Source organism: Oncorhynchus tshawytscha, linkage group LG25 (genome assembly GCF_018296145.1).
Source record: "Oncorhynchus tshawytscha isolate Ot180627B linkage group LG25, Otsh_v2.0, whole genome shotgun sequence".
NCBI classification, from domain to species: Eukaryota; Metazoa; Chordata; class Actinopteri; order Salmoniformes; family Salmonidae; genus Oncorhynchus; species Oncorhynchus tshawytscha.
In genome coordinates, this window is record NC_056453.1 from 19,849,837 (window position 1) to 19,994,015 (window position 144,179).

Below are 144,179 nucleotides of genomic sequence, written 5' to 3' on the forward strand. Positions count from 1 at the left end.
GGTGTGTGTGTGTGTGTGTGTGAAGAGACACCTGAGGTGTGTGTGTGTGTGTGAAAAAGAAACGCAGGTGTGTGTGTGTGTGTGTGTGAAGAGACGTCTGGAGGTGTGTGTGTGTGTGCACTGTGAAGAGACCGCGGAGGTGTGTGTGTGTGGAACACGGATATGCGTGTGTGTGTGAAGAGACGGAAACGGAGGTGTGTGTGTGTGAAGAGACACTGGAGGAGTGTGTGTGTGTGTGAAGAGACACGGAGGTGTGTGTGTGTGTGACGACTGGAGGTGTGTGTGTGTGTGAAGAGACACGGAGGTGTGTGTGTGTGTGTGTGTGTGAAGAACGGAGGTGTGTGTGTGTGTGTGTGTGAAGAGACACGGAGGATGTGTGTGTGTGTGTGAAGCACCCAGGTCTGGAACGGATGTGTGTGTGTGTGAAGAGACACGGAGGTGTGTGTGTGTGATCTAAGAACACGGAGGTGTGTGTGTGTGTGTGAAGAGGCAACGGAGGTGTGTGTGTGTGTGAAGAACACGGAGGTGTGTGTGTGTGAAGAGAACGGGGTGTGTGTGTGTGTGTGAAGAGACACGGAGGTGTGTGTGTGTGTGTGAAGAGACACGGAGGTGTGTGTGTGTGTGTGTGAATGGAGACAAGGAGGTGTGTGTGTGAAGAGACATGGAGGTGTGTGTGTGTGTGTGAAGAGACGTGGAGGTGTGTGTGTGAAGAGACGGAGGTGTGTGTGTGTGTGTGTGTGAAGAGACACGGAGGTGTGTGTGTGTGTGTGTGTGAAGAGACACGGAGGTGTGTGTGTGTGTGTGAAGAGACACGGAGATGTGTGTGTGAAGAGACACGGAATGGAGTGTGTGAAGAGACATGGAGGTGTGTGTGTGTGGTTTGGAATGGAGGTGTGTGTGTGTGTGTGAAGAGAACCTGAGGTGTGTGTGTGTGTGTGAAGAGACACCTGAACGGTGTGTGTGTGTGTGTGAAGAGACACTGAACGTGTGTGTGTGTGTGAAGAGACACGGAGGTGTGTGTGTTTGTGAAGAGACAACCTGGGTGTGTGTGCGTGTGTGTGAAGAGACACGGAGGTGTGTGTGTGTGTGTGGCCTGAGAACGGAGGTGTGCGTGTGTGTGTGTGAAGAACAAGGGGGTGTGTGTGCAGTGTGTGAAGAGAACGGGAGGTGTGTGTGTGTGTGTGTGTGTGTGAGAAGAGACGGGATAGTGTGTGTGTGTGTGTGAAGAGACGGAGGTGTGTGTGTGTGTGTGTGAAGAGACGTCTGGAGGTGTGTGTGTGTGTGTGTGCAGGCCTGAAGGACACGGAGGTGTGTGTGTGTGCAGGCCTGGAACGGATACGGAGGTGTGTGTGTGTGTGTGTCTGAAGAAACCGGAGGTGTGTGTGTGTGTGTGAAGAGACACGGAGGTGTGTGTGTGTGTGTGTGTGTGTGTGAAGAGACACGGAGGTGTGTGTGTGTGTGAAGAGACACGGAGTGTGTGTGTGTGTGTGTGTGTGTGTGAAGAGACACGGAGGTGTGTGTGTGTGAAGAGACACGGAGGTGTGTGTGTGTGTGTGTGTGTGTGAAGAGACACGGAGGTGTGTGTGTGTGTGTGAAGAGACACGGAGGTGTGTGTGTGTGTGTGTGAAGAGACACGGAGGCGTGTGTGTGTTTGTGTGTGAAGAGACACGGAGCGTGTGTGTGTGTTGTGTGTGAAGAGACACGGAGGCGTGTGTGTGAAGAGACACGGAGGTGTGCGTGTGTGTGAAGAGACACGGAGGTGCGTGTGTGAAGAGACGCGGAGGTGCGTGTGTGAAGAGACGCGGAGGTGCGTGTGTGAAGAGACGCGAGGTGCGTGTGTGAAGAGACACGGAGGTGCGTGTGAAGAAACGCGGAGGTGCGTGTGTGAAGAGACGCGGAGGTGCGTGTGTGAAGAGACGCGGAGGTGCGTGTGAAGAGACGTGGAGTGTGTGTGAAGAGACGCGGAGGTGCGTGTGAAGAAGAGACGCGGAGGTGTGTGAAGAGACGCGGAGGTGTGTGTGAAGAGACGCGGAGGTGTGTGTGAAGAGACGCGGAGGTGTGTGTGAAGAGACGCTGAGGTGTGTGTGGAAGAGACGCGGAGGTGTGTGTGAAGAGACGCGGAGGTGTGTGTGGAAGAGACCACAGAGGTGCGTGTGTGTGTGTGAAGAGACGCGGAGGTGTGTGTGTGTGTGAAGAGACGCGGAGGTGTGTGTGTGTGTGTGTGTGTGAAGAGACGCGGAGGTGTGTGTGTGTGTGTGAAGAGACGGAGGTGTGTGTGTGTGTGTGTGTGAAGAGACACCGGAGGTGTGTGTGTGTGTGTGAAGAGACACGGAGGTGTGTGTGTGTGTGTGTGAAGAGACACCTGTGTGTGTGTGTGTGTGTGTGAAGGACACGGAGGTGTGTGTGTGAAGAGACACGGTGTGTGTGTGTGAAGAGACACGGAGGCGTGTGTGTGTGAAGAGACGCTGGAGGTGTGTGTGTGTGAAGAGACGCGGAGGTGTGTGTGTGAAGAGACGCGGAGGTGTGTGTGTGTGAAGAGACGTGGAGGTGTGTGTGTGTGAAGAGACGTGGAGGTGTGTGTGTGTGTGTGTGTGTGAAGAGACACGGAGGTGTGTGTGTGTGTGTGTGTGAAGAGACACGGTGTGTGTGTGTGAAGAAGCCGGAGGACGTGTGTGTGTGTGTGTGTGTGAAGAGGACTGGTGTGTGTGTGTGTGTGAAGAGACACTGAGGTGTGTGTGTGTGTGAATATATCAACGGAGGTGTGTGTGTGTGTGTGAAGAACTGGAGGGGTGTGTGTGTGTGTGAAGAAACGGAGGTGTGTGTGTGAAGACCATGAGGAGGTGTGTGTGTGTGTGTGTGTGTGTGAAGAACACGGAGGTGTGTGTGTGTGTGTGAAGAGACACTGGAGGTGTGTGTGTTTGTGAAGAGACACGGAGGGGTGTGTGTGCGTGTGTGTGTGAAGAGACACGGAGTGTGTGTGTGTGTGTGAAGAGAATGGAGTGTGTGTGTGTGTGTGTGTGTGTGAAAGGAGGTGTGGTGTGTGTTAATGTGTGAAGAGACGCGGAGGTGTGTGTGTGTGTGTGAAAGAGACGGAGGTGTGTGTGAAATTTGTGTGTGTGTGAAGAGACACTGGAGGTGTGTGTGTGTGTGGTGAAGGACTGGAGGTGTGTGTGTGTGTGTGTGAAGACTCAACGGAGGTGTGTGTGTGTGTGTGAAGAGACACCTGAGTGTGGAACGGTGTGTGTGTGTGTGTGAAGGCCTGAACGGAGGTGTGTGTGTGTGTGTGTGTGAATAACGGAGGTGTGTGTGTGTGTGAAGAGGCCTGGAGATGTGTGTGTGTGTGTGTGTGTGTGTGAAGAAGACACGGAGGTGTGTGTGTGTGTGTGAACGCAGGCCGGAGGTGTGTGTGTGTGTGTGTGTGAAAGGTCAACGGAGGTGTGTGTGTGTGTTTAATGCACGAAGGCCTGGAACGGAGGCGTGTGTGTTTTTGTGTGAAGAGACACGAGGCGTGTGTGTGTGAAGATCACGGAGGCGTGTGTGTGTGAAGAGATGGAGGTGTGTGTGAAGAGACACTGAGGATGTGTGTGTGTGAAGAGACACGGAGGTGTGTGTGTGTGACTAGGCTCTGGAGGTGTGTGTGTGTGTGAAGAGACACGGAGGTGTGTGTGTGTGTGTGTGTGTGAAGAGACACGGAGGTGTGTGTGTGTGTGTGTGTGAAGAGACACGGGAGATGTGTGTGTGTGTGAAGAGACACGTGTGTGTGTGTGTGAAGAGACACCTGGAGGTGTGTGTGTGTGTGATCGAGACACGGAGGTGTGTGTGTGTGTAAAGACACGGAGGTGTGTGTGTGTGTGAAGAGACACGGAGGTGTGTGTGTTTCAGTGAAGAGACACGGGGTGTGTGTGCGTGTGTGTGAAGAGACACTGAGGTGTGTGTGTGTGTGAAGAGACACCTGAGGTGTGTGTGTGTGTGTGTGTGAAGAGACAAGGAGGTGTGTGTGTGTGTGTGAAGAGATCGCGGAGGTGTGTGTGTGTGTGAAGAGACGCCGGAGGTGTGGGTGTGGTGAAGAGACGCCGGAGGTGTGTGTGTGTGTGTGTGTGTGAAGAGACAAGAGGTGTGTGTGTGTGTGTGAAAGAGACAAGGAGGTGTGTGTGTGTGTGAAGAGACACGGGAGGTGTGTGTGTGTGTGTGTGTGTGAAGAGACACGGAGGTGTGTGTGTGTGTGTGTGTGAAGAGACACGGAGATGTGTGTGTGTGAAGACACGGAGATGTGTGTGTGTGTGAAGAGACACTGGAGGTGTGTGTGTGTGAGAGACACGGAGGTGTGTGTGTGTGTGAAAAATACCGGATGTGTGTGTGTGTGTGTGAAGAGACACGTGTGTGTGTGTGTGTGTGAAGAGACACGGAGGTGTGTGTGTGTGAAGAGACACGGAGTGTGTGTTTGTGAAGAGACACTGGGGGTGTGTGTGTGTGTGTGTGTGTGTGAAGAGACACGGAGGTGTGTGTGTGTGTGTGTGAAGAGGCTCCTGAGGTGTGTGTGTGTGTGTGAACAACAAGGGGGTGTGTGTGTGTGTGTGAAGAGACCTGGAGGTGTGTGTGTGTGTGTGTGTGTGTGAAGAGACGCGGAGGTGTGTGTGTGTGTGTGAGATGGATCGCCGGAGGTGTGTGTGTGTGTGCGTGAAGGACGCCGGAGGTGTGTGTGTGTGTGTGTGTGAAGATATCAACGGAGGTGTGTGTGTGTGTGTGTGTGTGAAGAGACACCTGGGAGGTGTGTGTGTGTGTGTGTGAAGACACCGGAGGTGTGTGTGTGTGAAGACTGATGATGTGTGTGTGTGTGTGTGACACACGGAGGGTGTGTGTGTGTGTGTGTGTGAAGATATCACGGAGGGGTGTGTGTGTGTGAAGAGACACGGAGGTGTGTGTGTGTGTGTGTGTGAAGAGACACGGAGGTGTGTGTGTGTGTGAAGAGACGGAGGTGTGTGTGTGTGTGTGTGTGAAGAGACACGGAGGTGTGTGTGTGTGTGTGAAGAGACACCTGGAGGTGTGTGTGTGTGTGTGAAGAGACCTGATACGTGCGTGTGCCTCAGGTGAATATATCAACGGAGGCGCAGGTAAGGTGAAGAGACACGAGGAGGCGTGTGTGTGAAGAGATCGCCGGAGGTGTGTGTGGGCAGAGACACGGAGATGTGTGTGTGAAGAGACACGGAGGTGTGTGTGTGTGACTCATCAATCTTGAGGTGTGTGTGTGTGTGAAGAGACACGGAGGTGTGTGTGTGTGTGTGTGTGTGAAGACACACGGAGGTGGTGTGTGTGTGTGTGTGTGAAGACACACTGAGATGTGTGTGTGAAGACATCAACGGAGAGACGTGTGTGTGTGTGAAGACATCAACGGAGGTGTGTGTGTGTGATCCAGGACACTTGAGGTGTGTGTGTGTGTAATGATATCAATTGAGGTGTGTGTGTGTGTGTGAAGAGACACCAGAGGTGTGTGTGTGTGTGAAGACATCAACGGATGGGTGTGTGTTTGTGAAGAGACACCGGGGTGTGTGTGCGTGTGTGTGAAGACATTCTAACGGAGGTGTGTGTGTGTGTGAAGAGACAGGAGGTGTGTGTGTGTGTGTGAAGAGACAAGGGGGTGTGTGTGTGAAGAGAAAGGGGTGTGTGTGTGTGTGTGAAGAGACACGGGGGTGTGTGTGTGTGTGTGTGAAGAGACCTTGGGGTGTGTGTGTGAAGACGCAGTGTGTGTGTGTGTGTGTGAAGAGACGCAGGTGTGTGTGTGAAGAGATCGCGGAGGTGAAGACACGCGGTGGTGTGTGTGTGTGTGAAGAGACACGGGGTGTGTGTGTGTGTGAAGTGTGGGGGTGTGTGTGTGTGAAGAGACAACGGAGGTGTGTGTGTGTGTGTGAAGAGATATGGAGGTGTGTGTGTGTTTGTGTGTGTGTGTGTGTGTGAAGAGACACGGAGGTGTGTGTGTGTGTGTGAAGAGACTGAGGTGTGTGTGTGTGTGTGTGTGAGAAGAGACGCCGGAGGTGTGTGTGTGTGTGTGAAGAGATCGCGGAGGTGTGTGTGTGTGCAAGACACGGAGGTGTGTGGTGTGTGTGAAGAGACACGGAGGTGTGTGTGTGTGTGTGGGTGTGAAGACATCAACGGAGGTGTGTGTGCAAAGAGAATGTCTGAGGTGTGTGCAGTGTGTGTGTGAAGAGACACCTGGAGGTGTGTGTGTGTGAAGGACACGGAGGTGTGTGTGTTTGTGAAGAGACACTGGGTGTGAAGGCAGTGAAGAGACACCTAGGAGGTGTGTGTGGTGTGGTGTGAAGAGACGCGGAGGTGTGTGTGTGTGTGTGTGTGTGTGTGAGAAGAGACGGAGGTGTGTGTGTGTGTGTGAAGATAGCCGGAGGTGTGTGTGTGTGTGTGTGTGTGAAGAGACACGGAGGTGTGTGTGTGTGAATATGATCAACGGAGGTGTGCGTGTGTGTGTGAAGAGACACGGAGGTGTGTGTGTGTGTGTGTGTGTGTGTGTGAAGAGACACGGAGGTGTGTGTGTGTGTGTGTGAAGAGACACGGAGGTGTGTGTGTGTGTGTGAAGAGACACCTGGGAGATAGGAGGAAATGAGAGAGAGAGGGGGAGGAGATAGGAGGGAATGAGGAGAGAGGGGAGGGAGATAGGAGGAAATGAGAGAGAGAGGGAGGAGATAGGAGGAATGAGGGAGGGAGATAGGAGGGAATGAGAGAGGAGGGATAGGAGATAGGAGGGAATGAGAGGGGGGAGATAGGAGGGAATGAGAGAGAGAGGGGAGGGAGATAGGAGGGAATGAGAGGGGAGGGAGGAGGGAAATGAGAGAGAGAGAGGAGGAGACAGATGGAAATTATGATTACATTGCGATGAAAACCATATTATTTATTTACGACAGCATTTAAACCATTTATTTACATTGCTATTTTTGTCCATATACATGATGCATACAGTATTTAATCCATTATTATTATTTTTACACTACATTTTTAAACCATATTATTATTTATTTACATATATTAACCATATTATTATTTTTATGACATCTATATTGTCATTATTATTTATTTTATTATCATGATGAACTGTTATTATATTTTTACACGTATATTTTTTTGTTCATATATATTTTACACAGATGAAACCATATATATATTTATTTACATTGCGATGCGAACCATATTATTATGATATGACAGATGAACGATGTGATGAAGATTGAGATAAAACCATATTTATTTAAGATTATTTAACGATGCGATAGAGACAGGATAACTGATAGATATGATATAAGATTATAGATAAACCTGAGTGCATATAACATGGTCCATATATATATGCATATATTATAGATAACCATATCAAAGATACATTAAGATAACCATATATATGATGACATTGTTGATAACCATATACATGAGTGCAAATGATGCTTAATATATTTTTCAACCATATAAGATGCATGGATGACAGTACAACCATATATAGAGTGCATACATTGCGATAACCGATATTACATATTATTTTTACATAATATGGATAACCAGCAGAACACACAGATGTGATATGACGTGATAAACCATATATATATGACACAGATGTCCCATATATTTTTACATTGTTGATGTCTGATATACATGCAGACACATTATGGATGTTCATATATATGTGATGATTAGATGTCTGAGACAGATATGATGATAGAGAGATGAACCCAGACACATATGGAGTGTGAGTACAGAGATAACCATATGATAGATGATGCTGCACATGTCCACATATATGATGCATGATATGATGTCCACATATATTTTTGACATACATGTTCGACATATATGCTAAGACAGACAACCGATAAGATATGATATATACATGCGATGTCCATATAGATATATGATATGATGAGATAACCATATATATATAGATACACGTGATAAGAACCGACGTGACATGAAGAATATTAAACCATATATATGATATACAGACAGATGTCTGACGATGCGATGGAGATGATGTTCATATTAGATGAGATGCGATACACGCGATAACCTATGCATGGACATGATGAACCATATATATGAGTATATATCTAAACCATATGTGATGCAGACAGTATTGAACCAGAGATATATATGACACATACATGAGTAACCATATATGATATATAGATAAGATAAATATAACTGACATATATAGTATATATAGATGCAACAGATATATATATTTTTAAGACAGATGCAACCCATATAAACACAGAGTGATACATATGATGAAACCATATATAACATGTATATGATATATAAACAGAATGAGGGGAGGGAGATAGGAGGGAATGAGAGAGAGAGGAGGGAGATAGGAGGGAATGAGAGAGAGGGAGGGAGATAGGAGGGAATGAGAGAGAGGGGGAGGGAGATAGGAGGGAACTGAGATGTAGAGGAGATAGGAGGAATGAGGAGAGGAGGAGGAATGAGAGGGAATGAGAGGGGAGGGAGATAGAGGGAATGAGAGGGGGAGGAGGGAGATAGGAGGAATGAGAGAGAGAGGAGGGAGATAGGAGGGAATGAGGGGAGGGAGATGAGAGAATGAGAGAGGGGGAGGGAGATAGAGGAATGAGAGAGAGAGGAGGGAGGGAGATAGGAGGAATGAGGGGAGAGATAGGAGGGAATGAGGAGGGAGATTTTTGAACTGAGAGAGAGAGGAGGGAGAACATATATAGGAGGAAGAGAGAGAGAGGAGGAGATAGATGGAATGAGAGAGATAGGGGAGGAGATTTAGGGAATGAGAGAGAGAGGGAGGAGAGATAGGAGGGAATGAGGGAGGAGATAGGAGGGAATGAGAGAGAGAGGTTTTAGATAGGAGGGAATATTTTTGAGACAGGGAATATATATTTACAGGGGAGGGATAGAGGATTATGATAACTGAGAGGAGAGAGGGGGAGGGAGATAGAGGGAGGAGATGGGAGAGGAATGAGGGGGGGAGATAGAGGGAATGAGAGAGAGGGGGAGATAGGGAATGAGAGGAGGGAGATAGAGAGGAATGAGAGAGAGAGGGGAGGAGATAGAGGAATGAGGGGGGAGATAGGAGGGAATGAGAGAGAGGAGGAGGGAGATAGAGGGAATGAGAGGGGATGAGACAGGAGAGGAGAGGAGACAGGGGGAGATAGGAGGAAACAGGAGGGAGATAGGAGGAATGAGAGAGAGAGGGGAGGGAGATAGGAGGGAATGAGAGAGAGAGGGAGGAGATAGGAGGGAATGAGAGAGAGAGGGGGAGGGAGATAGGAGGGAATGAGGGGAGGGAGATAGGAGGAATGAGGAGGGAGATAGGAGGGAATGAGAGGGGGAGGAGATAGGAGGGAAATGAGAGAGGGAGGGAGATAGGAGGAATGAGATATATTAGTATTTTTGAGGAGATTTAGAGGATATGATAACGACAGGGGGAGGGAGATAGAGGAACGAGGGGGAGGATATAGGAGGGAATGAGAGAGAGAAGGAGATAAAGAGGGAATGAGAGAGGAGGGAGATAGGAGGAATGAGAGAGAGGGGAGGGAGATAGAGGAATGAGGAGAGACAGAGGAACGAGGGAGGAGAGATAGGAGGAATGAGGGGGAGGAGATAGGAGGGAATGAGAGAGAGAGGAGGGAGATAGAGGGAATGAGAGAGAGAGGGGAGGGAGATAGGAGGAATGAGAGAGAGAGGGGGAGGGAGATAGGAGGAGAATGAGAGAGAGGGGGGAGGGAGATAGGAGGGAAAGAGAGGAATGGGAGGAGATAGGAGGGAATGAGAGAGAGAGGGGAGGGAGATAGGAGGAATGAGAGAGAGAGGGAGGAGATAGGAGGGAAGGGAGAGGGGAGGAGATAGGGAATGAGAGAGAGAGGGGAGGGAGATAGGAGGAATGAGAGGAGGGAGATAGGAGGGAATGAGAGAGAACCACATACATTTAGACACGGGAAGGGAGATAGGAGGATTATTGTTATTAGGGGGAGGGAGATAGGAGGAATGAGAGATGAGATAGGGAGATAGGAGGAACGACATGAGACAGAGATGGAACCAGATAGAGGACAGAGGGAGAGGAGGGAGATAGAGGGGAATGAGAGAGAGAGGGAGGAGATAGGAGGAATGAGGAGGGAGATAGGAGGAATGAGAGAGAGGGGAGGGAGATAGAGGAATGAGAGGGGAGGAGATAGGAGGGAATGAGAGAGGGGGGAGGAGATAGGAGGGAATGAGAGAGAGAGGAGGGAGATAGGAGGAAAATGAGAGGGGAGGAGATATGAGAGGAATGAGAGAGAGAGGGGGAGGAGATAGAGGAACGATTATATTAATTTCATATTTTGTCGATATTTTTTTTACATTCACATGAACCATATACATATTTATCTTTACATTGGTATTTTATCCATATATTACGATGGCGATGTAACGAGATGTGATGATGACATTATGATGGAAACGAGCATATATATTTATGATTATGACAACTACATATAATATATTTTTATGACAGTGATGAATCATATATTATTATGGCACAAGATGGAACCATAGAGGGGATAAGGATAGGAGGAATGAGAGAGATGGGAGGAGATAGGAGGAATGAGAGAGAGAGGGGAGGGAGATAGAGGAATGAGAGAGAGAGGGGGAGGGAGATAGGAGGGAATGATGAGAGGAGGGAGATAGGAGGAATTGAGAGATTTAGAGGGGAGGAGATAGGAGGGAAATGAGAGAGAGGATTGTCGCGACAGATTTATTTATAGAGAGGGGAGGAGATAGGAGGAATTTATTGTCGGGAGGGAGATAGGAGGAATGAGCAGAGATGATGGGACAGATAGAGGAATGAGAGAGAGAGGGGGGAGGGAGATCATTTATTTAATGAGAGAGGAGAGGGGGAGGGAGATAGGAGGAATGAGAGAGAGAGGGGGAGGGAGATACAGGATGAGAGAGAGAGGGGAGGGAGATAGGAGGGACAGAGAGAGGAGGGACATAGGGAATGAGAGAGAGAGGGATTCTTTGAAACGAGAATGAGGGGAGATAGAGAGGAATGAGAGAGAGAGGGGGGGAGGGAGATAGAGGAATGAGAGGGGGAGGGAGATAGGAGGGAAATGGAGAGAGAGGGGGAGGAGATAGGAGGGAACAGAGGGGAGGGAGATAGGAGGGAATGAGAGAGAGAGGGAGAGATAGGAGGAATGAGAGAGGAGATAGGAGAGGAACAGAGAGAGGAGATAGGAGGGAAATGAACAGAGAGAGGAGGAGACAGAGAGAGAGCAGAGAGATATATAGTGAAGAGAGAGAGTGTGATAGGAGGAAATGAGAGAGAGAGGAGTGAGATAGAGAGGGAATGAACAGAGAGAGGGAGATAGAGAGCGTGAACAGAGAGAGTGAACAGAGAGCTGAGTGAACAGAGAGATCATGTAGTTTACAGAGAGAGTGAATCCATATATTATATTTGAACAGATGACATGGAACAGAGAGAGCCATAACAGAGAGACTGAGACAGATGAGAGCGTGGAACATAGAGAGCGGAACAGAGAGATGGAACAGAGAGAGCGTGAACAGAGAGAGCGTGAACAGAGAGGGAACAGAGAGAGGGGAACAGAGAGGGAATGAGATGAGAGGGGGAGGAGATAGGATTTAATGAGAGAGAGGGGATGAGGGATGATGAGAGGGAACAGGGGGAGGGAGATAGGAGGAATGAGAGAGAGAGTGGGAGAGAGAGAGCAGAGAGGGAACAGAGAGAGGAACAGAGAGAGGAGGGAACAGGAGAGAGAGAGAGAGGGAGGAGATAGAGAGGAAGAGAGGGAGTGGAGACAGAGAGGAGCGGAAGAGAGGGAACAGACAGGAGGAATGAGAGAGAGAGGGGAGGGAGATAGAGGGAATGAGAGAGAGAGGGGGAGATAGGAGGGAATGAGGGGAGGGAGATAGGAGGAATGAGGGGAGGGAGATAGGAGGGAATGAGAGAGAGAGGGGGAGGAGATAGAGGGAGAGAGAGAGGGGAGGAGATAGGAGGGAGGGGAGGGGGAGGAGATAGGAGGGAATGAGAGAGAGAGGGGAGGGAGATAGGAGGGAATGAGAGGGGAGGAGATAGAGGAATGAGAGATCAGAGGGGGAGGGAGATAGGAGGATTATTTACTAAATGACATTAGATAGATGGGAATTTAGGGAGATAGGAGGAATGACATTTAGAGATGGGGAGGGAGATAGATTTAATGAAATGGGGATTTTTTGATAGAGGGAATGAGAGGGGAGGAGATAGAGGAATGATTTAAAGATTTTACAGATTATTAGGAATGAGAGAGATTATTATTTATTAGATAGGAGGAATTTTTAACCCATATTATTTTTATTTTTACATCAAGTATTTTTTGAACCATTATTATTTACTTTTATTACACCACATTTTTAACCATTTATTATTTACTTTATTCACATATTATTTTATTATATTTATTTTAATTAATCAAGATGTCCATTATTTTATTTTTTATTCTTTATTACACATATTTTTATTTTTTAATCTTATTTTATACCATATTTATTTACATCATGATAATCCAAAATTATTTATTAGGAAATGATTATTATTTTTGGAGATAGGAGGAATGAGGGGATGGAGATATTTTTAGGGAATCTTATTAGATAGGAGGAATTAGAGATTTTTTTAGATAGGATTAATGAGAGGGAGGGAGATATTAGGAATTTAGAGGAGGATTTAGGAGGAATTAGATTAGAGGGGAGGAGATAGATTTAATGAGAGAGAGAGGACCTTAGGAGGGAATGAGGGGAGGGAGATAGGAGGAATCAACGAGATTATTATTATTTATAGAGGGATATTAGAGAACTAGGAGATATTTCCTCAGCAGACAGCGCAACATATATCCACCTGTCCTGCCCTGATGCCATATTAGATATTTTCTAACACGCGATGCACACAACATATTTACCTTTACATTGGGAGAACCATAGGAGGATAACAGACATTGGGAGGGAGACAGATATGGAATGATGACAGAGAACGAGGAGATACACACATGGACACACACCCACCAGAGATATCACTCAATGTTGCTAACGAGAGAGAGAGGAGGAGATAGGAGGAATGAGAGAGAAGGCTGCTACGAGATAGGAGGAGTCAGGAGGGAGATAGGAGGAACTGAGAGAGAGAGGGGAGGAGATAGGAGGAATGAGGGAGAGAGAGAGGGGAGGGAGAGATAGGAGGGAATGAGAGAGGGAGGGAGGAGATAGTGACAGAGATGAGAGGAGGGAGACAGAGAGGAGACAGAGGGAGGACATAGGAGTGGAATTGCCATTATTTACATCATGAAGGATTTATAGGATTTACCAATTTTTATTTTAGAGGAGGTTTTTTTGAACCATAAACTAGATTTATTTAGATTTAGGAGGGAACCATATTTAGAGATTTATTTTTTATCTTATAGAGAGGGAGGAGGAGATAGGAGGAACGGGAGGGAGATAGGAGGAATGAGAGAGAGATTTTTTTAGGAGATAGGAGGAAATGAGAGGGGGAGGGAGATAGGAGGGAATGAGGAGGGGGAGGGAGATAGGATGGAATGAGAGAGGGGGGAGATAGGAGGGAATGAGAGAGAGAGGGAGGGAGATAGGAGGAATTTTAGGGGAGACAAGATATTATTAATAAGAATCTTACATTACAGATAGGAGGATATTTTTATTTAATCTTATTGGGAAGATAGGATTTTTAACATAGAGAGATTTTGAGGGAGATATTAGGATTTAATTATTAGAGAGATTTCTTTATTTTAGATGTTATTTTTTCCATATTATTTTTATTTACATCATGATTTTGAACCATATTATTTATTTATTTACATTTATGCATATTATTTGAACCATTATTATTTATTTACATTGCATTTTTGAACCATATTTATTTACATTTCATTTTTGAACCATATTATTATTTATTTACATCACATTTTTGAACCATATTATTTACTTTACATCATATTTTTGAACCATATTATTTACTTTTACATCATGCATTTTTGAACCATATTATTTATTTACATCATATTTTTGAACCATATTATTTATTTTTACATTATGATTTGAACCATATTATTATTTACTTTTACATCATATTTTTGAACCATATATTATTTACTTTTTACATCATATTTTGAACCATATATTATTTATTTTTACATCATGCATTTTTGTACCATATATTATTTACTTTTACATCAGCATTTTTTGTACCATATTATTATTTACTTTTACATCATGATTTGAACCATATTATTATATTTACATTTACATGCATTTTTTGAGAGAGAGATTAGGAGATAGGAGGGAATTTATTTAGGGTCGCTACAGGAGGGAATGAGAGAAGAGAGTCGACATTGTCAGGGAATATTTCAGGATTGGAGATCGCCAATTTATTTATTGTCATAGGAGGAATGAGAAGGAAGAGAGGGCCATAAGAGGAGAATGAGAGAGAGAGAGGGAGCTATTAATGAGGGGGAGGGAGATATAAGGGAATGAGAGAGAGAGGAGGGAGATAGGAGGAATGAGAGAGAGAGAAGGAGATAGGAGAGGAAAGAGAAGAGAGGGGAGAGATAGGAGGGAATGAGAGAGATTTACTGTGAGAAGGAAGAGAGGGGGAGGGAGATAGGAGGGAATGAGAGAGAGAGGGGATTAGGAGGAAGAGAGGGGAGGGAGATAGGAGGGAATGAGAGAGAGAGGGGAAGATAGGAGGGAAATGGGGCGATTTAGAGAGAGAATCATATTTATTTACACGTCGAATATTTAGATGAGGAATGAGATTTACGTTTTTTTATTATTATTTATTGACAGATGAGATTAGGGAGATATTGTCGCGTATGAGAGATTTATTGTCGCCAATGATAGGGGAGGATTAGTCGCTAATTAGAGATCCATTTAGGGAGGAGATAGATTTAATTACAGAGAGAGGGGAGGGAGATAGGAGGGACATGAGAGAGAGGAGGGAGATAGAGGGAATACATTTACATTTATTTACATTGAGGGAGATAGGAGGGAATATTGGGGAGGGAGATAGGAGGAATTAGAGACTGTAATTGTCGCTACATTAGAGGGAATGACATAGGAAAGATATTTAGGGAATGAGGAGGGGAGGAGATAGGAGGGAATCGCTCTAGAGGGGACTTATAGTCGAGGAATGAGAGAGAGATTTATTTTTTATTGAAACCTACTGTTATTCCATACATATTTTATCTTAAACATATTTGCCTTATAGGATAACGATTTATATTTTATCATTTGAACTATTTATATATGCATTTTAGACAGATAAACATTATTATTATTTAATACATGGAACGATATATTTACTATTTACTTAGATGAACGATGTGATTATAAGACAGACAATATATATATATTTTTTACAGATGGAACGACATTACTTATTTACGAGAGAGAGGGAGGAGATTTAAAAACAATTAGGGAGGGAGATAGGAGGAAATTTTTTACTGCTTAGGAGGGAATGAGAGAGAGATTTTTGAGGGAGATAGAGGAATGAGAGACATTTATCATGGGAGATAGGATGGAATTATCTTTAAACAGATAGGAGGGAATGAGGAGAGAGAGGGGGGAGGAGACATATTGAGAGGGATTTATTAATGAGAGGGATTATATTTTTGAATGTGTGACATTTATCTTAAAACATTATTTATTTACATCATATTTTGAACCATATTATTTATTTATTACATTTATATGAACCATATTATTATTTTACTTTACATGCATATTTTTGAACCATATTATTATTTACTTTTACATCATATTTTTGAACCATTATTATTTATTTACATATGCATTTTTGAACCATATTATTATTTATTTACATCATGATTTGAACCATATTATTTATTTTACATCATATTTTTGAACCATATTATTTATTTTTACATCATGATGAACCATATTATTTATTTACATCATATTTTGAACCATATTATTTATTTTACATCACATTTTTGAACCATTATTTACTTTATTTACATCATATTTTTGAACCATATTATTTATTTACATTTACATTTTTTGAACCATTATTATTTATTTACATCATATTTTGAACCATATTATTTATTTACATCACATTTTTGAACCATACATATTTACTTTTACATCATGCATTTTTGTCCATTATTTATTTACATCATATTTTTTACCATATTACTACATTTATTTACATATTTTTATTTATTTCACATTATTTTTTACTTTATTTTTACATTACATTTTTATTTTTATTACATCACATGATGTTTACCATACACATATTTTTATTTACTTCATGCATTTTTTAACCATTATTATTTATTTACATTTACATTTTTACTTATTTACACGGCATTTTTACTTTATTTACATCACATTTTTATTTAATATTAGCATATTATTTATTTACATTGCGATGAACCACATACATATTTATTTACATCGTTATTTTTTTAAACCATATTAAGGCTATTTATTTTTACATCATGATGAACCATATATTTATATTTACATATTTACATGCATATTTTACATCTTATTTTTTTATAAAGAGGAGGAGATAGGAGGGAATTTTTTAGGAGATTTTTACTATTTAATGAGAGAGAGGGAGGGAGATAGAGGAATTTAGGAGGGAGATAGGAGGAAACGAGAGAGACATTTATTTAGATCGCTAGGGAATGATATTTATTGTCGCTGCTATTAGATAGGAGGAATGAGAGAGTCAGAGGAGGGAGATAGGAGGGAAATGAGGGAGGAGATCAGGAGTTTTGAACAGATTTGACTTTTACATTTAAGATATTTTTGGAGAATTTAGACATCGCGAATTCGAAAGGCAGAGAGAGGAGGAGACAGAGGAGGAGGAACCAGAAAGAGGATTTTTACATCAGAGAGAGGAGGAGAAAAGGCATAGAGGGAGGAGAAAGGTAGAGAGATCAGGAGAAAGGTGGAGATTAATAGATATTATTTACTTTACAGAGAGGAGGAGAAAGGCAGAGAGAGGAGGATTTAGGAGAGAGAGGATTTTTGTCCATATTATATTTTTATTTTACATCATTATATTTACTGTCGCCACATATTTATTTACTTCGCACTTACATTTTTAACATTGTCGCCATTTATTTTTACATCATATTTTTGAACCATATTATTATTTATTTTACATCATATTTTTGAACCATATTATTATTTATTTACATCATCATTTTTGAACCATATTATTATTTTTACATCATGATTTTGAACCATTATTATTATTTACTTTTTACATCATTATTTTGTCACATTATCATTATTTAACCATTATTTACTTTACATTTCATATTTTGAACCATATTATTATTTACTTTACATCACATTTTTGTCCATATTATTTATTTACATTACATGTATTTTGTACCATATTATTATTTACTTTACATCATATTTTTTAACCATATTACATATTATTTATTTACATCATGCATTTTTGATCCATATTATTATTTACTTTACATCATATTTTTGAACCATATTATTATTTACTTTACATTACATTTTTGAACCATTATTTACTTTTACATCATATTTTGAACCATTATTATTTATTTTACATCACATTTTTGAACCATATTATTATTTATTTACATGATTTTTTTTTATATTTTTTTACATCATGATGAGATGAACCATTTTTTTAAGGGAGATAGAGACCCATTATGATATTTAGATTACAGGAATGAGAGAGAGGATTTACATTGCTTTAATCAGAGAGAGGGAATGAGGAATGAGGGAGGAGATAGGAGGGAATGAGAGGAGAGACAGGAGGAAACGAGGGAGGGAGATAGGAGGGAAACGAGAGAGAGAGGGGAGGAGATAGGAGGGAAATGAGGAGGAGATAGGAGGAATGAGGGGAGGGAGATAGGAGGGAATGAGAGAGAGAGGAGGAGATAGGAGGAATGAGAGAGAGGGAGAGATAGGAGGGAATGATGAGATGGAGGGAGATAGGAGGAATGAGAGACAGAGGGATTTAGATAGGAGGAACCATATTATAGATTTATTTAGAGAGAGGAGGAGACTTATTATTTTTATTTTACATTACATTTTTGAACCATATTTATTTTTACATCTTATTTTGAACCATATTATTATTTTATTTTAATATTTTTATTTACATGAACCATATTATTTATTTACATCTTTATTGAACTATTTATTTTAGATCTTAGGAGATAGAGAATGACATTTTTTAGGGAGATAGGAGGGAATGAGAGAGAGAGGGAGTCCAGGGAATGAGAGAAGAGGAGATAGGAGGGAAATGAGAGAGGGAGGGATAGGAGGGAACATGAGAGAGGAGGGAGGGAGAGAGGACTGAGAGAGAGAGGAGGAGACATGGAGACCATATTAGATTTTTTAGGGATTAGAGAAATTATTTTATTTTTACGGATTCACATTTTTTGAACCATATTATTTATTTACATCAATGACATTTTTGAAACATACATTATTTTTACTTACATTATTTTGAACCATATTAAATATTTTTTCACATTTTATTGAACATACATATATTAACGATTTACATTGCTATTTAAAACCATTTTTGTTTACATCACATTCCATATCATTATTGTTTACAATATTATTTATTTATCTTATTGTCTAAGACATATTTATTTATTTACACATCCATGACATTTTTACCATATTTTATTTATTGTCGCTATTATTATTTATTTACATGCATGTTACATACTGTGCATGTGCATTTTATTTATTTACATCATATTTTGAACCATTATATATTTACTTTTACATCATGATTTTTGAACCATATTTATTTTACATCATATTTTTGAACCATATACATTTATTTACATTACATTTTTGAACCATATATTATTTACTTTTTACATCATGATTTTTGAACCATATTATTTATTTACATCATGATTTGAACCATATTATTTATTTTACATTATATTTTTGTCCATTATTATTATTTATTTTTACATCATACATTTTTGAACCATATTACATATTTATTTTTATACCATATTGTCCATTTATGTACATTACATTTTGAACCATTATTATTTATTTACATTATATTTTTTACATTACATATTATGACATTTATTTGTACCATATTATATTTACATCATATTTTTGAACCATTATTTACTTTTACATCATGTATTTTTGTCCATATTATTTACTTTATTATCATTTTGAACCATTATTTACTTTTACACATTTATTATGAACCATATACATATTTTTACATCATGCATTTTGTCCATATTATATTTATTTTTACATCATATTTTTGAACCCATATCATATTTACTTTACATTGCATTTTGTACCCATATTATTTATTTACATCATGCATTTTGACCATATTATATATTTACTTTTTACATCATTTTTGAACCATTATTTACATCATATTTGAACCATATTATTTATTTACATTACATATGAACCATATTATTTATTTACATTGCATTTTTGTCCATATATACATATATTTACATTTATATGTACCACATGACTATTTATTTAATATTTATGATGTAACCATATTATCATATATTTACATTGCGATGTCCATATTATTATTTTATTATCATATTTTTGTCGCCAACCATATTTATTTATTTATTATCAAGATTTTACCATTTCGCCATTACATATTTAACATTGCATTTTCGTCCATATTATTTATTTATTAAGATTGTCGATGAACCATATTTATAGACAGGTCGAACATATTATTTATTGTCGCTGAGATATGATGAACTATTTATTGTCGGAATGAGGGGATTTATAGGAGGGAAATGAGAGATGAAGGGGGAGGGAGATAGGAGGGAATGAGAGATATAGGGGGAGGAGATAGGAGGGAATGATGGGAGGAGATAGGAGGAATGAGAGACGAGGGGGAGGAGATAGGAGGGAATGAGAGGGAGGAGGGAGATAGGAGGGAATGAGAGAGAGAGGGGGAGGAGATAGGAGGAATGAGAGAGAGAGGGGGGAGATAGGAGGGAATGAGGGAGGAGATAGGAGGAATGAGAGAGAGGAGGAGATAGGAGGGAAATGAGAGGAGGGAGATAGAGGAATGACCAGGGGGATAGATAACCATTAGGAAAGACAGATTAAAATTTTAATCTTGTATAGGAGGGATTTATGGAGAGAGAGAGGGGAGGGAGATAGGAGGGAATGAGATCAGAGGGAGGGAGATAGGAGGATTTATTTAGGGGGAGGGAGATATGAGGGAATGAGGGGGGAGGGAGATAGAGGGAATGAGAGAGAGAGGGGAGGGAGATAGGAGGGAAAATGAGAGGGGAGGAGATAGGAGGGAATGATTTTACATTGGAGGAATGAGAGATATAGGGGAGGGAGATAGGAGGAAATGAGAACCCTAGATAGGAGGAATGAGAGAGATTATTGATGAGATAGGAGGGAATGAGAGACAGGGGGAGGGAGATAGGAGGGAATGAGGGGAGGGAGATAGGAGGGAACGAGAGAGAGGGGAGGAGATAGGAGGGAATGAGAGGGGAGGGAGATAGGAGGGAATGAGAGGAGGGAGATAGGAGGGAATGAGAGAGAGAGGGGAGGGAGATAGGATTTACTTAATGAGAGAGAGAGGAGGAGATATATTTATTTATGAGAGAGGAGGAGAGAGGAGGGAATGAGGGAGAGGGAGGAGATAGGAGGAATGAGAGAGGGAGGGAGGGATAGGAGGAATGAGAGAGAGAGGGGGGAGATAGGAGGGAAAATGAGAGAGAGGAGGAGGGAGATGAGGAGGAGATATGAGGAATGAGGGGGAGGGAGATAGAGGGAAATGAGAGAGAGAGGGGAGGAGATAGGAGGAATGAGGAGGAGGGAGATAGAGAAGAGAGGGGAGGGAGATAGGAGGGAATGAGAGAGAGAGGAGGGAGATAGGAGGGAATGAGAGAGAGAGGGGGAGGAGATAGGAGGGATTACATGAGGGGAGGGAGATAGGAGGGAATGAGAGAGAGAGGGGATATATAGGAGGGAATGAGAGAGAGAGGGAGATAGGAGGGAATGAGAGGAGGAGGAGATAGAGGAATGAGAGAGAGGGGAGGGAGATAGAGGGAATGAGAGAGGGAGGGAGATAGGAGGGAATGAGAGGGAAGAGAGGGGGAGAGAGGGAGGGAATAGGAGGGAATGAGAGGAGGGAGATAGAGGGAATGAGGGGAGGGAGATAGGAGGAATGAGAGAGAGAGGGAGGAGATAGGAGGAATGAGAGGGGGATAGGAGATAGAGGAATGAGAGATATTTAGGAGGGAGATAGGAGGGAATGAGAGAGATTTTATTGGCGATGACATTTTGAGGGAGATAGGAGGAATGATAGACCATACATTACATAGGGAGATAGGAGGGAATGAGGGGGATTTTTGAGATATGATTTGAATGATGATGATAAGATAGAATAGAGGGAAACGAGAGAGGGAGGGAGATAGGAGGGAATGAGAGGGGAGAGGAGATAGGAGGAATGAGAGGGAGGGAGATAGGGAGGAATGAGAGAGAGGGGGGAGGAGATAGGAGGGAATGAGAGAGAGAGGAGGGAGATAGGAGGGAATGAAGAGAGAGGGGAGGAGATAGGAGGGAACGAGAGGAGAGGGAGATAGGAGGAATGAGAGGGGAGGGAGATACAGGAGAGAGAGAGAGGGGAGGGAGGGAATGAGAGAGAGAGGGGAAATGAGGGAGAGACAGGAGATAGGAGGGAAAGAGAGAGAAGAACAGAGAGATAGGAGGGAAAGAGGGAGTAAGAACAGAGGGAACAGAGCAAAAGAGGGAGGGAGATAGGGAGGGAACAGAGCAAGAATTTAGATATTTTTAACCATGAGAGAGAGAGGGGGAGGGAGATAGAGGGAATGAGGGAGGGAGATAGAGGAATTTTTTTTTAGAGTTATTTATCAGACAGATTTAAACCATATTATATGATACATCATATTTTTGAACCATATTTTTATAACAGATGGAAACCCAGAGAGAGGAGGAGATGAGATGAACCATATTGGCTTTATTATGTGATGGAGGAATGAAATGAGGGGAGGAGATAGGAGGGAATGAGATTTTTGGAGGAGATAGGAGGGAATGAGAGAGAGAGGGAGGAGATAGGGAATGAGAGAGAGAGGGAGGGGAGATAGGAGGGAATGAGAGAGAGGAGGGAGGAGATAGGGGAGGAATGAGGAGAGAATGAGGGGAGGAGATAGGAGGAATGAGAGAGAGAGGGGAGGGAGATAGGAGGGAATGAGAGAGAGATTGGGAGGGACGATAGGAGGGAATGATAGAGAGAGGGGAGGAGATTTAGGGAATGAGGGAGGGAGATATGAGGAATGATTTACATGATAGGAGGAATGAGAGAGAGAGGGAGGAGAGAACAGAGAATGAGGAGGGAGGGAGATAGAGGGAATGAGAGGGAGGGAGATAGGAGGGAAAATGAGAGAGAGAGGGGAGGGAGATAGGAGGAATGAGAGGAGGGGAGGAGATAGGAGGGAATGAGAACAGAGAGGGAGGGATAGGAGGAATGAGAGAGAGAGGGAGGATAGGAGGGAATGAGACTGCAGGGATGGAGAGAACAGAGAGGGGAGGGATGTAGAGAACAGAGAGAGGAGGGATGGGAGATAGGAGGAGGATGTAGAGAACCAGAGAGGGATTGATAGAGGGAATGAGAGAGGAGGGATGGAGAGAACAGATAGAATGAGGGGAGAGAGATAGAGGAATGAGAGGGGAGGGAGAACAGAGAGGAAGAGGGATGGAATATCGAGAGTGGAGGGATGGAGAGAACAGAGATTTTTACATGGAGATGAACAGAGAGAGAGAGGGATGGAGAGAGATAGAGAGGGATGGAGAGAACAGAGGAGGGAGATGTAGAGAACAGAGGGAAGGAGGGATGAGAGAACATAGGAGAGGAGGGATGGAGAGAACAGGGGAGGAGGGATAGGAGGGAATGAGAGAGAGAGGGAGGAGATAGGGAGGAGAAGAGGATGAGAGAGGAGGAGATAGGAGGAAATGAGAGAGAGAGGGGAGGGAGATAGGAGGGAATGAGAGAGGGAGATAGGAGGGAAATGAGAGAGAGAGGGGGAGGGAGAACAGGAGAATGAGGGAGAGGAGATAGAGAATGGAGAGAGAGATAGAGGAGATGATAGGGAATGAGAGAGGAGGGATGTAGGAGGGAATGAGAGAGAGAGGGGGAGAGAGATAGGAGGGAATGAGAGAGAGAGAGGAGATAGGAGAACGAGAGAGAGAGGAGGAGAGAGAGAGAATCAGGGATGAGAGAGATAGAGAGAATGAGAGAGGAGATAGGAGAAATGAGAGAGGGGAGGGAGATAGGAGGGAATGAGAGGAGAGGAGATAGATAGAGGGAATGAGAGGGGGGAGGAGATAATAGGAAATGAGAGAGAGAGGAGGGGGAGAGATAGGAGGGAAAATGAGAGAGAGAGGGAGGGAGATAGGAGGAATGAGAGAGAGAGGGGAGGGAGATAGAGGGAATGAGATAGAGAATATCAGGGAGATAGGAGGGAATGAGAGGGGGAGATAGAGGAATGAGATTTTTTGAGGGAGATAGGAGGAATAAGAGAGAGGGGGATATTTTTAACCATGATTTTTTTTGCACATCAGAGGGGGAGGAGATATTATTTATTTACATTGGGGAGGAGATAGAGGGAAATGAGAGATACATATTTTTAGGGAATGATAGAGAGATTTGAAGGGAGATAGGAGGGAATGAAGGGGACAGATTTACAATGAGGGGAGGGAGAACATCGGAATGAGAGATGAAACGAGGAGATAGGAGGGAATGAGAACCATAGGAGGGAATGAGAGGGGGAGGGAGATTTTGAACACACACATTTATTTATTATTTTTTGAAAACGATTTAGATATCATATTGAATGAGAGAGAGAGGAGGGAGATATAGGGAAATGAGAGAGAGAGGGGGGAGGAGATAGGGGGAATGAGAGAGAGAGGGAGATAGGAGGAATGAGAGAGAGAGGGGAGGGAGATAGGAGGGAATGAGAGAGAGAGGGGAGGAGATAGGAGGGAGAGGGGGAGGGAGATAGGAGGGAATGAGAGGGAGGAGATAGAGGGAGAGAGAGGGGGGAGGGAGATAGGAGGGAATAGGAGGGAATGAGGGGAGGGAGATAGGAGGGAATGAGAGAGAGAGGGGGAGGGAGATAGGAGGGAATGAGAGAGAGAGGGGGGGAGGGGAGGAGGGAATGAGAGGGAGGGGAGGGAGATAGGAGGGAATGAGAGAGAGAGAGGGAGGGAGATAGGAGGAATGAGAGAGAGAGGGGAGGGAGATAGGAGGGAATGAGAGAGAGGGGAGGGAGATAGGAGGGAATGAGAGAGAGAGAGGGAGATAGGAGGAATGAGGGAGGGGGAGGGAGGGAATGAGAGAGAGAGGGGAGGGAGATAGGAGGGAATGAGAGAGAGAGGGGAGGGAGATAGGAGGGAAATGAGAGAGAGATGGGAGGGAGATAGGAGGAATGAGAGAGAGAGGGGAGGGAGATAGGAGGGAATGAGAGAGAGAGGGGGAGGGAGATAGGAGGGAATGAGAGAGAGAGGGGAGGAGATAGGAGGGAATGAGAGAGAGGAGGGAGGGAGATAGGAGGAATGAGGGGGAGGGAGATAGGAGGGAATGAGAGAGAGAGAGGGAGGGAGATAGGAGGGAAATGGGGGAGGGAGATAGGAGGGAATGAGAGAGAGAGGGGAGGAGATAGGAGGGAATGAGAGAGAGGGGGAGGGAGATAGGAGGAATGAGAGAGAGAGGGGGAGGGAGATAGAGGGAATGAGAGAGAGAGGGAGGGAGATAGAGGGAATGAGAGAGAGAGGGGGGAGGGAGATAGGAGGGAATGAGGGGGAGGGAGATAGGAGGGAATGAGAGAGAGAGGGGAGGGAGATAGGAGGGAAATGAGAGAGAGAGGGGAGGGAGATAGGAGGGAATGAGGGGAGAGGGAGATAGGAGGGAATGAGGGGGAGGGGAGATAGGAGGAATGAGAGAGAGAGGGGGAGGGAGATAGGAGGGAATGAGAGAGAGAGGGGAGGGAGATAGGAGGAATGAGAGAGAGGGGAGGAGATAGGAGGGAATGAGAGAGAGAGGAAATGAGGGGAGATAGGAGGAATGAGGGAGGAGAGAGAGGAATGAGAGGGAGATAGGAGGGAATGAGAGAGGGAGGGGAATGAGAGGGAGATAGGAGGAATGAGAGAGAGAGAGGGGAGGGAGATAGGAGGGAATGAGAGAGAGAGGGGGGAGGGAGATAGGAGGGAAAGAGAGATAGGAGGGAATGAGAGAGGGGGGAGATAGGAGGGAATGAGAGAGGGAGGGAGATAGAGGGAATGAGAGAGAGAGAGGAGATAGGAGGGAATGAGAGGAGATAGAGGGAATGAGAGGGAGATAGGAGGGAATGAGAGAGAGAGGGAGATAGGAGGGAAAGAGAGAGAGAGGGAGATAGGAGGGAATGAGAGAGAGAGGGAGATAGGAGGAAAGAGAGAGAGAGAGGGAGACAGGAGGGAATGAGAGAGAGAGAGATAGAGGAATGAGAGAGAGAGAGGAGATAGAGGGAATGAGAGGGAGAGAGAGGGAGATAGGAGGGAATGAGAGAGATAGGAGGAATAGGAGGGAATGAGAGAATGAGAGAGAGGAGATAGGAGGGAATGAGAGAGAGAGATAGGAGGGAATGAGAGAGAGAGATAGAGGAATGAGAGAGAGATAGGAGGGAATGAGAGAGAGATAGGAGGAATGAGAGAGAGAGATAGGATCATATTTGATGAGAGAGAGAGATAGGAGGGAATGAGAGAGGAGAAAGGAGGGAATGAGAGAGGGAGATAGGAGGAATGAGAGAGGGAGATAGGAGGGAATGAGAGAGAGAGAGATAGGAGGGAATGAGAGAGGAGATAGGAGGGAATGAGAGAGAGAGATAGGAGATAGGAGGGAATGAGAGAGGGAGATAGGAGGGAATGAGAGAGAGAGAAGAGGAATGAGAGAGAGAGATAGGAGGGAATGAGAGAGAGAGATAGGAGGGAAATGAGAGAGAGAGATAGGAGGGAATGAGATAGAGGAGAGATAGGAGGGAATGAGAGAGAGATAGAGGGAATGAGAGAGGAGAATGAGAGAGAGAGATAGGAGGGAATGAGAGAGAGAGAGATAGAGGGAATGAGAGAGAGAGATAGGAGGGAATGAGAGGAGAGAGATAGGAGGGAATGAGAGAGAGAGATAGAGGAATGAGAGAGAGAGGAGATAGGAGGGAATGAGAGAGAGAGATAGGAGGGAATGAGAGAGGAGATAGGAGGGAATGAGAGAGAGAGATAGGAGGGAATGAGAGAGGGAGATAGAGGGAATGAGAGAGAGAGATAGGAGGGAATGAGAGAGAGAGATAGGAGGGAATGAGAGAGGGAGGGATGAGAGATGAGGAATGGAGAGATAGAGAGGAGATAGAGAGGGAGATAGGAGGGAATGAGAGAGGAGGGAATGAGAGAGGAGAGAGGGAGATAGGAGGGAGAGAGGGAGGGAGATAGGAGGGAATGAGAGAGGGAGGAGATAGGAGGGAGAGAGGGAGGGAGATAGGAGGAATGAGAGAGAGGAGGAAGAGAGGGAGGGAGATAAGAGGAGAGATAGGAGGGAATGAGAGAGGGAGATAGGAGGGAATGAGAGAGGGAGATAGGAGGGAATGAGAGAGAGAGGGGAGATAGAGGGAAATGAGAGAGAGAGATAGGAGGGAATGAGAGAGAGGAGATAGGAGGGAATGAGAGAGAGAGATAGGAGGGAATGAGAGAGAGATAGGAGGGAATGAGAGAGGGAGATAGGAGGGAATGAGAGAGGAGATAGGAGGGAATGAGAGAGAGAGATAGGAGGGAATGAGAGAGGGAGATAGGAGGGAATGAGAGAGGGAATGAGATAGGAGGGAATGAGAGAGGGAGATAGAGGGAATGAGAGAGGGAGATAGGAGGGAGAGAGGGAGGGAGATAGAGAGGGAGGAATGAGAGAGGGAGATAAGAGAGAGGGAGGAGATAGGAGGGAATGAGAGAGAGGGAGATAGGAGGGAATGAGAGAGGGAGATAGGAGGAATGAGAGAGGGAGATAGAGAGGGAATGAGGGAGAGAGAGATAGGAGGGAATGAGAGAGGGAGATAGAGGGAATGAGAGAGAGAGATAGGAGGGAATGAGAGAGAGAGATAGGAGGAATGAGAGAGAGAGATAGGAGGAATGAGAGAGATAGGAGGGAATGAGAGAGGGAGATAGGAGGGAATGAGAGAGAGAGAGATAGGAGGGAATGAGAGAGGAGATAGGAGGGAATGAGAGAGAGAGATAGGAGGGAAATGAGAGAGGAGAGATAGGAGGAAATGAGAGAGAGAGATAGGAGGGAATGAGAGAGAGAGATAGGAGGGAATGAGAGAGAGAGATAGGAGGGAATGAGAGAGAGAGATAGGAGGGAATGAGAGAGAGAGATAGGAGGGAATGAGAGAGGAGATAGGAGGGAATGAGAGAGAGAGATAGGAGGGAATGAGAGAGATAGATAGAGGAATGAGAGAGAGAGATAGGAGGGAATGAGAGAGAGAGATAGGAGGGAATGAGAGAGAGATAGGAGGGAATGAGAGAGGAGATAGAGGGAATGAGAGAGAGAGATAGGAGGGAATGAGAGAGAGGAGATAGGAGGGAATGAGAGAGGAGATAGGAGGGAATGAGAGAGGAGATAGGAGGGAATGAGAGAGAGAGATAGGAGGGAGATAGAGGGAATGAGAGAGAGATAGGAGGGAAATGAGAGGAGATAGGAGGGAATGAGAGAGGAGGGATAGGAGGGAATGAGGAGAGGGAGGGAGATAGGATGAGAGAGGGAGGGAGATAGGAGGGAATGAGAGAGGGAGGGAGATAGAGAGAGAGAGGGAGGGAATGAGAGAGAGAGAGATAGGAGGGAATGAGAGAGAGAGATGAGAGGAAATGAGAGAGGGAGATAGGAGGGAATGAGAGAGGAGATAGGAGGGAATGAGAGAGAGAGGGAGATAGGAGGGAATGAGAGAGAGAGATAGGAGGAATGAGAGAGGGAGATAGGAGGGAATGAGAGAGAGAGATAGGAGGAATGAGAGAGAGAGATAGGAGGGAATGAGAGAGGGAGATAGGAGGAATGAGAGAGGGAGATAGGAGGGAATGAGAGAGGAGAGAGGGAGATAGGAGGGAATGAGAGAGGGAGATAGGAGGGAGAGAGGAGGGAATGAGAGAGAGGGAGGGAATGAGAGAGGGAGATAAGAGGAGAGAGAGAGGAGATAGGAGGGAGAAAGGGAGGGAGATAGGAGGAATGAGAGAGGGAGGAGAGAGGGAGGGAGATGAGGAGGGAATGAGAGAGGGAGATAGGAGGGAATGAGAGAGGGAGAGGGAGAGAGGGAGATAGGAGGGAATGAGAGAGAGAGAGGGAGATAGGAGGGAATGAGAGAGGGAGATAGGAGGGAGAGAGGGAGGAATGAGAGAGGGAGATAAGAGGGAGAGAGAGAGGGAGATAGGAGGGAGAGAGAGAGAGGGAGATAGAGGGAATGAGAGAGAGAGAGGGAGATAGGAGGGAATGAGAGAGAGGGAGAGGGGGAGGGAGATAGGAGGGAATGAGAGAGAGAGATAGGAGGGAGAGAGAGAGAGGGGGGGAGGGAGATAGGAGGGAGATAGGAGAGAGAGAGAGAGAGAGAGAGCACGAGGATGCCGACAGGGCAGGGAGAGCAGGTGACATGGAGGCAAGTGTCAGCTAACCATCACTAAATGCTGAGTGGGCTTCATCAAGTTCACTTCCGGGACAAGCGATGAAGTGTACTTTGAGGACCAGTGTACTTTGGAGACGAGCAATGAAATGCACTTTCGGGACAGGCTGTGCTTTTAATACAAGCAATTAAGTGCACTTTCAGGACAGGCTGTGCTTTTGACACAATATATACATTTTTAATAAGCAAGTGCACTATGGTCATATTTTGCACACTGTGATTTCATGGCATGCATCCAGCTCTTCAATCTCTAATATGGAGATACTTATCCAGCTCTTCAATACAGAGAAAATGTGACATTAAACATTTTATGAATCATTAATTGATGTGGTTATAATATTCCCAGAGGGCACAGGAGTATTCTGCCCAACCAAACAAAAAGGCAGTAACTGCTCAGTGTATAACTGAGAAAAAGGGCTTTTATTTACCTTTGTTTCACAGTAACTTCATGCAGAGGCTGTGGTATGCTCTCAAGCTTTTTATCTCTTACTAATTACCTTAATCCTTCATTGAAACTCAAACTGTATTTTATTACATTTCATAGAACTGTAACTGTATTTGTGACAATGGCTATGCAATCATGTGTGTTAGCCTAAACTTTCAACTGTAAGTGCCTGACAATGCACAATGCCACAATGAAGTGTTGGAATATACTGTATATATATATATATATATATATATATATATATATATATATATATATATATATATATATATATATATATATATATATATATATATATATATATATATAGGAGGTAGATCAGCTTTAATATTGCAGATTGTGGCTTCCATCAATGTAATTGCATAATTTCTAATCCCCCATATATATATATATATCCAGTGCATTCTGAAAGTATTCAGACCTCTTGACTTTTCCACATGTTATGTTACAACCTTATTCTAAAAAATTTTTTTTTTATTATTCCCCCTTATTAATCTACATACAATACCCCATAATGACAAAACAAAAACCCACCACAGTAAACACTATGCATATGAGCCAGCAATGAATGAATCTTGTCTTTCAGGACCAATGGAAGGCAAACAACAATATGAGCAAGTAACCATCCCATCGGTCATGCAGGGTTAAGTGGCCAAGCCCACGTGCCCTTATGACCAAGAGAAAGGAGGGATTTTATCATCAACGTCCTCTTTGGTCATGAGTGTCTTGTTTGGTCATGACTGTTTTGTTTGGTCATGACTGTTTTGTTTGGTCATGACTGTCTTGTTTGGTCATGACTGTCTTGTTTGGTCATGACTGTCTTGTGTGCAACCCTAGTAACAGTTTGTGTTTTCCTACAGTAAGTGTTTGCTCAAAAACTGACATGTTACCATCTGCACACATGAGAACCTATGAGGAATGCAGTTCCATTCTATCTGAAATGTGTACATTGAATGGGCAAGTCAAGGAAAGTTAAGTTGGTGTATGGCTGGATTTAGAATTCAAAGGGAATGCTATCTATACGTAAGCATAAAAAAAGGACATTTTTCTAATTAATAGTCTGTATGAGCTACCAGACCCTAGATGCTATGTAATTAGTACATTTAATGCTGACTTGAGTTTAACATTCTAAACAGAGTGCATTCTGTGAGAATCCAGTGCTCTGCATATTTAGCCCAGAAATGTGTATGTTTAATACAATATCTCATTTCACCTCTAGACTGCTGATGTCTATACATTGGATTGGGGCCAGACTACAGAAAAGGGCCACTATCTTTATGCAATAATATTCAATAAACTGGACAAGTTATGCAAGTTTGGGCTGCTACGTAAAGGGAAAGGGGGATACTAGTCAGTTGTATAACTGAATGCAATTCAACTGAAATGTGTCTTCCGCATTTAACCTAACCCCTCTGAATCAGAGAGGTGTGGAGGGATGCCTTAATTGACATCCACCTCTTCGAGAACAGTGTACAAGTACATATAAAGTTTACTCAAGTTTAAAATGTTAAAGCATCATATGTGGGAATTCAGTGCACTGCATATTAAGCCTCAGAAGTACTTATGTTAAATACAAGATATCATTACACTTGTCTACTGATAATCTGAGCCAATGTAGACTTGTAGAATGTGTCATTATTACTATTAGAAATCAATTTGGAGAGGAAAGAAACAAATCCATACTAAAGGGCCACTACTTTGATGCAATAACACTTTCAACAAATTGGGCAGATGTTACGTAAATATCAGCTGCTATGTATAAGCACATTGACTTGACTCATTTAAAATGTTAAACAACAAAGCATGAGAGAATTCAGTATACTGCATATTCAGCCTCAGAATTTCACGTGTTATGTTCAAGATATTACACTTGTCTACTGGTGACTTGTATTTTTCATGCCAAATCAATCTTCAATAGTAAGGACTTCTAAAAGTCTACATTGGATTGGGTCTAATAAAACGTCCGAATCTTTAAATGAAGGACTTCTTTACACCAGCACAATATCCCTTAATTCTAAAAAAACATTTAGTTCATTTAAAACAAAGACACACATTCATGTGTTAGATTTGTTTCTAAAATTTGCCTAATCAGTTTGTGGTTGGTGTCTATATGCATAACTTCCTGGGGCCCAGCCACCGAATATGTTCGTCGGACAACACAACCCATCCCGGTCATCCAAAGGATAACCCATGCTGTGACGATTCGATGCATTGATGCCTTTACCCTTGTCCACTGTGCACATTGGCCCTGGGCGAGCACGCTCCCTTCACAACTCTCTAGCCTGCATGGGGCATGTTGGATTTGATAGCAGACACTACAGTACATGGTCTAGCTCCTCGTCGGCCATTGAGAGGATCGGATTGATCGTTCTTTCTCATACGTCTGGCAACAGTGCGTTCTGACACGCCAAGGACTTGTGCAATGCTTTCTACTGGCAAAAACTGGGCAAACAGTTCCTGGAGCTGGCTCTAAGGTAGTGTGTCTGGGCCTGCCGGTTCGTCCTTGCTCCAGGTGTAGTGGCTCATCTTAAGGTACATCAACTTCTCAACCTCTGACACGGTTCAGCAGTTCCATCAAAGGTCCTAAAACATATTCAGGGATGTGACTGACGTTAGCCACAGCACTGATGAAAGTGAGCTCTTGATTGCAGGTGAATTCCAAAAAGTCTAAATCGATTGGTCGGTAATTGACCACTCGCAAGAGGCTGGTCTGGAGCCTCCATTATGTAATTTATTTGTAGAACCCGAAGACAGAGTGACAAGGTTATTATTGATGTCAGTTAAACTTGTGTTAGGCTACTTAGCTAGCTAATGTAGTTTTTGATAACTCATTAGAAAAACTAATAATGCCAATCAATAACTTATATACCTAGGTACTGCATGTGGGTCCTTGACCAGGGCGACCTTGTGGACAGTAAACTTTCTCCTTTGAGATATTTCATCCTCCTTGCTAGCTAACCATTACTGACTGTAATTGGTACTTCAACAGTGGCTAGCTAGACAAGCTTACTCCTTGCACAACAATGTGTCATTTTGTCAGTGACGTGAGCTAACTAACTAGGTAACACTAGCTAGCTATCATATGCCACGAGCCGAGATCGACTGTGTGTAAGCTAGTTAGCTAGCTACATGTCATTTGCTGATTAAATTTCACATTTACCTTTCACGCATGGCTTTTCTTACGATCCTAATAATTTACGTATGATTTTCTTTACATATGGATCCTAATGATATGTACGTTCAACCTTTTGGCACCTATTTGGCTCCACACAACCCTCCAGTGCTCCAATGTGCATGCTTGGAGCAAGGTAATACTGTATGTATTCTGTATGTATTTTTATAAACTGGGATGTTGGAGCCCTGAATGCTGTTTGGCTGAAAGCCTTGGTATATCATTTCAGTTGAATGCATTCAGAATAACAACTGACTAGGTATCCCCTTTCCCTTACCTCGGGCCTTATTTGTGGGGTCAATTTCACGAGATATGTATTGAATTCAAAATAAAAATAAATCGTGAACATGAAAAATGAAGTTGAGAATGTAAACATTATAGTTTTGAGGACGGTTGAAATAATGGATGTTGAAATCAAAAACCAAACAATTGAAAGCAAAATGTATAGAATTGTAAACAAAAATAATACATCAAAATCAAAACCCAAAAACGTGTAAGCAAATCATTTTAAAGCGAGAGCAAAACTCTATGACAAATGATTAAAACAAATATTTGAAAATGAATGCAAAAATCGTATTCGGTAAAACTTCTTAATCCTATTGAATACATTTAGCCTACGCTCTTGCTTGCATGGACTACCTTTTGGTTACGCTACTCGGATCTTCGCTTTCGATGTCTGTTTCTTTGCTTTCACTGACAGTCTTTTCGATTGCGAGTTTTGGCATTATTTTTCCTTGAAGGGCGGGGTTTAGAGGGAGGCGTAGACAATGAGTCGCCATTGGTCCACTATTTTTGGAGTGACGATTCGTCTTAACCCAATCAATGAACATGATACACAGGCTTAGGAGGGGACTTTAACATAACTATAGATAATTAATCAGCTAGATGGCCCCCAGGTAGGCCATCCAATCAGAATTTGGGTTTAATACTTTTTATGGAAAAGTTTGATCTTACTGATATATGGAGAGAGAGGTTTCCAGCCCGAAAGATTGTTCACTTGGAGTAACAAAACAGGCTCCAGACAGTCCAGAATAGATTTTTGGCTTATATCCAAATGTATTGATAGTGAGTTTGTTACTACAAATATTTGTACTACTCCCCTCACAGACCATAGGGCCATTTATATTGATATCTAAATATTTACCCCTGATACTAACCTTGGTAGAGCATCCTACTGGAAGCTAAATAGCTCGTGGTAGTATGGTAGTAATCCTGCTAAAACTAGAAGAGCTGAGGAGCAAAATGTGATCATTAAGATAACTTCCCTTTCACTTTACAAAAGTGGATAATATAGAGAGATGAAATAAAATGGATAATATATAGAGATGAAATAAAATGGATAATATATATATAAATTAAATCAACTGCATAATATATAGAGATTAAATAAACTGGATAATATAGAGAGTTGAAATAAACTGGATAATGTATAAAGATTAAATAAACTGGATAATATTTATAGATTAAAAGCAGAAGGAGCCTTTATTAGATCTAGGAAAAAATGGATTGAGGGAGAACAGAATTCATCCTATTTCTTTAGACTTGAGAAATTTCCCTCCACAAATAACACTATCCATAAGTAAACATTTGATGGTGTTATTACAGATAACCAAAAATGAATTGCTAAATACTGTAGCAATTTTTACAGGAAATTGTATAGCTCTTCGTACTGTCAGGAATACACAGATGTTTTTTGACTCACTGAATAATGTTCACTCTATCAGTGTGATGAACCCATCAAAGGTGAAGAGATTATAGAGTCTATCAAACATCTAAAGAACAATAAATACCAGGTGTTGATGGAATTACTTCAGAATTTTACAAATTATTTTCTGACCAAGTAGCTCCCTTCCTAATTGAAGTCTTTTTTAGAGAGTATTAAAAACAATGTTCCCCCTCCTACAATGAGTCAGGGGCTAATAACACTGATACCTAAGCCTAAAAAAAAGACGTGCTGCTCATCAATAACTGGTCTCCAATTTGTCTTCTTAATTATGACTATACGAACTTTGCCTTACTACTTGCAAAAATAATTGAATGCAATAATTGATGAAACACAGTCTGGCTTTATGAGGAACATACAGTTGAAGTCGGAAGTTTACTACATACACCTTAGCCAGATGCATTTAAACTCAGTTTTTCACAATTCCTGACATTTAATCCTAGCAACAATTCCCTGTCTTAGGTCAGTTAGGAACACCACTTTATTTTAAGAATGTGAAATGTCATAATAATAGAAGAGAGAATGATTTATTTAAACTTTTATTACTTTCATCACATTCCCAGTGGGTCAGAAGTTTACATACACTCAATTAGTATTTGGTAGCATTGCCTTTAAATTGTTTAACTTGGATTAAACGTTTCGGGTAGCCTTCCACAAGCTTCCCACAATAAGTTGGGGGAATTTTGGCCCATTCCTCCTGACAGAGCTGGTGTAACTGAGTCAGGTTTGTTGGCCTCCTTGCTCACACACACTCTTTTTCAGTTCTGCCCACAAATGTTCTATAGGATTGAGGTCCAAGCTTTGTGATGGCCACTCCAATACCTTGACTTTGTTGTCCTTAAGCCATTTTGCCACAACTTTGGAAGTATGCTTGGGGTCAATGTCCATTTGAAAGACCCATTTGCGACCAAGCTTTAATCTTGAGATATTGCTTCAATATATCCACATAATTTCCCTCCCTCATGATGCCATCTATTTTGTGAAGTGCACCAGTCGGTGCTGCAGCAAAGCACCCCCACAACATGATGCTGCCACCGCCGTGCTTCACGGATGGTGTTCTTCGGCTTGCAAGCCTCCCTCTTTTTCCTCCAAACATAACGATGGTCATTATGGCCAAACAGTTCTATTTTTGTTTCATCAGACCAGAGGACATTTCTCCAAAAAGTACAATCTTTGTCCCCATGTGCAGTTGCAAACCGTAGTCTGGCTTTTTTATGGCGGTTTTGGAGCAGCTGCGTCTACCTTGCGGAGCGGCCTTTTAAGTTATGTCGATATAGGACTAGTTTTACTGTGGATATAGATACCTTTGTACCTGTTTCCTCCAGCATCTTCACAAGGTCCTTTGCTGTTGTTCTGGAATTGATTTGCACTTTTCGCACCAAAGTACGTTCATCTCTAGGAGACAGAATGCGTCACCTTTCTGAGCGGTATGATGGCTGCTTGGTGCCATGGTGTTTATACTTGCGTACTGTTGTTTGTACAGATGAACGTGGTACCTTCAGGTGTTTGGAAATTGCTTCCAAGGATGAACCAGAAATGTGAAGGTCTACAATTTTTTTCCTGAGGTCTTTGCTGATTTCTTTTGATTTTCCCATGATGTCAAGCAACGAGGCACTGAGTTTGAAGGAAGGCCTTGAAATACATCCACAGGTACACCTCCAATTGACTCAAATTATGTCAATTAGCCTATCAGAAGCTTCTGAAGCCATGACATCAAAGCCATGACATCATGCACAAAGTAGATGTCCTAACTGACTTGCCAAAACTATAGTTTGTTAACAAGAAATTTGTGGAGTGGTTGAAAACAAATTTTAATGACTCCAACCTAAGTGTATGTAAACTTCTGACTTCAACTGTACATATGTCTAATAATATCAGACTAGTATTAGACATACTTGACCACTCAGACCTAATAACAGAGGATAGCCTCATATTAATTTTTGATTTTTATAAAGCATTTGACACAGTAGAGCATCAGTTCCTCTTCCACTCCCCTGAGAAATTTGGCTTTGGGAATGTTTTCTGTAAGGCTATTAAGACTCTATACAAATGGTAACAGTTCTATCAGAGGAATTAGGCAAGGTTGTCCTATCTCTCCGTATCTGTTTTTATTAATCACCCAACTTCTTACAAATTATTTAAATAATAGTCCTGTAAAAGGTATTTCCATAGCTGGTAAAGACATTTTTATAAGCCAGCTGGCTGATGATACTGCACTTTTTCTGAAAGATGCTAACCAAATTCCCATTTCGATCAATGTGATACAATCCCTTCCAAAGTGTCTGGTCTATATCTTAACATTAATAAATGTGAACTCATGGCTGTCAAAGATTGTGTGACACCTTCATATTATGGTATTCCAGTGAAAGAATTAACTTACATATTTAGACATAACCATTACTAAGGATCAGAAGTCTAGAGGCTTACTACATTTTAAACCTCTTATTAAAAAACCCAGAAGAAGCTAAAGCAATGGCTACAGAGGGACTCATCTTTAAAAGGAAGAGTCCTAATAACCAAGCCTGAAGGTATCTCTTGTCACGATCGTCATATGGAGTGGACCTAAGCGCAGTGTGGTTAGAATACATTCTTCTTTATTTAATGAAGAACACTTAAACAAAAAACGATAAGACGAACGTGACCACTATATAAACAATGTGCCTACGTGCAACTAGACATAAACAATAACCCACAAAATACCCAAAGGAGATGGCTGCCTAAATATGGTTCCCAATCAGAGACAACGATAAACACCTGCCTCTAATTGAGAACCAATCTAGGCAACCATAGACCTATATAAACACCTAGATGGAAACAACCCCATAAATCTACAAAACCCATAGACAGTACAAACACCCTAGATGAAACAAAAACACACATACCACCCTCGTCACACCCTGACCTAACCAAAAGATATAAAGAAAACAAAGAATACTCAGGTCAGGGCGTGACAGTACACCCCCCCCCCCACAAAGGTTCGGACTCCGGCCGCAAAAACCTAATCTAAAGGGGAGGGTCCGGGTGGGCCTCTTTCATGGCGGCGGCTCGGGTGTGGGACGTAGACCCCACTCTACCATAGTCATTGCCCTCTTCAAGGGTCTCTTCAGAGGGACGACCCTCGCCTCCGACCTAGGGTCTAAGTTCCTAATTAAAGGCCCCACTGGACTGAGGGGCAGCTCCGGACAGAGGGGCAGCTCCGGACAGAGGGGCAGCTCCGGACAGAGGGGCAGCTCCGGACAGAGGGGCAGCTCCGGACAGAGGGGCAGCTCTGGACAGAGGGACAGCTCTGGACTGGCTGACGGCTCTGGCAGCTCCTGGCTGACTGACGGCTCTGGCAGCTCCTGGCTGACTGACGGCTCTGGCAGCTCCTGGCTGACTGACGGCTCAGGACAGACGGGAGACTCTGGCGGCGCTGGGCAGGAGGAAGGCTCTGGCGTTGCTGGACAGGCGGGAGCACCTGTAGGGATGAAACGGAGAGACAGCCTGGCTGCCACCAGAGGGCTGGTACGTGGAGGTGGCACCGGACAGACCGGACCGTGCAGGCGCACTGGAGCTCTTGAGCACCGAGCCTGCCCAACCTTACCTGGTTGTATGCTCCCCGTAGCCAAGCCAGTGCAGCGAGGTGGAATAGCCCGCACTGGGCTGTGCTGGCGAACCGGGGACACCATGCGTAAGGCTGGTGCCATGTATGCTGGCCCGAGGAGACGCACTGGAGACCATATGCGTAGAGCCGGCTTCATGGCACCTGGCTCTATGCTCACTCTAGCCCGGCCGATACGAGGAGCTGGAATATACCTAACCGGGCTATGCACACGCAACAGGGACACAGTGCGCTCCACCGCATAACACAGTGCCTGCCCGGTTCCTCTCTCTCTCCGGTAAGCACAGGAAGTTGGCGCAGGTCTCCTACCTGGCTTCGCCACTCTCCCTGTGTGCCCCCGCCCAATACATTTTTGGGGCTGCCTCTCGGGCTTCCAGCCGTGCTGCCTCCTCATACCAGCGCCTCTCTGCCTTCGCTGCCTCCAGCTCTGCCTTGGGACGGCGATATTCACCCGGCTGTTCCCATGGTCCCTTGCCGTCTAATATCTCCTCCCAAGTCCAGGAGTCTTGTGTTTGCTGCTGCTGCCCGTTACCACGCCGCTTGGTCCTTGGTTGGTGGGTTATTCTGTCACGATCGTCGTATGTGGACCAAAGCGCAGCGTGGTTAGAATACATTCTTCTTTATTTAATGAAGAACACTTAAACAAAAAACAACCAAAAACGATAAGACGACCGTGACCGCTATATAAACAATGTGCTAACGTGCAACTAGACATAGACAATAACCCACGAAATACCCAAAGAAGATGGCTGCCTAAATATGTTTCCCAATCAGAGACAACGATAAACACCTACCTCTAATTGAGAACCAATCTAGGCAACCATAGACCTACATAAACACCTAGATGGAAACAACCCCATAAATCTACAAAACCCCTAGCCAGTACAAACACCCTAGATGAGACAAAAACACACATACCACCCTCGCCACACCCTGACCTAACCAAAATTTACAGTATAAAGAAAACAAAGATGTTTTTAATTCTAAAAAATATATTTTTTTAAAATATATATATATATATATTTTTTTCACCTTTATTTAACCAGGTAGGCAAGTTGAGAACAAGTTCTCATTTACAATTGCGACCTGGCCAAGATAAAGCAAAGCAGTTCGACACATGCAACGACACAGAGTTACACATGGAGTAAAACAAACATACAGTCAATAATACAGTATAAACAAGTCTAAATACGATGTGAGCAAATGAGGTGAGATAAGGGATGTAAAGGCAAAAAAAGGCCATGGTGGCGAATTAAATACAATATAGCAAGTAAAACACTGGAATGGTAGATTTGCAATGGAAGAATGTGCAAAGTAGAAATAAAAATAATGGGGTGCAAAGGAGCAAAATAAATAAATGAATTAAATACAGTTGGGAAAGAGGTAGTTGTTTGGGCTAAATTATAGGTGGGCTATGTACAGGTGCAGTAATCTGTGAGCTGCTCTGACAGTTGGTGCTTAAAGCTAGTGAGGGAGATAAGTGTTTCCAGTTTCAGAGATTTTTGTAGTTCGTTCCAGTCATTGGCAGCAGAGAACTGGAAGGAGAGGCGGCCAAAGAAAGAATTGGTTTTGGGGGTGACTAGAGAGATATAACTGCTGGAGCGTGTGCTACAGGTGGGAGATGCTATGGTGACCAGCAAGCTGAGATAAGGGGGGACTTTACCTAGCAGGGTCTTGTAGATGACATGGAGCCAGTGGGTTTGGCGACGAGTATGAAGCGAGGGCCAGCCAATGAGAGCGTACAGGTCGCAATGGTGGGTAGTATATGGGGCTTTGGTGACAAAACGGATTGCACTGTGATAGACTGCATCCAATTTGTTGAGTAGGGTATTGGAGGCTATTTTGTAAATGACATCGCCAATTCGAGGATTGGTAGGATGGTCAGTTTTACAAGGGTATGTTTGGCAGCATGAGTGAAGGATGCTTTGTTGCGAAATAGGAAGCCAATTCTAGATTTAACTTTGGATTGGAGATGTTTGATATGGGTCTGGAAGGAGAGTTTACAGTCTAACCAGACACCTAAGTATTTGTAGTTGTCCACGTATTCTAAGTCAGAGCCGTCCAGAGTAGTGATGTTGGACAGGCGGGTAGGTGCAGGTAGCGATCGGTTGAAGAGCATGCATTTAGTTTTACTTGTATTTAAGAGCAATTGGAGGCCACGGAAGGAGAGTTGTATGGCATTGAAGCTTGCCTGGAGGGTTGTTAACACAGTGTCCAAAGAAGGGCCAGAAGTATACAGAATGGTGTCGTCTGCGTAGAGGTGGATCAGAGACTCACCAGCAGCAAGAGCGACCTCATTGATGTATACAGAGAAGAGAGTCGGTCCAAGAATTGAACCCTGTGGCACCCCCATAGAGACTGCCAGAGGTCCGGACAGCAGACCCTCCGATTTGACACACTGAACTCTATCAGAGAAGTAGTTGGTGAACCAGGCGAGGCAATCATTTGAGAAACCAAGGCTGTCGAGTCTGCCGATGAGGATGTGGTGATTGACAGAGTCGAAAGCCTTGGCCAGATCAATGAATACGGCTGCACAGTAATGTTTCTTATCGATGGCGGTTAAGATATCATTTAGGACCTTGAGTGTGGCTGAGGTGCACCCATGACCAGCTCTGAAACCAGATTGCATAGCAGAGAAGGTATGGTGAGATTCGAAATGGTCGGTAATCTGTTTGTTGACTTGGCTTTCGAAGACCTTAGAAAGGCATGGTAGGATAGATATAGGTCTGTAGCAGTTTGGGTCAAGAGTGCCCCCCCCCCTTTGAAGAGGGGGATGACCGCAGCTGCTTTCCAATCTTTGGGAATCTCAGACGACACGAAAGAGAGGTTGAACAGGCTAGTAATAGGGCTAGTAATAAATTTCTTGAATGGGGCATGTTTATTTAAGATGGTTAGGAAGGCATTTTAAAAAAAATATCCAGGCATCCTCTACTGACGGGATGAGATCAATATCCTTCCAGGATACCCCGGCCAGGTCGATTAGAAAGGCCTGCTCGCTGAAGTGTTTCAGGGAGCGTTTTACAGTGATGAGTGGAGGTCGCTGACCCATTACGGATGCAGGCAATGAGGCAGTGATCGCTGAGATCTTGGTTGAAAACAGCAGAGTTGTATTTAGAGGGCAAGTTGGTTAGGATGATATCTATGAGGTTGCCTGTGTTTAAGGCTTTGGGGAGGTACCTGGTAGGTTCATTGATAATTTGTGTGAGGTTGAGGGCATCAAGTTTAGATTGTAGGAAGGCTGGGGTGTTAAGCATGTTCCAGTTTAGGTCGCCTAGCAGCACAAGCTCTGAAGATAGATGGGGGGCAATCAGTTCACATATGGTGTCCAGAGCACAGCTGGGGGCAGAGGGTGGTCTATAGCAGGCGGCAACGGTGAGAGACTTGTTTTTAGAGAGGTGGATTTTTAAAAGTAGAAGTTCAAATTGTTTGAGTACAGACCTGGATAGTAGGACAGAACTCTGCAGGCTATCTTTGCAGTAGATTGCAACACCGCCCCCTTTGGCAGTTCTATCTTGTCTGAACATTTTTGGTGGTCTTCCTAAGCCAGGATTCAGACACAGCTAGAACATCTGGGTTGGCAGAGTGTGCTAAAGCAGTGAATAGAACAAACTTAGGGAGGAGGCTTCTAATGTTAACATGCATGAAACCAAGACTATTACGGTTACAGAAGTCGTCAAAAGAGAGCGCCTGGGGAATAGGAGTGGAGCTAGGCACTGCAGAATACTCAGGTCAGGGCGTGACATCTCTAGGCTAACATATGGAGCTCTATCGTTATATCTTTATGGTAAAATAAGCAAGGAGATAGACCAGATGCTTTTCAACTTTCTGTGGAGAAACCATTCCCATTACATTAGGAAACTGTTGTAATGAACACTTATGAGTATGGTGGGCTGAATTACAGCTGTAATCGCAGCAAAAGGTGGTGCTACAAAGTATTAACTTAAGGGGGCTGAATAATTTTGCACGCCCAATTTTTCAGTTTTTGATTTGTTAAAAAAGTTTGAAATATCCAATAAATGTCGTTCCACTTCATGATTGTGTCCCACTTGTTGTTGATTCTTCACAAAAATACACAAAAATACAGTTTTATATCTTTATGTTTGAAGCCTGAAATGTGGCAAAAGGTCCCAAAGTTCAAGGGGGCCGAATACTTTCGCAAGGCACTGTATTTACAAACAAAACACCACATTTTCTTACCTTACAAAAATAAATTGAACTATATTTTAAGACAATTAAATACTCTAACATAAAAGCTGTTAGAATTAGAAAGTGTATGTATGTCCCTTAAGGTCCTTGTGTAATGTGATATTGTACACCCTAGCCCAATTATCCTTTGTATATTATTTATATATACTTGTGTTCCCACATGTACTTCCTGTATTGATTTGTTGTTAATAAAAAATAAAAATAAAAGACAAATAAGTGATACAGGCTTTTTTTCTATTGCCTACTTAAGTAGACAGTCTGACGCACCAAATCTTCCCCCCCTGTGCCCGCATGTTCTGAACATGGCAAACCATTTACCAGCGCCAAACATTATGCAACAGGTAATTAATATGTTTATCTAAGTAGTTAGATGGTTTGTCATTAAATGTATTAGATAGACATGCTTCTACTATCCGTATATTATTGACCCGTGACTGACAATTTTGAAGTCAGTCATGGGGCGGCAGGTAGTCTAGTGGTCAGCGCAGTCACGGGTGGCAGGGAGCCTTTGATCTAGCAACCAAAAGGTTACTAGATCGAATCCCTGAGCTGCCAAGGAAAAAAACTGTCCTTCTGCCTCTGAACAAGGCAGTTATCCCACTGTTCCAAGGCCATCATTGTAAATAGGAATGTTCTTAACGGACTTGCCTAGTTAAATAAAGGTAAAATAAAAAAAAGTGTCAAATGGAATGAATTGCAAGATGTTACAGCTAGCCACTGAGAGAGAGAGAGAGAGAGAGAGAGAGAGAGAGAACAAACCTAAATAGTTATTCCAATACCTGAAGTCTAGACCAAATCTTGCCTGATACCAGCTGTTTGGTTGACATAATTACTATTCTTTTCAATTTTCTTATATTTCACACTGACCGTTTACCTTTTCAGCAAAAAGATGACAACAGTCCAAAACGGATTTATTACAACCTTATCAATATGGATAATGTAGCTAGTGTGACCATATTGTCAATGTTAAGCAAGCTAGCTAACTTTATTATTAGCAATGTTTGCTAGCTTATGAAGCTAGCTAAAAAATGTCTGACTTCAAAAGCACTTGAACACAATCTTCTTGGATGTATGACTTACGATACACTTTATTGTCCCTGAAGGGAAATTTGACTTAGACAATAGAGATTGCTGCTGCTTCCACATAAATACAGATTCAATTGACAGAACATACTGTACATAGAATAACACCCCATCATACACCCACCCACATAAAAAGTTAATAAGTTCATGCCAGGCAAGGCTGTGACTAGTTGGCCCTTCCACATGATGAAGGCCTACAGGACTTCCCACTTCTCAGTTCTCAGCTTCCCACGAGCATGTGAAGGCCCCAGTAAATCAAACAATACACGTGTGAACATCAAACGTTTTTTTCAATTTAAACTTATTTGAGAATACATTTTTTATGAAATGTAGAATCACGCAAGAGTCCCAATATAATGGAGCGCAACTGCAGTGTTCCTCGTGGATTCATTTTTTTTTAGCAATGGTGGCATAGGTTGCAAAGGGCCAGGGCAGGGGGGTTCCTGTTGGCATGCGTAAGACATTCTATTCCAAAATGAATACAAATAAAATGTTCCCCTCCAAAAATGAGCCCATTATAGCTCTAAAGATCTACTGTCATTATAAGGCCTGGTGCTCATAAAGGCTATTCACAACTGCTGAGTTTTGTTCCGTGGCTCATTAAAGGATATAGGATTTGGTTTTATAAGTGTCATTAGGTGGAAAAGTGACAGGTTCAATGGTCTGGGTTGAGCAGACAAAGTGAAGCAGAGGCAGACAACAAAAATAGTTTCCAAATGTAATGCCTGGTTTTCAATAGTCACCGTTTCAGCAATCAAGTTTAAACACATTGTCAATTCGTTTTCACAGTTCAATTATAATGCTTCATTTCAGTAGCCTTATACATTTTCTTTTAGAGGAACTGTCCAGTGTTTCCAGATTTTTATGATATGACCATAATTAATTGCAATATGAGTGAAATGGTTTCCCTTCCAAAAAATAGTAATTGAGCATGTTAAAAAGCAGCTTTTCTGTGTTGGAATGGTGTGGGCATACCTCAAAAACAGAATGGTGTGGATGTATAGTGGTCATTATAGTATGAATGTGAGTAGACAGCATTTTAAATAGCAAGCATTTTTAAATGGTACGTATGTTCAAGATACAAGTTGAGGTGGGGATTTTTTAGATATTTATGCTTTGGCCACAAATATGAGTATAGGGTGAGTCAACAACATTATTTGGGTGTGAGTTAAACAGAATATGAACTTTTAAAATCATCAGACACACATACAACATGAAGAAACAAAGGGGCACAGACAGTGACGCAGGCAAACAGGCAGGTATCCATATTTTCTCCGATTTAGTAATACAGCACAAAGTCAATTTGCCATGTGCTCTCAAACATTTCAGCTATAAGCTCTAGTGTCAACAACTATACACCATGCCTCTGGTGGTGAGGGCGGCAGCCCGGAAACATTGAACCTCTTCTTCGTTGGGATTTAATGGTGGTTGGCATCCAATATGTTGCATTACCGCCCCCAACTGGACTATAGTATAAATCCCTTATACTTTGTGATAACTAACCCTACACTAATTAAAACCCACCACCCTATTCCACTATTCTAACTCTCTGATCCTACACCAGGCCAACGTTCTGGGAGGACAGGACACCACCACTCAGCACATCCTGTAACTCTTCTAAAGTCAAATCTCGTACACCCAAGTACTTCTCTGCAGCTGACACCACAACATCTATCCTCTGTGACTCATGTTCCATCTCTGCAGTACAGCTGATAATAATTGCTATGAACGTTAAGAAGCCAACCTATCCCTTTGTGCTGGCACAGATCTACTACTCACAGTGATCCTCTCAGAATCCCTCACCTTTGATCCATCCTCCTCAACTTTCTTCACTGCCTCAACATACGACACCTTCTGCACATCTCTGACCCTGGCCACCTCAACCTGCCTCTCTCACACCAGACACCTCCGATCCCCAGGAACATGGGCACCCCTACAGTTAACACACAACTTTTCCCACTGAAACAGGATAACTTATACAGTGGGGAGAACTAGTATTTGATACACTGCTGATTTTGCTGGTTTTCCTACTTACAAAGCATGTAGAGGTCTGTAATTTTTATCATAGGTACACTTCAACTGTGAGAGACGGAATCTAAAACAAAAATCCAGAAAATCACATTGTATGATTTTTAAGTAATTCATTTGCATTTTATTGCATGACATAAGTATTTGATAACCTACCAACCAGTAAGAATTCCAGATCTCACAGACCTGTTAGTTTTTCTTTAAGAAGCCCTCCTGTTCTCCACTCATTACCTGTATTAACTGCACCTGTTTGAACTTGTTACCTGTATAAAAGACACCTGTCCACACACTCAATCAAGCAGACTCCAACCTCTCCACAATGGCCAAGACCAGAGAGCTGTGTAAGGACATCAGGGATAAAATTGTAGGCTTCAAGAGGGCCACCATTGTTCCTGTTCCCAAGAAAGCTAAGGTAACTGAGCTAAACGACTCACTTCCGTCATCATGAAGTGCTTTGAGAGACTAGTCAAGGACCATATCACCTCCACCCTACCTGACACCCTAGACCCACTCCAATTTGCTTACCGCCCAAATAGGTCCACAGACGATGCAATCTCAACCACACTGCACACTGCCCTAACCCATCTGGACAAGAGGAATACCTATGTGAGAATGCTGTTCATCGACTACAGCTCAGCATTTAACACCATAGTACCCTCCAAACTCGCCATCAAGCTTTTCCACCTGGGGGCGACCCTGGGTCTCGACCCCGCCCTGTGCAACTGGGTACTGGACTTCCTGACGGGCCACCCCCAGGTGGTGAGGGTAGGTAACAACATCTCCACCCCGCTGATCCTCAACACTGGGGCCCCACAAGTGTGCGTTCTGAGCCCTCTCCTGTACTCCCTGTTCACCCACGACTGCGTGGCCACGCACGCCTCCAACTCAATCATCAAGTTTGTGGACGACACAACAGTGGTAGGCTTGATTACCAACAACGACGAGACGGCCTACAGGGAGGAGGTGAGGGCCCTCGGAGTGTGGTGTCAGGAAAATAACCACACACTCAACATCAGCAAAACTAAGGAGATGATTGTGGACTTCAGGAAACAGCAGAGGGAACACCCTCCTATCCACATCGATGGAACAGTAGTGGAGAGGGTAGCAAGTTTTAAGTTCCTCGGCGTACACATCACAGACAAATTGAATTGGTCCACCCACACAGACAGCATCGTGAGAAGGCGCAGCAGCGCCTCTTCAACCTCAGGAGGCTGAAGAAATTCGGCTTGTCACCAAAAGCACTCACAAACTTCTACAGATGCACAATCGAGAGCATCCTGTCGGGCTGTATCACCGCCTGTTACGATAACTGCTCCGCCCACAACCGTAAGGCTCTCCAGAGGGTAGTGAGGTCTGCACAACGCATCACCGGGGGCAAACTACCTGCCCTCCAGGACACCTACACCACCCGATGTCACAGGAAGGCCATAAAGATCATCAAGGACAACAACCACCCGAGCCACTGCCTGTTCACCCCGCTATCATCCAGAAGGCGAGGTCAGTACAGGTGCATCAAAGCTGGGACTGTGAGAGACTGAAAAACAGCTTCTATCTCAAGGCCATCAGACTGTTAAACAGCCACCACTAACATTGAGTGGCTGCTGCCAACACACTGACTCAACTCCAGCCACTTTAATAATGGGAATTGATGGGAGTTGATGTAAAATATATCACTAGCCACTTTAAACAATGCTACTTAATATAATGTTTACATACCCTACATTATTTATCTCATATGTATACGTATATACTGTACTCTATATCATCTACTGCATATTTATGTAATACATGTATCACTAGCCACTTTAAACTATGCCACTTTGTTTAGATACTCATCTCATATGTATATACTGTACTCGATACCATCTACTGCATCTTGCCTATGCCGCTCTGTACCAACACTCATTCATATATCTTTATGTACATATTCTTTATCCCTTTACACTTGTGTGTATAAGGTAGTAGTTTTGGAATTGTTAGCTAGATTACTCGTTGGTTATTACTGCATTGTCGGTACTAGAAGCACAAGCATTTCGCTACACTCGCATTAACATCTGCTAACCATGTGTATGTGACAAATACATTTGATTTTATTTGAAGTCAGAAGTTTACATACACTTAGGTTGGAGTCATTGAAACTCGTTTTTCAACCACTCCGCAAATTTCTTGTTAACAAACTATAGTTTTGGCAAGTCGGTTAGGACATCTACTTTGTGCATGACACAAGTCATTTTTCCAACAATTGTTTACAGACAGATTATTTCACTTATAGTACACTGTATCATAATTCCAGTGGGTCAGAAGTTTACACTAAGTTGACTGTGCCTTTAAACATCTTGGAAAATTCCTGAAAATGATGTCATGGCATTAGAAGCTTCTGATAGGCTAATTGACATCATTTGAGTCAATTGGAGGTGTACCTGTGGATGTATTTCAAGGCCTACCGTCAAACTCCGTGCCTCTTTGCTTGACATCATGAGAAAATCAAAAGAAATCAGCCAAGTCCTCCGAAAAACAATTGTAGACCTCCACAAGTCTGGTTCATCCTTGGGAGCAATTTCCAAACACCTGAAGGTACCACGTTCATCTGTACAAACAATAAACACCATGGGACCATGCAGCCGTCATACCACTTAGGAAGGAGACGCATTCTGTCTCCTAGATATGAACGTACTTTACTGAGAAAAGTGCAAATCAATCCCAGAACAACAGCAAAGGACTTGTGAAGATGCTGGCAGAAACAGGTACAAAGGTATCTATATCCACAGTAAAACGAGTCCTATATCGACATAACCTGAAAGGCACCTCAGCAAGGAAGAAGCCACTGATCCAAAACCGCCATAAAAAAGCCAGACTACGGTTTTACAACTGCACATGGGGACAAAGATCATACTTTTTGGAGAAACGTCCTTTGGTCTGACGAAACAAAAATGGAACTGTTTGGCCATAATGACCATCGTTATGTTTGGAGGAAAAAGGGGGAGGCTTGCAAGGCGAAGAACACCATCCCAACCATGAAGCACGGGGGTGGCAGCATCATGTTGTGGGGGTGCTTCACAAAATAGATGGCACCATGAGGAGGAAAACTATGTGGATATATTGAAGCAATATCTCAAGACATCAATCAGGAAGTTAAAGCTTTGTCGCAAATGGGTCTTCCAAATGGACATTGACCCCAAGCATACTTCCAAAGTTGTGGCAAAATGGCTTAAGGACAAAAAAGTCATGGTATTGGAGTGGCCATCACAAAGCCCTGACCTCAATCCTTTGGAAAATATGTGGGCAGAACTAAAAAAGCACGTGCGAGCAAGGAGGCCTACAAACCTGACTCAGTTACACCAGCTCTGTCAGGAGGAATGGGCCAAAATTCACCCAACTTATTGTGGGAAGCTTGAGGAAGGCTGACCCAAAGTTTGACCCAAGTTAAACAATTTAAAGGCAATGCTACTAAATACTAATTGAGTGTAAATAAACTTCTGACCCACTGGGAATGTGATGAAAGAAATAAAGCTGAAATAAATTATTCTCCCTACTATTATTCTGACATTTCACATTCTTAAAATAAAGTGTTGATCCTAACCGATTGATTGAATATATCCGTAAACACACCAGCCAGCTGGTCTGCGCATGCTTTGAGGACGCGGCTAGGGATGCCGTCTCGGCCGGCAGCCTTGCGAGGCCATGGAGAAGGAGAGCCCACAGGCTTTGGTAGCGGGCCTTGTCAGTGGCACTGTATTGTCCTCAAATCGAGCAAAGAAGTTGTTTTATTTGTCTGTTAGCAAGATGTCAAAGTCCGCGACTGGGCTGGTTTTCTTTTTGTAATCTGTGATTGACTGTAGACCCTGCCACATACGCCTCGTATTTGAGCCGTTGAATTGCGACTCTACTTTGTCTCTATACTGACGCTTTGCTTGTTTGATTGCCTTGCGGAGGGAATAGCTGCACTGTTTGTATTCGGTCATGTTTCCAGTCGCCTTGCCATGATTAAAAGCGGTGGTTTGCGCTTTCAGTTTTGCATATACACACACATTCATTCAAATAAACACATACAAGAACACATACATGTAATAGTGCCAGACATGCACACAAACATATACAGTTGGCATTGCTGTTATGATTTTAATTGTCCTTGATGTCCTTTGTTTTAAATGTATTATTTTGTTAAAACATTTTTTTGCATTGTTGTTTACTTCTGTCTTCCTTTCTTCTCTTTAGTTCATTCTCTTGGATGTTGGTGCATTGGGGGTTCTTGGGGGCGAGGAATGGAATTATTTGTGTTTTTACATGTTATTTTTCTTGGGGGCTGTGGGAGGGGTCTCGAATGGTTGAGGGACAGCTATTGGGGAACTGTGTGTGTGTGTGTTTGGGGTGGGGGGAGGGAGGGAGGGATCTTGGAGGGTTCGGATTCACATTTTTTGGCCTGGTGGTAGATTTGTCAACGTGTCCTTGAGCAGGGCATTGAACCTGGATGCTTCTGTGTGTCGCTCTGAATGGGAATCTGTTGGATGACTGGTATGGTGTAGTTGTTTAGCAGCTTCACTGCAAGTATATTGTATGTTTCGGATATATTCATTAAATAACAAAAATTATAAACTCGCTCACAGAGTCAGCGCATACATCAACGTTGTTGTCTGAGGCTATCCGGAACACATCCCAGTCCACGTGATCGAAGCAATCCTAAAGCGTGGAATCTGATTGGTCAGACCAGCGTTGGACGGACCTGAGCACGGGCGTTTCCTGTTTTAGTTTCTGTCTATAGGCTGGGAGCAACAAAATTGAGTCATGGTCAGATTTGCCAAAGGCAGGGCGGGGAAAGGCTTTCTATGCAGTGGTTAGAGTAGCAATGATCCAGAATGCTAGCAGCCCGTGTTGCGCATTCGATATGCTGATAGAATTTAGGAAGTCTCGTTCTCAGGTTAGCTTTGTTAAAATACACGGGATATACACGAGTGTGACTATAATCGAAGAGAATTCTCTTGGAAGATATTGCGATCGGCATTTGATTGTAAGGAATTCTAGGTCAGGTGAACAAAAGGACTTAAGTTCCTGTATGTTGTTGTGATTACACCATGAGTCGTTAATCATAAATCATACCCCGCCCTTCTTCTTACCAGAGAGATGGTTGTTTCTGTCGGCTCGATACATGAAGAAACCGGGTGGCTGTACCGACTCTGACAACATATCCCGAGTGAGCCATGTTTCCGTAAAACAGAGAATGTTACAATCTCTGATGTCTCTCTGGAAGGCAACTCGTGCTCTAATTTCGTTCACCTTGTTATCGAGAGATTGGACATTGGCAAGTAATATGCTCGGGAGTGGTGGATGGTGTGCTCGCCTTCTGAGTCTGACCAGTAGGCCGCTCCATTTGCCTCTCTTGCGGCGACCGCGTTGTTTTGGGTCAGCCTCTGGGATAAGATCCCATGTCCAGGGTGGAGGTCCGAACAAAGGATCCGCTTCTGGAAAGACGTATTCCTGGTCGTAATGTTGGTAAGTTGTCATCGCTTTTATATCCAATAGTTCTTGCATCAAGAAGAGTGCATGCGTGTGTATGTGCAGTGATGTAAAGTAAAAATACTTTCAAGTACTACTTAAGTAGTTTTTTGGGGTGTCTGTACTTTACTATTTCTATTTTTGCCAAATTGCACTTTTACTGCACTTTTATTTTCCTGAAGAAAATAATGTACTTTTTACTTCATACATTTTCCAGGGCACCCATAGGTACTCATTACATTTTGACAGGAAAATGGTCCAATTCACACACTTATCAAGAGAACACCCCTGGTCTGCCTCTGATCTGGTGGACTCACTAAACACACATACTTTGTTTGTAAATTATGTCTGAGTGTTGGTGTGTGCCCCTGGCTATCCATCAATAAAATACATTTTAAAATGGTGCCGTCTGGTGTGCTTAATATAAGGAATTTGTCATGGTTTATACTTAAGTATATTTAAAAATAAATACTTTAAGACTTTTACTCAAGTAAGATTTTACTGGGTGACTTTTACTTGAGTCATTTTCTATTAAAGGTATCTTTACTTTTATGCAAGTACCTTTTCCACAACCGTGTGTGTGTGTGTGTGTGTGTGTGTGTGTGTGATGGGAGGGACCTAGGCTACAGCCAAGGAGTGGGCGGACTCGTCATATCATCATAATAACCTCCTTATAATTTTTCCTCTCTCTTACAACTCTCTGGAGGCAGAAGAGGAGAGAGAGGAGGCTTCTTCGAAGGCAGGGACAAACTACTAATCCAGATTAAATCAACTACGAGCTCCACTAGTGTGTTTGTTGAAAGTCTCTGTATGTGCAATAACAAAAGACGGTAAAAGAGAGGGAGCGACCGGTTAACGCCGGGAAAAGATAATTCGTTCGTTGTACCGAAGCCCCGTGGACATGGAGCGCTTATGTGGACCAAAGCTCCCGTTCTGGGTAAGTAGGGCTTGTCCGTGGCAGTCAGTAGAGTTCGCGGTTGTGATCACCTCGTGCATATCACAAGGATCTGAAACAAGGCCATTGCCTTGGCCTCAGTGTTTTCTCTGTGTTCCTCACATTAGATATAAGCATATTTGTTTCACTTTTTATAGTTGACTATTCTAGCAACGTTTCATGGTTCTTGGGTTTTTAGCCTACAGTTAAGAGTACAATACCCCCATGTTGGCGATTTAAACATGACAACGAGCGCAGCTGAAAAAAATATATATTATAAAACAAGGAAATAAATATTCGGTCCTGGAGGCTTTCATCAACTCAACCTGGAGCCTACCCAGTAAGCAAAAATATTTTGAAAATACGTATTTTGCAGACATTTGCTTTGGTCGTTGTTTCTAGGGCCAAATGTCAACAGTAAATAATTTCACTTTAATGTACATGTTAATGAAGAGAGCATTATTTCACGTTCAACAGTTTTTTATTTCCTATTTAAATAGCAAAATGGAGTTAATATTCCAAGTTTGCTGACACAAACAGAACACTTTAACTACAACAACATTTTCAGTAATGGTTACAGAAATGTTTTACTTCCTATGTAGTTGTTGGTCTACCAGAGTTCAATCCATTGACTGTAAATCAGCCTGTATAAAAACGTCTGTTAAATGACCAAAATGTACAAATGAACACTTGCAAAGCACAGGGGTATTATTTAAATTGGATCTGCCCCCAAACAAGACCAAATTTGAACCAAACATATTTGGACCAATTATAGATGTCAATGTTAGGTCCATATCAAGGCCTGTCCAGAGCGGACCAAAAAGCGGAATATCAAAATGTAATTGTTACAATGTTGATGAACATGTAACCTACCCTTTTAAATCCATTAATCTCTGTGTGAAACCACACAGTGACCTCAGTCAACCTGACCTTTTTAAAGTTCACAGCGCATGAGCACATTATAGGTCAACTGTGCTTGTCTGTTTTGGTATTATACTAGGCACCTGATTTCCCTCACTCTGGTGCGCATTCCACAAAAATGCCTTGTTTACGAGGTCACGAGAGGTGAAGACCTCAAGTATTTGTGCTGCCTGACTTTGCTTGGTCTAGGTTACTTAAAAATGTTTGGTAATCCCCCTGAACTCAGGGTCTTAGCTCTCATGGTATGAGAGCAACACATCACTAACAGATCTTCACATTCAAGGACACATCCATCTTACATTTGGTTCCTTAAAATGTTTTGAGTCTTGGCAGTTGGTTGCCAGTGTTCTGCTCCCCAAAGTCAACAGGAGAACAGGCCAACACTTTTCTGGTCCAGAGATTGTGGACTTTAGAGGTTTCAGTCAAGGTTAGGACTCTAATACTGTACCTTACAAGTTCAACTAGTTCAACCTGAATACCCCCAGCCTATTTAGACTCTTTATTGGTCTGTGTGTGTCTGACCGACACACACACACAGCATCATTGTGTTTAAGTACACCAGATGTACATTCATTTCCAATGGAACGCTGCGTTTGCCTTGCAGCACTGCAGAGCGTTCAGTGTGGTGCATACAGGGCATTTGGGAAGTATTCAGACCCCTTCACCTTTTCCCAATTTTGTTGCTTTACAGCCTTGTTCTAAAATGGATTCAATTGTTTTTTTCCCTCATCAATCTACACACAATACCCCATAATGACAAATTAAACAGGTTAAGACATTTTTGCAAATGTATTAAAAATAAAAAACAGATACTTTATTTACATACGTATTCACACCCTTTGCTACGTTACTCGAAATGAGCTCAGGCGCATCCTGTTCCCATTGATCATCCTTGAGATGTTTCTACAACTTGATGGAATTTACCACAGGTGGACTCCAATTAATTGGACATGATTTGGAAAGGCACACACCTGACAGTGCAAGTCAGAGCAAAAAACAAGCCACGGGGTCTAAGAAAATCCTGTCTCTGAGCTTTACGGACAATTAAGTCAAGGCACAGATCTGGGGAAGGGTACCAAAAAATGTCTGCAGCATTGAAAGTCCCCAAGAACACAGTGGCCTCCATCATTCTTAAATGGAAGAAGTTTGGACCCACCAAGACTCGGGCAGGAGCTGGCCGCCCAGTCAAACTGAGCAATCGGGGGAGAGGGGCCTTCGTTAGCCACTCAGTAAAAGGCACATGAAAGCCTTCTTGGAGTTTGCCAAAGGGTACTTAAAGGACTTTCAGACCATGAGAAGCAAGATTCTCTGGTCTGATGAAACCAATATTGAACTCTTTGGCGTGAATGCCAAGCGTCCCATCTGGAGGAAACCTGGCACCATCCCTACAGTCAAGCACGGTGGTGGCAGCATCATCCTGTGGAGATGTTTTTCAGCGGCAGGGACTGGGAGACTAGTCAGGATCGAGGGAAGCTGGACGGAGCAAAGTACAGAGAGATCCTTGACAAAAACCTGCTCCAGAGCACTCAGGACCTCAGACTGGGGTGAAGGTTCACCTTACAACAACCCTAAGCACACAGCCAAGACAGCGCAGGAGCAGCTTCGGGACCAGTCTTTGAATGTTCTTGAGTGGCACAGCCAGAGCCTGAAATTGAACCCGATTGAACATCTCTGGAGAGGCCTGAAAATATCTGTGCAGCGACGCTCCCCATTCAACTGGACAGCTCTTGAGAGGATCTACAGAGAAGAATGAGAGAAACTCTCCAAATGCAGGTGTGCCAAGCTTGTAGCTTCATACCCAAGAAGACGCAAGGCTGTAATCGCTGTCAAAGGTTCTTCAACAAAGTACGGAGTATATGGTCTGAATACTTGACTATCATTTTTTTATACTTGCAAACATGTCTAAAACTTTTTGCTTTGTCATTATGGGGTATTGTGTGTAGATTGATGAAGAAAACAAACAATTGAATCAATTTTAGAATAAGGCTGTAATGTAACAAAATGTGGAAAAAGTCAAGGAGTCTGAATACTTTCAGAATGGATAAATCGAAGGTATACGTCAAATTGTATGCGTAGACGGCTTGACAGAAATGGGAGCAGAAGGTGAATGTTGAACTTTTTTTGCACACATATCCAGATGATGCTGCGTACCGTTTTGCCCGATAACGCTGTAGGTGTGTTTGAGGCGTTAGATTAACACAGAAGCACACAGGGCATATAAGGTTCCCCCTGTCCCGCGCCCCTCCCCTTAGCTTCCTTCTCTCGGCTTTCTCTGCTCTCACTCTCTATCGATCTTAGATGGAGTCCTACAGAGTGTGTAGCATGTGCTCATCATACCAATGATGTTTTCAGCAAACAAACAAGTATGATGTCTGACCAGAGCATGTCTTTCTCTCCCACCACTCTCCCGTTCTCTCTCTCTCTCTCTCTTTGTGTGTGGTGTGTGTCTGTGTGTGTGTTTGTGTGTAAAGTCAATATACAGTATGTTACCTCCTTTTTTTCAGTAGACTAACCTAGTTCTTAAGAAACCTTATGCTGTGAGAACAGACAGACGGAGAGGAGAGAAAGAGAAATAGAGTGCATGTGTGTGAGAGGGAGATCTGAAGGGCTTTAGTGCAGTAGTGGCTAAGGCCTAATTTGAAATGAGTTCAAGGTGGTTTTAGGCTCGTAGGCTAGGAAGGATTACAGTAATGTCTTTGACACAGGAGGACAGCGTGTAACTCCACCCCTAAAGCTTTATTTTACAGATACGTAGTATGGTTTCAGTTTTTCACCACTTTAATTCCCTATATGCTGTAACAGGTGTACTGTTGACATGCAGTAAAGCTAATCCTTTGGTTCACTCCTGTCACAAATCGTAAAATTGTGAGCGTTAAAGTAACTGTCCAGTGAAAATCTCACTTTTAAAAGTTCATATTTTGTTCATTCATACACAGATAATTTGTTGACTCATCCTATACTTGTATTCGAGGGGGAACTTTTTAAAACCCATCTCAAACATACCGCTAAAAAAAGTTTGCCTTTTCCTCAGGAAGATGATGTCATCCTGAGCTGGCAGATCAGCGGTATACTCACGTTAATATTTTTAATGACCGGTATACGCCCACACCATTCCAACCAGGGTTTTGACTGGCAACATTTTAATTTACCGGAAATTTACCGAACAGATATGCATTGGATAGGTAACCAAATTTTATTGGTCACATACACATGGTTAGCAGATGTTAACGTGAGTGTAGCGAAATGCTTGATGCAAATGTTCATTCCATAATGCAGTTAGCGAGTGGTTTCATGTGACAGAGATTAAAATATCTGTTAGATCTCCTCTTTCTACATTTCTATTAGGCAACATTGAAGCAAGGTAAGGCCTCGTATGTATTAAAACGTCCAGGTTTCAACAATGAATTATGCATTTCAAAATGCATACTTCCTTCAGCTCATTGGGGCGGCAGGTAGCCAAGTGTTTAGAGCGTTAGACTTGTAACCGAAAGATTGCAAGATCGAATCCCCGAGCTGACAAGGTAAAAATCTGTCATTCTGCCCCTGAACAAGGCAGTTAACCCACTGTTCCTAGGCCGTCATTGAAAATAAGAATTTGTTCTTACCTGACCTGCCTAGTTAAATAAAGGTAACTTTAAAAAATGTAATTAAATTGCAAAGTGTTCTGGGATGTGTTGATGAAACCTGCCTTCATCGCGGTTTGATGCCGTGGTCAGAACAACAGGGAACTCGGAAATCTGACTTCTCTATTTTTTTGGGGGGGACAAAAGACAGCCATTACCGGCTCACGGAAACCCTGATTCCAACACAGAAAATCTGCGTTTTAACAAAGTGTTGGGGAAGCTACTCTGAAAATATATTTTACCAAGCTACCAATTACTTCACACTGGAATAAGTTAAGCTGCACTAAAGTTACCCTTAAGAAAAATACAGTTTACTAAAGTAACTTTGAAAAAGTAGTTCACAACATCCATACGTTTTTGGAAGGATAACAATTTCACTCGTATTGTAATTAAAGGCCCAATGCTGTCACATTTTATATACACTGCTCAAAAAAATAAAGGGAACACTAAAATAACACCTCCTAGATCTGAATGAATGAAATATTCTTATTAAATACTTTTTTCTTTACGTAGTTGAATGTGCTGACAACAAAATCACACAAATTATCAATGGAAATCAAATGTATCAACCCATGGAGGTCTGGATTTGGCATCACACTCAAAATTAAAGTGGAAAACCACACTACAGGCTGATCCAACTTTGATGTAATGTCCTTAAAACAAGTCAAAATGAGGCTCAGTAGTGTGTGTGGCCTCCACGTGCCTGTATGACCTCCCTACAACGCCTGGGCATGCTCCTGATGAGGTGGCGGATGATCTCCTGAGGGATCTCCTCCCAGACCCGGACTAAAGCATCCGCCAACTCCTGGACAGTCTGTGGTGCAACGTGGCGTTGTTGAATGGAGCGAGACATGATGTCCCAGATGTGCTCAATTGGATTCAGTTCTGGGGAACGGGCGGGCCAGTCCATAGCATCAATGCCTTCCTCTTGCAGGAACTGCTGACACACTCCAGCCACATGAGGTCTAGCATTGTCTTGCATTAGGAGGAACCCAGGGCCAACCACACCAGCATATGGTCTCACAAGGGGTCTGAGGATCTCATCTCGGCACCCAAATGGCAGTCAGGCTACCTCTGGCGAGCACATGGAGGGCTGTGCGGCCCCCCAAAGAAATGCCACCCCACACAATGACTGACCCACCGCCAAACCGGTCATGCTGGAGGATGTTGCAGGCAGCAGAACGTTCTCCACGGCGTCTCCAGACTCTGTTACGTCTGTCACGTGCTCAGTGTGAACCTGCTTTCATCTGTGAAGAGCACAGGGCGCCAGTGGCGAATTTGCCAATCTTGGTGTTCTCTGGCAAATGCCAAACGTCCTGCACGGTGTTGGGCTGTAAGCACAACCCCCACCTGTGGACGTCGGGCCCTCATACCACCCTCACGGAGTCTGTTTCTGACCATTTGAGCAGACACATGCACATTTGTGGCCTTCTGGAGGTCATTTTGCAGGGCTCTGGCAGTGCTCCTCCTGCTGCTGGGTTGTTGCCCTCCTACGGCCTCCTCCACGTCTCCTGATGTACTGGCCTGTCTCCTGGTAGCGCCTCCATGCTCTGGACACTACGCTGACAGACACAGCAAACCTTCTTGCCACAGCTCGCATTGATGTGCCATCCTGGATGAGCTGCACTACCTGAGCCACCTGTGTGGGTTGTAGACTCCGTCTCATGCTACCACTAGAGTGAAAGCACCGCCAGCATTCAAAAGTGACCAAAACATCAGCCAGGAAGCATAGGAACTGAGAAGTGGTCTGTGGTTATCACCTGCAGAACCACTCCTTTTATTAGGGGTGTCTTACTAATTGCCTGTAATTTCCACCTGTTGTCTATTCCATTTGCACAGCATGTGAAATGTATTGTCAATCAGTGTTGCTTCCTAAGTGGACAGTTTGATTTCACAGAAGTGTGATTGACTTGGAGTTACATTGTTGTTTAAGTGTTCCCTTTATTTTTTTGAGGTGTGTGTGTGTGTGTGTGTGTGTGTGTGTGTGTGTGTAATACATAAAATATCTATATGTGTGTGTATATACACTGAAATTTCAGGCAGTCTATTCAAACAGCTCATACACTAAAAGAGCACTGTCATTATTTTCACAATTTCACAGTATTATTCCAACCTCCGTGTGGAGACGCATACATACGTGTATATATATATATGTATGTATGTATATGTATGTATGTATATGTATGTATGTATATATATATATATGTGTATATATACATGTGTATATGTATGTGTATGTATGTATATGTATATATATATATATATATATATACACACACACACACACGTATGTATGTATGTATGTATGCGTCTCCATACAGTTTCAGCTCCATTGAGAGAAATGGTTTTCTGAGCAGCAACTAATATTACATTTACCTTCTTTCTACGACACGCATCCATTTCATCAGGTATAGCAAGACTGCTGGTCTATTGAGATTATGTATAACCGCAATCTTACTGTAATCTTTTGTAATTCTAAAGTGACCCAATTATTCAGTCCTGACTGGCAATTTGTAGTTGTTGAGTTATTAAATAAATATTGTGTCATGAAGGGCCAGTTTCTGGTTTTTAGTCCATAAATAGAGGCTTAATCTGTGTACAGGAAACCGTCCCGAAGAGTACACCAATGGATGTTTTAATTTGTAATTTGTTGAGATCTTTTGCAAATGTTCACCTTACTTTGATAAAAATATTTTGTCAAGGATGCATCTTGTCATGTAGACACAGTCTTTGGTTAATTAATGACCAGTGAAACATCCATGGTTGTGTCCAGTAAACCTGGCCTTTATTACACAATGGGGACCAAGAGGTAATATTTCTATCGCTAGGACCCTGTTAATGTTGCTCACATCTATATTTTATTTGTGTTATTTTCATTAATTAATTCATCCATCGTTTCTGTCTTGTGAGGGAGTCAAATCACTGATAATAAACTAACAGGATGTTTTCTAGAAAGGAAATCAGCCCTGTGCTGGATTAGCTCAATGACTCATCTAATAACTGCCAGCTCCATGCTCCTAACCTTTCCCTTACGTACGGATCTTATTATCATTCAGTCACTGTATGTAATGTAAGTGTGCTATTTTTCCTTTGTCATCTATTGATGTCCAAACGCTAATGTTGTCTTTAATTATATTTTCACATTTATTCCCTATTGTTGAGAAATGTCGACTTTTCAGTCTTGCTGTTTCTGAAATGTAACTTTTTTACCCCCTCAGTTTACACTTCCTCGCCGTGGCTTATTTTCTTTCCTCAATAGCAATGTTTTCTGAACTCTTGAGATTCTGCTGATCTGGAAAAACATCAGGAAATGAGATTTGCTGACTGTACGGTCATACTCATATCCCCAGAATGACCACAGTTTCACTGAGGCATCTTCTCATGAAAATCAATATGAAACACACTTACATACGTTTTACTATCCTTGTGGGGACCAAACAGTTGATCCCTATTCAAAATTCTATTTTCCCTAACCCTAAGTCTAACCCTAATTTCCCTTCTAGCAGTTGTGCCTCTTCTCCACGACCCCTACTGCATGCCTGCAGCCAGCTCTCAGACCCAAAACATACAAACAGGCAGCATGGCGACAGGCACTTCCTCTTTTATCAGGGCCTATGTATAGTGGTCCTCCTTAGACATACAGTTGAAGTCGGAAGTTTACTTACACCTTAGCCAAATACATTTAAACTCAGTTTTTCACAATTCCTGACATTTAATCAGAGTAAAAGTTCCCTGTCTCAGGTCAGTTAGGATCACCACTTTATTTTAAGAATGTGAAATGTCAGAATAACAGTAGAGTGATTTATTTCAGTTTTTATTTATTTTGTCACATTCCCAGTGGGTCTGAAGTTTTCATAAACTCAATTAATATTTGGTAGCATTGCCTTTAAATTGTTTAACTTGGGTCAAACGTTTCGGGTAGCCTTCCACAAGCTTCCCACAATAAGTTGGGTGAATTTTGGCCCATTCCTCCTGACAGAGCTGGTGTAACTGAGTCAGGTTTGTAGGCCTCCTTGCTCGCATATTCTTTTTCAGTTCTGCCCACAAATTTTCTATAGGATTGAGGTCAGGACTTTGCGATGACCACTCCAATAGCTTGACTTTGTTGTCCTTAAGCCATTTTGCCACAACCTTGGAAGTATGCTTGGGGTCAATGTCCATTTGGAAGAACCATTTGCGACCAAGCTTTAACTTCCTGACATTTTTTTAAATGGTCGAATTTATAAACTAAACTAAAGATGTCTTGAGATGTTGCTTCAATATAGCCACATAATTTTCCTCCCTCATGATGCCATCTGTTTTGTGAAGTGCACCACAACATGATGCTGCCACCCCCATGCTTCACGGTTGGGATGGTGTTCTTCGTCATGCAAGCATCCCCCTTTTTCCTCCAAACATAACGATGGTCATTAAAACAAAAGTACAATCTTTGTCCCCATGTGCAGTTGCAAACCGTAGTCTGGCTTTTTTATGGAGGTTTTGGAGCAGTTGCTTCTTCCTTGCTGATCATCCTTTCAGGTTATGTCGATATAGGACTCGTTTTACTGTGGATATAAATACTTTTGTACCTGTTTCCTCCAGCATCTTCACAAGTTCCTTTGCTGTTGTTCTGTGATTGACTTGTACTTTTTGCACAAAAGTACGTTCATCTCTAGGAGACACAACGCGTCTCCTTCCTGAGTGGTATGACGGCTGCATGGTCCCATGGTGTTTACTTGCGTACTATTGTTTGTACAGATGAACGTGGTACCTTCAGGCGTTTGGAAATTGCTCCCAAGGATGAACCAGACTTGTGGAGGTCTACCATTTTTTTCTGAGGTCTTGGTTGATTCCTTTTGATTTTCCCATGTCAAACAAAGAGGCACTGAGTATGAAGGTAGGCCTTGAAATACATCCACAGATACACCTCCAACTGACTCAAATGATGTCAATTAGCCTATCCGAAGCTTCTAATGCCATGACATCATTTTCTGGAATTTTCCAAGCTGTTTTAAGGGCATAGTCAACTTAGTGTATGTGAACTTCTGACCCACTGGAATTGTGATACAGAATATTTCACTTATAATTAATTCACTGTATGTAAACAATTATTGGAGAATTACTTGTGTCATGCACAAAGTAGATGTCCTAACCGACTTGCCAAAACTATAGTTTGTTAACAAGAAATTTGTGGAGTGGTTGAAAAACGAGTTTCAATATCTCCAACCTAAGTGTAAACTTCCGACTTCAACTGTAGATCTAGGTTCAATTTACCCTAGCCAAGTCTTACCCTTAACCATTAAGGGATGGAATGTAAAACTGACCTTAGGTCAGTGTCTACGGGCAACTCCCGGTACAGTAGTTAATAGCCCATTTCCCCAGCAGAGAGCTCTCTGGTCTAACACGGAACAGATGATGCCATTAACATTTTTTTACAACCTCAGACGATTTCATAACATCCAGCCTAAAGAATGTTGCCCCTAACACCACTTACTAGTAGAAAAGTGAACTTTCAGAGATGGTTCACATTTCTTTGATTACTTTATTATTATTGAAAACTTCCACTTCAGATGAATGACTTCAGACGAATTCTGTAAGGAACCAGAGTACCACATCCATTGGCGTGTTCTACTTTAAGTAGAAAAGTGAGCTTTAAAGACACGATTCAACATTCTTTGATTCTAAACTCTGAAAAACATCATCTGTGAACTCCACCTGACCGTGGTTGTCAGTGTTTACGGTGTAGTGCTAACCATCTGGTAGGGCTTACAGAACCCCCCACACAACACATCTGATTAACAAAACGTCTCCGATTTACTTACTATCTGGTTATAATGTATGGAGGGGGGAGAGTGAGTATAGTCTGTACAGACATGCTGGCTCCTTTTAATAACTTTTATGCCAACATTAAGTTCATACACCAATCATTATGTTCATGCAACATCATACAAAGTAATTAGATGCCTATTGTTCATAACGTATGTTGAATGCTCATTAGATGCTGTAGAGACAATCCCTCTGATTGACAGAACTCCTAAGGGGCACATTTAACTTGAGTCGAGACCGAGATGCCGATAACAAGGCAGCGTTTTGCTGTTCTTCACGTCAGATTCCAATCACACACATATCAGACAAATCAATGCTTTCTTCCAATGCCAACAAAACAAATACATTGAGTGTACAAAACATGGTATTTGCACGAGACTGACCAGGTGAATCCAGGTGAAAGCTTATTGATTTCACTTGTTAAATCCACTTCAATCAGTGTAGATGAAGGGGAGGAGACGGGTTAAAGAAGGGTTTTTAAGCCTTGACACAATTGAGACATGGATTGTGTATGTGTGACATCCAGAGGGTGAATGGGCAAGACAAGATATTTAAGTGCCTTTGAACAGGGTGGTATTGTTCTGAGGGCAAAAAGGAGAGCAACTCAATATTAGGAATGTGTTCCTAATGTTTTTTTGTACACTCTGTGTAGATAGCTCATTACTTTTCGAAGCATCATGGGGAAATTGCACACTTACCATAACCACGGATTAAACTTGACACCCAGAACCAAATCAGCTACTGTTAAAGGAACATTTCTAAATTGTTCAACTTCATATTCATCATCTCCAACTCCACCCCAACATCGACATGTGTGAAAATGGCTTGTTTCTATATTTCGTAGTAAAAAAGATAGAGGAAGATAAGTGTTTCCATTCCAATGACATCATCAACCAATTAGTTGGCAGTTAGTGGGCAATGCCTACTCATAATTGGTAGAAGAAATCGGCACGATGCGCACCGATGATGTCATTAGAAACACTTACAGTATCTCCCTCAATCTTTTTTTAATACAAAACATAAACGCACAATTTTCACAATGTTGATGTTTGGGTGGTGGGCATGAATATGTAGTTCAAAATTGAAGACTTTCGTGACAGATTGGCTATTGAGTAACAGTAGGGAACTTGCCACAACTTGACTGCAGGAATTGCCAGGCATTTCACAATATGATATTATCAAAATACTTAAGTGCCGGTACCATATGTATTGCAATTCGATACTGTGATTTTATTGTGATTCGATGTTCCAAAAATATTGCTCACCATATGTCTGGGGCAGAGGGATAAGAGATAGCTATGAGAAAAATAATTTTGATCAGTAGCTAGGTTTCCATCCAATTGGTGACCAGATCTTCATTAGGGCTGGACGATATATCAAATTCATTTGAATGGATGTTTTTGCGCGATATTCCAAATACCTGTATCGTAAGAATCAAGTTTTTGTTATTTTTTTCTTTTTATGGGCGTTTATGCCCGCTTGTTCTCATGTTCTATTTGTGGTCTCGTCTCCTTCACTCGTCTGCTATGTGCACCTTCCCATTTTACAGCAGAGATCTGTATATATTGAGAGATGCACGTCTCCTCCCTAATAATGGGAGTCCTTGTCCCAAAGGCGGGAAGACGGGCAATGAGTTTACGTCCAAAATTATCCCATAGAAACTCATTGGCCTTATCTTGGACAGATTTGAGCTCTTTTAGATATTTCGCCTCTTCCTCTATGGTTTACACACACACCAAGCCCCTGCCTCTCTCGCCAACAAAGTTGAGAGAGATCACATCTTCCTCTCTGACGAGTGGTTTCAACTCGCTGTTTGCATTTGAGGTTTGGGCCAACAGAATCGGTCAAATGGACACCAAAACACATTGAGACATTATTTTACTGTAATGGAGGAGAAGTTAACCTTTCCAACGATACCCTTTTATGTGTCAACTACTCAAATTGCACACAGAGCAGACACTACTAAAACAAGAGTATCAATGAACATTGATTCTGGAAAATGAATGATCAGTTTATCGCTCAGGGCATTGGGATACCACATACTGCTAGCAGCATTTTAACCAAATACTGTTATACTAGCTGTCTAGTTTGTGTGTTTATAAATGTGCAATAAGCATAAAACACAATTTGTATAAGGAATTGGCAACTTGTTTTCAATTGGCAACTGATTTCAACATCTGAACAAAGTGGACAGGCTAACATGCTTTTCAAACAGTCGTAGACTTACAGAAGGGTGTGTTCATAACAATTCAACTGTTCAACCTTGTTAGCTAGAAAATACTGTAGATCCAAGTTGGCTAAACTTGAAATATAAAGATTAACTGGCTAATCACTAGCACATGGGCTTGAGAGATTGTTGATGAAACCTGTGTTAATTTTCTATAGCCTAATGCCTGCTACAAGAAGTTATCATTAGTGAATGTGCATTATGCATGGTTCTAGTTCTGTTTGAAATGCAGTGTATGTGAACCTTTAATTGTACAACAATGCTTATTTAGAGAACATTTAAAAAAAAAGAGATATACACTACATGGCCAAATGAATGTGACACCTGCTCGTCGAACATCTCATTCCAAAATCATGGGCATGAATATGAGTTGGTCCCCCCCTTTGCTGCTATAACAGCCTCCACTCTTCTGGGAAGGCTTTCCATTAGATGTTAGAACATTGCTGAGGAGACTTGCTTCCATTCAGACACGCGCATTAGTGAGGTCGGGCACTGAAGTGTGAGGGATTAGCCCTGGCTCGCAGTCGGCGGTCCAATCCCAAAGGTGTTTGATTGGGTTGAGGTCAAGCCTCTGTGCAGGCCTGTCAAGTTCTTCCACACTGATCTCAACAAACCCTTTCTGTATGGATCTCGCTTTGCTCACGGGGGCATTGTCATGCTGAAACAGGAAAGAGCCTTCCCCCAAACTGTTGCCACAAAGTTGGAAGCACACAATCGTTTAGAATGTCATTGTATGTTGTAGAGTTAATATTTCCCTTCACTGGAACAAAGGGGCCTAGCCCGAACCATGAAAAACAGGCCCAGACCATTATTCCTCCTCCACCAAACTTTATAGTTGCCATTATGCATTGGGTCAGGTAGCGTTCCCCTGGCATCTGCCAAACCCAGATTTGTCCATCGAACTGCCAGATGGTGAAGGGGGATTCATCACTCCAGAGAACGCGTTTCCAATGCTCCAGAGTCCAATGATGGCAAGCTTTACACCACTCCAGCCGACGCATGGCATTGCGCATGGTGATCTTAGGTTTGTGTGCGGCTGCTCGGCCATGTAAACCCATTTCATGAAGCTCCGAACGATCAGTTCTTGTGCTGATGTTGCTTTCAGAGGCAGTTTGGAACTCCGTAGCGAGTGTTGCTACTGAGGGACAGACTATTTGTTACCCGCTTCAGCACTCGCGTTCTCGTTCTGTGAGCTTGTGTGACCTTCTACTTCGCGGCTGAGCTGTTGTTGCTCCTAGACGTTTCCACTTCACAATAACAGCACTTACAGTTGACAGGGCAGCTCTAGCAGGGCAGAAATTTGAACAGATTTGTTGGAAAAGTACCATCCTATGATGGTGCCATGATGAAAGTCACTGATCTCTTCATTAAGGCCATTCTACTACCAATGTTTGTCTATGGTGATTGCATAGCTGTGTGCTCGATTTGATACACCTGTCAGCAACGGGTGTGGCTGAAATAGCTGAATCCACTAAATTGAAGGGGTGTCCACATACTTTTATGTGTGAATATCCTGAATCGCACATGTTTCACATTTTTTAAAAGATATTTAGGCCATGTCGCTCAGCCCTAATCTTAATGTGGATTTTAGAATATGCGCATGAAGAAAATATGCACATTTTCGCTTAAGTTTTCATGTACTGAATAAAAATCTAAAGTTCAATGTTTTTCCATCACATTTTCAAATATACTAATAGTTTTGTCACAAACTGTTGAAATAAATATAACATGTGCCTACTCAGGTTTTGGCACGTACACTCCCAAAGTTGGTCCTAGGGCCCCCAATGGAGCACGTTTTGGTTTTTGCCCTAACGCTACACAGAGGATTCAAATAGTCAAAGCTTGAGGATGAGTTGGATATTTGAATCAGCTATCAATTTTGAGCTCTTTTCAAATAACTGTGGTTGTGTCCTGAATGTGTTTTCTACTTCATAGATGTGAAAAAGCTACCCATGATAAGTGGTCTCATTCAGGATGTTCACATGAGAAGCACACTGCTCAGTGATCATAGCTATTTCTTCTGGGCTTATACAGTATGCTTAACTTATTTTGTCATGTTTTGAAGATTGTGGTGTCATTGTGAGATTCAAATACATTTTATCTCCCCATGAAACACCTTTAGTGTACTTATCAAAGGCCCATTATCAGCAACCATCACTTCTGTGTTCCAATGGTGCGTTGAGTTAGCCTTTTTAAAATGATCAACTTGGATTAGCTAACACAACGTGCCATTGAAACACAGGAGTGATGGTTGCTGATAATGGGCCTCTGTACGCCTATGTAGATATTCCATTAAAAATCTGCCGTTTCCAGCTACAATAGTAACTACCCTGTATTTCTGATCAATTTGATGTTATTTGAATGGACAAAAAGAGTTTTTCTTTAAAAAACAAGGACATTTCTAAGTGACCCCCAAACTTTTGAATAGGTGTGTGTGTGTGTGTGTGTGTATTACTCCGCAAGCATTTCACAACAAACTCAACACCTGTTGTATTTGGCAATATTTTTTAACCTTTTATTTTACTAGGCAAGTCAGTTAAGAACAAATTCTCATATACAATGATGGCCTAGCCCCGGCCAAATCCTAACCCGGACAACGCTGGGACAATTGTGCACCGCCCTATGTGGGGTTTTGATTTGGTGTTGAAACCACACAGTGAATATCGGAGATAAAAGCTTTGGGAGAGTGAAGTTTCACATTCCATTTAGATGGCTTGTGTGTTTAGATTTTAAAGTTGAAATCCATTAGTTCTGGAATGCCCTGTACTTTCCAGTCATGGGCCCAAGAGAGAACAGAATACTCATTCATATATTCCTTCCTTTCTAGTACTAGTCTACTGTATCTCTATTCATCATCCCATGACACGATTAACCTGTTGGGGACAAATGAACTACAAATATAACATCTTAATTTGATCACTCTGTTGTCACAGAGAATTTTCCTGCACAGCATTAAATGCAAATTGTAGTGTATTTGAGGTTCAAAGTCTTCTAAAGTTTTAAAGTAACTGTCCAGTCAAAATCTCACTTCAAAAGTTCATATTTGGTTAATTCATACCAAAATAATGCTGTTGACTCATTCTATACTCATATTTGTGGCCAAAACATAAATAGAACCCCCCCCCTCCCACGGTATATGCCCACACCATTCTGTTGTTGGGGTACGCCAACACCATTCCACACAGAAGAGGGGGGGCAAATCTGTCATCAGCATCTTGGAGACGAGGCCTTCCCCAAACTATTCAGTAAAATTGCATTCTGTCTCTGTCATTCAGTTAAGCCTGTACTTGATTGAACTTTTTTTTTTAATTCAATGGAAAGAAAACTATTACACTCATGGGTAAATTATAGGTCATATTTCATAGAAATCTGGCAACACTGGACAGTTACTTAACAAAGTCAGACTTGATTTGCACTAATAAAACATTTATTGATCCTTACAATGCAAATGTAATTTTATACAACGAGTGGGTCTAATCCTGAATGCTGATTGGTTAAAACCACATTCCAGCCGGTGTCTATGACAAATGACTGGGTCGCGTCCATAGATACAGAACAAAAAGACTGAACGACTGGGTCGTGTCTCTGGCAACAGATAGCATGAACGACCAGCCAGCTTGGGTACCAAACCTAGATTTGTGTCGGGACTATATCTTGTGGAAGGAAGAAATGGTATGAATAAATTCATCAAAATAATGTTTTTAATGAAAATATGTCAACCATTATTTGAATATGTTGGTAACCCGTTGTATAAAAGTGATAATGCCCTCAAAGCCGGTGTTTGGAGGATATATTGGCATGGTTTACTGGCCCTCGACTTCAGCTCGGGCCTAATAACACCTGTGCCAATATCCTCCAAACAGCGGCTTCTCTGGCATTATCACTTAAATAATCCACATAATCTTTCACATTTGCTGTTGCTGCAGGATTATTTTCCCCATCTCTCTCACGTTTGAGATATTTAGCAGATTCTCTTGTCCAGAGTGACTGCATACTACTCTTATCTGTTTCCGCCCATTCTAGCCATTTGGGAGATGAGACTCATGCTCCATAAAAAGCAATGCTAACCGCTACCCTTTTTTCCTCCCTATCTCCTTTGCTTTACTTGTCAGCCCATGATTTATTTGCATACACTGCCTTTGCAATGCAAAGTTATCAATCATGCTCACAGAGGGTGTTCCATACATTAATTTCACTGGAGGGGGATGGGAGAAAAGAAGCTAGCTTATAGACTCACCATGACACTGCCAAGCTATAACTCTTGACATTGTGATGTGTTGATGTCAATGGACTATTAATGTTAATTACTACACAAAAATGTAAAGAGTTTGATTCCAGAAATGGTCCCAATGATAAAGTGAGTAATAATGACCGGCCAAACATTTGCATTCGTTCTCAAATCAGCCTCGTCACTGGCATCAAAGAAAGGTGACCTTCCTTGGACAAACAGCTATTTATTTACATAATTCAGTATCACCCCCATAATGTAATATTTGTTCTCCTGGACAGGGACGCTAAAGTCATTAGCAGAGCGATGGCTGCTAGCTACCTCCCTCAGACTGGTTAACACAACCCAGCAGGCCTGATATTAGATGCAAAACATACAGTAAATACTGACTAGTGCTGCTAACCATCCGCCATCTGTACTGAAGGTTGATGAGACAGGCAGACTCTACAGAAAGGAATGGCTGGTGTGTATCACACACGGACCAGCCAGTTACACACCGCAACCTACCATCCAATCCTAGCTTCTACTCTACACACCACAACCTACCATCCAATCATAGCTTCTACTCTACACACCACAACCTACCATCCAATCATAGCTTCTACGCTACACACCGCAACCTACCATCCAATCCTAGCTTCTATGCTACACACCGCAACCTACCATCCAATCATAGCTTCTACGCTACACACCGCAACCTACCATCCAATCGTAGCTTCTACTCTACACACCGCAACCTACCATCCAATCGTAGCTTCTACTCTACACACCACAATCTACCATCCAATTGTAGCTTCTACTCTACACACCACAACCTACCATCCAATCGTAGCTTCTACTCTACACACCACAACCTACCATCCAATCGTAGCTTCTACTCTACACACCACAACCTACCATCCAACCGTAGCTTCTACTCTACACACCACAACCTACCATCCAACCATAGCTTCTACTCTACACACCACAACCTACCCACAGACCTGGGCATTGTTCTCATCACGTAGAGTGGAAAGGCGAAGGCCATGCTTTGTGACTCGCTGAGAGCAAAGTCGATGCGTCTTTTTGTTTTCTAATGCTCAGGGTGTGTGACTGTTCCCTAGTGTCATATTTATTTGAGCCACTGTAGTGATGCAGCTAAATAATGACCACACTGGGGAGGCGCCTAGCCTGATGCAACATACCACGTGGTACAATGGAAAACTAGTAACCTGGTTATACAGAGTTTGGGTTGTTAGCCAGGCTAGGGGGCAAACCTTCACTTTATTTAGTCACACTTCATTGAGTTCAGTCCCTTTTTGATTTACACAACCATACTGTGTATTCCTGTGTCCTGTCACACTAATATGATTCAGTCATGATGCTCTGCTCTTTCATCCTGGCCATTAAGCAGATGGGCCAAATGTAAAGGACAGTCATTCTATGTATAACTATAGGCCTACTGAAGACCAAAGTGCCACCTCTGTTGTTGTCAACTGATTTATACTGGTTTAATTGGAAGGAATGGTATGGTTCATGTGTCTAACTGTATGTGAGTTCTTTGGCTTTAAAAGGGCATCTGAACAAATTGAACCTTAATCAAGTTTGGCAATGTGAATATGTACAAATAAATTATGTCTAGCTTATCATATTCACACATTTTTATAAATGTAGCTGTATAGCTGTGGTCTCACATTCTCCATGTTGTTCTGAAGACTATTAGGAGGACACCTGGGATGTTTATGCACGTACATTGCAGAAATGGAAACTGACAGATGGGAGTCAGTGTTCCCCCCCACATCATACAGACACACGGCATGCACACACATCCACACATACTCCCCTGATGGGTGCCGACAGGCAGAAACATGGGCAGCTGTGTTTATCTAGCCAAGTATCTGGGGTTGGGCCTCTTCTACTCTGTTCCACCACTGCCTGGTCCGGTCCTTAAAAGCACATTCACTACTGGCTGCCTGCCACACAGCCGATATGACGTTTGATACGATATGCTTTCCTCTCATGCCATTGAGATATGGCTGCATCCTTTAGCTATTCATGGTAAATACTTCCATAGATACGCTCACTGGCTTTTGGGATTGTTATCGGGCCTCACAAAACTGGTAGCACTTTAGTTGTGTTAGTGCTATAATGCCTACATGGCACTAACTGTCATTAGACTGTCATAGCAGCTGTCATTAGGAGTTACAACAGCTAATGTCTGTTTATGAGTATGATGACTTACCGGGTCCGGTAACTTTACTGGGAAATAACCTTATTTGCGTACTGTACATATGCTAACCTGGAATATTATATATTCTCTTTTGAGCCCTATAATGATTTAAAAGAAGTATGACCTAACAGACATGTAACTAGCAGTCATTTCTCTACATTAGGAGTCCCTGCCTTCCTGTCCAGTCTCACTGGCTGGCTAAATGAAAGCTCCAGTGCAGTCATAAATGAGATGGTCCTGTGTTTTGTATATATTTCCACACTACTGTATGAGGTTGGAATTATATTGTTAAAATGACAATGCCATTTCAGTGTAAGAGCTATTTGTAATTTCAGCCAGTCTTTTCAGTCTGTTTTGGTGGGATGGCGTTTTGGTCTGCCTGGTAACATCAGGCGGTAAATTAGTTAATACACCAATAAGAAAGAGTTCCAGACCTCTCTGCCAATAACAGCTAGTTTTCAGTTCTCCCCTCCTACTCAGACCACTCCGACAGTCCTATCAAATTCTTGCTTGAGAAATGGCTCTTTGCTAAGAAGCTATTTTGATATTGAGCCGCATTGGACCTTTAACTTAGTTTTCTCTATTCTACATCAATAAAGCTATGACCATAAGCTATAAATATATGCTAAATGGTATATACACGGAGTATACCAAACATTAGGAACACCTTCCTAATAATGAGTTGCACCCCCCCCCCTTTCCCCCCTCCGAACAGCCTCAATTCATTGGGATATGGACTCTATAAGGTGTTGAATGCGTTCCACAGGGATGCTGGTCCATGTTGATTCCAATGCTTCCCACCGTTGTGTCAAGTTGGCTGGATGGCCTTTTGGGTGGTGGACCATTCTTGATACACACAAACTCTTGACACAGACCGGTGCGCCTGGCACCTACTATCATACCCCGTTCTAAGGCACTTAAATATTTTGTCTTGCCCATTTCAGCCTCTGAATGGCACACATACACAATCCATGTCTCAATTGTGTCATTGTTTAAAAATCATTCTTTAACCTGTCTCCTCCCCTTAATCTACATTGACTGAAGTGGATTTAACAAGTGACATCAATAAGGGATCAGACTGACCAGGTGAAAGCTATGTCATGGAAAGATCAAATAACATGTATTAGTCACATGCACCGAATACAACAGGTGTAGACCTTGGTGAAATGCTTACGTACGAGCCCCAAACCAACAATGCAGTTAAAATAAAATATGGATAAGAAAAAAAAGTAACAAGTAGTTAAAGAGCAGCAGTAAAATAACAATAGCGAGACTATATACAGAGGGGTACTGGTATAGAGTCTATGTGCAGGGGCACCGGTTAGTTGAGGTAATATGTACATGTAGGTAGAGTTATTAAAGTGACGATGCATAGATGATAACAGAGAGTAGCAGTGGTGTAAAACAGGAGGCAATGCAAATAGTCTGGGTAGCCATTTGATTAGGTGTTCAGAAGTCTTATGGCTTGGGGGTAGAAGCTGTTTATAAGCCTCATGGACCTAGACTTGTCGCTCCGGTACTGCTTGCCGTGCAGTATCGGAGAGAACAATCTATGACTAGGGTGGCTGGAGTCTGACAATTTTTATGCTCTCAATGGGGCAGCTGTAGAACCTTTTGAGGATCTGAGGACCCATGCTAAATCTTTTCAGTCTCCTTAGGGGGAATAGGTTTTGTCATGCCCTCTTCACGACTGTCTTGGTGTGCTTGGACCATGTTGGTGATGTGGACACCAAGGAACTTGAAGCTCTCAACCTGCTCCACTGTAGCCCCGTCGATGAGAATAGGGGTGTGCTCTGTCCTCTTTTTCCTTTAGTCCACAGTCATCTTCTTTGTCTTGATCATGTTGAGGAAGAGGTTGTTATCTGACCTCCTCCCTAATAGGCTGTCTCGTCATTGTCGGTGATCAGGCCTACCACTGTTGTGTCATCGGCAACTTAATGGAGTTGGACTTGTGCCTGGCCTTGTAGTCATGAGTGACCAGGGAGTACAGGAGGGGACTGAGTTGATCCTGTGTTGAGGATCAGCATGGTGGATGTGTTGTTCCCTACCCTTACCACCTGGGGATGGCCCATTGGGAAGTCCAGGATCCAGTTGCAGAGGGAAGTGTTTAGTCCCAGGGTCCTTAGCTTATTGATGGGCTTTGATAGCACTATGGTGTTGAACGCTGAGTTGTAGTCAATGAATAGCATTCTCACATAGGTGCTCCTTTTGTCCAGGTGGGAAAGGGCAGTGTGGCGTGTAATAGAGATTGCGTCATCTGTGGATCTGTTTGGGCGGTATGCAAATTTGAGTGGGTCTAGGGTTTCTGGGATAATGGTGTTAATGTGAGCCATGGCCAGCCTTTCAAAGTCTTACTCACATTGGCTGCGGAGAGCATGATCACAGTCTTCCGGAACAGCTGGTACTCTCATGCATGTTTCAGTGTTATTTGCCTCGAAGCGAGCATAGAAGTAGTTTAGCTCGTCTGGCAGGCTCGTGTCACTGGGCAGCTCTCGGCTGTGCTTCCCTTTTGTAGTCTAATGGTTTGCAAGCACTGCCACATCTGATGAGCGTCAGAGCCCGCGTAGTACGATTCGATTTTAGTCCTGTATTGATGCTTTGCCTGTTTCATGGTTCGTCAGCTGGCATAGCAGGATTTCTTATAAGCTTCCGAGTCTCGCTCCTTGAAAGCGGCAGCTCTAGCCTTTAGCTCAGTGCGGATGTTGCCTGTAATCCATGGCTTCTGGTTGGGGTATGTACGTATTGTCACTGTGGGGAAGATGTTATCAATGCACTTATGAATGAAGCCAATGACTGATGTGTACTTCAATGGTTTCGGAGGAATCCCGGAACATATTCCAATCGGTGATAGCAAAACAGTCCTGTAGCATCTGCTTCATCTGATCATTTTTTTATTGATCTAGTCACTGGTGCTTCCTGCTTTAATTTTTGCTTGTAAGCAGGAATCAGGAGGATAGAATTATGGTCATAGTTGCCAAATAGAGGGCAAGGGAGAGCTGTGTGTGGAGTAAATGTGATCCAGAGTTTTCTCTGTTGATAGATATATATGTTGATAGAAATGTGGATTTAAGTTTCCCTGCATTACAGTCCCCATCTACTAGGAGCGCCGCCTCTGGATGAGCATTTTCTTGTTTGCTTATGGCAAAATACAGCTCATTCAATGCTGTCTTAGTGCCAGCCTCTGACTGTGGTGGTACGTAAAACAGCTATGAAAAATACTGAAACTCTCTAGGTAGATTGTGTGGTCTACATTTTATCATGAGATACTCTACCTCAGGCAAGCAATAGCTCGAAACATCCTTAGATATCGTGCACCAGCTGTTATTTATAAAAATACATAGTCCGCCTCCCCTTGTCTTCCCTTCCCAGACTCCGCTGTTCTGTCCTGCCGGTGCAGTGTATAACCAGCCAGCTGTATGTTGATAGTGTCGTCATTCAGCCACGACTCTGTGAAGGATAAGATATTACAGTTTTGAATGTCCCGTTAGTATTTAATCTTCCGCGTAGGTCATCGATTTATTCTCCAAAGATTGCACGTTTGCTACCAGAATGGAAGGAAGTGGGGGTTAATTCGATCGCATACGAATTCTCAGAATGCAGCCTGCCCTCTGGCCCCTTTTTCTCCACCTCCTCTTCACGCAAATCACAGGGATCTGGGCCTGTTCCAGATAAGCAATATATCGTTCGTGTCGGGCTCGTCAGACTCGTTAAAGGGGGGGGGAAAGGATTCTGCCAGTCCGTGGTGAGTAATCGCAGGCCCTATGTCCAGAAGTTATTTTTGGTCATAACAGACGGTAGCGGCAACATTATGTACAAAATAAGTGGGAAAAAAGTTACAAACAACGCAAATAAACAAACAAAAAACACAATCGGTTGGGGACACGTAAAACGTCTGCCGCCCTCTCCGGCGCAGGTGTTCTTAATATTTTGTATACGCAGTGTATTTAAAAAATTTCTATTTCATCTTTAATGCACTTTGAGATTATTCTTGTATAATGAAGTGCTTTAAAAATGTAATTATGTTTATTATGAAATATGATGTTTGAGAGTAGTGCAGTTTGTTTCTGTATCACAAGATGCTTCCCACTCTCTTGAGTTTCACTACTCAGTTCTTAGTGTCTGTGATTCAACTCATCCCCCAAGCTGTGGTTTTCTCCTCTACATTTTCATTGGAAGTTTACAGTATGAACACTGTCCCTTCTACGTAACTAGGCTAAGTACAGCAACAACCTATGCTGTGCGTGTCTCCCTCTCGGCCCCTAAGCCAGCTGATGTCATGCGACATTCCACACAGCTAGACAGCCCCAAATGACCTGGGGTCAGACAGGAGCAAGTGGCTTGACTACTGCTAATGTTCAGTACTAATTTATATACACTACTGGTGTTCTGTGAGAACAAACACTAGACCTGAGTATGTTCATAATGACACACTATTCCCTAGGCCTATATAGGACACCACTTTGGGCCATATTGATGTCATGGGTTCTGTCCAAAAGTAAAGCACTGCACAGGGACTATAGGGTGCAATTTCAGATAGGCCCCACTGGATATGTGTTTGATGATTTGATATTTAAAGTGTATTGGTCTCAACCCATTGGTCTCCATCTTTTATTTGATTCTAGGTAGCCAATCAGACGCTCCACACGGACAGTCCAGACCTGCCGGAATGTTTCCAGCTGTCAGTGCTGTCATGGCTGCCTTGTGTGTACCTGTGGCTTGCTTGCCCTCCCTACCTCTTCTACCTCCAGAGGAACAACAAGGGTTATATCATGATGTCCATCCTTAACAGAGTGAAAACGGTGAGGGACCACACCACGTACTGGGCTGCTGTATGCGGACATGCATACGCCGTCTGTCCAGTTGTCTCTCTCTCCGTCTCTCTCTCGATGCAATACTGTTTGTTGCCTGAGATTCATGCCCTGTTTCGTGGCCCTTATTAGATTAGTTAGTTGATGCACGATAGGGGAATAGTGGAAATGTTTATTAGACAGGCTAATGACCAGTACTGGGAAACGTACCAGACATTCAAGCTGGTTTAGATGGGTTTTGATCAAATTACTCCTGCTCAGTTTTGGGTTTATTTCTTTCTCTCTTTCTCGCCCCTCCCCTTTCCTCCTCTAGGTCTTTGGGTTGGTGTTGTGGATTGTGTGTTGGACAGATCTTTTCGGCACCTTCCATGAGCTGCAGCAGGGGGACTCAAAGCCACCCATCTACTTCGTCACTCCACTGGTGGTCGGCATGACGATGGTACTTGTACACAACCAACAGGGCGTGGCGTTGTAAACATGCAGTACAGTCATACAGTACAGTGTTCAACTCACTTCCTAAAAATATCTTATTTTTGGGGTCTTGTTGCTTAGTGACCAGTATTTTGAATCCATAACTTGTCAATCAATCATGTATGTATTGTTGCAACCTGAACTCAGGGGTAGACGTAACATAGTAACCGGAAATCTAGGACACTCAAATTAGTAATGTATGCATTAATTTGTGGATGTCCATCATCCATTTTGTATGATAAGATTTACAATTCAAGTTTTATTAGTCATGCGGGATACGAATGGTATACATTGTCCAATGAAATGCTTACTTGCAGGTTCCTTCCCGACAATGCAACAACCATAAGAAATAGTTAAAAACAAGAATATGAACATGAAGTGAATGGCAGTAGAATAGATTAACAATTTTAGTATAAATGTAATACAGGAAGGCACAATTTATAGTAAAATATATACATGTGTTTGGGGGAAGGGGGGATGGAGAGCAAGTGTTTAACTTGAGCAGTATAATAAGAGTCTGGTAGCAGTAGTTGTAATGTGTGCTAAGGTGAAGAGAATCAGAGCAGGTGGTCAGTCCAGTTCAACTCTCTGATGGCTTGTAGATACCAAAAGTCTCAGAGACAGTTTCTATCAGACCTCATGCTCTGATTCCGTCTGCTAGACGGTAAGGGAGAGAACAGCTTGTGGCTGGGTTGTGTGGGATCCTTGATGATGCTGCGTGCCTTCCTCAGGCACCATTTTGTATAATGTTCCGGATGGATGGAAGCACAGCCTCCGTGACGACCACGTTTCGAGTAGATGTACTGGATGGGTGGAAGCACGGTCCCAATTCGTATGATATGTTACGAATTGCAATTAAGACAGTATGTTACAAATTTGCAATGTATGATATGTTACAAATTCTAATTTGTTGTAGCTAGCATTAGCTAGGTTGCTAGGTGGCGAATGCTAATGTTAGCTAGGTGGCTAACATTAGCTAAGTTGGGGTTAAGGTTAGGAGTTATGTTAAAGGGTTATTGAGAAGGGGAAGCTAAAATGCTAAGTAGTTGTAAAGTAGATAAAAAAGTTAGTAGTATTTGCTAATCAGCTAAAGTTGTCCGTGATGAGATTCGAACATGCAACCTTTGGGTTGCTAGACATTCGTGTTATACGCTCATCCATCCATAACGACCAACCACCGTTTTTGCCTTAAGTAACCTTCCCTGTTATGTAACCATACCAAAGGTAACATATACTAAGTTGAGTGTCCCAGATTTTTGTTTACTATGTTACGTCTAGTCTATGAGACCAGCCTGATTGTTGTGTTTGTAGATGATTAGATTGTCATTGTATTCCATTAACCTTTACTGTATGTTGCACGCTCTGAGGTGTAGAATAAGCCTAGTGAACATGCTGTTATTCACAGGCAGTTGCTATGCTGGTTCACAAGTTGTTGTTTTTTCTTCTCACATTTCTCTCTCTCTCGTGCCCTATGCATGAGTGAGAGAGTAGAGCTGACATGCATGTTCACCTTTACATGCCCTGTGTGTTTCTGTGCTTATCTAAATCGTGATCACTTTAACGCCTCGCTCCCCCACCCTCCCTTTTTCCCTCCTCTCTTTCTCAGCTGCTAGCTTTGTTTCTGATACAGTTTGAGAGGTTGAGGGGGGTCCAGTCTTCAGGGATTCTATTTATATTCTGGTTCCTGTCAGTGCTGTGTGCCATAGTGCCTTTCCGCTCCAAGATCCTACAGGCCAAATATCAGGTGAGATCAGGGTTTCCCCTAATGTGTACTGTATAGGCGGAGGTGAAGGAGATGTTTAAAATGTATAGATGTCTCTATCTCCCTCAGCTCTCTCCTTCTTTTCCCTCTCTCAAAACATGGTTACCACTCCCCTCTTCCTCCTCCTTCCCTCCCTCTCCTTCCCTGGCTAAAGAACTTACGGTTGGTTGTTTTGGGGGTTAGGCAGGGCCCAGGTTGGGTGAAGAGAGTGAGAGACAGGAGAAATAGTAGGTCTGTTGTCCTAGCGACCTGCAGGGCCTTAGCCGTCTTATCTAACCTATCCTACTGAGGGCTGTCTAATACTCTTAACATAATAAAATGCCCTAACAGCTAGCCAGAGCTACACTGGGGCCAAGCCAGGTCAAACCATGCCAACATCAGTCCTGTGGTCTGCTCTGGTTATTTACAATCCCATTGATCCTAACAATTAGCCCCTAGTTGTGTTTTATATATTTTATTTAAATGGCTTGTGGTCAGGGAGACAAAGGAATGATTTTGGATGACTTAGTTGTTTTTAGCTCAGCAGGGTTTGGGGGGACTGATCATCGATATGTAAGAGAGCATTTTAGGAGACTAGGACAGTTAGTGCATTGTCTGTCAGACTCCTTAAGAAATGGCTTTCATAACAAAATATCTTTCTCTGTTCTTGTTTCAGAGTGAGATTTCAGACAAGTTGCGTTTCACCACATTCTATTTCTACTTCAGCCTGATCGCAGCCGAGCTTATCCTCTCTTGCTTCAATGAGAAACCTCCACTTTTCTCCAACATAGACACAGACCCCGTGAGTCAACCAGACACACAGACACCCAGACCCTGTGAGTCAACCAGACACACAGACAGACAGTGACCTCTTCTTACTCTTTCTCCTCAGAATCCTTGTCCTCAATCAACTGCTGGTTTCCTCTCCACTATGACCTTCTGGTGGTTCACTAGGTAACATGATTTCCCCCATACAACACATACTGTACAACAATTATACCTTGGTGCAGGATTGACTTATCCTGTACATTTCTATGGCTTGTAGCTATTTCATGTTCAATAATGTTATTCCCACAAGTAATCAGTACATTTGATCAATAATCAATGGAACCGCAAACAAGTCTTCTCTCTGTGCCCTGGTTTCCTGGACACGGATCAATTCTTTTCCAGGATCTTGCACTTCATGAAGTTCCACTAATGTGTTGTGTCCCTCTCTGTCCCAGCATGGCCATCAAGGGCTATAAGAACCCTCTGGAAGCCAAAGACCTGTGGTCACTGAACAAGAGGGACAGCTCAGAGGTGGTCGTCCCCAAGCTACTGCGGGAGTGGGAGGTGGAGCAGGCCAAGGCTCACAGGTAGGGAGGGACGGAGATGGAGGGAGGGAGCAAAAGAGGGTGGGGGGGGTAGAATAGGAAACTGAACAACTATTATTATACTGAACACAAATATAAACGCAACATGTGAAGATTTCAACGTTTGTACTGAGTTACAGTTCATATAAGGAAATCTGTCAATTGAAATAAATCAATTAAGCCCTAATCTATGGATTTCACATGACTGGGAAAACAGATATGCATCTATTGGTCACAGATACCTTTTTTTTTAAAGGTAGGGGCGTGGATCAAAAAACCAGTCAGTATCTTGTGTGACCACAATTTGCCTCGTGCAGATCGACACATCACCTTGGCATAGAGTTTATCAGGCTGTTGGTTGTGGAATGTTGTCCAGTCCTCTTCAATGGCTCTGCGAATCTGATGGATATTGGCGGAACTGGAACACGCTGCCGTACACGTCGATTCAGAGCATCCTAAACATTCTCAATGGGTGACATGTCTGGTGGGAATGCAGGCCATGGAAGAACTGGCACATTTTCAGCTTCTAGGAATTGTGTACAGATCCTTGCAACATGGGGCCGTGCATTATCATGCTGAAACCGGTGATGGCGGCGGAGAAAGGGCACGACAAACAGGATCTTGTCACGGTATCACCGTGCATTCCAATTGCCATTGATAAAATACAGTTGTGTTCGTTGTCCATAGCTTATACCTGCCCATACCATAACCCCACCGCCATCAAAGGGCACTCTGTTTACAACGTTGACATCAGCACACCGCTCGCCTACACAACACCATCTACCTGGTACAGTTGAAACCGAGATTCATCTGTAAAGATCACACTTCTACAGTGTGCCAGTGGCCATTGAAGGTGAGCATTTGCCCACTGAAGGCTGTTACGACGCTGAACTGCAGTCAGGTCAAGACCCTGGTGAGGATGACGAGCACGCAGATGAGCTTCCCTGAAACGGTTTCTGACAGTTTGTGCAGAAATTCTTTGGTTGTGCAACCTCTGTGTCATCAGCTGTTTGGGTGGCTGGTCTAAAACTGCACATTTTAGAGTGGCTTTGTATTGTCCCCAGCACAAGGTGCATATATTTTATGACCTCCTTTTCAGTTCCATATCGTCAATTAAATCTAACACCAATTTTAATGAACTTAGAACATCGAAAAACATCAGTAACCTTTTGCATTCCCTAAGAAGATGCAGACACTAGAGGTGCTAAATCAAGTTAACACTCCATCCCCTGCCAACTTAACAATTTTAGACAAGAGAAATGACCAAAAAAAACAGTGGGTAATTTGGGATATGCCTGTGTAATGATCATGCTGTTTAATCAACTTCTTGATATTCCACACCTGTCAGGTGGATGGATTATCTTGGAAAATGAGAAATGCTCACTAACACAGATGTAAACAAATGTGTTTACAACATTTTAGCGAAAGCATTTCTGGGGATCTTTTATTTCAGCTCATTAACACTTCACATGTTGCGTTTTATATTTTTGTTCGGTGTGTATTTCTAAGAAATTTAGATTTGAGACCAGCATCCACATTTCCTTTAATCTTTCCTGTAATGGACATATTCTATTTGGTGCTTCTTATCTCAAAGGCTTCCAATGTTTTCACAACTTTTTTTGTTATAATACATTTTTTCACAGTTTGAAAATCAGTACCCTTATTTCCTTATTTTACTTGTTACAACAACATTGACCCAGCAGTACGACTGTGTAGAGAATGGTTTCCCTTGTTTAAGGTTACACAGCCAAATGACACCGCCTAAGTCAACAGTAGTTTGCCCTTTCACATCTTTCCCAGGACTGTGGAGAGCTGAGGGGGGTGGTTGTCTTTATGGGATCTGAGTGTGCACGCTTGTGTTTGTACACGTGCATGTATGTGTGAGAAAGATGACGTGTGTTTTTCATGTGGCGCCAGCCAGTATCGCTCATATCTGTTTAAAAAAAAAACGTGTTAGCATAGTAACCACTGGATTGTGCAGCATCTTTTTGAGCATTTAATATGTTGAGTCAGTGTCTCTGCATCTCTGATCTTGGGTGGAAAACTCAGTAGTAAAGCAAACATGCTAGTATCAAAGACAGAAATAGTAAGATGAGTTGGAGAGAAATCGTTACAAAACACACAGATGAAACATTGTGTGTTTTGATGTGTTTACATAATACATGATGTGTTTACATCATACAGAGAATTCCAACAGGCTGCTGCAGTGAATTAAAAAAAACTGGAATGTGACTGGAAAGCAGTGGAGTGAAAATTTGGCTGGCATAGCCTTGCTGATAGCCATATTAAGCCTGCTTTCTGCCTTGAACAGAGTACCTGCTTTTTCTCTGATAAGAGACAACCATTTTTATAATTCATCCCAATCCTACGATATTAATAATTGATGGGATTTATATAAAGTTTCTCTTTGAAAATGTCTGCTTTAACTTATCAAAGCAGGTGGCTGCCACAAAAAAAAACTCTGCTTAAGCTTGTCAAACAAGCTTTCGAGAGCAAAAAACTATTAGCTGAAACTGCTTTCTGCTTCAGCTTATTAAACTGGACATACACTACCGTTCAAAAGTTTGGGGTCACTAGTAATTTCCTTGTTTTAGAGAGAAGTTTTTTTTTTTAATTGTCGATTTTTAAATAACATCAAATTGATCAGAAATACAGTATAGACATTGTTAATGTTGTAAATGACTATTGTAGCTGGAAACGGCAAAATGTTTATTCTCTGTTGGGCCCATAACTGGAAAGTACAGGGCACTCCAGAACTAAAATCTAAACACACAAGCCATCTAAATGGAATGTGAAACTTCACTCTCCCAAAGCTTTTATCTCTGATATTCACTGTGTGGTTTCAACACCAAATCAAAACCCCACATAGGGCGGTGCACAATTGTCCCAGCGTTGTCCGGGTAAGGATTTGGCCGGGGCTAGGCCGTCATTGTATATGAGAATTTGTTCTTAACTGACTTGCCTAGTAAAATAAAAGGTTAAAAAAAATGTGCAAAATACAACAGGTGCAGAGTTTATTGTGAAATGCTTGCTTGCAAGCAACATTGCTGAGTTATATCTTCTGTTCAAAAGTTTGGGGGTCACTTAGAAATGTCCATGTTTTTTAAAGAAAAGCACATTTTTTGTCCATTAAAATAACATCAAATTGATCAGAAATACAGTGTAGACATTGTTAATGTTGTAAATGACTATTGTAACTGGACACGGCAGATTTTTAATGGAATATCTACATAGGCGTACAGAGGCCCATTATCAGCAACCATCACTCCTGTGTTTCAATGGCACGTTGTGTTAGCTAATCCAAGTTTATCATTTTAAAAAGCTAATTGATCATTAGAAAACCCTTTTGCAATTATGTTAGCACAGCTGAAAAATGTTGTACTGATTAAAGAAGCAATAAAACTGGCCTTCTTTAGACTAGTTGAGTATCTGGAGCATCAGCATTTGTGGGTTTGATTACAGGCTCAAAATGGCCAGAAACAAAGACCTTTCTTCTATTCATGTTCTGAGAAATGAAGGCTGTTCCATGTGAGAAATTGGCAAGAACCTGAAGATCGGGTACAACGCTGTGCTCTACTCCCTTCACAGAACAGCGCAAACTGGTTCTAACCAGAATAGAGAGGAGTGGGAGGCCACGGTGCACAACTGAGCAAGAGGACAAGTACATTAGTGTCTCGTTTGAGAAACAGGCGCCTCACAAGTCCTCAACTGGCAGCTTCATTAAATAGTACCTGCAAAACATCCGTCTCAACATCAACAGTGAAGAGGCGACTCCGGGATTCTGGCCTTCCAGCTACAGTAGTCATTTACAATATTAACAATGTCTACACTGTATTTCTGATCAATTTGATGTTATTGTAATGGACAAAAAATGAGCTTTTCTTTCAAAAACAAGGACATTTCTCAGTGACCCCAAACTGTTGAACGGTAGTGTATATCTTCCAGGCTACATAGCCACGGGCCCCACAGTACCGTTGTAATTGTTGTTTCTTACCTGCACTGACTTTGCAGAAGGCTGCTTTATTGAGGAAAGTTTCGAAAACTGTGAGATGTGGTTGTTGAATGTAGCTACCTAAAGGTGAATACACTAACTGTAAGAGCGTCTGGGAAATGACAAAAATGTCAATATAAATCTTGTCCAAACACACTTGACACCAGCTTGGGAGTGTCTGCTGAATGCTGAACTCTAACCTCTTGTCATTGTTCCAAGCGTTCTCTTTGGCTCTCGCCCGCTCTCATGTTCGCTCGCTCTTTCGCTACTCTTCAGTTTCTCTGCCATGTTCTGTCTGGTTTTCCTTCAGTGAACAAAAGAACCAGTAAAATGATATGAAAGAGACCTAAGCCTGTAATTGCTCAAACCTGTTTAGAGGTGTGAGGGAGTTACGTTTCATTGACTTTTGGAATCCAACCCCTCCACATTCCGATTGTGTGAGAAAATCATGCGTAAATATACAGTATATCGGTTAACTTCATGTTCAAGGGTAGAAACTGGATGTGATGAATGTTTCTTCTACTTGGAACCTATTTCTACCCCTTCTCTCCACAGTGCTGTGGACCAGTCCACCCAGGCTCATTTCTCCAAACCTCCGCCAGCGGGAGAGTCCAACCATGTAGGGGGGGAGAGCAGTCCTGAGGAGGTGGAGGTGTTGCTGTCCAAACAAAAAGACCCCCAAAAGCCCTCCTTCCTCCGTTCCCTCATCAAGGCCTTTGGACCCTACTTCCTCATCGGATCTGCATTTAAACTCCTACAGGACCTCATCACCTTCGTCAACCCACAGCTCCTCAAGTAAATAGAGCACTGCGCAGCATTATAAACCCTTATGAAGCCTTACCAAGTCTATATGTCAAATGCAGATGAACATGCTGAATGTGGTCTGAATAAAGATAACGTTCTGAGTAAAGATAAAGATCAGAATATAAAGCTAATTTAGGACAGGAGCAGCATTTCCTGTATCAGACCCATCATAGGGGTGGGGTGTTTGTTTCCTTGTAGCTTTACAGAGTGACAGGACAATGTTTTTCTTGTTTGTGGTGTGTCTTTGAGCAGCTATCAAAGCCCCTTTTTTAATGAGTGTTAAAATACAGTATTTTAAAAGGAAAAGCTGCACACTCTAGTAGCTCCGATGTAATATATTATTTTTACCAACATGGGCTGGCTAGTAGTCTAGTGATGAAGCTGTTGGGCCAGTAACCCAGAGCTGTCTAGTTGAAATCTGTTGATGTGCCCTTGAGCAAGGCACTTAACCCTAATTGCTCCTGTAAGGCGCTCTGTATAAGAGCGTCTGCTGAATGACTCAAATGTTTAAACAAATATTCTCACTACCACAGTGTTTCCACTGGACAGGATTCACCTGGACACCTATGTGGTTTATGGAAGGACAACATTTACCTACATGAACATGTGTCATGGTCTCTTATTTCCAGGAAAAATATTATTTGCATGTTGATTGGTCTACGTCCTTATGGTCCTCCTCGGCAGTCAAGAGTTGTTTTATTTGTTTGCGATGTAAAGCCGACGTGCAAATGTGTTCCCTGTGTAGGTTGTTATGAAAGTGTGTTTGAATGATGGGAGGCTTTCTGTGAAGCATAAACCCATCTACAGTAACAGCCAAAAGTTTGGGCATGCCTACAAGGGTTTTTCTTTATTTTTACTATTTTCTACATTGTAGAATAATAGTGAAGACATCAAAACTATGAAATAACACACATGGAATGTAGTAACCCAAAAAGTGTTAATATTTTACAATCTAAGTAGCCACCCTTTGCCTTGATGACAGCTTTGCATACTCTTGGCATTCTCTCAACCAGCTTCATGAAGTCACCTGGAATGCATTTCAATTAACAGGTGTGCCTTGATAAAAGTACATTTGTGAAATTTCTTTCCTTAATGTGTTTGAGCCAATCAGTTGTGTTGTGACATGGTAGGGGTGGTATACAAACTCTTCCTGTCCCGCCCCCTATCTATTTGGTAAAGACCAAGTCCATATTATGGCAAGAACAGCTCAAATAAGCAAAGCGAAATGACAATCCATCATTATTTTAAGACATGAAGATCAGTCAATCCGGAAAATTTCCAGAACTTAGAAAGTTTCTTCAAGTGCAGTCGCAAAAACCATCAAGCGCTACGATGAAACTATCTCTCATGATGACCGCCACAGGAAAGGAAGACTCTGGTACCTCTACTGTAGAGGATAAGTTCATTCGGGTTAACAGCCTCAGAAATTGCAGCCCAAATAAATGCTTCACAGTTCAAGTAACAGACGCATCTCAACATCAACTGTTCAGAAGAGACTGTGTGAATCAGGCCTTCATGGTCAAATTGCTGCAAAGAAAACACTACTAAAGGACACCAATAAGAAGAGACTTGCTTGGGCCAAGAAACACAAGCAATGGACATTAGACCGGTGGAAATCTGTCCTTTGGTCTGTTGAGTCCAAATGTTTGATTTTTGCTTCCAACCGGCGTGTCTTTGTGAGACGCAGAGCAGGTGAACGGATGATCTCTCCATGTGTGGTTCCCACCGTGAAGCATGGAGGAGGTGTGATGGTGTGGGGGTGACACTGTCTGTAATTTATTTAGAATTCAATGCACACTTCACCAGCATGGCTTCCACCTCATTCTGCAGCGATACGGCATCCCATCTGGTTTGCGCTTAGTCCCACTATCATTTTCTTTTTCAACAGGACAATGACCCAACACACCTTCAGGCTGTGTAAGGGCTATTTGACCAAGAAGTAGAGTGATTGAGTGCTGCATCAGATGACCTGGCTTCCACCATCACCCGACCTCAACCCAATTGAGATGGTTTGGAATGAGTTGGACTGCAGAGTGAAGTGAAGGAAAAGCAGCCAACAAGTACTCTGCATATGTGGGAACTCTTTCAAGACTATTGGAAAAGCATTCCAGGTGAAGCTGGTCGGGACAATGCCAAGAGTGTGCAACTCTCTCAATGCAAATGGTGCATACTTTGAAGAATATCAAATATAACACACATTTTGATTTAACACTTTTTTTGGTTACTACATGATTCCATATGTGTTATTTAATTCGTTTTTATTTCTTCACCATTATTCTACAATGGTAAAAATAAAGAAAAACCCTTGAATGAGTAGGTGTGTGTGAATTTTTGACTGGTACTGTATGTCATGTTTAATGTGCTTGTTTTACTCATCAGTCTACAGAATCTATGTATTTTATATATACAGTACCAGTCAAAGGTTTGGACACACCTACTCCTTCAAGGTTTTTTCTTTGTTTTTACTATCCCATCTTTTTCTCTCCTCCTGTTCCGCCCCCCCCATCTTCCTCTCTCCTCCCTCCAGGTTATTGATCTCATTCACAAAGCAGAAGGGAGCTCCCACCTGGTGGGGATACGCCCTGGCCTTCCTCATGTTCTTCGCAGCCTTCCTCCAGACTCTCATTCTGCACCAACACTTCCAGTACTGCTTCGTCACTGGGATGAGGCTCCGCACCTCCATCATAGGAGCCATCTACAGGAAGGTACACAGAAGCGCGCGCGCGCACACACGCGCACACACACACACACACACACACACACAGTGGTGAAAATTGTATTTTTGTCTTTCTCTTCTGTCCTTTCTTTCTCTCCCTAGTCTCTGATTATCACTAACGCGGCCAAGCGTACATCTACAGTGGGAGAGATAGTCAACCTGATGTCAGTGGACGCTCAGCGCTTCATGGATCTCACCACCTTTCTCAACATGCTGTGGTCCGCCCCACTTCAGATCATACTGGCACTATACTTCCTGTGGCAGGTGGGTGGATTCTTTCCATGGAGGTGGGTTTATTAGTCCACCATGGCCAAAGTAGTGCACTGTATGGGGAATAGATCTAAAGAGATGAGATCCAGAATGATTGTGCCTGGAGTGTATTCATTAGTGGGATTCTGTTTGCAACAGAAAATGTTTTGCAAGGGAAACCGTTTCCTTCAAAAGGGAAAACATTTAGCAACAACAACGAGTTTCTAGGTCCCTCCCTGTTTCATTTCATTCCGTTTGCGTCCATTTGGCTCCTAAAGTTAACAGTAAATGTTTTTCCGACGCAAAACATTTTGTAACAGACTAAACGTTTTGCAACTTTATCCGACTAATGATTACACCCCTGCTCTCTGCGTTGATTAGTCTTACGTGGTCTTTCTGGGGTCCATCTCTGTTGTGTTGATTAGTCATACGTGGTCTTTCTAGGGTCCATCTCTGTTGTGTTGATTTGATCCTGCCTTGTTTTTTATTTTGATTGCTAATACCTTTTCTCTCTCTTCTAGAACCTTGGTCGGTGTCTGTGTTGATTGGTCGTGCCTTGTCTCTGTGTTGTAGAACCTGGGTCCGTCGGTGCTGATTGGTCGTGCCTTGTCTCTGTGTTGTAGAACCTGGGTCTGTCGGTGCTGATTGGTCGTGCCTTGTCTCTGTGTTGTAGAACCTGGGTCGGTGTCTGTGTTGATTGGTCGTGCCTTGTCTCTGTTTTGTAGAACCTGGGTGGTGTCTGTGTTGATTTGTGTGCCTTGTCTCTGTGTTGTAGAACCTGGGTCGGTGCCTGTGTTGATTGGTCGTGCCTTGTCTCTTTCTTCTAGAACCTTGGTCTGTGTTGTTTGGTCGTGCCTTGTCTCTCTTCTAGAACCTTGGTCGGTGTCTGTGTTGATTGGTCGTGCCTTGTCTCTGTTGTAGAACCTGGGTTGGTGTCTGTTGATTGGTCGTGCCTTGTCTCTGTTGTAGAACCTGGGTCCGTCGGTGCTGATTGGTCGTGCCTTGTCTCTGTGTTGTAGAACCTGGGTCCGTCGGTGCTGATTGGTCGTGCCTTGTCTCTGTGTTGTAGAACCTGGGTCTGTTGTTTGGTCGTGCCTTGTCTCTGTGTTGTAGAACCATAGGTCGGTGTCTGTGTTGATCGGTCGTGCCTTGTCTCTCTCTTCTAGAACCTTGGTCAGTGTCTGTGTTGTTTGGTCGTGCCTTGTCTCTGTGTTGTAGAACCTGGGTCGGTGTCTGTTGATTGGTCGTGCCTTGTCTCTGTGTTGTAGAACCTGGGTCAGTGTCTGTGTTGATTGGTCGTGCCTTGGCTCTGTGTTGTGGAACCTGGGTCCGTCGGTGCCTGTGTTGATTGGTCGTGCCTTGTCTCTGTTTTGTAGAACATGGGTCGGTGTCTGTGCTGATTGGTCGTGCCTTGTCTCTGTGTTGTAGAACCTGGGTCTGTCGGTGCTGATTGGTCGTGCCTTGTCTCTGTGTTGTAGAACCTGGGTCTGTCGGTGCTGATTGGTCGTGCCTTGTCTCTGTGTTGTAGAACCTGGGTCTGTCGGTGCTGATTGGTCGTGCCTTGTCTCTGTGTTGTAGAACCTGGGTCTGTCGGTGCTGATTGGTCGTGCCTTGTCTCTGTGTTGTAGAACCTGGGTCTGTTGTTTGGTGCCTTGTCTCTGTGTTGTAGAACCATGGGTGGTGTCTGTGTTGATCCTGCCTTGTCTCTCTCTTCTAGAACCTTGGTCAGTGTCTGTGTTGTTTGGTCGTGCCTTGTCTCTGTGTTGTAGAACCTGGGTCGGTGTCTGTTGATTGGTCGTGCCTTGTCTCTGTGTTGTAGAACCTGGGTCAGTGTCTGTGTTGATTGGTCGTGCCTTGGCTCTGTGTTGTGGAACCTGGGTCCGTCGGTGCCTGTGTTGATTGGTCGTGCCTTGTCTCTGTTTTGTAGAACATGGGTGGTGTCTGTGCTGATTGGTGATTGTCTCTGTGTTGTAGAACCTGGGTCTGTCGGTGCTGATTGGTCGTGCCTTGTCTCTGTGTTGTAGAACCTGGGTCTGTCGGTGCTGATTGGTCGTGCCTTGTCTCTGTGTTGTAGAACCTGGGTCTGTCGGTGCTGATTGGTCGTGCCTTGTCTCTGTGTTGTAGAACCTGGGTCCGTCGGTGCTGGCTGGTGTTGCTGTGATGATCCTCCTGATCCCCTTAAATGCTGCCATCGCCGTGAGGACACGAGCCTACCAGGTATGCACACCTCCCTCTGCTTTTCTACAACGGCTTAATATCTGTGGTATGGAGGTTTGAAGTTATGGTGATGATCGCGATTAGAAGGATGGTGTCGATGATGATTGTAATTACGACTGAGAAGTCTCGTCGATTTGAACAAGCGGCTTCTCGTCCAAGTGTGTCAAGGTAGAAACGTGTGCAACTCTTTACCACAACAAAAAAATGCTCATGATCAAACACCAGAGCACTGTAAAGATCTCCTGTGAGTTTGTACTATAGCAGGCTGCTCTTTAAACTCTTTTTTAATGAGTGTTAAAATACAGTATTTTAAAAGGAAAGGAAAAGCCGCACACTCTGTTAGATCCGACGCATTCATTTATCTACCAACGTTTCGACAGCCAAGCGGTCTACATCTCTAAAGTAGCATTGTTTTGACATGGACAGAGGATATCTTCCACCTCCCTCTCTCCACCCCCCTCCCTCTCTCCACCCCCCTCCCTCTCTCCACCCCCTCCCTCTCTCCACCCCCTCCCTCTCTACACCCCCCTCCTGTTGTCTCTTAAAGGTGGAGCAGATGCAGTACAAGGATGCTCGCATCAAACTGATGAACGAGATTCTGAACGGGATCAAAGTGTTGAAGCTGTACGCCTGGGAGAGCTCTTTTAAAGAGAAGGTTCTGGAGATCAGACAGAAAGAGCTCAATGTGCTCCGCAAGACGGCCTACCTCGGTGCTCTGTCTACCATGGCCTGGACCAGTGCACCATTCCTAGTACGGGACACACTCCGGCACGCACACACACCTATATTATCCTTGTTGTATATGCTATATCACTTTGCATGGAGGAAGGAAGGTTAACTCGGACTATTAGCTAGCAATTTTAGATGGACAGAGTACAACTGAAAGCTGCAAATCAATGAGTTGTCCAGAGGATCTATTTCCAAGCTTTTTTAAATGTATTTTTTATGTCTCCTCAGGTTGCCTTGACAACGTTTGCAGTGTATGTGACTGTGGATAAAAATAACATTTTAGACGCGGAGAAAGCCTTTGTATCTTTGTCTCTGTTCAACATCTTACGGTTCCCTCTCAATATGTTGCCCCAAGTCATCAGCAGTATCGTACAGGTAGGCTCTTCTCCTCCTCTGTCATTCTCTTACTCCTTCTTATCTCACTCCTCTCAATTTTTTCACCCTGTCACTATTTCTTTCCCCCCTACTTCTCATTCCTCTTTCTCTCACTCCTCCTCTTATTCCTTCTGTCATTCCTCCTGTGGATGTTGTGCATGCTTTTGCGCTGTGTGTGTGTGTTGACTCTGTTGCCACTCCAAGGCCAGCGTGTCCCTGAAGCGTATCCAGGACTTCCTGAGTCATGATGAGCTGGACCCAGAGTCTGTGAACCGGACTAACACTGCCACAGGTGAACATTGAACCAAACTTGGCTGGCCTGGTTTCATTTCACCCCCTAAGACCCTTCCGATACCCCTTAGGTTTTCACTGACATGAAGGATGGTAGAGAATAAAGCTAATGGGACGGGGCCTCTGAGGCATTCTAATGGTCTATGTTTCTGCCATAGAGATCCTATTAAATTACTATTCTAATTCCTAGTTCTATGGTTACTGCTGAGTCAGGCTTACATGGGCCTGTTGCCATGGCACCACTGCCTGCCATTAATGTAGGCGGTTAGGTTTTATATAGAAACTATGAGGGATTATGTAATCAATTTCAGTTTTGCATCGTCATTACTCTTGGCTTTTGTAATAATAACGTTTTAGACTCTTAAGTTGAGGTGACTTAAGGTATTTAGATGGACGGATTCCCACAGTCATTGCTTTCTCTTCTGTAACTCCCTCTGTTTTTGCCAGTTTGGTAATGCTGTGTCATGGTTCCTGTTTTTGTAACTGCAATGCATTCTCCCCTTCAGATAGCTCGGTGACTGTTGTCAACGGGAAGTTCACCTGGGCAAAACGAGATCCTCCTGCTCTACACAAGTATGTTGGCAAGTTGCATCATGCAAAGGACAATAACTATTCAAGGGAAAGAATGCACTGACTGTGTGTGTGTCCGTCCCAGTATAAACCTGATGGTGCCCCAGGGCTCATTGCTAGCGGTGGTAGGACATGTCGGCTGTGGAAAGTCTTCTCTGGTGTCAGCTCTATTGGGAGAGATGGAGAAAATGGAGGGAGACATCTCTATACAGGTATGTCCACTGAATTCAATTATGCTAACTGAAGGTTGATTTGATTTTATTGGGGCATTTGCTCGATTGAGTAATTGATTAGTGTGTCAATTGCTTTATTGATTGATTGAACAATTGATAGACTGATTGTTTGTGTCCAGTTGTAGTTTTCAGCTGTACTGAGTTTTCTCCCTCCTCTCCTTTCAGGGTTCGGTGGCCTACGTCCCGCAGCAAGCCTGGATCCAGAATGCCACTCTGAGAGACAACATCCTATTTGGCAAGGCCTACAACGAGCACAAGTACCACTGTTGTCTGGATGCCTGTGCTCTGACCCAGGACCTGGAAGTACTACCTGGAGGAGACCTGACCGAGATCGGAGAGAAGGTAGGGAGATGGAATAGAATCTAACCTGGTTTGTTTTTTGGGGCTAAAGGTCACGTTAGCCCACAACTAAAGGCATCAGTTCTGGGAGCTGAGATGAGTCTTTGAGTCTCAAACAAAGCAACTTATTTTGAGATCAGTGATTTGCTTGTGTTTGTCTCTCTCCTCTCTTTCTCTCCTCTTTCTCTCCTCTCTCTGGCTTTCTCTCCTCTCTATTTCTCCTTTCTTTCTCCTGACTTTCTCTCTTCTCCCCTCTTTCTCCTCTTTCTCTTGCTCCTTTCTCTCTCTTTCTCTCTCAGGGAATCAACCTCTCAGGTGGTCAGAGACAGAGGGTGAGTCTGGCCAGAGCGCTGTACAATGAGGCAGACGTCTACCTGCTGGACGACCCTCTCTCTGCCGTGGACGCCCACGTGGCCAAACACATCTTCGACCAGGTCATTGGCCCAGAGGGGGCGCTGCAGGGCAAGGTGAGTAGAAGAGTCACACTGCTCTGTTCTCCATACACTACAGAAGAAGAGAGACACATTCTGAGTGGTAGCAGAGAGACATTAACTGGTTAGATATCTTGTCCATTATCAACAATATTTGGTGGTATGGCACTATATGGCCATGTTAAAAAGGACAACAGTGGGAATCTCCTCATAACTGACAAGTACATGAGCTATATTCTGCCTAGTTCACATAGTAAAACCCCATTTTAAAGAGTCCTCGCCTACAATAGAGGAAATGGTAGCTCTTATCTGTGGTTTATAGTTTTCAATCCTCTACTTGTTGGTTTAGTATCAAATGTACGACTTTAATGCTCTGATAAGAAACTTATGTACAGACTTGAGTGTGTAGTGTGTTTGGTTGTTTCATTATTATAGTGAGTGTCACTTCCTATATTTGAATGTTCACTGTCCTGCTGCATATGCAACACTAAGAATAATTGAACTAACATGACAGTAAGTATCACTATTTATTTTTGAAGATGTATAGATTCTGACTCCAAATGTAAATTCTCTAGCTCAGGTATTTCTCCTTCTATAGTTTGTTCTCTATCTTTTTAAATGGTGAGTCAACATGTTTTAAGCAGATTTATTAGAACATCGAATTGCAATAAAATCTCAGTATCGAATCGCAATAACAATATAGAATAGTGAAGCATATAGAATAGCAACACATATAGAATAGTGAAGCGTATAGAATAGTGAAGCGTATAGAATAGTGAAGCGTATAGAATAGCGAAGCGTATAGAATAGCAACACGTATAGAATAGTGAAGCGTATAGAATAGTGAAGCGTATAGAATAGTGAAGCGTATAGAATAGTGAAGCGTATAGAATAGTGAAGCGTATAGAATAGTGAAGCGTATAGAATAGTGAAGCGTATAGAATAGTGAAGCGTATAGAATAGCGAAGCGTATAGAATAGCGAAGCGTATAGAATTGCAACACATATAGAATAGTGAAGCGTATAGAATAGTGAAGCGTATAGAATAGCGAAGCGTATAGAATAGCGAAGCGTATAGAATTGCAACACATATAGAATAGCGAAGCGTTTAGAATAGCGAAGCGTATAGAATAGTGAAGCGTATAGAATAGTGAAGCGTATAGAATTGCAACACATAGAATAGCGAAGCGTATAGAATAGCGAAGCGTATAGAATAGCGAAGCGTATAGAATAGCGAAGCGTATAGAATAGCGAAGCGTATAGAATAGCGAAGCGTATAGAATAGCGAGCGTATAGAATTGCAACACATATAGAATAGTGAAGCGTATAGAATAGTGAAGCGTATAGAATAGCGAAGCGTTTAGAATTGCAACACATATAGAATAGCGAAGCGTATAGAATAGCGAAGCGTATAGAATTGCAACACATATAGAATAGTGAAGCGTAGAGAATAGTGAAGCGTAGAGAATAGTGAAGCGTATAGAATAGTGAAGCGTATAGAATAGTGAAGCGTATAGAATAGTGAAGCGTATAGAATAGTGAAGCGTATAGAATAGTGAAGCGTATAGAATAGCGAAGTGTATAGAATAGCGAAGCGTATAGAATAGTGAAGCGTATAGAATTGCAACACATATAGAATAGCGAAGCGTATAGAATAGCGAAGCGTATAGAATAGCGAAGCGTATAGAATAGCGAAGCGTATAGAATAGCGAAGCGTATAGAATAGCGAAGCGTATAGAATAGCGAAGCGTATAGAATAGCGAAGCGTATAGAATAGTGAAGCGTATAGAATTGCAACACGTATAGAATTGCAACACATATAGAATAGCGAAGCGTATAGAATAGTGAAGCGTATAGAATAGTGAAGCGTATAGAATAGTGAAGCGTATAGAATTGCAACACATATAGAATAGTGAAGCGTATAGAATTGCAACACATATAGAATAGTGAAGCGTATAGAATTGCAACACATAGAATAGTGAAGCGTAGAGAATAGTGAAGTTTATAGAATAGCGAAGCGTATAGAATTGCAACACATATAGAATAGTGAAGCGTAGAGAATAGTGAAGTTTATAGAATAGCGAAGCGTATAGAATTGCAACACATAGAATAGTGAAGCGTAGAGAATAGTGAAGCGTATAGAATTGCAACACATAGAATAGTGAAGCGTATAGAATAGTGAAGCGTATAGAATTGCAACACATATAGAATAGCGAAGCGTATAGAATTGCAACACATATAGAATAGCGAAGCATATAGAATAGCGAAGCGTATAGAATAGCGAAGCGTATAGAATAGCGAAGCGTATAGAATAGCGAAGCGTATAGAATAGTGAAGCGTATAGAATAGCGAAGCGTATAGAATAGCGAAGCGTATAGAATTGCAACACATATAGAATAGTGAAGCGTATAGAATAGTGAAGCGTATAGAATTGCAACACATATAGAATAGCGAAGCGTATAGAATAGTGAAGCGTATAGAATAGTGAAGCGTATAGAATAGTGAAGCGTATAGAATTGCAACACATATAGAATAGTGAAGCGTATAGAATAGTGAAGCGTATAGAATAGTGAAGCGTATAGAATAGCGAAGCGTATAGAATTGCAACACATATAGAATAGTGAAGCGTAGAGAATAGTGAAGCGTATAGAATAGTGAAGCGTATAGAATTGCAACACATAGAATAGTGAAGCGTATAGAATAGTGAAGCGTATAGAATAGCGAAGCGTATAGAATTGCAACACATAGAATAGTGAAGCGTATAGAATAGTGAAGCGTATAGAATTGCAACACATATAGAATAGCGAAGCGTATAGAATTGCAACACATATAGAATAGCGAAGCGTTTAGAATCGCAACACATATAGAATAGTGAAGCGTATAGAATAGTGAAGCGTATAGAATAGTGAAGCGTATAGAATTGCAACACATATAGAATAGTGAAGCGTATAGAATAGTGAAGCGTATAGAATTGCAACACATAGAATAGTGAAGCGTATAGAATAGTGAAGCGTATAGAATAGTGAAGCGTATAGAATAGTGAAGCGTATAGAATAGTGAAGCGTATAGAATTGCAACACATATAGAATAGTGAAGCGTATAGAATAGTGAAGCGTATAGAATTGCAACACATATAGAATAGTGAAGCGTATAGAATTGCAACACATAGAATAGTGAAGCGTAGAGAATAGTGAAGTTTATAGAATAGCGAAGCGTATAGAATTGCAACACATATAGAATAGTGAAGCGTAGAGAATAGTGAAGTTTATAGAATAGCGAAGCGTATAGAATTGCAACACATAGAATAGTGAAGCGTAGAGAATAGTGAAGTTTATAGAATAGCGAAGCGTATAGAATTGCAACACATAGAATAGCGAAGCGTATAGAATAGCGAAGCGTATAGAATAGCGAAGCGTATAGAATAGTGAAGCGTATAGAATAGTGAAGCGTATAGAATTGCAACACATATAGAATAGCGAAGCGTATAGAATTGCAACACATATAGAATAGCGAAGCGTTTAGAATCGCAACACATATAGAATAGTGAAGCGTAGAGAATAGTGAAGCGTAGAGAATAGTGAAGCGTATAGAATAGTGAAGCGTATAGAATAGTGAAGCGTATAGAATTGCAACACATATAGAATAGTGAAGCGTATAGAATAGTGAAGCGTATAGAATAGTGAAGCGTATAGAATAGCGAAGCGTTTAGAATTGCAACACATATAGAATAGCGAAGCGTATAGAATAGCGAAGCGTATAGAATTGCAACACATATAGAATAGTGAAGCGTAGAGAATAGTGAAGCGTAGAGAATAGCGAAGTGTATAGAATAGCGAAGCGTATAGAATTGCAACACGTATAGAATAGCGAAGCGTATAGAATTGCAACACGTATAGAATAGCGAAGCGTATAGAATAGTGAAGCGTATAGAATAGTGAAGCGTATAGAATAGCGAAGCGTATAGAATAGCGAAGCGTATAGAATTGCAACACATATAGAATAGCGAAGCGTATAGAATAGTGAAGCGTATAGAATAGCGAAGCGTATAGAATAGCGAAGCGTATAGAATAGTGAAGCGTATAGAATTGCAACACATATAGAATAGTGAAGCGTATAGAATAGTGAAGCGTATAGAATAGTGAAGCGTATAGAATAGTGAAGCGTATAGAATAGCGAAGCGTATAGAATAGCGAAGCGTATAGAATAGCGAAGCGTATAGAATAGTGAAGCGTATAGAATAGTGAAGCGTATAGAATAGTGAAGCGTATAGAATAGCAACACGTATAGAATAGCGAAGCGTATAGAATAGCGAAGCGTATAGAATAGCGAAGCGTATAGAATAGCGAAGCGTATAGAATAGTGAAGCGTATAGAATTGCAACACATATAGAATAGTGAAGCGTATAGAATTGCAACACATAGAATAGTGAAGCGTAGAGAATAGTGAAGTTTATAGAATAGCGAAGCGTATAGAATTGCAACACATATAGAATAGTGAAGCGTAGAGAATAGTGAAGTTTATAGAATAGCGAAGCGTATAGAATTGCAACACATAGAATAGTGAAGCGTAGAGAATAGTGAAGTTTATAGAATAGCGAAGCGTATAGAATTGCAACACATAGAATAGTGAAGCGTATAGAATAGTGAAGCGTATAGAATTGCAACACATATAGAATAGCGAAGCGTATAGAATTGCAACACATAGAATAGTGAAGCGTATAGAATAGTGAAGCGTATAGAATTGCAACACATATAGAATAGTGAAGCGTATAGAATTGCAACACATAGAATAGTGAAGCGTAGAGAATAGTGAAGTTTATAGAATAGCGAAGCGTATAGAATTGCAACACATAGAATAGCGAAGCGTATAGAATAGCGAAGCGTATAGAATAGCGAAGCGTATAGAATAGTGAAGCGTATAGAATAGTGAAGCGTATAGAATTGCAACACATATAGAATAGCGAAGCGTATAGAATTGCAACACATATAGAATAGCGAAGCGTTTAGAATCGCAACACATATAGAATAGTGAAGCGTATAGAATAGCGAAGCGTATAGAATAGCGAAGCGTATAGAATAGTGAAGCGTATAGAATAGTGAAGCGTATAGAATTGCAACACATATAGAATAGCGAAGCGTATAGAATAGCGAAGCGTATAGAATAGCGAAGCGTATAGAATAGCGAAGTGTATAGAATAGCGAAGCGTATAGAATAGCGAAGCGTATAGAATAGTGAAGCGTATAGAATAGCAACACGTATAGAATAGCGAAGCGTATAGAATAGCGAAGCGTATAGAATAGCGAAGCGTATAGAATAGCGAAGCGTATAGAATAGCGAAGCGTATAGAATAGCGAAGCGTATAGAATAGCGAAGCGTATAGAATAGCGAAGCGTATAGAATAGTGAAGCGTATAGAATTGCAACACATATAGAATAGTGAAGCGTATAGAATTGCAACACATAGAATAGTGAAGCGTAGAGAATAGTGAAGTTTATAGAATAGCGAAGCGTATAGAATTGCAACACATATAGAATAGTGAAGCGTAGAGAATAGTGAAGTTTATAGAATAGCGAAGCGTATAGAATTGCAACACATAGAATAGTGAAGCGTAGAGAATAGTGAAGTTTATAGAATAGCGAAGCGTATAGAATTGCAACACATAGAATAGTGAAGCGTATAGAATAGTGAAGCGTATAGAATTGCAACACATATAGAATAGCGAAGCGTATAGAATTGCAACACATAGAATAGTGAAGCGTATAGAATAGTGAAGCGTATAGAATTGCAACACATATAGAATAGTGAAGCGTATAGAATTGCAACACATAGAATAGTGAAGCGTAGAGAATAGTGAAGTTTATAGAATAGCGAAGCGTATAGAATTGCAACACATAGAATAGTGAAGCGTATAGAATAGTGAAGCGTATAGAATAGTGAAGCGTATAGAATTGCAACACATAGAATAGTGAAGCGTATAGAATAGTGAAGCGTATAGAATCGCAACACATAGAATAGTGAAGTGTATAGAATAGTGAAGCGTATAGAATAGTGAAGCGTATAGAATAGCGAAGCGTATAGAATAGTGAAGCGTATAGAATAGTGAAGCGTATAGAATAGCGAAGCGTATAGAATAGTGAAGCGTATGGAATCGCAACAGATATTGGCACCTAAGTATCGCGATAATAAAGTATCGTGAGGTCCCTGGCAATTGCCTGCCTTAATGACAGATCCTCTTTTCTTTTCTCTCAAGACGCGTATCCTGGTGACGCACGGCATCAGCTTCCTGCCGCAGGTGGATAACATAGTGGTGATGGTGGAGGGCAGGGTGTCGGAGATGGGCTCGTACCAAGAGCTGCTCAAACAGAATGGGGCATTCGCTGAGTTCCTCAGGAACTATTCCCTGGAGGACATCATCGAGGAGGACGAGGCAACAGGTAGAACTACCTGTTACTATAGCACAGGGGTATTTGAATCTTACCCTACGATGTCTGTAGAACTGCTGGTTTTCTGTTGTACTGCCACCTGATAATTAATTGCACCCACTTAGTGTCCCTTAAAGGAAAACCACATACATTTTTGGTCACTTGAAATCGTGTGAGAACACGTCTTTGGAATACTTCAAATGTTTTCTTATGTGTCGTTATATGTTATCATATTAACCCTCCACCTCAATGGACATTTTTACCCTGCCCCCACCCCAATGGACATGTATCATGCTGAATTGCCACCACTAGTCAGCGATCTCTCCCCCGGTCCCAGGTTTAAATTGGTCTCTGATTAGAGGGGAAGAATGAAGAAAAGCAGTGAAACTGGCTTCAAGGTCCAGATTTGAATTTGAGGGCTAAAGCAGAAGGGCGGATTCTATTGATGTTAATCCCCTTGGGGTTCCACTGTTCCCCTTACACCAGTACGTGCCAACATGTGTCCTTGAAGGCTACTGGGTGTGCAAGCTACTAGCTGTTTCAGGTTTGTTAGTTGGGTTGGAACAAAACCCTAAATACCCAGTAGCTCTCTAGGAGGAGAGTTAGCTGTCCCTGCCTTACACCTATAGGAGTGTGTATACCTGCTACATAATTACCACGGTAACGCTGTGACTCAACACCCACAGAGGCTTTGATTGACGAAGAAGAAAACTTCCCTGACGACGCCCTTAGCAACCATACAGACATGGTGGACAACGAACCAGTGGTCAATGAGGCAAAGAGACAGTTCATAAGGTACTTATAAGTCTCTGTAACCGTTCATAAGGCAGTCCCTCCAGGATTCTTCTGTTTTTTTTCTTTGTGACAGTTGCGGGCCAAAATGCCTGATTTTGCTCTGGCAATTCGGACATTTTGCATGCCAATTTGCAATGTTTTTATTAAATGTGTCAGTAGGGTCATTTAAAAAAAAACAAATGCGGGTCAACGGGGGCACCTCCCCCGGACAAAAATCCCCCTCCCCGCTGCACTAAGCGAATGAATTGAAGCGTACCTTTTTTGCCTCATGTAAAATGTGGTGATGCAGAAATGAGAGACCACGTGTGGTTGTTATGAAAATCTAGGAATATTTGTCCAGGGAAATGTTTCTGGTTGGTCTCAGGGAATGTACAACAATTAGGAAGGGAGACTTTTTAAAAACGGGATTGAGTGAAGTAGCAGCAAATATGTTGAATGAGCAACTAATGAGCATGGAGACTCTCACAAGTTAACTTACATCTTTCTGTCTAATACAGCTATTGACTTACATTTTTAGCTCTTTATTAGAGGCACACTTTTTGTAAGTAGTTTTAACTGTCCGCTGGAATTTAGCCTGAAAAGATTTGAAAAATGTGATTGGTTGACGATATCACATTGGCGTCTCATCTTGCACTGCGCAGAATATCAGATCTCAACACAGATTGGAGAAGTGTTTAACATCATCAATACCACATCCTTATGGTATATATCTTGTCATAAGTGCAATGTGACTGAAAAAGAGACAGGTTGGAATGTCAATTCGTATCAAATGAATGGGAAGTCTGACAGAAATATGGGCCAAATCAACTTTTTTTGTTGTAAATTAGTGGCGTTTTAATTTGTTTGATAAAATGCAGGACATGATTGTTTGGTTGCGGGACAAAGGGCCAAAATGCAGGACTGTCCCGTATAATCCGGAACACGTGGTCACCCTAGCTGACAGGGGGAAAAGTTTGTTGAAGTGTTGTTTGATTGAACCATTTTATCTGGTAAAAATGCAGTGTTTCAAATTGCAAGCCCTCGCTTAATATGCAGGGGATTGTTTATTTAGCTAAAAGTTCTACAGTATGTTTTACCTCTTTTTAATAGATGAATGTCATTTTATGGGGCTTTGGACTTGAGTTGCTGTCAAGCACTTTTTTCAAATGTATGATATACACAACGATTGATTGACCGATCAATCACTTCCTCTCTCCCTGCAGGCAGATCAGCATCATCTCAGGGGACCTGGAGAACCCAAAGAGCAGGTCTGTCCGGAAGCGTCTGTGCAGCGAGAGGAAGCATGCTGAATCTGACTCGGAGAAGAAACTACCCAAGGTGGAGAAACTCATCCAAGCAGAGACCGCTGAGACAGGCAGGGTGAGTAGAGCTATGGGGATACATAGTTTAGTGAACTTGATTTGAAGATGTAGACTTCTACTCTCTCCTACCCCCAGGTGAAGTTGTTCCGGGTGTATTCCGAGAGAGTACGGCCTCTGATGTCTAACCTCTTACCCCTGACCTTTAACCTCTGTCTCCTCCCTGTCCTCAGGTGAAGATTAAGGTGTTATGGGAGTATTCCAAAGCTTTAGAGCCACTGATCTCTAACCCCTGACCTCTAACTGCCCTTTCCTCCCTGCCCTCAGGTGAAGAGCAAGGTGTTCTGGGAGTATGCCAAGGCAGTAGGGCCTCTGCTGTCCCTCTTCATCTGTTTCCTGTACGGCTGCCAGAGTGCTGCCTCCATCGGAGCCAACGTCTGGCTGAGCCAGTGGACCAATGACGCAGCTCAGAACGTGACCCAGGAGAATGTCAGCATGAGGGTGGGGGTGTATGCTGCTTTGGGCATGGCACAAGGTGAGGAGACCTGCTGTCCAGTACCTTTAGGATAACAATACCTATCCACCTTAAGATGACTGAAAGTATTCAATAATACAATTTGTCTGTGGTGTTTGGGTCATTTGTGCCGAAGAGGTTTTGTTGTTGTAGATTTTGCTGTGTATATGACAATTGTATGTTTTTTACTTTATTACTGTATGATGCTAACTATGAGTGGTTGGTCTTGTGTGAGGACCTTGGCCTCAACACCTCAGGTCCTTTTCCAGTAACACTGTGAGCTTGATTTGAATGAAATTGAAAAGGGTCTCTGCATTTATGAGAGCGGACACATACAGAACCCACTGCCTCCTCCTCCCTCCATCTCAGGGCTCCTGGTCATGGTCTCCTCCTTCACCCTGGCCATGGGGAACATCGGAGCAGCCAGGAAGCTCCACTATGCCCTCCTGGACAACAAGTTTCACACCCCCCAGTCTTTCTTTGACACCACCCCCATAGGCAGGGTCATCAACCGCTTCTCTAAGGACATCTACGTCATCGACGAGGCACTGCCCTCCACCGTTCTTATGTTCCTCGGGACCTTCTTCTCCTCTCTCTCCACCATGATAGTCATAGTGGCCAGCACCCCCATCTTCGCCGTGGTCATAGCGCCGCTGGCTTTCATATACATCTTTGTCCAGGTATTGGTTCTGTTCTGAAGAGCTAATGGTTGGTTGCTCTACTCTCCAGGGCAGGAGTTTATGGTGTCAAGTAATACATATTTTTTCCCCCCTCCTTTTCATTTCAATTTCTGCCAAAGTGGGTTGTTTACCTTCCTGAATGCAGCATGCAGCACCCTGATTGTTGGAGCAGTTTCTGTGACCTTTGGCTTTTTCGTTTCTCTGCAGCTTTTTGTGTTCCTGTTATCTGTTGAGCATTTGCTCTCCTCCCGGTCTCCTCTCCCCTAACTATGCATTCACATCCTTTCTCTCCCTCTCAGTGGCCCTATAGCACTTCCTGCCCTGCCTGCAGCCTGTTTACCCACACGCGCAGACACACACAGCAGGGTTGGTTCACCCACAGCCGGTGCTGTGTACACACAGTAGTGAAGGAGGCTTCAGTTCAGCTGATCTTGTTTGTTTGTTTGTTTACTCTGGTCCTCTTGAGGCGATCAAGCTCTGAGAGCTCAGAACACTACTGTGCTTTCTTTACCACCCAACGTCCTTCTCAGGGACACAGTGGAGAATGTATTGTAGCTGGAGAACATAGATTTAGACTAGAGTGGCGTAGGATGAAGTTGCCCCTAGACCTGATCTAAAGGTGAGGGTTTAAGGTTTGTGCTTACAGGAAAGATGAGAACCCTGGTGTGCTGCTGCCCTCTGGCGGTGAATGAATGGAAAGGCAAGTAGTACTCTGATGCTACAGGTGTCCATCCGCACATTAGAGAGTTTGAGGTTCTTTTATTTCTTGTCCGACTCTATGGGGTATTGGTATGCAGGGTTTCCATGCAATGCCTTTAGTTTTTGACCCAGGAAGTTAATATTTGGGTCATTACTCTATACTGCCAAAGGCTTCTATACCAGTGGGAGGGAGAGAGATCCAATTAACAGTAGTGTGGTTGTCACCTGTGCCCCTCCCCCCTCTCCCAGGTGTGCTGTTGCTGGCCAACTGTCTGCTGTCCAAGGCCTACAGCATGCTGCGGGCAGCTGAACTCATGCACCTCCACATGCTCCAGAGGTTGCTGAGGGCACCCCAGGGCTTCTTCGAGAGCACCCCCACAGGGCGCGTACTCAACCGCTTCAGCAAAGACGTGGACATTATAGACTCGCACATCCCAGACAATATTGATATATGGATGCGCACTTTCTGGTACACAGTGAATGTGCTGATCGTATGCTCTGCCCTCACCCCTCTGTTCCTACTAGTCGTAGTGCCGTTAATGGTGTTCTATTGGTGGGTCCAGGTAAATAGGACACAACTCATTAATAACTCTAATACAGCGTGTGTCTGTGTGTGTGTGTGGGGGCTGGTAGATTGCTGCTGTTGTGTGTACAGTTTGCTGTGGTAGATGTGACCATCATTCTCGTTGTCTTAGTGTTGCAGTGGGGTTTGCTTGGTGGGTAGACACAGTAGCAGACTAGCGAGTGGAGGTTTAGTGTGTAGCCTAAGGCTCCAGTCTCTAGTTGTTTGGTTTGTGTGGAACGGCTGTTCTTCTAGTTCACACCACCCCAAGGTATATGGATGTGGAACCTCAGCATATGGCAATATGACCAAGATTGTTGGTATTCCATTGACTTGGCTTCACTATGATAATTCGATGCACTGAATTTTGAATTTGACTGAATCCGTGCCGGTTAACAACCGGGGGTAGATGGTGAGCAGCCGTTCAGTATCTGTATTGAATACTGTTTTGTGTGTGTGTGTGTGTGTGTGTGTGTGTGTGTGTGTGGGTGTGTAGGGGGGGGGAGGGGGGGATAGGCATTATCGTATCATCATGGTTACTGAATGTTCATTCCGACGTTTATAACTCATCCTAATCAGTTAAACTTCAAATCATCCAACATCCATTTAGAATCCATTTGTTGTGAATAACTGTTTGGCTATCTACTACTAACGCACTAAGATGATTTGGCTTCTTAAGGTCCCTATGGCTTTGTAATGTGTGTTTTTTTTTTTTTTGCGTCTGGAGATTTGACCCACAAAATTACGACACTTGATAGGAGCCACAAGGCTTCTTCAAATTGCTGGTCACTGATAGAATGTGTTGAGCATCAATTGACATGACTGCTCTTGATCCGATTTTCATCTGTTTGAAATGTCCACGCACCTGCAGCACACTGATTTCATTTCAAGAAATCGACAAGCAATCACCTCCTTTCAACCTTCCAATCAGTCTGATTGAGAAGGTCTAAAGAGAGTACGTGATCCCGAGCGAAAAATAGTTTCGTTTGTAGTATCTGCATTTGGATGTTTCGCTGAGGGCCATTCGGGCTTGTGCTTTCCAGAAGTTTCCAGAAGTTGGAAAACTGAAATATTTCTGGAGCCTGACCGATATATCAGTTCACCAATATTATCGGCCGATATTGGCCTTTTACCACTATCGTTATCAAGATGATAATTCAACCGTTAACCGATATTCAGTAAAAAGGATTTTTAAATCTCTGAACAAATGCGGCCATTCTCAGAACGAGGGGGCATATTTGCATACATTCTTGTCACGATGTATGAAATCAACATTTGAAGCATAGTTATTGGACAATTGCACTTTTGAATGGCAATTTATGCAAATTCAGTGAGTAAGACATATCGGTATGTTTTGTCCCCTAATAAATCCAGAATCTGACCCCCAAAAAAACCATTGATCGGGCTGGGCTCTATATAGTGAATGTAAGCAGGGTTCTGTGTGTTCACATGTGCCTCTGTGAGATGCCTGCTAACTGGAGCTGCAGCGCTGTTAACTGGGTCGCCATGATCTAACATCCGCATATATTCCTTCTCCTTTTTGATTTATCTGCATTGTCTTTTATTTACCTTCTCTGTGTGTCTCTCAATCATTGAAAAAAGGGCTATTTCTTACTCACTGGGACTTCAATTATTCTATATGTATGAATTTGACCTTTAATAATGTGTTAGTGTTTAAAAGCCAACCCGTACGTACACTGCAATATTATGATGGCATTTAAGCACTAATGGACATTGAAGTGTTGATTTTATCAAGTGTAATCAAATGTGTTTAGTACTGGATGATTTATACATTGATTTGATAATCAAATTAAATATACCTTATTTCGTAGACTGGGCCGGGTGGAAAGAGTATCCGCAGAGTTCAAGAACTGGCATTATCATAATTAATGTAAACGCTAGCTAAATATGACTATTAAATATATCTATCACTATGAAATGAATCTATTACTCTATTAGTCTGTCAAAGGAACTCTGCAGATGTTTTGTGAACCCTGACCTTACTATATATAGTGTGTTACTGCAGTGTGCTCTTCCTAGTTGCTTACTGTCACAGCTTGTATCCCTGTGTTCAGTTACTATATAATGCGTTGTTCATCTCTCTTCCCCACGGCTGTAGAGATTTTATGTGGCCACATCTCGGCAGTTAAAGCGTCTGGAGTCGGTCAGCAGGTCTCCTATATACTCCCATTTCTCTGAGACCGTCACTGGCTCTAGTGTCATCAGAGCCTACTGCAGACACGATGCCTTTGTACTAATGAGTGACATGAAGGTGGATGACAACCAGAAGAGTTACTACCCTGGTATAGTGTCCAACAGGTAGGTGGTGTCTATCTTACTGTACATTCACTATGGACTCTGGAGGACAGTGGCTGTGTTCCAATTGTCTTTGGGGCGGCAGGTTGCCTTGCCTTAAGTGTTGGGTCAGTAACCGAAAGGGCGCTGGTTTGAATCCCCGAGCTGACTAGGTGGAAAATATTTTGATGTGCCCTTGAGCAAGGCACTTAACCCTAATTGCTCCTGTAAGTCTCTCTGGATAAGAGCGTCTGCTAAATGGCTCCAATGTAAAATTCTTAATTTGCTTCCTTTCCTCGCTCCCTTTTTTGGCTACTGCTCTGAAGGGTCTTGGTAATAATCCCAAGTGGGCTAGGATTCTCTCTTCAAAACGACGGTACAGTATTTGTCTGTCCATTGCATTTTGAGGATTGGAACATAGCCACTGACTGGTGTTCATGTTGAAAGCATGCTCAACAGGCACACATTCCATCGCAAAGTACATAAAACATAAGTGTCCCACTTTACAATAAGTGCTCCTAATACTGTATCTAATCAATGTATTTGCATGGTAATGTATATTGAACAAAAATATGAACGCAACAGTTTCAACAATTTTACTGACTTACAGTTCATAGAAGGAAATCAGTCCATTGGAATACATTTATTAGGTCCTAATCTATGAAATTCACATGACTGGTAGGGGTGCAGCAATGGGTGGGCCTGGGAGTGCATAGGCCCACCCACTGGGGAGCCAGGCCCAGCCAATCAGAATGAGTTTTTCTCCACTAAAGGGCTTTATTACAGACCAAAATATTTTTTAGTTTCATCAGCTGTCCAAGTGGCTGGTCTCGGACGATCCCGCAGGTGAAGAAGCCGGATGTGGAGGTCCTGGGCTGGTGTGGTTACACGTGGTCTGCGGTTGTGAGGCTGGTTGGACACGTACTGCCAAATACTCAAAAAGACATTGGAGGTGGCTTATAGTAGAGACATGAACATTCAATTCTCTGGAAACAGCTTTGTTGGACATTCCTGCACTCAGCATGCCAATTGCACCCATGTGTGGTGTTTTGTGATAAAACTGCACATTTTAGTGGCTTTTTATTGTCCCAAGCACAAGGTACACCTGGCAAAGGAGAAATGCTAACAGGGATGTAAACAATTTAAGAGAAATAAGGTTTTTGTGCATATGGAAAATTCTATTTAATTTCAGCTCATAAATATGGGACCAACACTTTACATTAGTGGAGGACGGCTCATAATAATATCTGGAACGAATGGATTGGCACCAATCACATGGAAACCATGTTTGATGTATTTGATACCATTCCACTGATTCCTCTCCAGCCATTACCACGAGCCCGTCCTCCCCAATTAAGGTTCCACCAACCTCCTGAGCTTAATTTTGCATTAAAAAAAATGTCTTCAGTATATTTACATAGGCAGGTTCAGTGTAACTACTGTGTAGAAACACACTGTGTGTCAGCGCTGCTCTAACTATGTTGTGTGTGTGTGTAGGTGGTTAGGGGTGCGTATAGAGTTCATTGGGAACTGCATCGTACTGTTTGCTGCTCTGTTTGCTGTGATCGGGAAAGACAAGCTCAACCCTGGACTGGTGGGACTCTCTGTGTCCTACGCTCTACTGGTACAGTACAACATATCTACTGTCCGTTTAACTGTCTGCTGCAAATGGTGCCCATTGCTTGCCACTGTGATTCTGTAGTGCTCGTGTTAAGGACGTCACGCTGCTTGCTTGGCGAAACTACCGTTTCTTCCTAATTGAGCTCATACCGAGGCTCGAACCCACCGAAAGCTAGCTATTCAGCAACGCAAGTGGGGACACTTCAGACTGATGGCTTAATGGCGTGTGTGTGTTTCCCCCCCCCCCATATAAGCATCTCTCATGCTACTGTGTTTTCCTTGTAACAGGTGACCATGTCACTGAACTGGATGGTGAGGATGACGTCAGATCTGGAGAGCAACATCGTAGCCGTGGAGAGAGTCAGGGAGTACTCTGAGACCAAGACTGAGGTACAAAGAAAATACATCCACACGGTGCTTACTAGAATGGTACATTACATATGGAAATAAACCAGGTCTAATCGCTCATAAAGTACAAGGCAAAGCGACAGTGGAAATGTTGTTGTGGCCTGCTGTCTGCTATTTACTGACTACCTTTTTGTCTCTCATAAATTGGCACTTGAAGTGTGTTTTATTTGCTCTTAATAGAGAAACATTGTTCATGCTGTTTTCCAGGAAAATAATCCATTAAAAAAAATCTGGAATTTACACATTCCTTTGACTGTTTGGCTGCCAAATCAAACACAATCACAACCATAAGACTAAAAGTAACTACATCTATATCTTGGATATTATGTCTCGTATAAGGCCTACCTTTGATGCTGGGCACTAGTATACTGTACATTTCAGACCACTTTGTATATTACACCCAACAAATATGCCACCCTCTTTACTGATCATGTGATTGAGTTTATAGTCCTACACTGTGCTAAAGTTTGTGTTTGTTTATGAAATGTGTCTGTCCTTCCTCAACCTCTGCAGATGTGGACAGAATTTAAAGTGTGCATCAAGCTTATTGTTGTGTATAATTGTGTATGTTGCTAGGCCCCGTGGGAGGTGGAGGACAAGAAGCCTTCGCCTGATTGGCCGTCCCAGGGGAACGTAGAGTTCAGTGACTACAGTGTGAGGTACAGAGAGGGACTGGAGCTGGTCCTTAAGAACCTCACCCTCAGTGTCAAAGGAGGAGAGAAGGTGAGCACAACATACATACAGGCCTTGATTCTGTAGACTGATGAGGGAAAACAAGCACATTAAACATGACATACAGCACCAGTCAAAAGTTTGGACACACCTACTCGTTCAAGGGTTTTTCTTTATTTTTACTATTTTCTACATTGTAGAATAATAGTGAAAACATCAAAACTATGAAATAACACACATGGGATCATTTAGTAACCAAAAACGTGTTAAACAAATCAAAATAATTTTTTGATTTGAGATTCGTAGCCCCCCAGTGCCTTGATGTCAGCTTTGCACACTCTTGGCATTCTCTCAACCAGCTTCATGAGGAATGCTTTTCCAATAGTCTTGAAGGAGAGCCCACATATGCTGAGCACTTGTTGGCTGTTTTTCCTTCACTCTGTGATCCAACTCATCCCAAACCATCTCAATTGGGTTGAGGTCGGGTTATTGTGGAGGCCAGGTCATCTGATGCAGCACTCCATCACTCTCCTTCTTGGTAAAACAGACCTTTCACACTTTGGAGGTGTGTTGAAAAACAAAAGATAGTCCCACTAAGCACAAACCAGATGGGATGGCGTATCGCTGCAGAATGTTGTGATAGCCATGCTGGTTAAGTGTGCCTTGAATTGTAAATAAATCACTGACCGTGTCACCAAAGCACACCCCCACTATCAAAGCACACCCACACCATCACACCTCCATGCTTCACGGTGGGAACCACTCATGCGGATATCATCCATTCACCTACTCTGTGTCTCAAAGACATAGCGGTTGAAACAACTAAAAATCTCAAATTTGGACTCATCAGACCAAAGGACAGATTTCCACCGGTCTAATGTCCATTGCTCGTGTTTCTTGGCCCAAGCAAGTCTCTTCTTCTAATGGGTGTCCTGTAGTAGTGGTTTCTTTGCAGATATTTGACCATGAAGGGCCTGATTCATGCAGTCTTCTCTTAACAATTGATGTTGATACGTGTCTGTTACTTGAACTCTGAAGCACTTTTTTGGGCTGCAATTTCTGAGGCTGGTAACTCTAACGAACTTATCCTCTGCAGCAGAGGTAACTCTGGGTCTTCCTTTCCTGTGACGGTCCTCCTGAGAGCCAGTTTCATCATAGTACTTTATGGTTTTTGCGACTGCACTTGAAACTTTCAAAGCTCTTGAAATTTTCCAGAATGACCGACCGTCATGTCTTAAAGTATTGATGGACTGTCAATTCTCTCTGCTTATTTGAGTTGTTCTAGCCATAATATGGACTTGGTCTTTTACCAAATAGGGCTATCTTCTGTATACCACCCCTACCTTGTCACAACACAACTGATTGGCTCAAACTCATTAAGGAGGACAGAAATTCCACAAATGGACTTTTAACAAGGCAAACCTGTTAATTGTAATGCATTCCAGGTGACTACCTCATGAAGCTGGTTGAGAGAATGCCAAGAGTGTGCAAAGCTGTCATCAAGGCAAAGGGTGGTTACTTTTAAGAATCTCAAATGTAAAATATATTCTGATTTCTTTAACACTTTTTTTTTTTTTGGTTACTACATGATTCCATATTTACAATGTAGAAAATTGTAAAAAAGAAAGAAAGAAAAATCCTGGAATGAGTAGGTGTGTCTAAATTTTTGACTGGTACAGCAGATACTGCAATAAGGCTTTCATTTCAGTCACAAATGAACAGAGAAACTTGACACCACGAAAACACCTGGCAGATGTTCATTTTGGGGTGAAAAACATTGCTTCATATGCCAATCAGAACAAGTTAAATGCTTGTTTAACACACTATTTTATAGAATGTACCCCCATGAAAACGCTGTACTCCTGCCATCACATTTCATACACAGATAAAGTTCTGTTAACTTTATCAGAGCTGGCACTGATGTGTGTGTCGAGCATGCAGATATCCAGAAGAAAAAAATCTAACCTTTATTTATCTGGAAGAAGTATTTGAATTGAGACTGGTGAACTACGATGAACAACACTGAGTATGGGAGCATCTCCAGGGTACAGTTTTAGTTGTTGCAGGGTTTCATTCAAATCAAATGCATTTATACAGCCCTTTTTACACCAGCAGATGTCACGCAGGAATTGTTCAAGTTTTATTGTCACATGCACATGTACAGTGAGTGGCTTAACTTGTTAGCTCTACCCAACATTGCAGTAATACATATCAAAATACTGTAATGTTTTTTTTTTAGTACAAAATACATATAATAAAGAAAGGAGGCTATATACATGTAGGCAGGGATTAGGAGAAAGTGACTGGTATCAGGATAAATAATAGTAAACCGTATGGCTGCAGCATAAGTGGTGGGTGGGTGAGTATGTGTGCAAGAGTGACAGTGTAGATATGATAGACGGATATACTGTACAAAATAGCTGTGCAGCGACGCTCCCCGTCCAACCTGACAGAGCTTGAGAGGATCTGCAGAGAAGAACGGGAGAAACTCTCCAAATACAGGTGTGCCAAGCTTATACCCATACCCAAGACTCCAGGCTGTAATCGCTGCCAAAGTGCTCAACAAAATACTAAATATAGGGTCTGAATACTTATATAAATGGCATGTTTCTGTTTTTGTGTAGATTGATGGAGGGGGGAAAAAAACAATTTAATCAATTTTAGAATGAGGCTGTAACGTAACAAAATGTGGAAAAAGTAAAGGGGTCTGAATCCTTTCTGAATGCACTGTATACATGTAAATGGGAGTAATAGTGACCAGTAGCAGGATAAATAGATACTGATGGGAAAAAGATGGACAGCAGCGTAGTGGTAGTAATACATCTCATCAATAATCATTATAGCAGCAGCGTAGGTGTGAGGGGGTCAGTAGTTATTAGCCATTTAACAGTTGCCTTGTGTATCCCTTACAGATAGGTATCGTGGGTCGTACTGGGGCTGGTAAGTCCTCTATGACACTGTGCCTGTTTCGGCTTCTGGAGGCGGCAGGGGGAGAGATCACCATCGACGGGGTCAAGATATCAGAGATAGGACTGCATGACCTTAGATCTAAACTCACCATTATACCACAGGTAAACACACACACACACACACACACACACCACACACCCTACACCGTCCTCACCTCCACCTTCACTACCCTCTCTCCCTCCCCAGGAGCCAGTGCTGTTCTCTGGCAGTCTGAGGATGAACCTGGACCCCTTTGAGAGGTACAGTGACGGGGAGATATGGAAGGCTCTGGAACTGTCCCACCTCAACAAGTTTGTCAGCAACCAGCCGGCTAAACTGGAGCTGGAGTGTTCAGAGGGAGGAGAGAACCTCAGGTAACCTAATCCTAACCACTCAACAACTGCATGCTTTGATACCCATTTGCATTCACACATGTTTGCACCTGTACAAGGCTTTTTACCTGTATATTCAGGTGGGAATTAAACACGGAAAACATGTGGAATACAAACATGCCTTTATTAGGATTTTCTCTTAAGAACGTATTCCTTCTCTGAATATTTCTTTTAGCTTTTTATATCTTTCATGTTTTACTCTTCTGAAAAATAATAATGCCTTTGTGTGTGTGTGTTCAGTGTGGGCCAGAGGCAGCTGGTATGTTTAGCCAGGGCTCTTCTGAGGAAGACGAGGATTCTGATTCTGGATGAAGCTACAGCTGCCATCGACCTAGAGACCGACGATCTCATCCAGTCAACCATCAGGACACAGTTTGAGGACTGCACCGTCTTCACCATCGCTCACAGACTCAACACCATCATGGACTATACTAGGTAATGTACAATACATAACACACGCATAAACCCGACAGACAGACATAGAGATACATATTTTGATCTAAGATGTTATTGTGTTGTTTGGTCTTATTCTCTCCAGAAACCTAATAAAGTTCTGAGACATTCTACTAACCCCTCTTCACCTCTTTGCAGAGTGCTGGTCTTGGACAAGGGACAGATTGCTGAATTTGACACTCCTACAAACCTCTTATTCCGGAGAGGAATCTTCTATGGTATGGCTAAAGATGCAGGACTGGCACAATAGCACGGCCTCTCCTCTACACACACACACAGTCCTGTACCTAGATAAAAACCTATAGTGCCTTGTGTCAGATCACAGAGCGCCAGTGAATGTATCCTTTTATATTCTGCAGTCCGCTGCAAAACCAGGATAAAAACGTTAGTTTTTTTTTTTAATTGTTACTTTTTCTAAAAAAGAAAAGACAGAAAAACTGTGTCACTGTAATTTCCACGAGTGAGTTTCAGGATGAATCCAGCTATTTTTGTACTGTATCATTTTTATTATTTAAGCTATACTTTTTATTATTACGAGTTGTCTGATTGGGAAGTTTGCTCTGTTCAATGTGTGATTTCCTTTGTGAACCAAATCTGTAAAAACTTGAATTCTGTACTACCAAAATATGAGAGATGGTAATGCCTTTATTAAAAAAAAAGACATTAAGACTGCCTTCTAGATGTTTTTGTGAAGCCTTTTATTTTTTTATATACATTTATGATCATAGTACATGTTAACTACTCTGCTATAGCCTACGCTACAACCGCAACATAGTTAGCAATGTAGGATGTAAACAATATTAAGTATGTAGAACATTTAGCTGAATGATACGAATTAACAGGATTTATGGTGTGGATTAAGGTTTGATGAATATGGCCTGTCAACACAACAGAGCATACATGCATACATAGAGCGTATGGCCTAGATCTATTCATCTATATTCTTACGTGGGCCAGAGATTATTATTATTTTGGAAGAACTGTATAAAGAAGCAACACACCAATAAATCACTTTTCTACAAATTAAATGTTGCTGAATGTTTTTACGAAAATCATAATTGAAAATGAAAATGGCGCAAAGCTAGCATTATTTATTATTTCAACAACTATTAAAAGTTTCTTACGATATTAGGTAATTATCAAATCATCTGAAAACTAAGCATCTCAATAAATAACAAAGATATGTCAAATCAGGTAATGCCAAAGTCCAGTAAGGAAGTATGCTTTGATTTCATTTCCCTCAGTCATTAGGTGCATTATTTTTGTCAACCTCCCTTCTAAAGAGTCTGTGTGAGCATCAGAGAGGGGAACAGAAGGCAGGTACATGTTCCTGATAGTCATAGCTTTCAGAAATGGGGTCATAATATTTTGTAGCTTACACCGTTCAAACGTTAGAGACAAATGTATATGAAGGAAAATAATCAACATGCCACGTGAAAACGCAAAGCACAAAGCTACAGTATAGACAACCAAAGTGCTTATCATTTTGGCACCGAATTTAGAATTTTGGCTGGGATTTTTTTGCAGATATTTTATTAATGTTCAAAATTGATCAAAGGGCCCGTCTAAATTAATAAACGGTCTGGCCATGACTAGTACAATGGCTGCCAGTTGAATAGCCCTGGCCTAGATTAACATTGAAATGTTAGCGAACCTATAAGCCTTCTGCATGGAATATCTCACTGACTAGTACAATGGACCCCTTGTTAAAAGCAAAGTGAGAGGCCGTTGTCACTCAAAGGTGAGGTAGTGGTGCCAAAACCACCATCATAATTGATAGTTTGATTAATTTTCGCGTCAAAAGGTATTATCCAAGCCTTCTCACCTTGTAGCTCTCCGGAACCAGGGTTGGCGACCCCCGGTGAGGTAAATACATTCATGCTAAAGTTACTGCATATAAGCACTAGAGGGAGATCTTAAATCACGCTGCATCATTCCTCACAGACTCAGGCTTCAGTACTGATGGGAGCTGGTGTTGTCTGAGTAAGGGGAAAGGGGATACCTAGTCAGTTGTACAACTGAATGCATTCAACTGAAATGTTCCCCTTTGGCGTTGCTAGTGCCACGTGCTTACCAACTGAGCCACAAAGGACCACATTTACCCTTTAAAGACTCTGCAGCAGTATTGTCTTGAATGCAGAAAATACCCCAATAAACATTAGTAATTTGAAATGTCAAGCATTTCATTAAGTATATTTGCGCAATGAAAGTGAATCTGTTCCACAATCATCCTGGGAGCTCAGCTGCTATTTTTACTCTTTTATAATTAACCTTAGTCATGACTGCTGCAGTGTGATGGGTGGTTGATGTGGTCACTCCGGATGAAGTTGATTCCAGAGCTTCCCCCCCTAATTGTTATGCTAAAGTTTTGGGGAGAGTAAACTAATCCTAGATCTGTGCCTAAGGGCAGAATAGCTGCACCAAACGCTGACAGTTGATTGGTTTAGCTGACGATGGATGAGCTCAGGGTGCCAGGAATCAGGATGCTGAGTAACGTCTCAGCCTATAGGGCAAAACCACATGAGAGAGAAGCTGGATTGGAGCTCCACTCCTCGCTACCCACCACAGAGATTACACCTCAGGCACTAGAGTCAGAAGTGAGATCAAGATTGAAAACAACTCAAGTGAAGTGGTGACAAAGCAAGAAGTTTATCTGGGATCGAACAAAGCCAAGCTTGTTTTTCTAAGGCCTTGATTTCTCTGCTTTGTCAGTGTATTGCCAAATATAGGATGTCTGTGGTAGCAGAGAAATGCCAATATGTCAGTTTTGGCACAGTAGATATTTTCTGGGCTGCTTTTGGATCAAAGAGCTGCTTTCCGAAAGCCTCCCAGGTGGAGGTGGTGGTGTAAGGACACTGACAGTTGCAGACATATTTCTTTAGCAGGATCTGATATTGATAGGACTTACATTGCCACAGGGGAAGTTGATGGATTAAAGTATTTATCAGAAGTTTGACAATTGAGTGAATTGTGCACCATTGTCTGTGATAACTTAATCAGGTGTTCCAAGTATAGATCACACGTGTACTGTGTAGAACTCTCGCTGTCAAGGGATGCAGTCAGTGTCTGTATTTTGATATTTTCTTTTATTGAGAGACTTAGTAAACCAGGTATATGCACGCTCTAGTCTAGGAAATCTGTCATTCATCGATCATTTTAGTTCAGGGAGAAACAAATTGTCAGGATTGCGTTTTAGATTTTAAATCAAATGTTTGATATGAGGCAACAGTACAGAATGTCCTATTGTTAAACATATCTGTTTTACCGTTTAGAAATAAAAGCACTTTATGCATGTTCTCTCCCCATTTGAAAAAGTCCTAAGTATTTGGACAAATTCACCTATGCCTATAATGTATTAAAGTAGGCAAAAGTTTAGTATTTGGTCCAATATTCCTAGAAATTACTTCATCAGGCTTGTGACTCTACAAACTTGTTGGATGTATTTGCAGTTTATTTTGATTGTGTTTTTTGGGTTATTTTTTGCCCAATAGGAACTGAATGGTGAATGATGACTGGAGTAATTTTCTTTGAGTGGATAAGATGTTTGTCAACACATTTAAATGAATCCTAATAATGTCATGATTAAGGAAAATCCTGATTTTACTGGAATATAGAGCCACATTTTAAAGTATAGCCTCACTGTCCAAATGGAAGTGCATTCTGAAAGTATTCAGACCTCTTGACTTTTTCCACATTTTGTTACATTACAGCCTTATTCTAAAATGGATTAAATCGGGTTTTTTCTCAATCTCCACACAATACCCCATAATAACAAAGCAAAAACTTTTTTGTTGAAATTTTTGCAAAAGTTATAAACATAACAAAAAACACTGAATATCATATTTGCATAAGTATTCAGACCCTTTACTCAGTACTTTGGTGAATTTTGGTGAACATTTTGCAGTGATTACAGCCTCGAGTCTTCTTGAGTATGACACTACAAGCTTGGCACAGTTGTATTTGGGGAATTTCCCCCATTCTTCTCTGCAGATCCTCTCAAGTCCTGTCAGGTTGGATGGGGAATGTCGCTGCACAGCTATTTTCAGGTCTCGCCAGAGATGTTCGATCGGGTTCAAGTCCAGGCTCTTGTTGGGCCACTCAAGGACATTCAGAGACTTGTCCCGAAGCCACTTTTAGGGTCATTGTCCTGTTGGAAGGTGATCCTCAAATCAAATTGTATTTGTCACATTTACATGTTTAGCAAATGTTATTACGTGTGTAGCGAAATGCTTCAAATACTTATGACTTGAATCACCCCGTTCTGAGTGTTCTGGAGCAAGTTTTTAATCAAGGATCTCTCTATACTTTGCTCCATTCATCTTCCCCTCGATCCTAACTAGTCTCCCAGTCCCTGAAAAACATACCCACAGCATGATGCTGCCACCACCTTGCTTCACCATAGGGCTGGTGCAAGCATTCCTCCAAATGTGATGCCTGGCATTCAGGCCAAAGAGTTCAATCTTGGTTTCATCAGACCAGAGAATCTTGACCAGAGTCCTTTAGGTGCCTTTTGGCAAACTCCAAGGGGCTGTCATGTTCCTTTTCCTGAGGAGTGGCTTCCGTCTGGCCACTCTACCATAAAGGCCTGATTGGTGGAGTGCTGCAGAGATGGTTGTCCTTCTGGAAGATTCTCCGATCTCCATAGAGGAGCTCTGTCAGAGTGACCATCGGTTCTTGTTCACCTCCCTGACCAAACTCCTTCTCCTCTGATAGCTCAGTTTGACTGGGCGGCCAGCTCTAGAAAGAGTCTTGGTGGTTCCAAACTTCTTTAATTTAAGAATGGTGGTGGCCACTTTGTTCTTGGGAACCTTCAATGCTGCAGAAATGTTTTGGTACCCTTCCCTGTGCCTTGACACAATCTTCTCTCGGAGCTCTACAGACAATTCCTTCAACCTCATGGCTTGGTTTTTGCTCTGACATGCACTGTCAATTGTGGGACCATAAATAGACAGGTGTGTGCCTTTCAATCAATTGAATTTACCTCAGGTGGACTACAATCAAGTTGAATAAACTTCTCAAGGATGATTAATGGAAACAGGATGCACCTGAGCTCAGTTTTGAGTCTCATAGCAAAGGGTCTGAATACTTATGGAACTAAGGTATCTGTTTTTTAGTTTGAATACATTTGCAGAAATGTCTAAACCTTATTTTGCTTTGCCGTTATGGGGTATTGTGTGTAGATTGATGCGACTTAAAAAAAAAAAGATTTTAGAATAAGGCTTTAGCGTAACAAAATGTGAAAAAGTGAAGGGGTCTGAATACTTCCTGAACGCACAGTTCTGAGCACCTTAAATAACCTCGATGTCTAATGATTTTTATTCTATTTCGAGTTTCATTCCATTTTAAAGCTGCCTGTGTTGACTTTTTCATGTCTTATAAAGAATCACCCTATTATTATATACCTGTTTTAGCCTCAAGATCCATCCATCCTCACCTGTATGACAGGAGTTTATTAATTTCGGCTCCAAATGAAACATTGCATTTGTCAATGACAGATGGAGTGGAGGAGGGCATGTAAGGTAAGAGATCTTTCCTATGTGGGGTACGTGACAGATTGTACTATGTTGTTCCTTCCTCTTTATCCATCAATCACACTTTGAGTTGCTTTGACTGGTGAAAGTGGGTGTTTCAGCACATCTATCCCCCCATCCAAACACACACACACACACACACACACACACCCTCTTGCTTCAGAAATGTACCATATCACTGCTTTAGGCCATTCTGGCCTGAACTTGAACCTGCAGTGCTAGATGTTAGATTACCCAGTGACTAGACAGTACCTGTGGCCAAACTCATTGAAATGATGTGACCAACATCAGACTGTAGATTATAATAGTTAATTGCTGAATTGGGGAAAACAACATATGTTTGTTGGTTGAAAACATATTGTAAACACAACAATCCATCTGAGAGGATTAAAATGGTTAGACCTACTATAATTCTTCATACTGGCACGCAGCTAAGGCTTGATTAAATACACAGTAGGGCCGACTTTTGTTGCAGTAAAATGCTCTCATGTGGCCCCTGTATCCTCATTAGCATGACTGTGTAGAAATTCAGCCTGAATAGTTGATTCTTCTAAGGGAATTGAATGTGCATTCCTTAGAACATTTATTTTACATCAATGCCATTGTTGGTGACGAGCATTTGTTGGTTTGTGGGTCATCTATATCTGTGTTGTGACTTCCTCCACTGAGAGGGACAGAAACATTGTCCCCGTATCTTCCTGTTCGTAAATCAAGCTGTCCTGACGAAAGAGGTTCATCCAACTCAACAAGTAGTCCATCGCATTTCTAGCCTCACCTGATGGCAATCACATTACCAAAGTACTATTCTACCTGACTCCGACAGTAGGAATGATAATATGTATAATGCAGACACCAGACTGCCTGATAGGATTATAGTAACACCTCGGTTGTTGTTGGGCTGTCACTGTCCATGTGTCAACTCTGAGCATCACAGATCAGAAGTTTATATTTGATCTCTGAGGTACAGTTAGCTGTTTTTCAGAAAGGTGTTAAGGGCAAGTAATGTTCCAGGAACCCCTGTAACAGGGACGGATGGTGTCATTTAGATGCACGCCTGATCTACGGCACAAAGGCAGGTTTTGGATGATGTGTTATGTTGTGTGTGTACTGCAAATTGGAGGGAGCTCAATGTTCTTGAGGGAGTTGCATCTCAAACGGCTGGGCAACGTGAGTCACGTACGATCTGGCGCAGACACTAAACCCACAACACAGTACAACAAGTGCTATTTAACGGTACACAGCCGCACCTCCAATTAAACCCCTCAAATGATCATGATGATTCTTTCTATTCACATATAAGACACTTAAGACATTAAGGTTGTAGGAGAACATAATCATTTGCATGGCTAAACATCAGTTACAAAACATTCAATATTACCTTATAAGGTCATGGATTGGATATCATAACCAATCCATCAATAAAGCAACAGACAGGACAGACACAGTGTACAAAGCACATATAATCCCTTTCAAAAGGAGAGTCTAAAGAATATCCATTAGTAACAAGTATGGGCACCATCCAGTGTCCTCAGCAGAACTTTGCCTGTGTTCCTTCAGCTGGCTTGTTTTACTATTGTTGTGTGTACCAGAAAAGTCCACTAGTCCTCAGAAGGATGGTAAAACAAGGACAATTATCCATCATGGGGACATTTCCCAGGTCTAAGGATAGTCCATTTTAGGGTTACAGTTGGTTTAGGGATTAGGGACATTTTGAATGGAAATACATTTTAGGTGTGTGTGTACTAATAATGCCAGCTCCTAGTGCTATACCTGATCCACACACATTTGAGTGCTGATATCCACCAGCCTCATACTTCTGGGCTTGGAGATGACTGTGAAAAGCACTGAGGTTCCTCATTTAGATAAATGACAAGCACTATTAGTCCCTCTTCTCTCACCAAAATAAATCACAGTAGGCCTAGTCGATGCATTAAAACGGATTCAAGTAATGCAAAAAGTATGTCAATTTGTTCTGTATTCAAATGGATAATTTACACGGTCATAATTGCACATTGACAGTAATTGTTATCCAAATGAATAAACGAATTCGTCCCCTAATAATTTTATACAAAATAATTGACTATTCAAATATCGCAGAAGTATTGGCATTAACGGTTAGACGGGATGACAGACAGTAGTTTCATGTAGACTTAGGCTGCCTGTCATCAAAACTCATCAAAAGCAGTCACACGCAAGGAACAAATAGTCTGCAAAACGTATCAACAAAATTTTATTTAGAAAATACATTTTTCACATAGTGGATTTTTGTTAAGATTATAGAAGTAGGCCTACAGTTTCGATCTCTCCAAGTAACTCGTGCGTCTTTTTTCCTCCAGTGCGCAAGTCTGTATCCCGGTGCATACAAGGCGCATACTGGGTTAAATGGGGATACCAGCTCAATCCTTCTAACAGACAGGTGCCCCGCCAGTCCCAGCCCAGCTTTACCACTCTTTCAACATCTCACAAGCAATTCATAACTGTCACTTGCGAGCAAGGGCGAGTTATGTGGTCAGGAGATCGCCTGGGAAGAAGCCGATTGGATATTTTGGAGCAAAGTTCGGAAGTATAAATAGAGCATCTTCATCTCTGAAGACTTCAGATACCTGATCGAACAGGAACTCGACAGATTCATTTCACTCAATTTAACTTGTAGGTTACTGGAGACTTGTTTTTTTTTAAATCTTTTGAACTTTGAATTTCAAACCTCAATAATCGGCGGAGACATTGAAAAATCTATATTTTTGCATCAATAAATAGGCTACAACATTTTTCTCTCTAAATTATCTTTGAAACTGGTACACGCTGGCGATGTGGTGGATGCTGTTTCCCCGGTGGATCTGGTTCTTGTTGGGGCAGTGCCTGGTTCTGTGGTTGGACCAGCGGGTCAGGGCCATGTCTGTAGCCGGAGTAGCCTATTCCCATGCAGGCATCTGCCCCAACGAGATGAACCCCAACCTTTGGGTAGACGCCATGAGTACCTGCACGCGGGAGTGCGAATCTGACCAGGTGAGTGTTCCCTGTCATCACGTCCTACTCTACTCAGTGAGAAATAACATTGTTTTTAATTCAAGCTGTTAAATTATAGGTTTTAAAATAATTAATTCATGATGGAATATGAGTAATTTGTAATTCTATATGATGTATAATTCAAAAAGTGCATTGCAATTTGTCACTCAACATCTGCTTTTGTATTAAATGAGAATAAACATTAAATTATTATTATTAATCTAATAATTTTAATACATTTTTTTTGTACAATTGCTTCTCTAACATGTAAAATTCTACAGTAACCAATCCTTTTAATCCTTCCCCTCTCCCTACAGGAGTGTGAGAAGTTTGAGAAGTGTTGTCCCAACGTATGTGGAAACCAGAGCTGCGTGGCGGCACGCTACATGGACGTTAATGGGAAAAAGGGTCCAGTGGGCATGCCCAAAGAAGCTACCTGTGCCAGCTTCATGTGCACCCAGCAGGGCTCTCAGTGTGACATCTGGGAAGGCCAGCCTGTGTGTAAGTGCAGAGACCGCTGTGAGAGAGAACCTCACTTCACCTGCGCCTCCGACGGCATGACCTACTACAACAAGTGCTACATGGATGCTGAGGCCTGCTCCAAGGGCATCGCCCTCTCTGTGGTCACCTGTCGCTTCCACCTCACCTGGCCCAACACCAGCCCCCCGTTGCCCCTGGAGACCACCCTCCGACCAACCACAGCCCCCCTCCAGGAGACGCCCCCACTCCTGACGGAACCCCAGCCGCCAGTCATGGCCAGCAGCTCATCACAACAGTTGGTTACCGTGGGAGACACGGCCAGCTTCCTGTGTGACGTCACAGGGCACCCGCGGCCCGAGATTAGCTGGCAAAAGCACCAGGTGGAGGGAGATGGAAGGGAGAGGGTTGTGATGAGACCCAATCATGTGAGGGGGAATGTGGTGGTCACCAACATTGGCCAGCTGGTGATCTACAACGCCCAGCCTCAGGACTCTGGTGTCTACACCTGTACTGCAAACAACCCCTCTGGCTCGGCCCATGCCCACCATGCACTCACCGTGGTGCCCAGGGATCCCCTGAGGAGAGAAGAGCCCAGGAACATGACCCGCTGCCCGGCCGAGGAGTGCCAGAGGCCCCCTGACACGGTGGAGGAGTGTGGTGGAAAGGAGAGGGTGAGCTGGTACTATGAGCCCAAAAGGAACAGTTGCTTCTCCTTCACCCATGGCAGCTGTAACAGCAACAGGAAACCATTTGAGACGTATGAGATGTGTATGTTGTGCTGTGGTCCGGAGGTGTCTTCCCCCTGTGGCCTGCCCAGCCTGCAGGGTCCCTGTAAGGCCTACGAGCCCCGCTGGGCCTACAGCAGCAGCCAGAGGCAGTGCCAGTCCTTCATCTACGGAGGCTGCAGTGGCAACGACAACAACTTTGAGTCCAGAGAGGCCTGTGAGGAGATGTGCCCCTTCCCTAAGAACCACCACTGTAAAACCTGTAAACCCAGAGGCAAGATGGTGACCAGCTTCTGTAAGAGTGACTTTGTGATCCTGGGGAGGTTGTCTGGACTGATGGAGGAGAGGGACTCGGGCCAAGCCCTAGTCACAGTGGACGAGATCCTGAAGGATGAGAAGATGGGCCTCAGGTTCTTTGGCAAGGAGCCTCTGGAGGTGACCTTCACCAACATGGACTGGAACTGCCAATGTCCCAACACCAGCGAAGGTCAGGTCATTGTCATGGGAGATGTGAGGGACGGCATGGCCGTGCTGCAGGCGGACAGCTATGTGGGAGCGTCGAACACACGCCGGGTACGGAAGCTCAGAGAGGTCATCACTAAGAACACCTGTGACATTCTCAAAGAGTTCCCCACCATTCAGTAGACCAGGGGGAGAGGGATAGGGGTGCTTTGAGGACAATTGCACACACACACATACATTTATTTTTAATTTAAATATTTTATCCTTTTTCCTACCCACAAGATTGCATTGAACGCAACGTCAAAGTTCAAAGCAGAAAGTAAATAAAACCGAAAAAATGTAACACAGCTCTGTACATAATGTACCTTGCTCTGAGAGTTTCACTTGAACAAAACATCCTTAATGCGCCCTGCCAACCTGTCTGTTTATCCCAATGCTCTCTGTTGTGGTCTGACTGTTGGCTTCTAATTGAAAAACCATGTATCAGAACAGAGGAGACATTCATCAAACCCTCTAGTTGTCTCATTCCCTATAGACTTGGGCCTTTTCCTCCTCCGCCTCTCCTGGTGCATCTGGAAATCGACCAAGCAGACTTTTGCTCGTTGGAAGCACCGCACAGAAACTACATGTTCTGATGTTTGTGTATATACTTTACTTTAAGATTGTTTTCGTGTTATTGATCTGTCACTGTGGATGATGAAGCTGTTCCCTTACCTCTCTGGTAGAACCGATGACAGTGTGTCTGTGTAATATACTGTGTGATTAAGTTTTTGTCAGTACACCTGATTTAAGTTGTAATATATTCTCTCAGTGGTTGATTGCTACATTTTCCAAGAATCAGAATGATCTATCAACAATAAGGCACGTTAATGCTTCCCTTTGATTGGTTGCTATTTATTGTACCGTCATCCTTTTGCTCTGCTGTTGACTCGCTTTCATACCTATTCCCAAAGCACATTCTCTTAATTTGTTTTTCTCGTTGGAACGTATGTTCCTTGTTTGTCTTTTGTGTCATATTTTATGATGTCTTGTGTAAGATCAAACAGGGATATCCATATCCCTGCGTTGTCATGTAAATATATAATAAAATATTAGATTCTGTCTCTACTTTGATGTTTTACTGTTTCATAAACTGAAAGAAATTATTGGAATATACCGCAGGAAGTAAAGGGGAAAATTACAGGAGAGAATGAGGAAATACCTTCACACATTTCAGCTATAATTGTACTGAATAAAAATATAAAACGCAACATGTAAAGTGTTGGTCCCATGTTTCATGAGCTGAAATAAAAGATCCCAGAAATGTTCCATACGCACAAAAAGCTTATTTCTCTCAAACTGTGTGCACAAGTTTGTTGACGTCCCTGTTGGTGAGCATTTTTCCTTTGCCAAGATAATCCATCCACCTGACAGGTGTGGCATATCAATAAGCTGATTAAACAGCATGATCACGACACAAGTGCACATTGTGCTGGGGACAAAAGGCCACTGTAAAATTTGTACATTGTAGAATAATAGTAAAGACAAACTATGAACTAGCACATATGGAATCATGTAGTAACCAAAAAAAGTGTCAAACAAATAGAACTGACAGTCCATCAATATTTTAAGACAAGACGGTCGGTCATTCTGGAAAACTTCAAGAGCTTTGAAAGTTTCTTCAAGTGCAGTCGCAAAAACCACAAAATACTATGATGAAACTGGCTCTCAGGAGGGCCGTCACAGGAAAGGAAGACCCAGAGTTACCTCTGCTGCAGAGGATAAGTTCGTTAGAGTTACCAGCCTCAGAAATTGCAGCCAAGTTCATATTATGTCAAGAACAGCTCAAATAAGCTAAGAGAAATGACAGTCCATCATTATTTTAAGACATGAAGGACATTCAATGCAGAACATTTCAAGAGCTTTGAAAGTTTCTTGAAGTGCAGTCACAAAAACCATCAAGTGCTATGATGAAACTGGCTCTCATGAGGGCCAACACAGGAAAGGAAGTCCCAGAGTATAAGTTAGAGTTACCAGCCTCAGAAATTGCAGCCCAAATAAAGTCTTCACAGAGTTCAAGTAACAGACACATCTCAACATCAACTGATCAGACGAGACTGTGTGAATCAAGCATTCATGGTCAAATTGCTGCAAAGAAACCACTCCTAAAGGACACTAATAAGAAGAGACTTGCTTTGGCCAAGAAACACATGAGCAATGGACATTAGACCGGTGGAAATCTGTCCTTTGGTCTGATGAGTCCAAATTTGAGATTTTTGGTTCCAACCGCTGTGTCTTTGTGAGACGATCTCCGCATGAAGTTTCCCACCGTGAAGCATGGAGGAGGAGGTGTGATGGCTTCGCTGGTAACACTGTCTGTGATATATTTAGAATTCAAGGCACACTTAACCAGCATGGCTACCACAGCATTCTGCAGTGATACACCATCCCATCTGGTTTGCGCTTAGTGCGACTATAATTTGTTTTTCAACAGGAGAATGACCCAAAACACACCTCCAGGCTTTGTAAGGGCTATTTGACCAAGGAGAATGATGGAGTGCTGCATCATATGACCTGGCCTTCACAATCACCCGACCTCAACTCAATTGAGATGGTTTGGGATGGGTTGGACCGCAGAGTGAAGGAAAAGCAGCCAACAAGTGCTCAACATATGTGGGAACTCCTTCAAGATGGTTGGAAAAGCATTCCTCATAAATCTGGTTGAGAGAATGCCAAGAGTGTGCAAAGCTGTCATCAAGGCAAAGGGTGGCTACTTTGAAGAATCTAAAATAGAAAATATATTTTGATTTGTTTAACAATTTTTGGGTTAGTACATGTTTCATTCAAGTGTTGGTTCATAGTTTTGATATGTTCACTATTACTCTACAATGTAGAAAATAGTAAAAATAAAGAAAAACCCTTGAATGAGTAGGCGTGTCCAAACTTTTGACTGGTACTCTCTATATACACTGCCACATGCATACATTGTAAAGGTGAAACAAGGTAGCAGTTAGACAGCATTTCTCCAGTTGTTTTTTCTCCACCGCCATGAGCCACTCAGACTGTAAAGCAACAGAGACCATGCGTGCGTCTATACAGTAAAAGTGCTGTACCTGGGTGGTTTGTCTGACAGGAGTGATGAAAGAGAGAGGGGAATAGCATGTCCCAAGCCCACCCTGGTCGCTCCTCTCCTTTGCCCCTCTTTCCGCCCACTTCCCTCAACTCCCACCCTCCCCCTCAAACACACACACAGCCCCCAGTGGCATAGTAAAAACTCCACTGTGTTTTGTTTAGTCTCTCCAATTCCTGTGTAATTGGGTAGAGCAGCTCAGCCGTAAACCTCAGATCCACTCCCATTCAGGAGTTATGTCTTTCAAGGTCTGCCAAAAGCCTGTTCTGGGCCTGGGGTTCGACAAGGGTGTTCCTCCACTGCTGCCTTCCTCTGGTTCTCCCATCTCAGCTCTGAGCCCGGAGAGGGAGGGAAGCAGTAGATATCCCCAGGTATGGTGCTCCAGTACAGGCTGAATCACCTGGGACCTCAGGCCTACTGTGGAACTGCTTTTGTTGGTTTAGAGAAGGACAAGGAGATGGTGAGCTTTAGAGCCATCTATCAGGAAGATATATGCAGGATGTATTACCTGTTGCTTTATTTCATTCTCTCCATTGACTTAATAAAAAATTGATCATTTGAGATGTACTGTGGTTCCTTCTATAATTATTCTGTACACTTTTCACAGCCCACTCAAAGAGCTGAGATTGAGCCAGCAGTATGGCAGGACAAGCACATTACCTGATGTTCTGTGCCATAAAGGTCCAGACCTCTCTGCATGGCTGTAGTACACTTCCATAGACCCCGTCCATACACATTGGTTTTGGAATTCAGATTTACGACAAGTTTGACAGAACTGGACAACCAATGTTTTGATGAGTGTGTATGCTCAAAAACAGTTGTGCAATGGTTCTGGCAAAACTAAAATATTTTACAAAATGTCACAAAGAAACTAACTAGCTTATTGTTTTTTGTTGTTGTGTGTGTGTGATATACAGTGAACTCCAAAAGTATTGGGACAGGGATTATTATTTATTTTTTACTCTGTCCTGCTTATTTTTTTTTTTTGGGGGCGGTGACATTCAGGACTATCCATAATCATGGTAGCATCCACATTAATGTAGAAGTGTTTAGAAAACTATTATGCTCTTATTTACATAAAAGTGACTCAAAGGACACACATTATTTACCATTCATTTCTATTGGGCACAAAATAAATCTGAAACACAACCAAAACAAACAACAAATGCAACCAAAAAGTCTGTAGAGTCACAAACTTGATGTAATCATTGAGTGTTAGGAATATGGGACCAAATACTAAACCTTTGACTACTTTAATACACAAGTGAATTTGTCCCAATACATTTGATCCCCTAAAATGGGGGACTATGTACAAAGTGCTGTAATTTCTGAACAGTTCACTCAATATGGATGAAAATACCCTCAAATTAAAAGCTGACAGTCTGCACCATTTCAAATTGAAAGTGCTGGAGTACAGAGCCCAAACAATGTGTGACTGTCCCAATACTTTTGGAACTCACCGCAATTAGCTATTGGTTACGCGACAGAGTCAGTACTCTGTAGTGACCTACAGCAGCTTTCTGTACAGTGCTCAGTTCCTTACTCAAGGGCACATCTACTGTACAGATTTTTACCTTAGGGATTTGAACCAGTGACCTTTTGGTTACTGGCCCAACACTCTAACCACTAGGCTAGTGTTACCCAACTCTGATCCTTGAATACCCCCAACAGCACACATTTTTGTTTTAGTGACAAAAACACCTGATTCAAATGGTCAAGGGCTTGATGATTAAATTACAATTAGAATCAGGTGTGCTTGTCAGGGGCCACAACTAAAATATGTACTGTTGAGGGTACTCGAGGACCGGAGTTGGGAAAGACTGCACTAGGCTACCTGTTGCCCTAACAAATCTCTTTGTGTGTGTGTATGGACTTATTACAACGGATGTTGAGAATAGAGTGTCCTCTCCACCGTTGGGATATACGTTGGGATATGCGTTGGTATTACAATGCATGTACATCCGAATTTCACAACCAATCTGTGCGGGGCCATAAAAGGATGCGACAGTAGCACTGAAAACACAGTTTACAGAAGCACCTGGATCTAGATGACAATATAAATACCACTTACTTTATGATAATGTCCCCCCTCTGGCAAATATCTCTCAATTCCATCAGCAAAACCAGCAAAAGGATAGCCTATACATTGAGGAATGTCTTGGCAGACAATTCCATGTTCCCCAAGGGAGAAATGTACAAAATGTACATATAATAATAGTCTGACAGCTTATGTTTGAAAGATATACTGTCTCTTTACCTCAGTAATTCATATGCAAACATTAGAGTATACAGTACCAGTCAAAATTCTGGGCACACCTACTCATTCAAGGGCTTGTCTTTATTTAGACTATTTCTACATTGTAGAATAATAATGAAGACATCAAGAATATGAAATAACACACATGGAATCTAGTAACCAAAAAGTGTTAAAAAAAAAGTTTAATTGTTCAAAGTAGCCAACCTTTGCCTTGATGGCAGTTTTGCACACTCTTGGCATTCTCTTAACCAGCTTCACCTGGAATGCTTTTCCAACTGTCTTGAAGGAGTTCCCACATATGCTGAGCACTTGTTGGCTGCTTTTCCTTCACTCTGCAGTCCAACTCACCCCAAAATGTTCTCAAATCAGGTTGAGGTCGGATGATTGGGGAGGCCAGGTCATCTGATGCAGCACTCCATCACTCTCCTTCTTGGTAAAATAGCCCTCCATAGCCTGGAGGTGTGTTGGGTCATTGTCCTGTTGAAAAACAAATGATAGTGGGACTAATGACAAACCAGATGGGATGGCGTATGCACAGACAGTGTCAGCAGCAAAGCACCATCACACCTCCTCCATACTTCACGGTGGCAACTACACATGCGGAGATCATCCGTTCACCTACTCTGTGTCTCACAAAGACACAGAGGTTGGAACCAACGGTCTCAAATTTGGACTCATCAGACCAAAAGGACAGATTTCCACCGGTCTAATGTCCATTGCTCATGTTTCTTGGCCCAGCAAGTCTCTTGTTCTTATTGGGGTTCTTTAGGAGTGGTTTCTTTGCAGCAATTGAACCATGAATGTTTGATTCACGCAGTCTCCTCTGAACAGTTGATGTTGAGATGTGTCTATTACTTGAACTCTGTGAAGGACTTATTTTGGCTGCAATCTGAGGTGCAGTTAACTCTAATGAATTTATCCTGTGCAGCAGAGGTAACTCTGGGTCTTCCTTTCCTGTGGCAGTCCTCATGAGAGCCAGTTTCATTATAGCGCTTGATGATTTTTGCGACTGCACTTGAAGAAACTTTCAATGTTCTTGAAATTTTTCAGATTGACTGACCTTCATGTCTTAAAGTAATGATGTACTGTCGTTTCTCTTTGCTTATTTGAGCTGTACTTGCCATAATATGGACTTAGTATTTGTAGAAAATAGTAAAAATAAAGAAAATGTGAATGTGTAACTTTTGACTGGTACTGTACAAAGGCAAAGTTTGGTACATTGTTTTATGTTTCAAATGGTACAATTTAATCATAGTATGCATGAAAAATAGAAACATTGTGGAAGACCATAAGAACACCTTCCTTCCCTTCCCTTCCAATTCCAACCCAACACCCACTCTCCAGCTTCCACCCGCCAGGAAGATAGTGAGATCCCTCCTGGCTGTCCACCCACCACCCATCCTCCCTCACCTCTACCCGCCACCCATCCTCCCTCCTCCCTACCCGCCAACCACCCATCCTCCCTCCTCCCTACCCGCCAACCACCCATCCTCCCTCCTCCCTACCCGCCAACCACCCATCCTCCCTCCTCCCTACCCGCCAACCACCCATCCTCCCTCCTCCCTACCTGCCAACCACCTATCCTTCCTTCTCCCTACCCGCCAACCACCTATCCTCACTCCTCTACCCGCCACCCATCCTTCCTCCTCCCTACCCGCCAACCACCCATCCTCCCTACCCGCCAACCACCTATCCTTCCTCCACCCTACCCGCCAACCACCTATCCTCCCTCCCACCATTACAAGTTTCTTTCTCCACCACCTGCAAAACTTAGACCATTGATTGAGCAACCCTCCATCCTGCCCCCCTCCTCCCCACTGCCCACCTTCCCCCAAATGCAACCTCTTTAAGGATACATATCATTCTATAGAAACCACTTATTGTGTATATACTTAATCTGCTAACAAGCCAAACTTAGTTGGAGACGATCCAACTAATTAATTACATAGCATTTATGGGAATTTTGGAGAACATGTAGGGAACAACCCACTGGGAACAGATGTGAATTGAACATCTATTCCATGTTGGTTCAACATAATTTCATTGAAGTGACATGGAAACAACGTTGATTTAACCAGTGTGTGCACTGTGGGAACCTATTGAAGGGTAAACCAGTTCAATGTAGCCAGTGAGCCAGATAGAACAATTGTAAAACCACCACCAATTATGTTTTTATCCTTCTCTCTTTCCAAATCGTCAATTAAAACAACACTTTCAAAAACAAAAATGCATGGTTTGGATCTACAATAGCACTATTTATATCCAATTAAAAGGACGGCATATGAGGAACACGTGTGAACCTTGTTTTTATAGTGCCTAGTTTTTACTATTTTCTCTGCAGGTGATTTGTTCTACATCTGATTTAGTTATTGTTATATTTTGGTATGCTAGGTTTGTAATAATCATTAGCAACTCTTATTGGGTTGATTGGGTTCAAAAGCCCACTGCAACTCACACTGGCTGTGTTTACACAGCCACCCTTAAAACCCAAATCTATATCCAATCTTTTTTTCTGGACTGTCCACACGGTTTTAAAATGGGACCTTTATCAGATTTGTAGCATTCACATTGATGTAGCCTCTGAAGTGGCACACAGATGCAAGGCTCATTTTCTGCCACTGTTCCTTTTGGGGTGGTTGTCATGGTAACAACAGGTCATGTGCAACAACAACAAAAAACACAGAACAAAAAAATCTGATCGGAGTGTCCAGACAGAGGTCACATATGGAGGATCAGGTTTGTAATCAAGATTCAGATCCACATATTGCGGTGGTATAAATTGGAAGTCAAAATATCAGATTCCATGGGTTTTACTCTGTTTACAAATTAGGGGGGAAAAAATCTGAATTAAGCTGCCTGTGTAAACGCAGCCAATGTTGTTGCAAGTATCTGTGCATTGCCATGTGGCTGTAACAGATGCTCCTGCCCTGAAACAAACATTTCTAAAGCAATATTCTTTCATTCTGGTCCTGGGAATCCACAGGGAGGCTTTTGTTCCAGCCAAGTTCTAGGGTGTGGAGGCTATCTGAATTAGATTAGTTAGTGCGGGCTGGTACAAAAGCCTGCACACCCTGTGTGGGTTTACAGGACCAAGATGAAAGAACAGAACACTACCCCCAGGAGATTAATAAACGTGTATTGTATTCTAATTTAATGAGGCACATCACAGATAAAGATGAAACAAAATGTACATGATTGCCTGTCATGAAGATTTGATAGAAATATACAGGTCAGAGAGGACATGGCTATCTGCCTCTGCATTCTCCCCTGGGATATGTTAGTCTGCAGAACAGATCAACTAGCAGGGTGGTTTTGGCCCCCAAGATTCATCATCTACATCTGGTATGGCCATATTACTGACAAATTCTTTTGAGAAGATACTGTAGTTAACTCATCTGGTATGGCAATATTATGAAATATTGAAAAGGTGCAGAAAAATGATGTCTACTGAGAATATACTGTGCAGTAGCTAATGTTACTCAGGTGCTGTTTAAATTAGATTAAAATTGGATCCATTCCCAATCCTATTTGGTGGAACAATGAGGAACAAAAGAAAGGGTTAGAGTTATGCTTAATTATAAACTGGGTGGTTTGAGCCCTGAATGCTGATTGGCTGACAGCCATGGTATATCAGACCGTATACCATGGATGAGACAAAAACATGTGTTTATACTGTTCTAATTCTGTTGGCAACCAGTTTATAATAGCAATAAGGCACTTAAGGGGGTTGTGCTATATGGCCAATATACCACGGCTATGGGTTGTGTCCAGGCACTCTGCGTTGTGTCGTGCTAAGAACAGCCCTTAGCCATGGTATATTGACCATATACCACACCCATTCGGACCTTTTTGCTTAAGTATAATGTATTGCTGGTGCGGTTGTCTGACTATAGAGAGAGTTGGTTCCATCTAGCATCCTCTAGTGCAGGGGTCTCCAGCAGGTCGATCGCAAGCTACCAGTAGCTCTATCAGTAGCTCCGCAAACAATTCCCGAAAGTACATGCAAGTTTTCATGTGTTCCATTGAAAACTATCTAAAACAAATCTCACAGCATCCAACACTGCAAGGTCCCAGCTACTATTATCAATGCAACATTGACATTATCCCACCCCTGGTTAGCCACTATTGGCTGAAAAAAAGCCAAACCTAACACAATATCTGCCTATTCATTTCCAGCAATATTGCCTCGGTCTGTCTATGTGGTGCGGGCGTTTGTCAACCACTCTGTGTGTAGCCAGTTGATGTGATAACTGTCTTGTGGGTTGACAGAAATACTTCCCCAAAACCTTCTCAATTAAATGTTAACTGCAATCATGAGTAAGCATATAATATGTATCTATTATTTGGTGTTTGGAAACTTTGCCATGTAATGAGCAGCAGCAGTACAGAACTAACATTAGACGGCACATTTCGCAATTAAGGGCCAGAGGTACAATTAAAGGGGAATTACAATCAAATATATATTTGTTCGTTTTCCTCCAGACCAACAAAAAACAGGCCTTCTGATGTGATTTATTTAACTATTGACATGGACTCAGAACATCCAATCTAAAAAAAAAAAAAATCGACAACAGGACAAATACAACTTTGGGAAACGTAAAACCTAATTTGAGAAGAAAAGTTTGGTTTGTAGAGAACCCCCCTCACCATAAATACGCATAAAATGTATTTTATTTGCTGTGTATGTTTAATTAACAATCAAACATGATCTAGAATATTTTAACAATAATACCTAAGTCAACTAAGTGCTGGATTCAATCCGTATCGCGGAAGATCCTCGTTAAACTGTAGAGGTCATTTCAAGATTGAGCAGACATATGCGGGGTTTACTGTCTCCGCGAACGGGCGAACATTGCCTTTACATTTCAATCGAGCTATAACGCAGAACTTTCTGACGAACAGTAGAGGAATGCAATGAGGATTTATCTCCACTAGGTGTCAGTGTAGGACTGATATATTCTGATGTATTCTGTATACACAGACGATAGATGACACCATAAGGCTTCGTTTACACAGTCAGCCCAATTCTTAACGAAAAAAATAATCTGAATGGGGATGCCTTTGTAAACGCAGCCTAAGGACCTCACTATTTAAGCCCTTTAAGTTAATGAGCCCATGGTCACTTCCACTTCACTGGTGTTGTCCTTATTATGGAATTATGTGATGACATGGCATAACCTAAACAACACTCTGTCTCACACATACATACACACACACATGCACACGGCGCACACGCTTGACGCATACGCTAACGCATTTACGGAGACACACACACACACACACACACAACTGCCCTCGACCTTTAGTACTAGAAACAATGACTGGTGAAAACTGAGTCCGAGATTTGGACATCACTTTAACATGCCCCTATGCCATTTAGTGACTGTACAACCGCATTAGTTAACCAGAAAAGGATTACAACTAAAGCAGTGAATTAAAATGCATGCAAGACGTTTGGTTTTTAGGTAGTTAAGCTACTAGCTTAATAAAGCAACACCAAGGCATTCAAATCGCATGTCAAACGTCATAGTTGTGACGTTTCATCAACGTCTGAAGAGCGTTTTCAAGCATGAGTGACTCATAAAGCAGGCCTTGCATGCGTGGTGATCCACTGAACAGTCCAGGACTACGTCAACAGAGCTGCTACAGTAAGCTCTATTACATAAACACATCACAGAGGTAACAGGGAAATATGTAAGTATGGGTGTTTATGAGAGCAGTAGAAATTAGAGTGTGAGTGTGGCTCTTAGTGGGATTTCTTGCTTTAAGTTTTGCTTGAAGATGCTACCTCAAAAGAGACCGTTTCAATAGAACACAAAGTGTGTATGTGTGTGTGTGTGTGCATGTTCCTGCGTGCGTGCATAAATGTGTGTGTGTGTGTGTATATGTAACTGCGTGCGTGCATATGCGTGTGTGTATGTTCCTGTGTGTGTGTGTGTGTGTGTGTGTTTGCACTCTCCCTCTCCTTTATGGTGTTTATTTTTGGATCAGTACACACAGGGGTTAGGATAGAACAGTCCAGTAGAGTGGAATGGACCGAACAGCTCCTACAACCAGCCATGCCTCTGGCCCTGGGCAGGACAAGGTTAATCTCGCTCCCTTCTCCCATAGCCGGAGCCTGTCCATTTGAGTGTCTGGTCTAATCAGTCACACCAGCACTCCACCCCTCGACCTGAATCCATCTCTACTCCTCTCTTATGTAATCTTTCCATCACAAACAGAGAGAGAGAAGCGGGGATGGAGAGAAAGAGAGAGAGATTTGCTCTAAATCTCCACTGCTCCTATTCCTGTTCCATGCAATATGCTTTATCAGTTGTTGGTGTTGATGCACAAGATAAAAGAGAGAGAGAGAGAGAAGATACAATTAATACACAGTAATCTACCTGTCCTGTTGTAGGTCCTGCTCAGTCTAATACAGACCAGTTTCTCTACTTACAGTTCTATTGCTTCTGTATCACTTTCCTTGGAATTCACAGATGTGTTGTTTTGTTTGTCTCTTCAGACGAGAACATTTTCATTAATGGTTTTATGTGTTTACTGTATCACCTCCAGGGACTCCTTGAGATCTGAAGTGAATTGATGTGTGTGAAGCACAGGCATACAGTAGGTGTCGGCTGACCCTCTTGGTTTTTTATTGGCTTTCTTCATTTTGGGTGACGGCAATGAATGTGAATTAGTGGTATACAGTATAATATAGCGCATTTGCTATCTTTGGTCTAGTCTCATAGGGTCTGATTTGAGGCTCTGTATGAATGAAGTATGAATAAGTAATAGAAATGGAGTCTTAGTACCTATGTAACTAAATAGCTAAACTTTTATGGATTTGCACAGTTATAATTGCATGGCAAAAATCATTATTTATAATCAGTAATTATAATACAAAATAGATCTGAGGCAAAGAAATATGACATTTTTATCCAAATACAATTATAGGAGTGGGGCTCAGGCTCGGCTCTTAGCCTGTAAAATCCCTCATTGGTGTATCGTCTGTCTGAGAACTTCATTAATTCCTACATGGTCACATCTCGGCTGACTTCTTTCTCTCTCCCTCTCTCCCTCTCTCTCTCCCTCTCTCTCTCTCTCTCCCTCTCTCCCTCTCTCTCTCCCTCTCTCCCTCTCTCCCTCTCTCTCTCTCTCTCTCTCTCTCTCTCTCCCTCTCTCTCTCTCTCTCCCTCTCTCTCTCTCCCCCTCTCCCATTGTTTTGAGGCTACGTATAATTTGCTCCCTTTAAAGAACAGCAAAGCTCTTAAACCCTGATTTCCCTTGTTCATCCATCATTCATCCTCTCCCCCTCTCTCTATCTTTCTGTATCACTCACTACCTTACCCCTCGGCCTCCCTCCCCCTCCCTATTAGTCTTGTCTAGGGACCAGAGAGTGGGCTCAGAGGAGGGAGAAGCATTCGGATCAGAAGCTTTGAAGTAGAATTACATAAGAATTCTGAACAGGTGAACAGCCTCTTTCTGAGTGATCACACTGAGCAGAGATCCACACAGGCGCACACACACACACACACACACACACACACACACACACACACACACACACACACTGAGGAGGGTATTGCCGGCTTTGAAGAACAGAGAGTGGGAGACTTTAGAGGAATCAGAAGCATGACTGTGGAATGGGGCTGAAAATTGACCAAAAACTTGGGGCGTCGCTTAGAGGTTCCATCCTAGTTGTTTCATGACTTTTCTTTCCCTTTTTAACCTAGTTTAAAAGGGAATTTAAATAAGGGGCAATTTGGGACTGTCAGGTAATTTAATACAAAATAAAGATGCTTTATTCAAACAATTGACCACCCTTCTGGTTTCATGGAATTGGACCTTAAGTGTTAGTACTGGCCTCCATACATCTTCATAAGTGTTAGTACTGGCCTCCATACATCTTCATAAGTGTTAGTACTGGCCTCCATACATCTTCATAAGTGTTAGTACTGGCCTCCATACATCTTCATAAGTGTTAATACTGGCTTCCATACATGTTCATAAGTGTTGATACTGGCCTCCATACATCTTCATAAGTGTTAGTACTGGCCTCCATACATCTTCATAAGTGGTGATACTGGCCTCCCTACATCTTCATAAGTGTTGATACTGGCCTCCATACATCTTCATAAGTGTTGATACTGGCCTCCATACATCTTCATAAGTGTTAATTCTGGCCTCCCTACATCTTCATAAGTGGTGATACTGGCCTCCATACAGCTTCATAAGGCCATAACAGAAGGTACACAGATTGTACTCACCAACACACCTCATGCTCCCATGTTAGAGTCTGGTTAGACTACAACAGTGTGTTCCCTTCCCACAGAGTCCTTGGCTGGTGGAAGTTGTGTGTGTGTGTGCGTGCGTGCGTGCGAGAGAGAGAGTGTTTAGGTTATGCCAGGTCTTCACATAATTGTGTTCGTGGGTGCGCACGTGCGTGTGTGGTGTTCTGGTGGAAAAGTTTTAAGCATTGTTTCTGTGCTACCGGCGCCAGCCTGCAAGCTTGGCACAGCAAACGACATTCTCCTCACATGACCTATTCCACTACACCACTCAGATGCTAGAGGACACGGCGGAGAGAGAACGAGATAGAGAGACAAAGAGGGAGAGAGAAGGCGAGATAAGTAGAAGGGGTAAGTAGAGGGGGATGGAAACAGAGGTGGAGAGAGGGAGAAGCGGGTTTAAAGGGGTAATGATGGGGAGGATGACAGAGGAAGGGGGAGAGATGGGAGAGAGGGGTGAGGATGTGAGTGTCGGTGACCCCGAGGCACATAGCTGCATGCAGACTCCTGTAGCTGAACACGGGCCAGGAAAACTGTCAGGGTACACCGTGTTCTCCCCCCTGACACACACACACACACACACACACACACACACACCCACCAGTGCAGATGATCTGGATGACTCACTCATCCCTCTCTCCTGCCCTTCTATTTTGGGATTTATCTCTAGGCTTTCAGTCAAACATTAAAATTGGGAAGAGGAGAGGAGTGGAGAGGTATAGAGATGGAGAGATTACTGAGCATACACAGGGAAAATAGGCATTTTACTCAACCAGCTGTCATCAGGGTGTTCAATCCAGTGATTACGTCACTTGTTTGGCACAAACCACTTCATGACAATGCTACTTGGTTCACATATTTGTCTGGCTTTGTTGTGTGGTTATACTGGATGCATAGTTATCATAAGGATTCATTCTACTGTCTGTGTCACCAGAGGATTGCGACATACTGGTATATATGACAAATCTTGTGTATAAGTACACATGTAGGATCTTAATTCGATAACCTTGTTGCAAGAGAACATTCCAGCATTGCAGGACATTTAAAACTTGTAGTGTATTTGAGGTTTAAAACGGCTCCTGAAGTTAGTCATCTACACTTGAAGACTTGAAATGTATCAACCCCTACAAAAATGTCCATTAAGTATAATCCACATAACGATCCCATTTCCTGAGGCTGCAGGATTACTTTCCTGCTGTAGCAAACTGGCTCAAAGTAAGATCCTACGTCTGTATGTGACATATGAAACATGTGCTGCAAGTTTCTTGTAACTTGGCTGTGGTCAGAAGTTTTTTGAAATGATGACTAGCAACACATTTCTTTATGCGTGTCTGCATGCTTTGTCTCTCCTGACACAGTGACAATCTGATTATTTATCGGGTTTCTTAATAAGACCCCATGTTGATCTCCACAGCACTCAAACAATGGAAATGACCTTACAACTTTCACAACACAATTTCACACATTACACTGAGTTGAAACACGTATATGCACTTTGCCTAATATAACAGCAATACATGTACACGACATAGATAAGATGTTGGTTTTAATGTAGTATATGACACTATCGTTTCAACACAGTTGTAGAGAATGAGAGATAGAGATCATAACGAATGCCGAGTCAGTGACATTCACGTTCTTATTTGTGTGTCTCAACTGTCCCACGGAGGATTTTCTATGAAGCTTTCCTCTGTGGTGTCAGTGGCCAGTCAGACTGAACAGCAGCCATGGCTAACCACGCTCAGTTTAGCTCATTAACCCATACAGATTACTGACTTAGCTATATACAACTCACTGATCTACCTCACAGGCACTCTCTCTCTCTCTCTCTCTCTCTCTCTCCCCCCCATCTGAGTGTGTGTTTCACTCTCTGCTTTTTCTTGCCATTCAACGTCACTGGTTACCGTGACGAGCAGAGTGCTGACATCACAGACATTACGCAATCTCATCAACAACTCCAGGAGGAGTGTTCCCTTTTATAGCACCCCTCCAGAAACGTAGGGTCAAATCAGGCTTAATTTCCAGTTCCCGCAATGGATAAGGCTGTGCGTGTGTGTCCTAGTATGTGTCTTTGTGTGCGACTGTGTGTGTACATACATGTGTGTCTGTGTGCATATGTTTGTGTCTGTGTGTGTTTGCGTACGTGTGTATGCGTGTGTGTGCCTGTGTGCATGCACATGCGTGTGTGTTTGATATTAACGCTTGACTGAGCTTGTATTGTGTGGTGATCTAATTAGCCAGTGTTTCCTCAAGACAGAGTCTGTACTCTGTAGTGGCCTATGGCCGCCTTCTGTACAGAGTAAAGCAAAGGAGATGGTATACAACAGAACACAACACTTACACACTTACTCTTCCACTCACAGTGGTTAAATGGAGTCTCAGGCTACAGAACAGTATATAAACATACAGTATGTGAAGCATATGGGAGCTGTAGCATCAAAGAGAAAGATGCATAGTTCCGCCCCTGCATACTGTGTCGGTAAACTATGTTGTTACCATACACAGTTTGCGCTGGTAAGTGGTACTGCGGCAAAGCCATGCTATAAATTGGACGATAAGAAATACATAAAGTTGGACTACAGAAACACAGAGTCCTTGGCTGTAATTATCAGACAGTTTAATCAATACAGTGAACGCCACTGAGACTTCCATCTTGTTTGGACGAATTAGCCATGGGACCCTGGGCTCAGCAGAACGGAAATACGATTTATGGAAAGATTGTGTGTTTATAGCTGATTGACTCTACTTGCTTTTCAGCTGGGCTGGAATCCCATTTCACTAAATGAGCTACACTGGAAGAATTCAAAGACAATCTTTTCAGGCTTGTAAACCATATAGAAACCAATCTGCCTGAGGGAGAATTATGTCGAGTTTGTGTCTTTAGAGGTGTATGGTAGTTACTGACACAATCATGTCCATATCCCAGACCAGTCTACTGCAGCTACTTCTTATTTTACCCCTGTCATGTGATGATGCAGTGAAGTGGTGTCTTAGGTTCTTTTTTCCAGGGAGAGAGAGAGAGATTTGATGTAAAACTGAAGGGAGAGCACAGGGTGATTCATGGACAACTCTGGTCAACAACAGCAACTCTATTTCTGTACCTCTCTCACATTAACATGCGCACGAACACACACACACACACACACACAGAGAGAGAGCGAGAGAACAAACACACATCTCACACATTTACAGCTGCTGTGGTGCCAGTGAAGAGCTGATGCCCCATGCCAGGGAGATCACTCTAGTTTGAAGTCAAAGTTAGACGTCCTTCCAGGTTCCAACAACATCTAGAATTGCATTCAAGACCGGCACTAGGGTCAAGGGTGAACGTTATTACCTTCAACTAGGTCGGCGGCTTTCTAGGGCGTTTTGGCCAAGCAGGCAGGCCCACGCAACCAACAGTCCAAACTCCTCACACATGACACTGAGCCTCAGGAGGGGGGATTGTGTGAGGGGTTAGAGGGGACATCTTCAAATGTTCGCAGAGGAACTCAACAACAGTAATCCAGTGTACCCCTGATCCATCAGAGTAGGAAGACAAACTATATATTTACTCTCTCCTCTTTATCTCTCTCACTTTCTGATCTTCCTCGCTCTCTCCTCTCTCATCTTGTCCTAATAGGCATGTGGCTATATACAGTATGACTGTCTATATTTACCAGAAGATATATTTTCAGGATTTTACTGCCATTTCTCTGTGTCCATTACCTCACATGATCAAATTTCTGACAGTATCAGGTGTCATGTAAAGATGCGCCCGTATATGGATATATAGGAAACTATGGATCCCTTCTGCTAATTGACTTACTGTATTGTTTTCGGACTAGGTACTGTGTGTGTTGGTGTAAATGGGATCCCCTTTGAAACAGGATACACACATCACCTGCCAGTCAGTCACTAGACAGGACTGACAGTATATCCAGGCCCATGACTCATGAATAAAAACAACCTGTGTCAACCGCTGGCCTGCTGGCACTGCAGTCTGGGATAGCAGTCTATAATGGCCACCTCCAGGGCTAAAATACATTATACACTAACTGACTGTTGTACATGGAGCTGAGCGTGGCTGGTTTCTGTACAAAATGGTTGGTGGTAAGAAGTGCTACTTAGCTCATAATGTTAGATGGTAGTAGAGAGGGTGCTCTTTGGATTCAAGGGTAATTGGATTCAAAGGCACTCCTTTATTGTTTTGGTATATCTTAATAGAAAGGATTAACAGCCATCATTGTTCTCATAGAGAGACAAAATGTTTCTATTGTATATCCAGTGTTCCTAGAATGAGATTTAACCCGATCGTGGCTTATAAAGGCAGTGTTACATCCGCATTAGTGGAGATTGCGTTCGCGTGTAAAAAGCTGCAGATGTCAGCTCAATCGGAGAGTACCTTTAACCCTTTAAATGGCGCATTGACTATCACACGCATTCAGATCCCCAACCAACTGTGCGTATGGCTTGAAGCACCTGTTCTGTGTCCTGCTGCTCAGTGTTCAGTTTGCATTGTGATTCGTTCTGGTCTCCCAACGCAGGAAAACAAAACAGGAGGGTACAACATCTCTGTTTACAACCAGAAGCCTGTCTGTCTATCCACCAATTAATCACACTGCAGCCAACTGGCCTGCTAATATTACAGAGAGAGAGAGGAGGGAGGGAGAAAGAGAAATCACAGCTGCTACAGCGAATATGGAGCGAGCGAGGAAAGGGCAAGGTAGAGAAGGAGCATTTAAAAAAGGAAAGGGCAAGGGAGTGAGAGATCGATACATAGGGAAAGGAGAAGGAAAGAGTAAATCGAGGCAGGAAAGAACTGAGGGATAGAGCCTTCAGAGATAGTGTGTGAACCTCCCTGCAGCCTATGTCTTATACCCTTAAAATAACGAGGCATTGAGGGGCGACACATGTACAGTTCTATTTTGGGGAGCCTGAAAAAGTACACAGGGTTATGTGAAGGACTCGCATGTGACATGCTCTGCCCCCCAACTACATCACACACACAGGCAGACACACACGCGGGAATAGACACCCACACACACGCATATTTGTGCATGCGCCAGTATGTGTGTTGTTTTTTTCCGCATGATGCGACTTCTGGATTTTCAAATTAACAAGTATGAATTAGTACTTAATTGCCTCTTGCAGTTGAACTGTGGTGTGAAATGTTTCAGTCACAGCCAGAATAATAGCAGTCTATCAGGTCTGGAATGTTAAATGTTAAAATGTTAGCATCACTAAAGACAAAGAATATCTCAGTGTTAAAACTGATGCATTCAGGTTATACTAAACTGACCATGGGACGAAACCCCAGGGCTCACAACCTGAATTCATCTGTTCCTGAATACATACTAACAGGTGTACTGTCTGAGTGGAGGGCTGGGGCATGAGTGGAAACATTGACGTAAACAGCTGAGACCTGAGCCGGTATCTGTTGAACCTGCTCTTCTCTGGTTACTTCCGACCTCACATGACACCTACTGATACCTGACCTGCCTGGGCTAGTGTTAGTAGAGCACGCTCCAGTGTGTGTGTGTGACTGTGTGTGTCACGCTAGACTCCTACATTCCACAGTATCCTCTCCTCTCATCACACCATGGCATGGGTTGTTTTGCCACCTGTGTCTGATGCTAGATGTCCTCAATCTCACACATATTATCAAGGAACCTACCAGGTACAACCCCAAATCTGTAAACATGGGCACCCTCATAGATATCCTCCTGACCAACTTGCCCTCTAAATTTACCTCTGCAATCACTGCCTCGTTGCCAGCGTCCGTAATGGGTCCGCGGTCAAACGACCACCCCTCATCAGTGTCAAGTGCTCCCTAAAACACTTCTGCGAGCAGGCCTTTCTAGTCGACTTGGCCCAGGTATCCCGTCAGTAGAGGATGCCTGGTTGTTCTTTAAAAGTGCTTTCCTCACCATCTTAAATAAGAATTACCCTTTCAAAAAATGTAGAACTAAGAACAGATATAGTCCTTGGTTCACTCCAGACTTGACTGCCCATGACCAGCACAAAAACACCCCGTGGTGTACTGCACTAGATTTGAAAAGTCCCCACGATATGCAACTTTTCAGGGAAGTCAGGAACCAATACACACAGTCAGTTAGGAAAGCAAAGGCTAGCTTTTTCAAACAGAAATTCTGCAGCACTAATTCCAAAAAGTTTTGGGACACTGTAAAGTCCATGGAGAATAAGAGTACGTCTTCCCAGCTGCCCACTGCACTGAGACTAGGAAAAACTGTCACCACTGATAAATCCACGATAATCAAGAATTTCAAGAGCATTTCTCTACGGCTGGCCATGCTTTCCACCTGGCTACTCCAACCCCGGCCAACAGCTCTGCACCCCCGCAAAAACTGGCCCAAGGTCCCCCCCCCCCGCTCCTCCTTCACCCAAATCTAAACAGCTGATGTTCTGAAAGAGCTGCAAAATCTGGATCCCTACAAATCAGCTGGGCTAGACAATCTGGACCCTCTCTTCCTAAAATTATCCGCCGCCATTGTTGCAACCCTATTACTAGTCTGTTCAACCTCTCTTACGTATCGTCTAAGATTCCTAAAGATTGGAAAGCGGCCACGGTCATCCCCCTCTTCAAAAGGGGGAGACACTCTTGACCCAAACTGTTATAGACCTATATCCATCCTGCACTGCCTATCTAAAGTCTTCGAAAGCCAAGTGAACAAACAGATCACCGACCATTTCGAACCCACCGTACCTTCTCCACTATGCAATCTGGTTTCCGAGCTGGTCATGGGTGCACCTCAGACACGCTCAAGGTCCTAAATGATATCATAACTGCCATCGATAAAAAACAGTACTGTACAGCCGTATTCATCCACCTGGCCAAGGCTTTCAACTCTGTCAATCACTGTATTCTTATCGGCAGACTCAACAGCCTTGGTTTCTCTAATGACTGCCTCCCCTGGTTCACCAACTACTTCTCAAATAGAGTTCAGTGTGTCAAATCGAAGGGCCTGACTGACCTCTGGCAGTCTCTGGGGGTGCCACAGGGTTCAATTCTCAGGCTTTTATAAATCAATGATGTCACTCTTGCTGCGGGTGATTCTTTGATCCACCTCTACGCAGACGACACCATTCTGGATACATCTGGCCCATCTTTGGACACTGTGTTAACAAAACTCCAAACGAGCGTCAATGCCATACAACACTCCTTCCGTGGCCTCCAAGGCTCTTAAATGCTAGTAAAACTAAGTGCATGCTCTTCAACTGATCGCTGCCCGCACCCGCCCGCCTGACTAGCATCACTACACTGGACGGTTCTGACTTAGAATATGTGGACAACTATAAATACCTAGGTGTCTGACTAGACTAAACTCTCCTTCCCAGACTCAAATTATTAAGCATCTCCAATCCAAAGTTAAATCCAGAATTGGCTTCCTATTTCGCAACAAAGCCTCCTTCACTCATGCTGCCAAACATACCCTCGTAAAACTGACTATCCTATCGATTCTTGACTTCGGCGATGTCATTTACAAAATAGCCTCCAACACTCTACTCTGCAAATTGAATGTAGTCTATCACAGTGCCATCCGTTTTGTCACCAAAGCCCCATATACCACCCACCACTACGACCTGTATGCTCTCGTTGGCTGACCCTCACTACATATTCGTCGCCAAACCCACTGGCTCCAGGTCATCTATAAGTCTTTGCTAGGTAACGCTCCACCTTATCTCAGCTCACTGGTCACCTTAGCAACACCCACCCGTAGCACGCACTCTAGCAGGTGTATTTCACTGGTCATCCCCAAAGCCAACACCTCCTTAGTCCACCTTTCCTTCCAGTTCTCTGCTGCCAATGGCTGGAACAAATTGCAAAAATCCCTGAAGTTGGAGTCTTATATCTCCCTCACAAACTTTAAGCGTCAGCTGTCAGAGCAGCATACTGATCTCTGCAGCTGTACACAGCTCATCTGTAAATAGCCCATCCAACCAACTACCTACCTCATCCCCATATTTGTTTTTCTGCACACCAATATTTCTACTTGCACATCCTCATCTGCACATACATCACTCCAGTGTAAATTGCTAAATTGTCATTTCTTCGCCACTATTGGCCTATTTATTGCTTTACCTCCTTACTTCATTTGCACACAGTATATACAGATTTTTCTATTGTTTTGACTGTACGTTTGTTTATCCTATGTGTAACTCTGTGTTGTTTTTGTCACACTGCTTTGCTTTATCTTGGCCAGGTCGCAGTTGTAAATGAGAACTTGTTCTCAACTGGCCTACCAGGTTAAATAATGCATAGCTAACGTTAGCCAGCCTGTGATATAAGTGAATGGGCTTTCCAACGTTCTGAAGATTTCTTTACCTTTTGTGGTTTAAAAAGAGCGCCACCATGTAGCGGTCTCTGATAGAGGCGCTGATTTAGATTATTGGTGCAACTGTCCCAGCATCCTGGTAAGAGGACAGAAATGACCAGTAGGAGACAGGTGTACAGAACATGTTTATTGCCACACAAGACAACCACACACACAGCAAACAGGAAGTGGACTACGTGAAAGTGACAGTTTAGTGATAGTGGTTTTATGGTCATTCACGCAAAAATATTTCACCTAGCCAATTACGAGACACTTTATAGAACCAAACCATTTTTTAAATTAATTGTGTTGCGTTGGGATCGAAAAAGTTAATCCACCACGCAGAGGAGCTGATTACTACAACAAATTACTCCAAAGAAAAGCCATGTGGATATATATATATATTGAATTCTATATCTCTACACAGTTTTAACAAGTAACTAGATTTAAGCTCCTTCCTACAGGCCAAATTTAGACTG

At 42.7% G+C, this 144,179-nt stretch overlaps 2 protein-coding genes across 10 annotated transcripts; both read left to right on the top strand.

Annotated features, from left to right (window-relative positions):
* The first annotated feature begins 51,207 nt into the window (after nucleotides 1-51,207).
* On the top strand, nucleotides 51,208-112,227 carry abcc3 (ATP-binding cassette, sub-family C (CFTR/MRP), member 3). 9 transcript variants are annotated; one of them, XM_024387901.2, is made up of 31 exons: nucleotides 51,211-51,463; nucleotides 75,096-75,272; nucleotides 75,595-75,720; nucleotides 77,359-77,496; nucleotides 78,170-78,295; nucleotides 78,386-78,447; nucleotides 78,717-78,848; nucleotides 83,392-83,631; nucleotides 86,168-86,345; nucleotides 86,459-86,620; nucleotides 88,730-88,822; nucleotides 89,370-89,573; nucleotides 89,780-89,926; nucleotides 90,131-90,218; nucleotides 90,724-90,790; nucleotides 90,873-90,999; nucleotides 91,186-91,362; nucleotides 91,659-91,826; nucleotides 98,040-98,223; nucleotides 98,898-99,006; nucleotides 100,209-100,365; nucleotides 100,632-100,839; nucleotides 101,188-101,498; nucleotides 104,879-105,078; nucleotides 106,552-106,678; nucleotides 106,963-107,064; nucleotides 107,659-107,805; nucleotides 110,667-110,825; nucleotides 110,911-111,077; nucleotides 111,336-111,530; nucleotides 111,687-112,227. In XM_024387901.2, exons 1-31 carry the CDS (start codon nucleotides 51,428-51,430, stop codon nucleotides 111,796-111,798), a joined length of 4,626 nt encoding a protein of 1,541 aa, XP_024243669.2. In that variant the 5' UTR covers nucleotides 51,211-51,427; the 3' UTR covers nucleotides 111,799-112,227. The 9 variants fall into 9 exon arrangements, 8 of the variants coding, with proteins under 8 accessions (XP_024243672.1, XP_024243673.1, XP_024243669.2 ...); XM_024387900.2 differs by lacking the exon at nucleotides 101,188-101,498 and adding an exon at nucleotides 102,447-102,760; XR_006079931.1 differs by lacking the exons at nucleotides 106,552-106,678; nucleotides 106,963-107,064; nucleotides 107,659-107,805; ... (2 more) ...; nucleotides 111,336-111,530; nucleotides 111,687-112,227 and adding an exon at nucleotides 102,447-102,666 and having other exon boundaries at nucleotides 51,208-51,463; nucleotides 104,879-105,039.
* A 7,282-nt stretch (nucleotides 112,228-119,509) lies between these two features.
* LOC112224380 (WAP, Kazal, immunoglobulin, Kunitz and NTR domain-containing protein 2-like) lies at nucleotides 119,510-122,859 on the top strand. Its single transcript, XM_024387906.1, has 2 exons — nucleotides 119,510-120,085; nucleotides 120,403-122,859. Exons 1-2 carry the CDS (start codon nucleotides 119,888-119,890, stop codon nucleotides 121,933-121,935), a joined length of 1,731 nt encoding a protein of 576 aa, XP_024243674.1. The 5' UTR covers nucleotides 119,510-119,887; the 3' UTR covers nucleotides 121,936-122,859.
* The last annotated feature ends 21,320 nt before the right edge of the window (nucleotides 122,860-144,179 follow it).

Coding starts and splice junctions, on each gene's coding strand:
- abcc3 (XM_024387900.2), top strand. CDS start 51,428: ATGGAGCGCTTATGTGGACCAAAGCTCCCGTTCTGG. Junction 78,448..78,716: donor ACCTTCTGGTGGTTCACTAG/GTAACATGATTT, acceptor TCTCTGTCCCAG/CATGGCCATCAAGGGCTATA. Junction 111,078..111,335: donor GAGGGAGGAGAGAACCTCAG/GTAACCTAATCC, acceptor GTGTGTGTTCAG/TGTGGGCCAGAGGCAGCTGG.
- LOC112224380 (XM_024387906.1), top strand. CDS start 119,888: ATGTGGTGGATGCTGTTTCCCCGGTGGATCTGGTTCTTGTTGGGGCAG. Junction 120,086..120,402: donor GGGAGTGCGAATCTGACCAG/GTGAGTGTTCCC, acceptor CTCTCCCTACAG/GAGTGTGAGAAGTTTGAGAA.